Source organism: Bos mutus, chromosome 9 (assembly GCF_027580195.1).
Source record: "Bos mutus isolate GX-2022 chromosome 9, NWIPB_WYAK_1.1, whole genome shotgun sequence".
NCBI lineage: Eukaryota > Metazoa > Chordata > Mammalia > Artiodactyla > Bovidae > Bos > Bos mutus.
The window spans coordinates 3,759,122-3,903,300 of record NC_091625.1 but is presented as its reverse complement, the minus strand read 5'-3'; the positions used below and the strand labels follow the sequence as shown (position 1 = coordinate 3,903,300).

Here is a 144,179-nt window from a genome sequence, read left to right as displayed (position 1 = left end):
TACTTCTTCATAGCAAGAAATGGTCATATATTTATTGTTTTTATTAAAATTATATTTGCTTTTTTTCTCCCAGGGAATATTTTGAAACATATTTGAATACAATTTTAACAAAATCATACAATAAAATATCCATAGAATATTGCAAAATAATTAAATGTTGAAAGTAAGATGAGATAAAAATTGAAATGCCATACCAATTGCATGTCCAAAAATAGTTTGAAGCAGTTTTATTTGCAAGTCAAAAACCTTTACACACTTGCTTTAAAATTGTTAAATGCTACTATATGTAAACATTTCTTTCATTAGTCAATTGCTCACAAACAGGGAAATAAATTTATAAAACATAGTATATCTGTGTTTTGTTATATTTCCTACATCTGTTTATCATAAGCCTTCTTAAGTCATCTGAAGGATTCTTTTTTCTATTGCTTGAATTATTTAAGTAATTTAGTTAAGATAGTTGTGTTGTTGTTGTTTATTTTTCTTCCTAGACTCACACCCGTGGTTTTACTTGCTTGTGGTTTTACTTGCTTGGATATTGTCTAAAATAACCCTAGATGATATAAAACATCTAAAAGATAAATGCTTATTTTTATGTCAAATATAAAACATGTGGTATAAAATTTGTAAATTAGCTTTGCATATTTTCAGTGATCTTCAAAGTGTATGATTTGAATCAAGACCTTACATTTGTATTCTTGATAATAACTTGAAATCATACTCATTTCTGACACAGCAGGTTTTTGATAGCTCTGTTAAAAAAAAAAATCATTACTTCAGGCAAGGTGACAAGGATAATCACTTTCTATAATTAATGTTTAATACTTGAATGCCAGGGAGGAATTATTATGTCCTTGGTCCAAAAATTTTAACCACACTACATCATCTGCCCTCCAGGAAGTATTGGTGAGAATAACTAGAGTGACTCTGGTTCAAAGAAACTGTATTAGATTTTTGTCAGCTTTTGAAAATGTTGTAACTCAAAGTAATATTTGAACTGCTAACATGCAATGCAGAGTTTATAGCTTTCTTACAGTACTAAACTCTCTTTGGAAGTCTAGAAATCTGATGAAACCATTTTATCTACAACTTTTGTCAAATAAAGTGGTATTTCATGAAGAATAAGTTGGAATCATTTAGAATATAAAATACAGTTATGTTCTTGCTTAAAAACTAGATTGAAAAATATGTGTTTTTGTTTTCCTTAAAGTCCATGTTTCTGTTATAACTGGAGATTTTTGGTCTGAAATGAAGTAACTTAAGTCAATATAATTTATTAATAAAGATAAAAATAAGGATGCTTCTCTGCATGATATGAACTTGGGTTTGTTTCTTCAACTTGTAAATATGATAGAATCTGTCTATGTCTGATAGTTAGCAATATAACTTGCTGCATTTATATAAATCCTGCTCTCTCCACATACATGTTGCTTCTTTGTCTTATGTTAATGTGTTCAAACAAGTGGAATATGTATTTTATTTTCTACCATATTTAACACTTTCCTTCTTCTCTTTCTAGTATTTTCAAACAAATAAAATCACTATATTTTATGTATAGTCTGATCATGTCTTTACACTTAAAACCTTGTAGTTCTAATTGAACAATTTTATTACAGATAAGGATTTTTGGAAATACTATCAGATTTTTTAGAACTATATTATTTTCATTATTTTTCAGCTTACTAAAGCCTATCTCCAGGAATTTTACCTCCTGAAAACTCTTTTAAGTTTCTAGTATTTGTGTCCCATATTGATGGTAAGTGAGCCCGACTATTGGTGGAGGTGAATTGTGGGTTCAGTGTAAGCCTTACTGTGAAACTGAGAAGTGATAAGTCTACAGAAAGTTGAAGATAAACAATGCAGATAGCAGTTAACAGCATTTTATGTGGAGGGGAGCCAATTTAAAGCCTTGAAATAAAGCAGAGGGCTGCTTTCTGGGAGTGAGTGGAAGGCCAGTGTCACTATCATTGGAAGAGCAGGGTGAAGCAGCAATGAGATTATTGATGTGCTCCTGGGTGCTCATGCTGAGTCACTGCAGGTGTGTCTGACTCTCTGCAACCCTATGGACTATAGCCTGTCAGGTTCCTCTGTCCATGGGATTCTTCCAGGGAAGAATACTAGAGTGGGTTGCCAGACCCTCCTCCAAGGGATCTTCCAGACCCGGGGATTGAACACATGTCTCCCGCAACTCCTGAATTGGCAGGTGGATTCTTTATCACTGAAGTACCTGGGAACCCCAAGATTAGTGGTGGATGATGTCAAAGAGGACAGTTCTTGTAAGGACTTGGAGGACCACATGAATAGATAGATTATCTTGTAAGCAAAAATTTCCCATAGGATCTGATGCCTTTGATGCAGGTCTGATTGGCTGATGGAAAGCATACAGCTACCTCATTTCTAAATCAACTTTCTATTAGAATGAAAGAAGGAATGCACATATTATAAAATCCCTAAAGAAGCACTAGCACTAGAAAAGGACCAAAACAACACTTTAGTCATACAGAAATTTTGAAAATATGCATTAAATGTGATCAACTTGACTCTGAAAACAGTTAACAACAAGAAATGAATAAGCTCCTTCAGCAAAAGAAAAGATCTCAGAAAAGACAAGGAGATTTTTGCTTTGTTAGTTTAGTTTGGGTTAAAGGTGGATGGAAGAATGATGATAAAGGCCAATAAAGGCTCAGTTGTCTTGGAAGAGCTGATGCTTGCCTATAACTCCAGGGTAAAGCCAGGTCCAGTTAACTGCAGCGGGAATGACTACAGTGTGTAGCCCAAACTGCATCTTCTAGGTGCCCAGCGTCTGTTTTGTTGATACATATTCAGTGGACAAGAAAAGTGAGGCAAGAGAATCATAGTATGTGGGTCTTACTTAAATCTAGCAAAGCAAAATTAATGGATAATGCTCCATATAAGACCTGTGGAACAGCACTGTATATTCTACCATAGCAAAAGTAAATATTCCATTTTTGACATGGTAAATAGTATGGATGTACTTAGGTACACATAATACAAATCTATTTAAAATATATATGTATTGATAACTTTATTATCACTAAAATATGTACATGTTTTTCAAATGTCAATAGAACATATTTAGCAATTGTCTTCTAATTGGGCATTAAGAAGAAGCCAACTCAATATAAAATGCCATTTTAAACAATAGATGTACAAAATATTTTATATATGCTCATACTACATTAAAAATGCAATACATAATGAGATAAATGATAATTAAATTATACTCTTCCCAAAACCTCCACATCTTGGTAATTTTAGAAATTCAACAGAAATAAACTAGAATATGAGTACTAGGTTAGAAAATACTGTGGAATATACATATATATGTAAGATTAGAACACAATATAAATAAATTTAAAATAAATAATCCTTTGGTTCTAGAAGATATAAAGCATGGCAAAACATAGTAGTGGAGTGAAATATTTAACAAATCTAAGGGTAATTATTTCTTAAGGTTAAAACAATATGAAGACACAGATGAAAATGTGCAGCAGAAAAGAGTAGAGGGTGGCTCTAAGGATGACGTCATAGTTTTCTAGAGGATAAGGATGGAAGGCAAAGTTTGATAACAATCTCTACTTATATTAATTTTTTTCCTTTAAATCTCATTAACAATAATTATTCTCTTATTAAAGACAAAATGTTCTCCACAGATACGTTAGACTCTGAAAAATTGCATTACACACATTCTGCATGTCTTACTATGTATACTGATGAAAATAAAAATATAAATAATCAGCCCAAAGGAAAATGAAGTAACCTGCCCTTAATACTAATTTTTTTTCCTTTTTCTTGATGAGCAACATTTGATTAATCATGTAAAAATTTACTCATTAATAGCTTCAACTAATTGAATTAAAACTATTTACAAGATACAGCACTTTTTGTGTAAAACATCATTAAAAAAAAGAGGGCTTCTTAAATTTTAAATCCACTTTGGATTTTTTTTTTTGAAAATTAAAGATCCATTATGTTTGAAATCTAAACTTTATGATCATGAAAACTGCACCTGGGTCTTCTCTATTCACCAGCTCTTAAATGTCTGCTCACGAGGGTCCACAGATTCATGTAGTACATCACACAGCATCACATAGCACATGTATTAATCATGTCCTAGTCATGAAATTAAAAGACTCCTTGGAAGAAAAGCTATAACCAACCTAGACAGCATATTAAAAACCAGAGATTTTACTTTGCTGAGAAAACTCCATCTAGTCTTTTTTTTGCCTATGGTTTTCCCAGAAGTCATGTATGGTTGTGAGTGTTGGGCCATAATGAAAACTGAGCACCAAAGAATTGCTCCTTTGAACTCTGATGTTGAAGAAGACTCTTGAGAGACCCTTGGACTTCAAGATCAAACCAGTCAATCCTAAAGGAAATCAGTCCTGAATATGCATGGAAGGACTGATGCTGAAGCTGAAACTCCAATACTTTGGCCACCTGATGTGAAGAACTGACTCATCGGAAAAGATCCTGATGCTGAGAAATATTGAAGACAGGAGGAGAAGGGAATGACAGAGGATGAGATGGTTGGATGACATCACCCACTCAATGGACATGAGTTTGAGCAAGCTCTGAGAGTTGGTGATGAACAGGGAAACCTGGTGTGCTGCAGTCCATGGGGTCGCAAAGAGTCAGACATGACTGAACAACTGAACTGACTGACTGAAGCATTTGGCATATACAGTTGACCCCTTTTTCTATGAAGTTTCAAGACCTCAGTGGATACCTGAAACCACATTTAGTATGGAAACTTACATATAGTGTTTTTTTTTCTGTACATATATAACTACAATAAAGTTTAATTTATAAATTAGGAACAGTAAGAGATGAACAACAAAAATCAATAATAAATTAGAGCAATTATAGCAATATACTGTAATAAAAACTTTGTGATGTGGTCTCTTTCTCTCTCTCTTAAAATATTTTGTTATACTTAATTCACCCTACTTGTGATGGTTTGAGATGGTAAAACACTTACATGATGAGAAGATGTTAGGTGAATGATGTAGGCATTATGAAGTAGCATTAGGCTACTACTTACTGACCTTCTGATCACACACCAGAAGAACCATCTGCTTCATGTGATCTTGGATCATTGAGCCAGGACATTGCTGATGGTTGAGGACCCCAGGAAAGACAGAGTGGAATAGCATGAGATGTCATCACATTACTTAGAATGGTGCACAATTCAAAATTCATGAATTGCTTATTTCTAGAATTTTCAATTTAATATTCTTCAGACTGCAGTTGGCTAAGGGTAACTAAAACCATAGAAATTTAAATGGCAGGTAAAGAGACTACAGTAAACTGGTGGGAAAAAAAATGGTGTCTGTCTTGTCTCTGAATTTTTCTCCCGCTTAAAGATGACAAAGATGCTTAAGATAATCTGGGCTGACAATTTCCTGGTTGGTGGGAAAAAAAATAAAAGGCACAGGATCAGGGTGGCTAGTTAAGATGGGCCATCAGTCCACTCTAGCCGAGGATGTATGTTTCAGGAGTTGGGATGTGTATGTATTGGGCTTCCCCTGTGGCTCAGTGGTAAAGAATCTGCCTGCCAAGTAGGAGACTCAGGTTTGAACCCTTGGTTGGGAATGTACCCTGGAGGAGGAAATGACAACCCACTCCAGTAATCTTGCTGGGAAAATTCCATGCACAGGGGAGCCTGGCAGGCTACGGTGCATGGGATCCCAGAGAGTCAGACATGACTGAAAGACCAAACAACACGCTCTACTTTGCACTGGGCATAATCAAAAGGAGGAGACTGAAAGTATAAATGGGGGAAGCCAAGAGGGATAGATAGGAAGTATGAGGAGGACTCCTCTGGTAGTGTCTGACTATTAAAAGATCTGTCTGTCTACTTGAGCTGAACTGAGCTGTAACTTGACTGTTGTTCTACACTGTTTAGTTCATCACTCAATAATTTTGTTGTGATGAAACAAGAACTGAGGAAAAGAAATAAACCAACCTGACAGACTGATCTGAGTAATAGGAACTACAAAGTCCAACTTTTCAGAGGCAGAGAGCAATGGGCTAGAGAGAGGAGGGACATAAAAGAGATGACTGTGGCTTAGATTTTATTCTAAATGTGATTGCTCCGAGTGAGCTACTGAAGGATTTTAAGCAAGGAAATTGTATGATCTTTGAGAATGTCATCCTGGGAACAAATTATAAAGAAACAAAAACAGTAGCAGGGGACCATGTAGGCATTAGGCTAAAAATTATGAAGTGATCTTGTTATATGTGAAATCTTAAAAATAAATAAATAGATAACCCAGCTCATGGATACAGATAATAGATTGGTGGTTGCCAGAGGCAGGTAATGGAGGTTGGGAGAAATGAGTGACTGTTTAGTTTAAATAATTTTAGATTAAAATAAAAGGAAAAAAAAAAAAAAAACAAGCAGGGAAAGGAGGCAGAGGGCTATTTCAGATGGTTCAAAATGACACAGCTTTGATGGCTTGGATTAGGGTGGTGACAGCAGAAGTAGAAGTGGACAGACAGGATATATGTTGGTGTTAAAATAAGCAGAACTTGCTGATGGCTTACTGCTCACTCCAGTATTCCTGGGCGTCTCTTATGGCTCAGTTAGTAAAGAATCTGCCTACAATGAGAGAGACTTGGGTTCAATCCCTGGGTTGGAAAGATACCCTGGAGAAGGGAAAGGCTACCCCCTCCAGTATTCTGGCCTGGAGAATTCCATAGACTGTATAGTCCATGAGGTCACAAAGAATCGGACTGGACTGAGCAATTTCACATTCACTTTCACTTGATCATGTGGGGCATGGAGAGACCTTAATAAAGACCAGACCTAGGTGTTGGGCTTGAGCCATTTGATTGGTTTTGGTGAGTTGGTACCTGGGAGAAGAAAGCTGAGTTTCATGTAAATTAAATTTGGGGTACTAATCCAAATCTGAATCATTAGGTTATTAATATAGATTATAGAATCAAATAAATATCACTTTGTGCTTTTAATCAAGAAATAAAGTGTAATCAATTTTATCTGGTTATATGCAATAGAATTATACTTTTGAATCTTATGGAAATAAAATCTGTTTAAATTTCTTGTTCAGGTAGTTCTGTCTCATCTTTTATTTGAAGAGGATAATTATTGAAAATATCATGAATACCTGATTCTGGAAATGAGTCACATATGAAACAATGGTAGAAAACTATCCCCACAAACAGTAGTACACGATAAGTCATTTTTCTTGGTAGTTCTTATAAAATCTATTCAAAGGACACTGTTGCAAAGTAAATCTGCAATCATTCTGTATTATTGCTCTCATTTCAACTAAGAACAAAAGTAGTGAGTATTGTATTTTTATGATCTTGTACCCCTTTTGTACTGTGTTTATAAATCTATTATAAGATGACTATAGAAATTGTCAAACAAATGAGTGTGAAAGTCAGATTATTTTATGATCCAGAAGAAATCAAACAGAGTATGTTTATCCTCTCAAAATTAAAAACATTGCCCTAACTTGTTGTGCACAATAAGAGTTGGTATTTTTGAGAGTTTCTTAAAATCCCAAGTGTATAATCATTATCATTTATTTATTTATTTATTTATTTTTAGTTTTCTACATTTTTAAAAAGGATATTTAGTAATAAGTAAGTTTAGTTGTAGGTTAAAAATTCCTCCACTCATATATGTTTAGGGAAGGCATAAATCACTTGATATGAAATATATGAAATAAAAAGTAATTAAGAGGTCATGCTATTTAAAAGCATAATAAATTACTGTAAATGTGAATTATAAAACCATCAATATGTTTATGAGAACTTTTATTTTTGCTTTGTACATTTAAAAATAACTCAACACCTCACTTTTAAAAGACTCAAATCATAGGTGCAGCCTATATTACCATATTTAATGTAAAATGCAAATTTACTATTTAAATAACTTTATTCCTATTTAACTGAAATTTTTATAACAAGGTAATTTCTTTCTTCACATGCATTTAAAAATGAAAATGAAAAAGCTAGTACAAAATTTTTTCAGCTCTAAAATATTCTTAGATATCTTTTTATAATAGAATAAGGTTTTTTATAACAGCTTTATTATTTTTAATTACCTGCATTACTGACAGAATTCAGTCAATAAAGAGAGGCTAGAAAATAAAAACAATCAAGAAATTCTTTTAGCAGCTAGTACCACTGCTATATAATTATTTATATATGTATATATATATAGAGAGAGAGAATATTTATAGACACATATAGACTTTTTTTGCTGCTAAAAATCAAATTATAAAACATTTGTTCTTAAGTGATTTGTCTGATTTAATATAAATATAAATATATCTGTGGGTTAACACATGTATGCATTATTCTACTAAGTCACAAAAATTTATTTATGACTTATGTGACATAGTTTACTAATGTATTTATATATATAATTTATGATTTACTGTCTATCTTTTAAGACAGGTGAGTCAAAATTGCAAACTACATTAAAATGCATGAAGATTCTGGAGGACAGAAATTTGTTCATAATGCAACATAATGCAACATAATGCAACAAAGCAATTTGTTACCACTTTTTAAATAATAATTATTGCTTACTGAGTATTTACCTTGTGCTGTTTCTACTAACAAAAACTTCTCCAAATTATATTTCAATTATTAACCCCATTCTCAGGATAAAGAAACTGAAAGCAAGAAGATTTAAATAACTTCCCCAAAGTTACCTTGCTGCTAAGTCGCTTCAGTCGTGTCTGACTCTGTGTGACCCCATTGATGGCAGTCCACCAGGCTCCCCCACCTTACTGGGAATCAAATGTAAAGGCTCTGACCTAAAAAACTGTACTACTGTATAATTACAGTGTGTTTGGTTGATGTGTGAATTATCTATTATTTCAGTGAATGATGAACTACATTTCCAATATTAAGACATATATTCTTATGCTCCAAGTAGCAATATACTAGGAGAAATAATGCCCAACTTCAGTCAAATACTTGACTGGGATTCAAATATGGTTATTCCTGTTCAGTATTCTGAGAAAGGGTAGTTCTTGAAACTAGTTAATTTTCAGAAAGCTTTTGTGTAAGAGAGACGTATGCCCATGTACCAGGGTCCAGCCCCTGTTGGATCCAGGGATTCCTTCGGGAGGATGGTGTTGGTGAAAAGGATAGCAAAGCAGAGAGATTAGAGGCTCATTATAACTGGTTTACCCGGAAAGTCAATAAAACCCGTGACATCAGGTTTGCTCTGACCACAGAGGCCGAAGGCGCCCTCTCGAATCGCTGAAGGTGCCCCACCTTAGGCACCTTCTCGAGTGGGTCTTAGAAGCCCAGGCAAGTAAGTGGTCCCCGAGGACCCTGCGCTCCAATTATATGTCCTGAAGGAAGAACAGAAAAGAAAAGGAGAGAAGAGGAAGCAAGAAAGAACGACACGGGGAGACCAAGCTTTGAGCAAAGTCCGTAGCTTTGTTTTCAAAGGGAGCTTATACACCTTAAGTTGTGCATAGAGGATAATAGGGGGTGTGAAATGATGGAAAGTCAGCAGTCTTTGATCCTTATCAAGACCAGGCTTTCCTTTCTGGAAACTTATCATATACAAATGCTTTAGGTATTTACATCATCTTCTGGCCAGAAGGCCTGTTAAAATTTTATGACTCTGATAAAGGTTTGTCAACCATAAGACTTATTTTCTCTAAGAGTAATTATTTTAAGGTTGGGGCCATCCTCCGAAGGTGTTAGATAAAGTTGCATTCCTATAGGGTAAAGGTGCAGTGGGCTTACAACAAAGGAAAGAATTTATTACTGTAAGGGTCTAAGGTTGTTAACACCAAGGCCACTACTTATTTTTTCTATACATCAACTATATTAATTAAAACACTTCCAAGGATACAATACAGGGGATGTGGAAACTTGGCAGCAAGCACTGGCTCAACAATGAAATCTTCTACTAATTCTATTCTAACAATTTCTTTTTTTTTTAATTAATTTATTTTTTAAATTTTATTTTATTTTTAAACTTTACAATATTGTATTGGTTCTGCCATATATCAAAGTGAATCCGCCACAGGCATACATGTGTTCCCCATCCTGAACCCTCCTCCCTCCTCCCTCACCATACCATCCCTCTGGGTCGTCCTAGTACACCAGCCCCAAGCATTCAGTATCCTGCATCGAATCTGGACTGGCGACTCGTTTGATATATGATATTACACATATTTCAATGCCATTCTCCCAAATCATCCCACCCTCTCCCTCTCCCACAGAGTCCAAAAGACTGTTCTATACATCAGTGTCTCTTTTGCTGTCTCGTATACGGGGTTATCGTTACCATCTTTCTAAATTCCATATATATGCGTTAGTGTACTGTATTGGTGTGTTTCTTTCTGGCTTACTTCACTCCGTATAATAGGCGCCAGTGTCATCCACCTCATTAGAACTGACTCAAATAAATTCTTTTTAATGGCAGAGTAATACTCCATTGTGTATATGTACCACAGCTTTATTTTTTTTTTTCCTTTGAAATCCATCTGTATTTTTTTTTAATTTTATTTTATTTTTAAACTTTACATAATTGTATTAGTTTTGCCAAATATCAAAATGAATCCGCCACAGGTATACATGTGTTCCCCATTCTGAACCCTCGTCCCTCCTCCCTCCCCATACCATCCCTCTGGGTCGTCCCAGTGCACTAGCCCCAAGCATCCAGTATCGTGCATCGAACCTGGACTGGCAGCTCGTTTCTTACATGATATTTTATATGTTTCAGTGTCATTCTCCCAAATCTTCCCACCCTCTCCCTCTCCCACAGAGTCCATAAGATTGTTCTATACATCAGTGTCTCTTTTGCTGTCTCGTACACCGGGTTATTGTTACCATCTTTCTAAATTCCATATATATGCGTTGGTTCTGCCATATATCAAAGTGAATCTGCCACAGGCATACATGTGTTCCCCATCCTGAACCCTCCTCCCTCCTCCCTCCCCATACCATCCCTCTGGGTCGTCCTAGTACACCAGCCCCAAGCATTCAGTATCCAGCATCGAATCTGGACTGGCGACTCGTTTGATATATGATATTATACATATTTCAATGCCATTCTCCCAAATCATCCCACCCTCTCCCTCTCCCACAGAGTCCAAAAGACTGTTCTATACATCAGTGTCTCTTTTGCTGTCTCGTATACGGGGTTATCGTTACCATCTTTCTAAATTCCATATATATGTGTTAGTATACTGTATTGATGTGTTTCTTTCTGGCTTACTTCACTCTGTATAATAGGCTCCAGTTTCATCCACCTCATTAGAACTGATTCAAATATATTTTTTTTAATGGCAGAGTAATACTTCACAGTGTATATGTACCACAGCTTTCTTATCCGTTCATCTGCTGATGGACATCTAGGTTGCTTCCATGTCCTGGCTATTATAAACAGTGCTGCAATGAACATTGGGGTACAAGTGTCTCTTTCCCTTCTGGTTTCCTCAGTGTGTATGCCCAGCAGTGGGATTGCTGGATCATAAGGCAGTTCTATATTCAGTTTTTTAAGGAGTCTCCACACTGTTCTCCATAATGGCTGTACTAGTTTTCATTCCCACCAACAGTGTAAGAGGGTTCCCTTTTCTCCACACCCTCTCCAGCATTTATTGCTTGTAGACTTTTGGATCACAGCCATTCTGACTGGCGTGAAACGGTACCTCACAGTGGTTTTGATTTGCATTTCTCTGATAATAAGTGATGTTGAGCATCTTTTCATGTGTTTGTTAGCCATCTGTATGTCTGTATGTCTTCTTTGGAGAAATGTCTATTTAGTTCTTTGGCCCATTTTTTGATTGGGTCATTTATTTTTCTGGAATTGAGCTATAGGAGTTGTTTGTATTTTTTTGAGATTAGTTGTTTGTCAGTTGCTTCATTTGCTATTATTTTCTCCCATTCTGAAGGCTGTCTTTTCACCTTGCTTATAGTTTCCTTTGTTGTGCAGAAACTTTTAATTTTAATTAGGTCCCATTGGTTTATTCTTGCTTTTATTTCTGATATTCTGGGAGGTGGGTGATAGAGGATCCTGCTGTGATGTATGTCAGAGAATGTTTTGCCTATGTTCTCCTCTAGGAGTTTTATAGTTTCTGGTCTTACATTTAGATCTTTAATCCATTTTGAGTTTATTTTTGTGTATGGTGTTAGAAAGTGGTCTAGTTTCATTCTTTTACAAGTGGTTGATCAGTTTTCCCAGCACCACTTGTTAAAGAGATTGTCTTTAATCCATTGTATATTCTTGCCTCCTTTGTCAAAGATAAGGTGTCCATATGTGCGTGGATTTATCTCTGGGCTTTCTATTTTGTTCCATTGATCTATATTTCTGTCTTTGTGCCAGTACCATACTGTTTTGATGGCTGTGGCTTTGTAGTAGAGCCTGAAGTCAGGCAGGTTGATTCCTCCAGTTCCATTCTTCTTTCTCAAGATCGCTTTGGCTATTCGAGGTTTTTTGTATTTCCATACAAATTGTGAAATTATTTGTTCTAGCTCTGTGAAGAATACTGTTGGTAGCTTGATAGGGATTGCATTGAATCTATTAATTGCTTTCAGTAGTATACTGATTCTCACTATATTGATTCTTCCAATCCATGAACATGATATATTTCTCCATCTATTAGTGTCCTCTTTGATTTCTTTCACCAGTGTTTTATAGTTTTCTATATATAGGTCTTTAGTTTCTTTAGGTAGATATATTCCTAAGTATTTTATTATTTTCGTTGCAATGGTGAATGGAATGGTTTCCTTAATTTCTCTTTCTGTTTTCTCATTATTAGTGTATAGGAATGCAACGGATTTCTGTGTGTTGATTTTATATCGTGCAACTTTACTATAATCATTGATTAGTTCTAGTAATTTTCTGGTGGAGTCTTTAGGGTTTTCTATGTAGAGGATTATGTCATCTGCAAACAGTGAGAGTTTTACTTCTTCTTTTCCAACCTGGATTCCTTTTATTTCTTTTTCTGCTCTGATTGCTGTGGCCAAAACTTCTGAAACTCTGTTGAATAGTAATGGTGAAAGTGGGCACCCTTGTCTTGTTCCTGACTTTAGAGGAAATGCTTTCAATTTTTCACCATTGAGGATAATGTTTGCTGTGGGTTTGTCATATATAGCTTTTATTATGTTGAGGTATGTTCCTTCTATTCCTGATTTCTGGAAAGTTTTTATCATAAATGGATGTTGAATTTTGTCAAAGGCTTTCTCTGCATCTATTGAGATAATCATATGATTTTTATTTTTCAATTTGTTAATGTGGTGTATTACATTGATTGATTTGCGGATATTGAAGAATCCTTGCATCCCTGGGATAAAGCCCACTTGGTCATGGTGTATGATCTTTTTAATGTGTTGTTGGATTCTGATTGCTAGAATTTTGTTAAGGATTTTTGCATCTATGTTCATCAGTGATATTGGCCTGTAGTTTTCTTTTTTTGTGGCATCTGTGTCAGGTTTTGGTATTAGGGTGATGGTGGCCTCAAAGAATGAGTTTGGAAGTTTACCTTCCTCTGCAATTTTCTGGAAGAGTTTAAGTAGGATAGGTGTTAGCTCTTCTCTAAATTTTTGGTAGAATTCAGCTGTGAAGCCATCTGGACCAGGGCTTTTGTTTGCTGGAAGATTTTTGATTACAGTTTCAATTTCCGTGCTTGTGATGGGTCTGTTAAGATTTTCTATTTCTTCCTGGTCCAGTTTTGGAAATATGTACTTTTCTAATAATTTGTCCATTTCTTCCATGTTGTCCATTTTATTGGCATATAATTGTTGATAGTAGTCTCTTATGATCCTTTGTATTTCTGTGTTTTCTGTTGTGATCTCTCCATTTTCATTTCTAATTTTATTGATTTGATTTTTCTCCCTTTGTTTCTTGATGAGTCTGGCTAATGGTTTGTCAATTTTATTTATCCTCTCAAAGAAACAGCTTTTGGCTTTCAAAAGGAGATTTTTCATCAATGGTGCTGTATAGAAGAATAAGTTTTGAAACTACTGTAAAAATAAGACCAATAACTGGAATCAGAAGACTTAAGTCCAAACCATAACTCCAGGGAACTCCTGACTCCAGGGAACATTAATTGACAGAAGCTCATCAAACGCCTCCACACCTACACTGAAACCAAGCACCACACAAGGGCCAACAAGTTCCAGGGCAAGACATACCAAGAAAATTCTCCAGCAACACAAGAACACAGACCTGAGCTCCAAGATACAGGCTGCCCAAAGTCACCCCAAAACCATAGACATCTCATAATTCATTACTGGACACTTCATTGCACTCCAGAGAGAAGAAATACAGCTCCACCCACCAGAACACCAACACAAGCTTCCCTAACCAAGAAACCTTGACAAACCACCTATACAAACCCACACACAGCAAAGAAATGTCACAATAAAGAGAACTCCACAAACTGCCAGAATACAGAAAGGACACTCCAAACTCAGCAATTTAAACAAGATGAAGAGACAGAGGAATACCCAGAAGATAAAGGAACAGGATAAATGACCACCAAACACAAAAAAAAAAAAAAAAAAAAAGAGGAAGAGATAGGGAATCTACTTTTGTAGATGAAAAACAGAATTTTTGAAGATCCTCCTTGGAAGGAAAGTTATGACCAACCTAGATAGCATATTCAAAAGCAGAGACATTACTTTGCCAACAAAGGTACGTCTAGTCAAGGCTATGGTTTTTCCTGTGGTCATGTATGGATGTGAGAGTTGGACTGTGAAGAAGGCTGAGCGCCGAAGAATTGATGCTTTTGAAGTGTGGTGTTGGAGAAGACTCTTGAGAGTCCCTTGGACTGCAAGGAGATCCAGCCAGTCCATTCTGAAGGAGATCAGCCCTGGGATTTCTTTGGAAGGAATTATGCTGAAGCTGAAACTCCAGTACTTTGGCCACCTCATGCGAAGAGTTGACTCATTGGAAAAGACTCTGATGCTGGGAGGGATTGGGGACAGGAAAAGAAGGTAATGACAGAGGATGAGATGGCTGGATGGCATCACTAACTCGATGGATGTGAGTCTGGGTGAACTCTGGGAGTTGGTGATGGACAGGGAGGCCTCGTGTGCTGCAATTCTTGGGGTCTCAAAGAGTCGGACACAACTGAGCAACTGAACTGAATGTCAGAGAACTTGGTGAAAGTCTTAAAATAGTAAAACAGAGAGAATCTGGTTTTGGGATAGATGCTCAGGCAGATCCAGTGGGGGGTCCTCGAGCCCTGACTCGCCTTGCCTTTCAGGGCTCTCCCGCATGACCTTGTCATGGGTGGGAACTCCCGTACTGGCTCCCAGCACCCATGATCCAGAGAGTTGTGAATTGGGTGCTTGGAGTTTGTCCATCAACATTCAGAAAACTAAGATCATAGCATCTGGTCCCATCACTTCATGGCAAATAGATGGGAAAACAGTGGAAAAAGTGAGATAATTTATTTATTTGGCTCCAAAATCACTGCAGATAGTGACTGAAGCCATGAAATTAAGAGATGCTTACTCCTTGGAAAAAAAAAGTTGTGACCAACCTAGACAGCATATTAAAAAGCAGAGACATTATTTTGCCAACAAAGGTCTGTCTAGATAAGGCTACCGTTTTTCCAGTAGTCATGAATGAATGTGAGAGTTGGACTATAAAGAAAGCTGAGCACTGAAGAATTGATGCTTTTGAACTGTGTGATGTTGGAGAAGACTTTTGAGAGTCCCTTGGACTGCAATAAGATCCAACCAGTGCATCCTAAAGGAAATCAGTCCTGAATATTCATTGGAAGGACTATTGCTGAATCTGAAACTCCAGTACTTTGGCCACCTGATGCGAAGTACTGACTCCTTTGAAGAGACCCTGATGCTGGGAAAGGTTGAGGGCAGGAGGAGAAGGGGACAACAGAGGATGAGAGGGTTGGATGGCATCATCGACTGATTTCCTTTAGGATGCACTGGTTGAATCTCATTGCAGTCCAAGGGACTCTCAAGAGTCTTCCCCAACACCACAGTTCAAAAACATCAGTTTTTCGGCACTCAGCTTTCTTTATGGTCCAACACTCACAACTATACATACTACAGGAAAAAACATAGCCTTGACTAGATGGACCTTTTTGGGGAAAGTAATGTCTCTGCTTTTTAATATGCTGTCTAGTTTGGTCATAACTTTCCTGACAAGTAGTAAGCATCTTTTAATTTAATGGATGCAAACACCATCTGAGTGATTTTGGAGCCCAGAAAAATAAAGTCAGCCACTGTTTCCACTGCTTCCCCATCTATTTGCCACAAAGTGATGGGACCAGATGCCATGATCTTAGTTTTCTGGATGTTGAGCTTTAAGCCAAATTTTTAACTTTCCTCTTTCACTTTCATCAAGAGGCTCTTTAGTTTTCTTCACTTTCTGCCATAAGAGTGGTGTCATCTGCATATTTCAGGTTATTGATATTTCTCCCGGCAATCTTGATTCCAGCTAATCCTTCCTTCAGCCCAGCATTTGTCATGATGTACTCTGCATATAAGTTAAATAAGCAGGATGACAACAGACAGCCTTGATCCACTCCTTTTCCTATTTTGGACCAGTCTGTTGTTCCATGTCCAGTTCTAACTGTTGCTTCCTGACCTGCATACAGATTTCTCAAGAGGCAGGTCAGGTGGTCTGGTATTCCCATCTCTTTCAGAATTTTCCACAGTTTATTGTGATGCACACAGTCAAAGGCTTTGGGATAGTCAATAAAGCAGAAATAGATATTTTTCTGGAACTCGCTTGCTTTTTCCATGATCCAGCGGATGTTGGCAATTTGATCTCTGGTTCCTCTGCCTTTTCTAAAACCAGCTTGAACATCAGGAAGTTCACAGTTCACATATTGCTGAAGCCTGGCTTGGAGAATTTTGAGCATTACTTTACTAGCGTGTGAGATGAGTGCAATTGTGTGGTGGTTTTAGCATTCTTTGGCATTGCCTTTCTTTGGGATTGGAATAAAACTGACCTTTTCCAGTGCTGTGGCCACTGCTGAGTTTTCCAAATTTGCTGGCATATTGAGTGAAGCACTTTCACAGCATCATCTCAGGATTTGAAATAGCTCTACTGGAATTCTATCACCTCCACTAGCTTTGTTCATAGTGATGCTTCCTAAGGCCCCCTTGACTTCACATTCCAGGATGTCTGGCTCTAGGTGAGTGATCACACCATCGTGATTATCTCGGTCTTGAAGATCTTTTTTGTACAGTTCTTCTGTGTACTTTTGCCACCTCTTCTTAATATCTTCTGCTTCTATTAGGTCCATACAATTTCTGTCCTTTATCGAGCCCATCTTTGCTTGAAATTCTCCCTTGATAGCTCTAATTTTCTTGAAGAGATCTCCAGTCTTTTCCATTCTATTATTTTCCTGTACTTCTTTGCGTTGATCACAGAGGAAGGCTTTCTTATCTCTCCTTGCTATTCTTCGGAACTCTGCATCCAAATGGGTATATTTTTCTTTTTCTCCTTTGCTTTTTGCTTCTCTTCTTTTCACAGCTATTTATAAGGCCTCCTCAGACAGCTATTTCGTTTTTTGCATTTCTTTTTCTTGGGGATGGTCTTGATCCGTGTCTTCTGTACAAAGTCACGAGTCTCTGTCTATAGTTCATCAGGAACTTGTCTATGATATCTTGTCCCTTAAATCTATTTCTCACTTCCACTGTATAATCTATAAAGAATTTGATTTAGGTCATACCTAAATGGTTTAGTGGTTTTCCCTACTTTCTTCAATTTACGTCTGAATTTGGCAATAAGGAGTTTATGATCTGAGCCACAGTCTACCTCCCAGTCTTGTTTTTGCTGACTGTATAGAGGTTCTCCATGTTTGGCTGCAAAGAATATAATCATTCTGATTTTGTTGTTAGCCACTGGTGATGTCCATGTGTAGATTCTTCTCGTGTTATTGGAAGAGGGTGTTTGCTATGACAAGTGTGTTCTCTTGGCAAAACTCTATTAGCTACACACACACATTATATATATATATATATATATATATATATACACACACACACACACACACACACACACACACACACAGATAAAGAGAGAGAGAATGAAATAGCTAAGAATTCTGCTTGCACCACTGTGGGCACAACTAACCTCACTTTGAGATCCAGGCCACACGTGAGGATACAGAGGTGTGTTAGTCATCATCTGAACAACACTACACAAGCATATGCCATTCAGGAACTCAAAATTCTGATGCCATTTTGATTGACCAAGGCTTCAACATGGGTTTGATGGCACTTTAGGCCTAGAAGTATTGGGTATTGGAGAACTCAGTTGGTACCCCTTGGGAGAACTAAGGTCTTGCTCAAAACCATTTTCGTGTCTCCCCAAGTACTTTAGACAATGACTGAGAAAAGAATGTCTTGAGAACAGATTGCCAGCAAAATGTGTGATTAATATTGACATTCATTAACATTAAAAATTAGCAAGTATAGATTTTTCAAGACCTGAGGTATATTAGAATTGTTAGGAGAATAGTCCCATATAACTGTCAGTAGAGCTGATTTTGGATGGAAAGAGACCACACTGGAAATATTCCACTGTCTTTTAGAATGATAGAAGATTTTTTTCTCAATTAAAATGCCCAACCTGTTTGTAGACATAATTTGATTTGTTTTATATTAAGAGAATAAGTTTCCAGTCTTGCCTTGATTACATCAATTTTATTTATATCTATGATTCATATTTATATTATTATTTCATTAATATATATTAATGGTCCATAATTGTTTTAATACTCAGATACAGAGACACAGATATGAAGGGCCAACTGCATATTATACATGGATTTTTGACTGCAGAGATCAGTGAATTGTTCAAAGTTCAACTGTACTTATTTCAGAAAAAAAATTCCTGTTGAAAAAAGCTGGTGAAACACACATTCAAGCACACATTTCAAAGGAAAGCACAGAATGTGGCTTTATCAAGTTAAGCAGCTTTTCTTATTTCTAAAACTTAGGTGGTAACCTGAAATATTCCCATTTGTCTTCAGTAGGTGGTCATCACCGAACTCTTCATTCATTTCCAAACACAGAGCCTTGTCATGAAGAATTCCATAAGCCTGTTTGAGTTGACAGTTGGCTGATTAAATAAGTTGGAAGATTAAGTAATGAGAGGAAATTTTTTCCCCAAACTTATACTATACCATGATTTTGCAATATGTTGCTAATAAAGGTTGTAAGTTAATTCGATTTTGTTATATTTTTTCTCCTGCTTTTTCTAAAACCTTTCAGGGCCAATGCATCAAGTTTTGTTAAAATGAGCATCCAACTATGTGAAATTATATCCTTTCAATCAGATGCTAGTGTCTATTCCCTCCAGAAGGTCTCAGCGTATGTGTTGTTGGAGTATGCATTAAGATCCAGAGACTCATGGCATATGATTTATGTAAATGGGGTCAACGTTGACATTTCAGGTATTTCTATGTTTGGATCACTTCTCAGAATATTCTAAATAACTTATAAGTAACATTCTGAGTCATAGAGTTGGCACTCTTTCATCAGAGTTAGATTCCCTGGCTAACTGCTCACTACCTCATCCTATAACCCATCTATTAAATTAAAAAGCATTGTCCTTCAAAGACCTTTCTATAACTGTATTTGCACATTTATTATTCAGAGCACATCCCTAAAGCCCTTGATATTGTCAATAAGAAACTCTCAGAACTACTAGATAAAGGCTATTTGAAATATTTATCAATCCAGTTCTGCCTGTGAGTTCCTCTAGAGACATGTATTTAAAGTGAGCAGTATGAATGTAAGTCCTTTATTAGTATTGTCCTTGTTAAATCAACTGCAGGTGATGGGTTTGACTGTCTGAGTCACTTGGCCTCAGGATCCCATGTGAAGAATAAAGACCTTAATCATATTTGTGATAGAATTGTTGTTTTCTGGTGTGACATAAGCAATAGCATTAGGCTGTATTCTTATACCTCTAAAAACATGATGTTCTCATCATATAATTTCCTCATTTAGAAAATAGAGTTGTTTTCCCATGGCTATCATTATTTTTATGTTTCAGGCTAATATTTACATTGTTTGCTTTCACAGAATCATGTCATGAAATAAATGATCTGACACAAGAATATAACTGAGTTTTACTTTGGTATATTCTGATTCTTATTAAAATTTTCAGAGTTGGAAGTATATGACTGAATCTGTCACAAAATTTTAAATGGAGATATATTGCTGAACATGATCATCCTCTTTCCAAATGTGCTTTAATATGTTATTGGAGATTGGAGACAACATTACTTACAATGTTAATGTTTTTATACCCTGGTAGCCCACTTATTGCTAATCTATTGTGATTTATACAATCCCTATTGTATAAATACAATATTTATAGGGGATTGATGCATACAATCCCCTATAAACAGTGCTTCAATAGCTAGGGATTTCTTTACCTTAAATAAATGATCGTATTTCAGAAAACTAATAGCTGCTTTATCATCACACATGTTTTAAATGCAAAATTGTATATCAATGATATCTACATAAAAAATGTGCATTTTGTCTTTTCCTGAATAAAATTGTTTCCTTTTATCTCACTCCATATAATTAAAAAGAAAAGAAAAAAAAAAAAAAAAAAAAAAACATGAAGTGCTTTCACAGGACAACCCAGAGTTTAATATCTTCCATGAAAATACATGAATTCTTAAAATTAGCATGCTTTAGTGTTATATATTTGAAGAAAAAATATTTCAAAGCCAGTAAGCATTCCTTAAGAAAGAGATTAAAATATAACACTATATATATATATATATATATATATATATATATATATATATATATATTTAATCCAGTTACAAGCCTTTTGGAGAAATTGTTCAATCCAAATATTACTTTACTGCAGTGCCATTTCTCTGGCTGATTCTAAACTTATGCATAGAACTATATGCTACAATGTTTGTATAATTTTCCTGTTTTTTTTTTTTTTTTTTTTAATGGATCTTTGCTCTGACGTACTATGAGAAAAACCTTGCCAAATCTTTCAATTTGGCATCACCACAAGGTCCTTGACTCATTAGGGTGGCTCCTTCAAATTTACCCTTATTCCTCTGCCAGAAAACATGATCAAAAACATTATTCCTCCATCCAGAATGTAACAGCATCAGCAGGTTGTAAGGTAGACAGTGTCTCTTGTCTCTACCTGGCAAAGACTTAAGTAAGGCATCCAGACGCTTGTATGGATAGTCAGGGTAGCACTCAGAACTCTTTCCTGCTGGATTATCATAACACACGGTGGAAATTTACTACTTCATATATTACTTTTACTGATTTAAAATTACTTAACTGATGAGAAAACATAAAATGCACAGCCCAGGCATTTAATCCACAGCCCTATGTTATATACTGTTAATAACATTGACCACTTCTAATTCTAGTCTTTTTTGATCAAATTCATTATAAAATGTTTCCTTTTTTTTCTTTTTAATGAGACAATGTCAAACGTAATTCTTATAATCCACTGTATAAAAAATATACATGTTAACAAACGTTTACTCATTTGGTATTCATCATTATGATGGCTAATTAAAAATAAATCTGGTATATTTCAGTTGGTTTTCTGTATTTACCAGTTTTCCTGTTTTTATAGTGAAATATGATAAATATTACCATATTTATCAAATAAATTTTCTGGTAACGCTATTTTTTAATGCACTTCTGATGAAAAGTTATTAACCCGACATTATTCAAACTCACAAATTCAAATTTTTATTAGTATAAAACAAAATTCATTACTTTTTAAAGATTTCACAGTTATGTATTCCCTTATTGATTATTATATGATTATAGCAAAACAACTAAAGCATTTTACATAATGTACATAAAAGGGAATTAAGCTTGAGGAAATATAACCAATAAATCAAACTTGAACTCTTTCAGTGACCATCAATTATTTTTTACTAAATTGGATTTATGGCTTAGGGATACATGATACCTATCTACTGGAAACTGAGGTCTCAAGGATAAATATTTTAACAATTGTGACACACTATTCTTCATGAGTTTTCAAGACAAGAATACTGAAGTGATTTGCCATTCCCTTTTTCCATGGACCAAGTTAGTTCAGAACTTTCATCCATTACTCCTTTGTCTTGGGTGTGCCTACATGGCATGGCGACATGTCTACATGGTATGGCTCATAGTTTCATTGAGTTAAACAAGGCTGTGATCCATGTGATCAGTTTGGTAAGTTTTCTGTGACTGTGATTTTCATTCTGTCTGCACTCTGATGCCTTTTCATACTGTTTATGGAGCTCTCAAGGCAAGAATACTGAAGTGGTTTGCCATTCCCTTCTTCAGTGGACCACATTTTACTTGCCTCTTGAAAAATCTGTATGCAGATCAAGAAGCAAGAGTTAGAACCAGACATGAAACAAGAGACTGGTACCAAATAGGAAAAGGAGGACATCAAGGCTGTATATTGTCATCATTTATTTAACTTATATGTGGAGTACATCATGGGAAATGCCAGGGTGGATGAAGCACAAGTTGGGATCAAGATTGTGGGGAGAAATGTCAATAACCTCAGATACGCAGATGACACCACCCTTATGAGGAAAGTAAAGAAGAGCTAAAGAGCCTCTTGATGAAAGTGAAAGAAGAGCATGAAAAAGCTGGCTTAAAACTCAACATTCAAAAAATGAAGATCATGGCATCCAATCCCATCACTTCATGGCAAATAGATGGGGAAAGAGTGACAGATTTTATTTTGGGGGGCTCCAAAATCACTGCAGATGGTGATTGCAGCCATGAAATTAAGACGCTTGCTTCTTGGAAGAATAGCTATGACCACTAGACAGCATATTCAAAAGCAGAGACATTACTTTGCCAACAAAGGTCCATCTAGTCAAGGCTATGGTTTTTCCAGTAGCCATATATGGATGTAAAAATTGGGCCATAAAGAAAGCTGAGCGCCAAAGAATTGATGCTTTTGAACTGCGGTATTGGAGAACACTCTTGAGAGTCCCTTGGACTGCAAGGAGATCCAACCAGTCAATCCTAAAGGAAATCAGTCCTGAATATTCATTGGAAGGACTGATGCTGAAGCTGAAATTCAGATTCTTTGGCCACCTGATGTGAATAATTGAGTCATTGGAAACGACCCTGATGCTAGGAAAGACTGAAGGCAGAAGGAAAAGTGGGCGACAGAGGATGAGATGGTTGGATGGCATCACAAACTCAATGGACATGTGTTTGAGCAAGCTCCAAGAGCTGGTGATGGACAGGGAAGCCTGGTGTGCAGCAGTCCATGGAGATGCAAATTTCGACATGACTGAACAACTGAACTGACTGCCCTTTGATGGATGAGGATAAGAAGCTTCCACAAAGAAGCTTCCTGATGAGAGGGACTGGCTGTGGGGAAAACTAGGCCATGCTCAGTAAGTCATCCCCCCCCCACCACCCAGTATAGTTTTTCTTTATGTATTTTTTAAATTATTATTATTATTATTTTACTTTACAATATTGTATTGGTTTTGCCATACATCAACATGCAGAGAGGGAGGGGGGAGTGATTTGGGAGAATGCCATTAAAACATGTATAATATCATATAAGAAGTGAATCGCCAGTCCAGGTTCAATGCAGGATACAGGAAGCTTGTGGCTGGTGCATTGGGATGACCCAGAGGGATGGTATGGGGAGGGAGGTGGGAGGGTGGTTCAGGATGGGGAACATGTGTACACTCAGTAAGTCTTTAATCCAATTTTCTCCTGATGGGTGGGACTGTGTTCCCTCCCTGTAGTTTGACCTGAGGCCAAACTATAGTAGGGATAATGGCAGTAAAGTCAACCTCCTCCAAAAGAACTTATGCCAGCACATTGTGGCTCCCAGGACTGTTTTAGTCAGTGCCCCTGACCCTGTAACAGGCCACTGTCAACTCATGGCTCTGCTGGAGACTTGGGGACACTCACAGGCAAGTCTGACTCAATCTGATTCAATCTCTTGAGTGGGATCCTTTTTCCTTTCCTGGGTCCTGGTGCACACAAGGTTTTGTTGTGCCCTCTAAGAATCTGCTTCCCCAGTCCTGAGAAGTTCTGTAATCAAATCCCACTGGCCTTCAAGGCAAATTCCCTGGGGGTTCTCAGTCCCTTCTTTGGGTCCCCACACTGTGGTTCACCAAATTCTTCACTAGAGTTGTTAGTACTTATTTTGGGTTTCTGGCTTAATTTCTTTTAAGGCTGAAGCTTTAGAGCAAGTTTATAAGTTAGGTGTTTTGTTTTATTTTATAAAAAATATGTGTGTATGTATATATTCATATATGCCAATAAGCAAATATATACTCACAAAAATCAGAGTATGGAAGAGATGTACTTTTATTTATTTATTTTATTTTATTTTATTTTTTTGCCCTATAGTCAACCACTTATAATTGCTTTCAATGTTTTGCTTGTACATTTTTGGTTACTTTCAATGAGATTGCACTTCAAACCGTTTTTTTTTTTTGACATTTAGGATTGTTTCTTAAGATAGAGTCTCAGAAGTGGAACTATTGAGTTAACAAATAGGAGTATTTCTAAGAGTTCAAATCCATATTGCTGAATTGTTCCCCAGAGAAGGCTATATTCATGTACACTGCCTCTAGCAAAAAGTTCCAAGGGAACATACCTTAAAATATCAACCCAAGACTAAAGAACTTTCAGTTTATAACTGACGAAGGAACATTATAAATTCACTTTAAGAAGCTCCTTCCTCTTGAGCATTAATTTAATCTTAAATAAATAGATGACTTGGTAAAAAGAACAATGCTCAATCTTTTTGTCACTATTACCAATTAAACAGCATGAATACTAACATAAATTTCTAAAGTAAACATTTTTGAATTGGATAATCTAATGTTCAGTGTGACATATATGATGTACTTTCCTACAAGTGCAAGGTTATGCCCTGAAATTTATATTTCCCTGGTGGCTCAGTGGTAAGAATCCACCTGTCAAGCAGGAGAGGCAGGCTCAGTCCCTGGGTCAGAAAGATCTGCTCCAGAAGGAAATGGAAACCCACTCCATTCTTACCTTGGAAATTCCATGGACAGAGGAGCCTTGGTAGACTACAGTCCATGGGATCCCAAAGAGTCTGACATGACTTAGCAACTAAACAACAGCAGCAACAATGCCCTAAAATTTTAGCTTTTGTCCCTCTCTTTTTCAGCAAAAAAAAAAAAAAAAAAATTTAAAGTTTAGGCAAGTTTCATTCAAATTCATATTAAAACAAATTATTAGCTTATTGTTTTTAGTAATTATACAGAGTCCAACATCTAAAAAATGAGTTAGACAAAGAAAGCAATACATAAGCTGCATGCCAAATACAGTTATCTGAAAAAAAAAAAAGCATTTTAAAAACAAATATTTCATGTCATCAGACATTTAATTTGTCTTGGCATCACTTGCTTTTGGACTTTGTAAGGAGCTGGCCATTTTTCACAGGGTCACAGACAGAAATGCAATTTACAAACAGATGATTTGAAAGATTATTTTCATGGGAAGAGTGATGATTTCCAGTCAAGTGCTTCTATTCTCTCAGTAAAAAGATAAAGGCTTCAATGAGAATAAGGGAAAGTAAGATTTGGAAGATTTAGGGGAAAAATATACATCATGAAATAAAATAAGAAAGCAACTTACTGGGCCATAGTAGCAGGGTAGTTTTGTGTGTGCAGCTGACTTCTATGGATTTTAATTCACAAATTGTCCGTTCATTTTTCTTAATTTCTCCAACAATTTCATAATGTGTAGTTTAGATGGTGCAAAAGTATGTAGTGGACTTCAAGTACAAATTGAGTAATTCAGGCTCATATCATGGAGGGAGAAAGAAAACAGATGCTTGAGAGTACTTTCCATTGAAGATTCTTAACTCCAGGTTTAGCTCAAATGTCTGACACACAGTAAGTCAATTACTGCTTTTCTCAAAGATGAAATTCAACAATAAAGCCCTATCCTTACCTCAAATCATTGAACAGTCAGTCTGGGAAATTCACTGACCAAACGAAGCCAACTTGATTGAGAAAGAGGAAAATCAACTTGACTGCTTCTTACTCATGTCTCTAGTGGAAATCATTAGGTAATAATTCGAGAACTTTGGAGACTGCTTTTAGTCATAGTTTCACAAAGATGTTCATAAATGTGATGTGTACAGGGCTTGGTCTGAAATTGCAAAAAAGTGAGGTTTTGGAGCAGTTGTTCAGTCACCCAGTTTTGCCTGACTCTTTGCGACCCCATGGACTGCAGGTCTTCCTGTCCATCACCATATCATAGAATTTGCCCAAGTTCATGTTCTTTCCATTGGTGATGGCATCCAATCATCTCATTCTCTGTCACCCTCTTCTTCTGCCTTCAATCTTTCCCAGCATCAAGGTCATTTCCAATGAGTAGGCTATTCACATCAGGTGATCGAAATAATGGAGCTTCAGCTTCAAATCAGTTCTTCCAATGAGCATTCAGAGTTGATTTCCTTTAAGATTGATTGGTTTTGACTCCTTGCTGTCCAAGGGACTCTCATGAGACTTCTGCAGCACCACAGTTTGAAAGCATCAATCCTTCATCACTGTGCCTTCTTTACAGTCCAGCTCTCACAGCCATACATGACTACTGGAAAGACCACAGAATTTACTATAAGGCCTTTATCTGAAAAGTGATGTCTTTGCTGTTTAACACAATGTCTAAGTTCATCACAGCTTTCCTGCCAAGAAGCAATTGTCTTCTTATTGAATGGGGGTAATCACCATCTGCAGTGATTTTAGAGCCTGAGAAGAGGAAATCTGTCACCACTTCCACCTTTTCCCCTTCCGTTTGTCATGAAGTGATGAGGCCAGACACCTTGATCTTAGTTTTTTTGTTTTTGTTTTTTTAATATTTAGTTTTAAGCTGGCTTTTTCACTCTCCTCCTTTACCCTCATCAAGAGGTTCTTTAGTTCCTCTTCACTTTCTCTCATTAGAATGGTATCATCCACAGGTTTGACGTTGTTGAAGTTTCTCCTGCCAATCTTTATTCCAGCTTGTAACTCATCCAGCCTGGCATTTCTCATGATATGTCCAGTGTATAAGTTAAATAAACAAGGTGACAATAAACAGCCTTGTTGTACTCCTTTCTCAATCCTGAACCAGTCAGTTGTTCCATAAAGGGTTCTAACTGTTGCTTCTTGACCTATGCATAGGTTTCTTAGGAGACAGGAAAGATGATCTGGTATACCCACTTCTTTAAGAGTTTTCCACAGTTTGTTATGACTCACACTGTCAAAGGCTTTAGCATAGTCAATGTAATAGAGGTAAATGTTTTGTTTGTGTGTGTGTTTGTTTGTTTGTTTTCTGGAATTCCTTTGCTTTCTCCATGATCCAACAAAAATTGACAGTTTGATCTCTGGTTCCTCTGCCTTTTCTAAACCCAGCTTGGACTTCAGGAAATTCTTGATTCACATAATGCTGAAACCTAGCATGTAGGATTTTGAGCATAACTTTACCAGCATGGGAGATAAGAGCAATTGTCCAGTGGTTTGAACATTCTTTAGTACATCCTTTCTTGGGAATTGGGTTGAGGTTTGATCTTTTCTAGTCCTGTGACCACTGCTGTGTTTTCTAGATTCACTGACATAATGAGAACAGGACTTTGATAGCCTCATCTTTTGGGATTTTAAATAGCTCTACTGGAATTCCATTACCTCCACTAGCTTTATTGATAGCGGTGCTTCCTAAGGCCCACTTGACTTCACAGTCCAGAGAGTCTGACTCTGGGTGAGTGACCACGTCATCATTGTTATCTGGGTAAATGAGATATTTTTTGAACAGTTCTTCTGTGTATGCTTTTCATATCTTCTTGATCTCTTCTGTTTCTATTAGGTCTTTCCTGTTTCTGTCCTTTATTGGGACATACAATATTTTAATATTTGAAAGATATTAGTCCATGTGAAGGTACAGCTAGAGACACATGAATCTGAAGAAATCCATAGTCAGATAATCTGAGTTTAGACAATTTCTGTTATGCACACAATATTATTTGGCAAAAAAAAAATAAATAAATAAATAAATTCTTATAAGTAGTCACATAAATTTAAAAATGTGCTTGCCTTTTTCCCATTATGCATAATCATGGTGTGCTTTCTATACTAGTGTCAGAATATTTAAAGACAATATTGTTTTACTGGGAAGACTGTGTAAGTGTTCAGGATCAATTTAAAGAAATGATAAAATAAATGATGACTAGGAAAACCTGTTCTCTAGAAGTCATCATGTAGAAGGAAATGGCAACCCACTCCAATTGCCTGGAGAATTCCATGAGCAGGGGAGCCTGGTGGTATGCAGGTCACAGGGTTGTGGAGAGTTGGACATGACTGAAGCGACAGAGCACAGAAGTCATCATAATAGAATGGTGACCCAGGTAGTTGCCCAAACTTTATCTCAATTAAGACTTAATATTTTAGGTTAGTTATGGCCATTCATTGAGAATGAAAATAATTACATTGCCCAGAAATTTCTTTTCAAGTTTGAAATGGTTTATATAAAATTTAAACAACAGAGTCACACAATTTAATGTGATATCATTTTGAAGATTTGTGTATAAATTATTTGATGTTTCAATACCATAGCTATGAGAAAACATAATCAGACAGAAACAATGTCCCAAATGTAATTATATCACTGAGGTGATTTGACAGGTTTCAAACCAGTTTTACTAATGACAAGACAAAGGGCACAGTCAACCTAGATATTTAGATGTGAAATATATTCTAATTTAGACAATGCAGTCCATGGGGTCTCAAAGAGTTGGACACAACTGAAGGACTGAACTGAACTTAGAATTTAATTCATTGTCTTTTTTAAACATAGACCTGCCTTTGAACAGTTGACATGGGGAAAAACTACTAACCATATAGTAGATTTGCTGCTACTCTGTGATTACTAATATAATAGAGGAAAACAACAGAATGGGAAAGACTAGAGATCACTTCAAGAAAATCAGAGATACCAAAGGAACATTTCATGCAAAGATGGGCTCGATTAAAGGACAGAAATGGTATGGAGCTAACAAAAGCAGAAGATATTAAGAAGAGATGGCAAGAATACACAGAAGAAGTGTACAAAAAAGACCTTCACGACTCAGATAATCATAAGGGGGTGATCACTGACATAGAGCCAGACATCCTGGAATGTGAAGTCAAGTGGGCCGTAGAAAGCATCACTTTTAACAAAGGTAGTGGAGGTGATAGAATTCCAGTTGAGCTATTCCAAATCCTGAAAGATGATGCTGTGAAAGTGCTGCACTCAATATGCCAGCAAATTTGGAAAACTCAGCAGTGGCCACAGGGCTGGAAAAGGTCAGTTTGCATTCCAATCCCAAAGAAAGGCAATGCCAAAGAATGCTCAAACTACCCCACAATTGCACTCATCTCACACGCTAGTAAAGTAATGCTCAAAATTCTCCAAGCCAGGCTTCAGCAATATGAACCGTGAACTTCCTGATGTTCAAGCTGATTTTAGGAAAGGCAGAGGAACCAGAGATCAAATTGCCAACATCCGCTGGATCATGGAAAACTTAAGAGAGTTCCAGAAAAACATCTATTTCTGCTCTATTGACTATGCCACAGCCTTTGACTGTGTGGATCACAATAAACTGTGGAAAATTCTTCAAGAGATGGGCATACCAGACCACCTGACCTAACCCATGAGAAATTTGTATGCAGGTCAGGAAGCAACAGTTAGAACTTGACATGGAACAACAGACTGGTTCCAAATAGGAAAAGGAGTACATCAAGGCTGTATATTGCCACCCTGTTTATTTAACTTATATGGAGAGTACATCATGAGAAATGCTGGACTGGAAGAAACACAAGCTGGAATCAAGATTGCCGGGAGAAATATCAATAATCTCAGATATGCAGACGACACCACTCTTATGGCAGAAAGTGAAGAGGAACTCAAAAGCCTCTTGATGAAAGTGAAAGTGGAGAGTGAAAAAATTGGCTTAAACCTCAACATTCAGAAAACGAAGATCATGACATCTGGTCCCATCACTTCATGGGAAATAGATGGGGAAAAAGTGGAAACAGTGTCAGACTTTATTTTTTTGGGCTCCAAGTTCACTGCAGATGGTGACTGCAGCCATGAAATTAAAAGGTGCTTCCTCCTTGGAAGGAAAGTTATGACCAACCTAGATAGCATATTCAAAAGCAGAGACATTACTTTGCCAACAAAGTTTCATCTAGTCAAGGCTATTGTTTTTCCTGTGGTCATGTATAGATGTAAGAGTTGGACTGTGAAGAAGGCTGAGCGCCGAAGAATTGATGCTTTTGAACTGTGGTGTTGGAGAAGACTCTTGAGAGTCCCTTGGACTGCAAGGAGATCCAACCAGTCCATTCTGAAGATCAGCCCTGGGATTTCTTTTGAGGGAATGATGCTAAACCTGAAACTCCAGTACTTTGGCCACCTCATGCAAAGAACTGACTCATTGGAAAAGACTGTGATGCTGGGAGGGATTGAGGGCAGGAGGAGAAGGGGACGACAGAGGATGAGATGGCTGGATGGCATCACTGACTCGATAGATGTGAGTCTGAGTGAACTCCTGGAGTTGGTGATGGACAGGGAGGCCTGGAGTGCTGCGATTCATGGGGTCGTAAAGAGTCAGACATGACTGAGCGACTGATCTGATCTGATCTGATATAATATATATATATAAAACATATATATATATAAAAATATATATATATATATATATATATGTTTTAAGCTTGCCAGTAGATCAATAAGGGTGCTTTTATTAGTTGCACTGGATATCTATGCAGTTAGTAGTTTTGACTACATGGTTTATCAAATTCTCTCATGTATAATTTTGATAATTAAGCTTCATGAATTGTGCACATAGGCCCTGAGTATTTTTCGCTCATATCTGTATTCTCAGTTCTGAGGTAAAAGCCTAAACTATAATACAGACTCAATAAATAACCACTGAAGGAATGAATAAGTAAAATGAAACAGCCAATCAGTCAATGAAAAGACTTGCTAAGTTATGGGCTGGATGCAATATCAATTTATACCCTCTCCCTACTTTAACAATCTCATTTCCTACTAAACCGGGATATTCATCCCACATTTCATCCACACTATTTTACTTACATTACTTACATCAAACTTCTGAATGAGTTATGCCTTAGTGCCTCCCTAGTAAACACGACAGCCTGAGCAAATCATTTTTAATACCTCTCACTTTTATATGATAAATTAAAACATATAATAATTATTAATAATCATTGTTTTCTTGCAATATTCCTTTGTTTTAAGCAATTAGAATTTTAAAAAATGTATTTCAATTGATATATTTTGCTCAAATAGAACAAGATATTTCTTATATGAGCTTAATTTGCATTTATTTTAAAAATTACAAACCACATTTTGTGTTCTTTTACAGAAATCTAGTTTGCAAACATATTTAAAAATTTTAAATGCTCATGTGGAATGAAAGTAACTTGAGTTCAGTTTTCTTATTTTCACATGATGAGCTATCATTATTTATTTTGAATCAAATGCTCAAACTAGGATATGTGTAGCACACAGAGGTTGAAAACAGTAGCTGCACCAAAAACTGCCTTAAAAAATCCTAACGCTTAATGAGCCAATACCTGAAATCTACATGTTGAAAGCCAACTATTTACTGAGAATTATTCAAATTAGCATCTACATTCAGGCAGATCTTGTTTTTTTCTTTTTTTTAATGTGCTGCTCTTTATTACATGTTGAATGAACTATATATTTTACAACATTGAAGGTATATGGCAATCCTTTCTTGATCAAGTCTATTGGCAACCTTTTACCAACACCATTTGCTCACTTCCAATGTCTGTGTCACATTTTAATAATTCTTAACATATTTCAAAATTGTATCACTATTATACTTGTTATGTTGTCTGCAATCAGTGATCTTTAATGTTATTATTGTCAATATTTTGGGGCACTGCAAAACATATCCCTGTAAGATGGCAAACAATAAATTAAGCATGCATTCTGATTGTTCCATCTCCTGGCTATTTCCCAGTCTGTCTCCTTCTCCTTGGGCATTCCTACCCCCTGAGACACAACACTGAAATTAAGCCAATTAGTGACCCTACAAAGACCTCTAAGTGTCCAAGTGAAAGGAAGGGTTACACATCTCTTCATTTAAATCAAATGCTGGAAATGATTAAGGTTTGTGAGGATGGTATGTCAAAAGCTGAGTTGGCTGAAAGACTAGGACTCTTGTACCAAACAGCCACATTATAAATGCAAATGAAAAGTTCTTGAAGGAAGTTAAAAGTGTAACTTCAGTGAACACAAAAATGGTAAGAAAGTGAAATAGGCTTATTGTTGATATGGAGAAAGATTCATGTGTCTCAAGCGATCAAACCAGTCACAACATTCCCTTTATACCAAAGACCAATTCAGAAAAAGACCCTAATTCTCTTCCATTCTATGAAGGCTGAGAAAAATGAGGAAGTTGCTGAAGAGAAGTTTGAATCCAGCAGAGTTTGATTCATGAGATTTAAGAAAAATCATCATCTCCATAACATAGGAGTGCAAGGTGAAGCAGAAGGGCTGATGTAGAAGAGACAGCATGTTATCCAGTTCCAGATAAGGAAAATCTCAAAGGTGGCTACACTTAACAGTAGATTTTCAATGCAGATAAAGCAACTTTAAATTATAAGTTATCATCTAGGATAGCCAGAGCTAAAGAAGAGGTCAGTGCCTGGCTTCAAAGCTTCAAGGGACAAGCTGAGTCTCTTGTTAGGAGCTAATGCAGCCAGTGACAATAAGTTGAAGCTAGTGCTCATTCACCATCTGAAAATCCCAGGACTCATAAGAATTATGATAATCCACTTTGCCTATGCTCTATAAATGTAACAGGAAAACTTGGATGATCGTATATCTATTTACAACTTGTTTTACTGAATATTTTAAATATACTGTTAATAGAAAAAAATGACTTATTGTAAAATGTTACTGTTCATTTGATAATGTGCCCAGTCACCATAGAACTCTGATGGAGATGCATAACAAAACTCAGATTGTTTTCAAGCCTGTTAACATAAATCCATACTGCAGGCCATAGGACACAAAGTAATTTCAAATTTCAAGTCTTGTTATTTGAGGGATATATTTTATAAGGTTATAGCTGCCATAGATAGTGACCCCTATGATAGATCTAGGCAAAGTCTATTGAAATTTTTCCAGAAAAGATTCATCATTCTAGATCCCATTAAGAACATTCTTGATTCTTGAAAAGAGGTCAAAATAGTAACATTAAAAATAATTTGGATGAAGTTGATTACAACCCTCCTGGAAGACTTTGAGGAGTTCAAACTTCAGTGGAAGAAGTAAATATAAGTGATATGGAACTAGTAAAAGAATTAGAATTAAAAGTGGAGCCTGAAAAGGTGACTGAATTAGTATACATCATGACAAAATTTGAATGGATGAGGAGTTGCTTTATTTAGATCAACAACAACAACAAAAGTGGTTTATTGAATTGGAATCTACTTCTAGTGAATATGCTGTGAAGATTGTTGAAATGACAAAAAAAAAGATTGACAATATTACATATGTATGCTAAGTTACTTCAGTTGTGTCCAACTGTTTGCAACCCAATGGACCATAGCAGGCCAGGCTCCTTTGTCCATGGGATTCTCCAGGCAAGAATGCTGGAGTGGGTTGCCATGCCCTTCTCAGGGGATCTTCCTGATCCAGGGATTTAACTTGCATCTCTTAATCTTCTACATTGGTGGGTGAATTCTCTACCACTAGTGTCATCTGGGAAGCCCATTTTACATATACTTAGTTGATAAAGCAGGGTTTAAGGGGATTGACTTCAATTACAAAAGAAGTTCTATTGTGGGTAAAGTGCTAGCAAGCAGCATTGCATTCTACAGAGAAATTGTTCATAGTAGAAATAGTCAATCAATGCAGAAAACTTCATTTTTGCTTATTTTAAGAAATTGCCAAAGCCACCTCAACCTTCAGAAATCACCATCCTGATCAGTCAACAGCCAACATATTGAGGCAAAAACATTTATCAGCAAAAAAATTACAGCTTGCTGAGGTTTCAGGTGATGGTTAGAAAGTTTTAGCAATAAAACATTATTTAATTAAGGTAACTACACTGCTTCCTTCCACTCCCCTCCTCCTTTTTTGGGCATAAAGTTAATGCACACTCAGTTGACTACAGTATAGTATGAAGAAAACTTTTTATGTTGTTGTTTTTCAGTTGTGTCCAACTCTTTGTGACTACATGGGCTACTGCATGCTAGTTTCCCCTGTCCTTCACTATCTCCTGGAGTTTGCTCAGATTCATGATCATTGAGTCAGTAATGCTATCTAACTATCCTGTGCAATATCGCTCTTTACAGCATCAGACTTTGCTTTCATCACCAGACATCCACAATCTAGCATCATTTCTTCTTTGGCCCAACCACTTTATTGTTTTTGGAGCTACTAGTCATTACCCTCTACTCTTCCCCAGTAGTATATTGGACATATTCTAATTGTTGGGGTTGGGCGTGGGGAGGTTATCTTCTGATGTCATGTATTTTTGACTTTTCATACTGTTCATTGTGTTTTTCTGGAAAGAATATTGGAGTGGCTTCCCATTTCCTCCTCCAGTGACCATATTTTTTCAGAACCCTTCACCATGACTTGTCCATCTTGGGTGGCTCTGCACAGCATGGTTCACAGCTTCATTGAGTTACACAAGCCCCTTCACCATGACAAGGCTGTGATCCATGAAGAGGACATTTTATATGCACTGGGAAATAACAATAAAAATAAGTGTGATATTTGCTTTAATGCAGTGGTCTTAACAGAAACAGAAATATATCAGAGGCATGCCTGTAAAATGAAAATATTGATGAATGTGTAGGGAATAAAATATGATAATTTAAAGTTAATATATTTGCATATTAAACAATTTAAAAGTACCTATAACAATTTAATCATTTTAAAACTGTTATAAAATTTGAAATTCTCTGATTCACATGGGGACATTGATTTTTTTTTTCAGTTGTGTGTTAATTTACCACAGATTGCTGCAGGATCACGTAAGTGTGCAAAGAGCTGAAAAAATCCTTTTATTTGTTAATTTAAGGTTCTTAAGAAAGTATAAAACAATTAGAAATTTACTAGCAAAAATAAAGTGCATTAAGCTTCACTGACCTCGTGGGAGGCAGTGGTACTTTTCCAAACCTCCACTCTCAAGATTCTAAGAAATCATGTCCAGTTTAATTGTGGAAAGAGATAAAAGGCATTGAGGTTGAAAGCTGCATTAAAGGGAAGGGTCATTAAAAGAATCAAGTTTAATGTGAAAATAATTCACCAATTCAATTATCTGAGAAAATGAAAATGGGAGTTTCTAGTGTTATTAATGACAATAATGGAAAGGATAAAAGGAACAAAGAGTTTAATTGTGTAGATATAAGAAGACAAGGCAGCTTAAATGAAAGAAGTGGTCAGACTGGTCTAGAGAGTGTTCAAATGATGTATTGCAAGAGAAATTCAACCCAGAAGGGTAAACACATGTCTTAAGAAAAAGGAGCAGCTATTAATCCAAGGTTATGCATAAAATATCATAAAATTCATTACAATAGTCCATAAAGCACTTTATTTTGTTTGTGATTTGTGAGTTAATAAACTGTAACAAGCTTCTCTTCACTAAATTTTGTTGTCATTTACAAGTTACTATTTTACCCAGGGGACTGTCTATAGGTGACACCTACCTTTGTGAGGTGGATTTACTCCTGAAGCTAAAATTAACTGGAACAAGTGCAAACACATAAAATATTTAATAAGCATTTTTTTCAATGGGGAAACAAACATTTATAGTTTATAATTTCAAACTCAATCCCATTAGAATAACTAGATTTTAGAAAAAAATATATAATTGTTTCAGAAGTAGTGCATGTTTAATGGGAAAACACTTTAAATGTGCAATTAAAAAGCCTTTAAAATTACATTTATTTCAACGACAGAGGCATACCATTCTAAATATTTTAATGCTTATCCTTCTGGTCTCTCATTTAAGGAGATAGATAGATAGATACTTAGTTAAAATTATTATTATGTTCAGCACAATATTTTGTAACATACACTCTAGTGTGTACATATGGGCTTCCCCCCTGGCTCAGCAGTAAAGAATCTGCCTGTGATGCAAGAGATGTAGCAGACAAGGGTTCAATCCCTGGATCAGGAAGATCCCCTGAATGTGGACATGACACCCCACTCCAGTATTCTTCCCTTGAAAATCCCATGGGCAGAGGAGCCTGGTTGGCTACAGTCAATGGGGTCACAAAGAGTCAGACACGACTGAAGCGATTGAGCACCAGCACTGGTATGTACATATAGTGCCATGTATGTACTGTTGATGTAAGACAAAGAGATAGCCAGATAATTCTCCTGAAAAGATGGGTTTATCTGGGGTCACCAGAACATTATCATTCAGGATCTGCAACCATAGTGAGCCACCTACAAGTTCCTATGTGGTAGGTGCAGAACACTTTAGAAGAGGGCTTCTGTAAACAGCAGTCAAAGATTTTTCTTTGGCTGAATCTTTGCAAAGAGGAAAGTTCTTACAGTTGAAAGAACATGAGGGCATGAAAGCTCCCCCTGCTAGGCTTCTGGTTGTATTTGAGATTTTTATTAAATATTTTACATTTCCCCTTTTTGATTGAGGTGTTTCTCTGAAAACATCACCGATCAAGAGCCATCTTTTCTGGTTTCAGACACTTTTTATGCTTCTTGTAGCATCTCATGTAGGAAGTGCAAACACTGGAAACTTATTGAGGTCACATGGGAGTAACAAGAGGTATAGAGGGAGCACTCTCAGTACTTATCATCTTAAATTGATATGTTATCCAGGGCATAGACCCTGGAGATCACTGAAGCATTACAGCACCATGAAAATTTGGTGATAAACTTTGAACGGCCCTGGGAAAAGTGTCATCAGATGCATCTGATTCAGTTCCAGGAAACCTTTAATTTCAGATCACCGAATGATGTGCAGGTTCAGATGGGGTTTTGTACTTTGTTTAGGTGAGTCATGAGAATCAAAGAATCTATTCCCTGGATTTCATGGCACGGGAATTAGTTAGTAGTACCTAATTGGAGCCATTCCAGCAATACCGAAGAAACTTTTTCTGGGAGTGTCTTTTCTAATAGGAGAAATCTCCAGGTTGCTAAATGTGATGGTTAAGGTCTTCCTTTCCTGAGGGTATACCCTGAAAATATAGCTCTACCAAAACATGGTTATTTACGATAGAAGTGATTAGCCCTTTGCAGTAATGAAGTAGGTGTCCTTTTATCAGTTGTGGATCAACAGAAGCAGAAGCCAAGGGCATTTTGTGTTCCGTGACTAGCTCAAAGAATGAGAGATTACAAATTCTCATAAAATTATAAGAAAGATTATATGGTAATGCTTTTGGCCAAAGTATTTGGAAGATCTCTGCACTTTTAGTCAACTGAATCCTAATAATGCTGTTAATGTGTTAAAAAAAAGCCAGAGGTTTGAGGATGGGAAGCTGAGCAAAATTGTGTAAAACTAGCTAAACAGCACAGATTTGTCAAAGCATCTGGCCAATAAAATGACTTCCTTCATCACTATGAAGTTCAAGAGGAGTTCCCCAAGGATGGATGATATTTTGTAAAAGGACTTTATCCACAGAAGATGAAGGAGTTTGTCTGCAAGCGGAAGCTTCAGTCCAGTGTAAAAACATACATATGATGGCTGAACCTATTTATATCCACATAAAGAGGAAGTTATATGAAATCCACTTGCCAAACCTCAAATTGCCCATTAGACTGTTTAAAATTTCCAGGAGCAGTGTGAACAAGCTTCCCTGGGCTGTAATTGAGACAAATAGAACAAAGAGGTAAGCACTTTTTGCATCTTTGTTAATGTTTTCCCACAAATATTGATCTATGAAAGCTATTGTTTGTCAGTAGAACAATAGTTTAATGCATGTACAATTGTGAGGAATGGGAATTTTGGAGTTTCTGGTATAAATGGGTTGTTATTTGATTCAAACTACAGCTTTCTCTTTTTATCAAATAAGCAGTTCTTGAATTTTCAATCTTGTTTATTTCTTTCCTGAGGTCAATTATTGGGTTTCTCTAGAGAGTTTTTATAAATTACAGTTTGGGGAATCAGCCCTTTGGACTATGATAGAAGTTGATCTACAGTTGGTCTCTTTAAGGCCTCTATCTGTGGAAGTGTCAACAAGCTCAGTAGTCTTAGCTTCCAGGGTCAAGAGTCTAGAATGTATCAGAATGTTAATAATAATGAAAGTGGAAGATAAAAGTACTGTATTCAATAATTCCTGAACATAGCAGACATTTTAAATATTATTTCCTTTGGAAGTAAAAACAGCTATGTTGCTTTAATTAATACATTACAAAGTCATGAACTACTCCAAAAGCATATATACTATCAGCATAAATACTGGTAGTTTTGTCCTTGGTTAAAGTACAAGTCCCAATCAAGAATATACAATTCAGTCTATTGGGCCAAAATAGCAATAGGTAAAGGACCTTTTTCAACAACATCAAAAGGAGCTTCAATGACATACCCAACACAATATTTACCATTAGCAGCTTTTAAATAAGAAACATCAGTGATCCACAATAAGTCACTGCTACCAAGAGGAATTTCCTGTGTATCATCATGAGGAGTCAGAAGGTGATCCATCTGCATTCAGCAGTTATGACAGACTTTGTTGGTGGCAGAACAGAGAAGAGTAGTAGGGTTAAGGTTTTTACAATATACAAGGGTTATTCAAGGAGCAGTTAGCAAAATGGCTTCAGAGGAGGAAAGACAGCTGGATGAGAAATGTTCAGTGCAATGAGATTTCAGGAACTTCTGCTACCTAAGGTACAAAGATGTTTAAAGAGGGTCCCACAATGATTTTGTTTTCTTGATAGCTTAACCAGAAGGTTAGTGGTCATAATGGTTCTAAAGTAAAGGGGAATCCCCATGCCACAGGGTTCAGTTGCTGGCTATAATATCCTATGGGTTGATGGTAGTCCATGTGTATCTTCAGGTGACTACCCCCAAGGACATTCTCTTCCTTTGTATAAACTAAGCTGAAAAGCGAACCTGACAATGGGATGTCTGAGGGAAGATGTTTCATCAAAGTCTCCCTTAAGATTTTGTCATCCAATTTGTCCCTTAAAATTGAGTTGGAGCTGTTTTGTATTTTTTAGTAAAACATACAAAGATTTGGCCATAAAAAGAAAAATCTGGGAGCCAGTTTTGGTAGGGGCCATTTATCCCAAGAAAGCCTAAAACCTAACTCTTAGTCTTGGGTTTTGGGAAGCCTAGGGAACTATGCTATCTGTCCAGATCTAGGGGTATCCTCTGTTTTAATATCAGGTGCCCTGGATATCAAATCTGTTTTTGGTCGAAGTGCAATCTTCTTTTGTCAACCTTCTGTCCCTTTAAGACTAAAAGCTTTATCAAATGTATACTATCTTCCTGTGGGGAGGATTTTTCTTGTGAGTATGAAAGCAAAGAACCAAATTCTCTATATATCACAACAAATTATAAAACTGAGGGAAATCTATAATGTAAGAGATCAGCCTTCAGTATTTTGGAGGTCCAGATGAATTGTTCTTCTTTCCAAAAGAAAGTCAGCTTTATCAACTGAAATAATAATAAATAAAATGCATAAATTAATTACAGTAAAGAATTTGTTTCAGATGATAATGGATGTTAGGAATGCATGATGCTTAGGAACAATAGGGCTTTGAGGATTTTCAATGTTTACTGCTCAGACATCCTGGACAAACCTTCACCTTTGGCCCTTATTATTATTATTTTTTCCTCACTAGTAAAATAGAAGTATTACAAGGAAGTGTATAAGGTGTAATGAAACCTTGAGACTTGTGATCTTCTGTTATGGGCTTTATGACTTGAAGGGCTTATCTAGTTCTAAGATATTGATTAATTCTGGCAACATATTTTGACAGATCTAGTTGAATCTTGATGGGAGGTATGCTGTGAATTTTGCCAATATCAGCTGGAGATTTTTCCTGTAAGGAGGGTGGTAGCTGATTCAATAGGAACAAAAGATCAATGTATCCAGAATTTGTTCTAATATAGTCAGAGATGGAACAAATGAAAGTTGTCAAAAGATCTATGTCGGAGAATGCTTTGCCTATGTTCTCCTCTAGAAGTTTTAAAGTTTCTGGTCTTAACTTTTAAATCTTTAATCAATTTTGAGTTTATTTTTGTGTATGGTGTTAGAAAGTGTTCTAGTTTCATTCTTTTACAAGTGGTTGACCAGTTTCCACAGCACCACTTGTTAAACAGATTGTCTTTAATCCATTGTATATTCTTGCCTCCTTTGTCAAAGATAAGGTGTCCATAGGTGCGTGGATTTATCTCTGGGCTTTCTATTTTGTTCCATTGATATATTTCAAAAGATAATTTAATCCACCTGGTTGCTTACTCTGATGACTACTCTCAAATTCTAAAATCATTTCCATTTTTGGTAAAAAGAAATACAGACATGATATTTCTCTAAGAAATCTTAGTCTAGTAAGAGGGTAGGGATGGAAGAACTAAGAAGAAAAGCATGTGTAATTCTAAAGGGTCTAATCAAAATGGTATAGTTTCAGAGACAGAATTATCTTGGGTTAATTAGAGATCCATACTATTTGAACTTTGAGGCAGGGGCTGTTCTATAGCAGTGGGGTTGAACACCAAGACTGTAGTTTTATTGTCAATTAGACATTCATCCCCAGTCTGGAGAAAGGTTTCTCCACGCTGATTAAGAGGGAAAATTAGGAAGACCCCCTGTATCTCTTTGAAGCTCATAACTGAGAATTGGGAGAACACTATTTGAAAGGTTTGCTAGAGGGCTGAAGGTGCCTATAATGTTTGAATTTGTAACAATCTCTTTTCAATGTCCTGCTCCTCACAATAATAGCAGAGACTAGGACAATTTCAATTTCATTTAAGAACTTTGATTTGCTGGAGTTGAAGATCAGATTTTGGAAATTTTCCTTGGAGCTGGAGAAATATAATTTGTCAAACTAAATCTGAAGTAAAAGTAGTTTATTACTTTATCCAAATCCTTTTTAATAGAAGGGAAAGGTCCTGATTCAGCCATTACTAAAAATGAGTTCAAAGCCACTTGAGTGAAAGGAATTTCTGAAGACTGGAATTTTTCTTAAAAACAATCTGAAGTTGATTGTAATATTTATGAACAGGTTCATCATATCTTCATGTGCAAGCTTAAATTTTGTTAAAATAGACAGGCTTTGGAAAAAGCCTAAGAATTGCCCTATGAAATCACCTACTGGTTGCTTGAGTCTGATCATATGGTAAGTAGTTAACAGGCTTATTTCCAAGTTATAATTCCACAGATCTTTCAGGATTTCCCCAATTAATGTCTCTTTTCCACTTTTGAGCCTGGTTTTCACTGAAAAGCGTGTACATTTTCTGATATATGCCAGAGAAGTATTGTTGATATATTTGAATGGCTATATTGCATTTCCCAGCAAATCTATGACTATCGTTGGTTACTTTGGGAAAATCATTGACTATGACTCCCAGTTCAGCTTTAGTCCAGGGAAGATAAGAAATTAAGTGTTTATCTCTAGTTCCTCAGAAGGCTTAATTTTTAAATGGACAGATTATGATAAACTCAGAGGAAAAGGGAATGGGGAGAATTTCAGAGAAAAAGATTCAGTAAAGACTGAGGTGCTGAGGGTGTAGAGGAAGTGTAGGCAACACAGAAGGGAAGGAGGAAATGGTGTCAGAGCCAGAGCATGACACATAGAAGCCAAGGAAGAATAATCCGAGCCTTTAGGACTCATTTTATCTTATTCAATTGTTCATTTGGCTCAGTGAATCTTAAAATTGTATTTCATTTATAAATTATTTTAAACTCCTGACAGTATCTGAAAGTTTCAAAAATGCCAATGTAAGTAAGCATTCCACTCAGTTCTTGAAATTTTTGAGATATTGTAGTTAAAGTTTGGGAATTTTAAAAGTTCTTCATAATGGTCATTTACATTATAAATTACTTTTGATCAGATGGCTCCATTTAGTTAGAAAGGCACATGAGGAAGAACCATGGTTTTTTAAATGCAAAAGTTGTTGGAGTATCTGTATATGTATGTGTAGCATCTTCAAAATATTTAGATGATTGGAACTCCATTTCTAAGAGATTTTTTTAATAAAGTAAAATATTATTTTTCAGCTCAAATAGCTTACAATGCAAAGTGCTTAATTCAAACAGCTTGCAACTCAGCCTGCAGACCTCATGCCAGTCAGTTCTAAGGAAATAGCTTGGTCATGAAGGAGCCTGTCCAAAGGCTTCCCAGACATTTTCCACAGGACTCCTAAAGGAATAAATAGTCTGCAAAAGCAGCACAGCTTTACTGAAGCAACCCCTGTCCCCATAGGAACAGGGCACCTCAGTCAGTTTCAAGTAAAATAACCCAGTTTCAAAGTCAGACCAATGTGCCAAATGAGTAGCACATACAGAGCAGATTTTAACCAGAAAGGCAAAACCATAATAAAATCTGGTATAAAGACTGGAAACTTCAAATGCAGAGGTTGTAAGCTTGGATCCTGGAGAAAGGTGCACTTTCAAACTCCAGGATATGTGAGAAAAGCAATAAGCTTAATAGACACAGTTGTGAGTACTACATCTGTTTACACACCAGCCCTAGATCTTGTGGAAGTCCTTACTGATCCCTGTACAGACCACTAAAATGTTGACTAAAAACAAAGAGGCTGCCAGATATTTCTCTAGCAAATGTAGGTTTATTTGGGATGAGCAGAGACTTTCATTGTGGGGTCAGCAACCATGGTAAGCCACATGCAAGTTCCTGCATGATAAGGGAAGGAGTATTATTTTATCAGGGAAAAGTGAGATGGGAAGTTATAGTAACAAAGAGTCCATGGCTTTTCATTGGCTGAATGTTTGCCTGGAAAGGAGAGGAGTCTTTCTTCTTTCTCTTGGGTTTCTGTTATCATCACAGTGTGAGAACTCCCCATGCTGGTCACCAGATTCCATTTGGTTGAGGTTTCTGTTTATTAATTTTTATAATATTATTTAACAACAAGCATTTTCATATTTATATGCCACAAGTATAATCCATGTTATAATCAAATATGCAATTAAATTGATTTAGTAACTTCATAACTTCATCAACTGTATTTGACCATAATTTTTTAAAGCAGCCTTCCATTCAGATTCATTTAGATTTTAAAATGTTTGTATATATTATAAAATAATATATATTTGAAAACATATTTCCATGAACAATTCAAAAATGTTCTCATCATTTTCCTGGTAGTGGAAAAATTGAATTAAAATGTGTGAATATTTTTAAAGTAGAATTGTAAAATAAAATATTTTCTACCTTATGGGTTTCCCTTGTGGCTCAGTGATTAAGAACCTGCTGGCCATTGTAGAAGACACAGGTTCAATTAATGAGTCAAGAAGATTCCCTGGAGAAGAAAATGACAGCCTAACCTAGAATTCTTGCTTGGGAAAACTCATGGACAGAGAAGCCTGGTGGGCTACAGTCAATGGGGTCACAAAAGACTTGGATGTAACTTAGCAACTAAACAACAACAACCTCTATTTAATAGTGGAAATGATACTTTAAAATTTTTAACTGCCGTGTTTGTGATTGGTCTGTTCATATTTTCTGTTTCTTCCTGGTTCAGTTTTGGAAGGTTATACTTTTCTAAAAATTCATCAATTTCTTCCATGTTGTCCATTTTATTGGCATATACTTGCTCATAGACTTTTATGATCCCTTGTATTTCTGTGTTGTCTGTTTTAACTTATCTATTCTTCCTTGTTTCTTAATGAGTCTGGCTAAAAAGCCTCTTGATGAAAGTGAAAGAGGAGAGTGAAAAAGTTGGCTTAAAGCTCAACATTCAGAAAACGAAGATCATGGCACCTGGTCCCATCATTTCATGGGAAATAGATGGGGAAACAGTGTCAGACTTTATTTTGGGGGGGCTTCAAAATCACTGCATATGGTGATTGCAGCCATGAAATTAAAAGACGCTTACTCCTTGGAAGGAAAGTTATGACCAACCTAGATAGCATATTCAAAAGCAGAGACATCACTTTACCAACAAAGGTCCGCCTAGTCAAGGCTATGGTTTTTCCAGTCGTCATGTACGGATGTGAGAGTAGGACTGTGAAGAAAGCTGACCACTGAAGAATTGATGCTTTTGAACTGTGGTGTTGGAGAAGACTCTTGAGAGTCCCTTGGACTGCAAGGAGATCCAACCAGTCCATTCTGAAGGAGATCAGCCCTGGGATTTCTTTGGAAGGAATGATGCTAAAGCTGAAACTCCAGTACTTTGGCCACCTCATGCGAAGAGTTGACTCATTGGAAAAGACTATGATGCTGGGAGGGATTCGGGGCAGGAGAAGAAGGGGATGACAGAGGATGAGATGGCTGGATGGCATCACCAACTCGATGGATGTGAGTCTGAGTGAACTCTGGGAGTTGATGATGGTCAGGGAGACCTGGCGTCCTGCAATTCATGGGGTTGCAAAGAGTCGCACATGACTGAGTGACTGAACTGAACTGAACTGAACAATGTTCAGTTCAATGTTGTCAATGTTGTTCGTCATTGACAATGTTCATCAATGTTGTTTATCTTCTCAAAGAACCAGCTTTAAGTTTTAGTTATCTTTGTTATTTTCTCCTTCATTTCTTTTTCATTTATTTCTTCTCTGATCTTTATGATTTCTTTCCTTCTACAAACTTTGAGTATTTTTTGTTCTTCTTTTTCTAGTTGCTTTAAGTGTAAGGTTAGGTTGTTTATTTGACATCTCTCTTGTTTCTTGAGGTAGGCTTATATTGCTAAAAACTTCCTTCTTAACACTGCTTTTATGGCATCCCATAGTTTCTTTGTTTGTTTGTTTGTTTGGTCTTTTTTTTTAATGTAACCAATGTAACCTTGTGATTTAATTGAATTGCACAGAAATTTGAAATTACAGCTCCTCTAGATATCTAAGGATGATTATGCATGCCTCCATATTTCAATTCTGCACTGTTACATTTGAACTAATATAGTGAACTTCACATAATGATGGATCAATTTAGAATCTCCTTGCAACACCTCAAATTATATAAAATGGAACCAAGTTTTAAAACTCTGTGGAACGTTTTCATGCTAATGATATATATATTTTTTAAAACTGGCAACTTTGGATTATAATATATCAAGTGGCTATACTATAAAATGCTGGTCACTGAATATCATGGACTTTAAACTGGCTTTGGCTCCTAAAAACATATCATCACTTAGATGGACAACCAGAAAGTCCATTCACTTCAAGAGCCTCAAATGTGTTTCTTAAAAAAATAAGATTTGTGTAACCAACTGCCTTCTATGGGACAAGAACTATGGTAATAGTGGGTTCAGCTATTACAATTATACTTATATTTTATTTTCAAAAGCACTTTATATGAAAATATAAGTATGGCTTCCAATAAGAGATTTACACCTGGACTTGGTATCAAGCTCAGATTTTAGTTTTGCAAGGAAAAACAGGTTTACAGGTTAAACAACAATTTGTAACCAAAACTTTAATACCAAGGACTCTCACAAAATATATTACAAATGATAGCATGAAAAAAGAATCTTTCACAGTAACTCAGTCCAGCTCTACAATGCACCCTTAAAATGGAAGGACATTTGGTAACTTGAGTAAACTCAAAATTCCAAATAAAGAAAATTACCAAGAGCTATGTATTCATACACAGCAATCACAAAAGGAATGTAAAACCCAAAGCAAAGGTAAACTAACTTCCTTGAAACTTCTTAGATTCTACACAAACTGTACAATCTTTTGTCCAGTGTGAAGACTAGTGGAACTTTAAAACCTTTAATCTAGCTTAAGGGTGCAGTTTTAATTTTTCTGGCTGGCTTTGTGTTCACAGCAGCTTTTAAAATCTGCTGAACAACAGCTGCATACCATATCCCAGCTATGTTGAAAAAATCTTCCAATTTTTGCCAGTTTTTGTTTCCATAATGTTAAACATCAACTTTAGCTGGTCAGGAGTTAGAGGTTTATTATCAGTCTATGCAAGACTAAATTTCAAAGCAAATTCAGTTTTACTTGAGGGAACATTGTAAAGTAATAATTATTGATATTACATGCCTCATCTGATCCATTTCAAGCCATAGAAAATTACACCTTTGTGTGTCACTGTTCCAACAAACAAATGTGAACAGCTAAAACATTTTCAAAATGCATTAAGCTTATGAAGTCTCAAAAAGCAAACAAACAAACAAACAAACATGAATTTTCATTACATATTTCTGTCAGATGAATTTATTCCCTGTACACCACTCCTCTTGCAAACTGGTCTTCTATTACCTTTCATTTGACCTACTGAGACCTAGAGAAAGATTGGGAGTGCTTGTGATTTCTCTCCCAGGGCAGTGATCTCTCTCTTTTCCTATCTCTAGAAAGGGACCTGCTCCAGCTGTGGGAGGAGCTTCTCCAACTTGGATATCTGCGTCGACGTGGGGGACTCCTCCAATAACCATCTCAAGAGTGATGACCCCAAGAAGGAGTTGGGCAACGATTTTGACTTCTCTTTTCACCATTTGACAATTCCACTCTTAACTTGGCAGCCACCTAGGATTCTTCCATCTAGCTCTTGGACAGCATCAGCTGCATTTCGGGGATCTTCAAATGCAACAAAAGCAAACCTGGGAGGTTTCTAGCAAAGCACACACTTCAGAGTGGTCCATAATAGCCAAAATCTCATTCTAATTATGTCTTGTTACCATTGTTTCCAAGATTATCTACATAAACTTTACAGTCCAAAGGACAGGAATCATGATGCATTTTGAAATCTTGGGTTAGAAATGTGGAGGTTCAAATCCATAAAACCTTAGGTCTTCCTGGTCCTCTCCCTCCTCAAACTCCCAGATGCTCTCGCATACCTGGCATCCACAAAATGGAGGACCCCATAGGTTTTGAGTTGTCATCCCTTCATTGTCATTTATTCCTAGGCATATTTTACTTTTCTTAATGATCTGTTGGTTATTCATAATCATGTTGTTTAGTCTCCATGTGCTTGTGTTTTTGTTTTTCTTAATAGTTTTTAATTCTTATAGTTGTTATCTAATCTTGCAGTGCTGTGTTCAGAAAATATTTTTAAAATGATTTCAGTTTTTTATAAAATTACTGAGGCTTGAATTGTGGGCCCAAGATGTAATCTATCCTAGAAAATGTTTCATGTGCAGTTGAGAAACAATAATCAAGAATCATCCCTCAAAGGAAAGCCAAGGGCCAAATAACTTCACAGGCAAATTCTACCAAAATTTTAGAAAAGAGCTAACATCTATCATGCTCAAACTCTTCTAGAAAATTGCCTAAGAAAGAAGGAAAGTTTCCAAACTCATCTATGAGGCCACCATCACCCTACCAAAACTAGTCAAAGATGCCACAAAAAAAAAAGAAAATTATAGGCCAATAACACTGATGAATTCAGATGCAAAAGTACTCAACAAAATTTTAGCAAACTGAATCCAACAATACATTAAAAATATCATGAATCAAGATCAAGTGGTATTTATCTCAGGGATGCAAAAATTCTTCAATACACACAAATCAATCAGTGTGATACACCATACTGACTAGTTGAAAGATAAAAATAACATAATCATTTCAATAAATGCAGAGAATTTTGTCTTTGACAAAATTCAATACACAATTACGACAAAAACTCTCCAGAAAGTAGGCATAGAAGGAACATAACTCTACAGAATAGAGACCACATGTATGACATATATGTCAAACCCACAAGGCCATATATGACAAACCCACAACAAATATTATCCTCAATGGAGGACAGAAGGCATAGAAGGAACATAACTCTACAGAATAGAGACCACAACAACAAATAGAGATCCACAAAAACAAGTAGAGACCCACAACAAATATTATCCTCAATGGCGAAAAACTGAAAGTGTTACCTCTACAATTAGGAATAAGACAAGGGTGTCCACTTTTGCCACTATAGTTCAACATAGTTTTGGAAATCCTAGCCAAAGCAGTCAGAGAAGAAAAAGAAATAAAAGGAATCCTAATTGGAAAGAAAAGTTAGAACTCTCACTGTTGAGAGATGACATGATTCTCTATATAGAAAACCATAAAGATGGCATAAAAAAATAGTAGAACTAATCAGTTAATATAGTAAAGTCACAGGATGGAAAATTAGTACACATAAATCCTTTGCATTCCTATGCAATAACAAAAATCAATAAGAGAAATTAAGGAAGCAATCCCATTCATCATTGTAACAAAAACAATAAAATACTTAGGAATGAGGAAAATATTTACCTAAAGAAACAAAAAGTCTGTTTGCAGAAAAAGCATAAGACATTAATGAAAGAAATCGAAGATGACACAAAAAGATGGAAAGATATGGCATGTTACTACAGTGAAAATGATTATATTTCCCAAAGCATTTTTATATATTCAATGTAATCCATATTGAACCACCAATGGTATTTTTCATAGAGGTAAAACAAATAATTCCATAATTTGAATGGAAATAGAAAAGACCCTAAAAACAACTACCAGCTGTGGATGTGACTGGTAATGGAAGCAAAGTCCAAAGTTGTAAACAACAATATTGCTTAGGAACCTGGAATGTTAGGTCCATTAATCAAGGCACATTTGAAGGGGTCAAACAGGAGATAGCAAGAGTGAGCATCAACATCATAGGAATCAGCAAACTAAAATGGACTGAGATGGGTGAATTTAACTCAGATGACCATTATATCTACTACTGTGGACAATAATCCATGGAGTAACCATCATAGTCAACAAAAGAGTCCAAAATGCAGTACTTGAAAGCAATCTCAAAAACGACAGAATGATCTGTTTGTGTCAAAGTCAAACCATTCAATATCATGGTAATCCAAGTCTATGCACAGACCAGTAATACTGAAGAAGCTGAAGTTGAACAGTTCCATGAACATATAAGACCTTTTAGAACTAACACACCAAAAATATGTCCTTTTCATTATAGAGGACTGGAATGCAAAAGTAGGCAGTCAAGAAACACCTGGAGTACCAGGCAAAACTGGCCCTGGAAAACAGAATGAAACAGGGCAAAGGCTAACAGAATTTTGCCAAGAGAACACACTGGTCATAGCAAACACCCTCTTCCAACAACACAAGAGAAGACTCTACAAAAGGACATCAACACATGGTCAGCACCAAAATCAGATTAATCATATTCTTTGCAGCCAAAGGTGGAAAAGGTCTATACAGTCAGCAAAAACAATACTGGGAGCTGACTATGGCTAAGATCATGAACTCCTTACTGCCAAATTCAGACTTAAATTGAAAAAGTAGGGAAAACCACTAGACCATTCAGATATGACCTAAATCAAATTACTTATGATTATATAGTTGAAGGGAGAAATAGATTTAAGGGACTAGATCTGATAGACAGAGTGCCTGATGAACTTTGGAAGGACGTTCAAGACATTGTACAGGAGAAAGGCACCAAGAACATCGCAAAAGCAAAATGGCTGTCTGGGGAGGCCTTACAAATAGCTGTGAAAAGAAGAGACATGAAAAGAAAAGGATAAAAGGAATGATATACCCATTTAAATACAGAGTTCCAAAGAAGAGCAAGGAAAGAAAAGAAAGCCTTCCTCAGTGATCAGTGCAAAGAAATAGAGGAAAACAATAGAATGGGAAACACTAGAGATCTCTTCAAGAAAATTAGAGATACCAAGGGAACAACGTCTAGTCAAGGCTATGGTTTTTCCAGTAGTCATGTATGGATGTGAGAGTTGGACTGTGAAGAAACCTGAGCGACGAAGAATTGATGCTTTTGAACTTAAGTGTTGGAGAAGACTCTTGGGTGTCCCTTGGACTGCAAGGAGATCCAACCAGTCCATTCTAAAGGAAATCACTCCTGGGTGTTCTTTGGAAGGAATAATGCTAAAACTGAAACTCCATTACTTTGGCCACCTGATGCAAAGAGTAGACTCATTGGAAAAGACCCTGATGCTGGGAGGGATTGGGGGCAGGAGGAGAAGGGGACGACAGAGAATGAGATGGCTGGATGGCATCACCGACTCAATGGATGTGAGTCTGAGTGAACTCTGGGAGTTGGTGATGGACAGGGAGACCTGGCGTCCTGCAATTCACGGGGTCGCAAAGAGTCGGACAGGACTGAGCGACTGAACTGAACTGAAGGAAAATTTCATGCAAAAATGGGCTCAATAAAGGACAGAAATAGTATGGACCTAACAGTAGCAGAAGATATTAAGAAGAGGTGATAATAATACAAAGAAGAACTGTACAAAAAAGATCTTCATGACCCAGATGATCATGATGACGTGATGACTCACCTAGAGCCAGACATCCTGGAATGTGAAGGTAAGGGAGCCTTAGGAAGCAGCACTATGAACAAAGTTAGTGGAAGTGATGGAATTCCAGTTGAGCTATTTCAAATCCTAAAAGGTGATGCTGTGAAAATGGTGAACAAAATATGAAAGCAAATTTGGAAAACTCAGCAGTGGCCACGGGACTGGAAAAGGTCAGTTTTTATTCCAATCCCAAAGAAAGGCAACACCAAAGAATGCTCAAATTACTGCACAATTGCACTCATCTCACACACTAGTAAAGTTATGCTCAAAATTATCCAAGCCAGGCTTCAACAATATGTGAACTGTGAACTTCCAGATGCTCAAGTTGATTTTAGAAAAGGCAGAGGAACCAGAGATCAAATTACCAAAGCAAGAGACTTCCAGAAAAAAAAAAAAAAACATCTATTTCTGCTTTAATGATTATGGCAAAACCTTTTTCTGGATCACAACAAATTGTGGAAAATTCTTCAAGAAATGGGAATACCAGACCATCTGATCTGCCTCTTGAAAAATCTATATGCAGATCAAGACCAACAGTTAGAACTGGACATGGAACAACAGATTGGCTCCAAGTAGGAAAAAGAGTACATCAAGGCTATATATTTTCACCCTGCTTATTTAACTTTTATGTGGAGTACATCATGAGAAACGCTGGGTTGGATAAAGCACAAGCTACAATAAAGATTGCCGGGGGAAATGTCAATTAACTCAGATATGCAGATGACACCAACCTTATGGCAGAAAGTGAAGAAGAGCTAAAGAGCCTCTTGATGAAAGTGAAAGAGGAGAGTGAAAAAGTTGGCTTAAAGCTCAACATTCAGAAAATTAAGATCATGGCATCCAGGCCCATCACTCCATGGCAAATAGATGGGGAAACAGTGGAAACAGTGACAGAGTTTATTCTTTTAGGCTCCAAAATCACTTCAGATGATGACTGCAGCTATGAGATTAAAAGACATTTATTCCTTGGAAGAAAAGCTATGACCAACCTAGACAGCATATTAAAAACAGAGACACTACTTTGCCAATATATGTTCATCTAGTCAAGGCTATGGTTTTTCCAGTAGTCATATATGGATATGAAAGTTGGACTATAAAGAAAGCTGAGTGCTGAAGAATTGCTGTTTTTGAACTGTGGTGTTGGAGAAGACTCTTGAGAGCCCCTTGGAATGCAAGGAGATCCAACCAGTCCATCCTAAAGGAGATCAGTCCTGGGTGTTCATTGAAAGGACTGATGTTGAGGCTGAAACTCCAACACTTTAGCTGCCTGATGCAAAGTGCTGACTCATTTGAAAAGACCCCAATGCTGGGAAAGGTTGAAGGTGGGAGGAGAAGGGGATGACAGAGGATGAGATGGTTGGATGGCATCACCGACTCAATGGACATGAGTTTGAGTAAACTCTTGGATTTCATGATGGACAGGGAGGTCTGGTGTGCTGTAGTACATGGGGTCACAAAGAGTCAGACAGGACTGAGCAACTTAACTGAACTACTGAACTTAAAAAAGACCCTGAATAGTCAAAGAAATGTTGAGAAAGAAGAATAGGGCTGGAAGAATCAACCTTCCTGGCTTCAGAATATACCACAAAGCTCCAGCAATCAAGACAGTATGTAACTGGTGCACACACACACACACACACACAAAGAATAAAAAGAAATATAGATCAATGGAACAAGATAGAAAGTCCAAAAATGTACTCATACACATATAAGCATCCAGAGATAAACTCATGCTCCTATGGGCACCTTATCTTTGACAAAGGAGGCAAATATATATAATGGAGAAGAGACAATCTCTTCAATTAATGGCTGTGGGAAAACTTTCAGCTACGTGTAAAGGAATATAATTTGGACTCTTTCTAACACCATAAAAAAAAAAAAAAAGACTGAATAGATTAAAGACCTCCATGTAAGACTATAAACTATAAAGCTCTTAGAGGAAAACATAGGTAGGACACTCTATGACATAAATCACAGCTAGGTCTTCTATGACCCATTTCCTACAGTAATGGAAATAAAAGCAAAAATAAACAAACCATATCTAACTAAACTTAAAAAAAACTTTTGCACAATGAAAGAAAGTACAAACTAAATGAAAAGACAACCCTCAGAATGGGAGAAAATATTAGCAAATGAAACAAATGACAAATAATTAATCTCCAAATATATACAAATAATTTATTCAACTCAATAGTAGAAAAACAAACAACCTAATAAAAAAGCAGGCAGAAGACCCAAACAGATATTTCTCCAGAGAAGGCATACAGATGACTAATAAGCACCATGACAAGATGCTGAACATCATTTATTATCAGAGAAATGCAAATCAAAACCACAATGAAGTATCATATCACACTGATCAGGATGGCTATCATCAAAAAGTCTGTAGAAAATAAATGCTGGAGAGGGTGTGGAGAAAATGGAGCCCTCTTGCACCATTGGTAGGAATAAAAATGATACAACCACTATGGAGAACAGTATGGAGATTCCTTTAAAAACTAGGAATAAAAGTACCATATGAAACCAGAACTGAAAGATACATGTATCCAAATGTTCATTGCAGCACTATTTACAGCAGGTAGCACATGGAAGTAACCTAGATGTCCATCAACAGATGAATGGATAAAGAAGTTGTGGTACATATATACAATGGAATATTACTCAGCTATAAAAAGAAACACATTTGGGTCAGTTCTAATGAGGTGGATGAACCTAGAGCTTATTATACAGAGTGAAGTAAGTCAGAAAGACACAGTCAAATAAAATTAATGCATAAGCATGGAATCTGGAAAGATAGTACTGATATTGCAGGACAGCAAAGGAGACACAGACACAAAGAACATACTTTTGGAAATAGTGGGGGAAGGAGAAGATGGGATGATTTCAGAGAATAGCATTTAAACATATACATTACTATATGTAAAATAGATAGCCAGTGGAAATTTGTTGTATGATGCAGGGAACCCAAATCTGGTGCTCAATGACAACCTAAAGGGGATGGGATGGAGTAGGAGTTGGGAGAGAGGTTCAGGAGGGAGGGGATATACATAAATATATATGTATATCTATGGCTACTTCATGTTGATGTGTGGCTGAAACCATGACAATATTGTAAAGTAATTATCTTCTAATTAAAAAAAAAGATCTGCCAACTATAAGTCAGCTATTTTCCATAGAGATCTCTACAAAGATGGAAATATTCTCAGTCCAATGTATGACTACATGTAGCTGCTGAACACTTGAAATGTTACTAGAATGACATATGAACTGAATTTTAAATTTTATTTAATATTAATTTAAATTTTAATAGCTACATGTGACTAGTTATAACTGTATCAGACAGCAAAGATAGAGAATCAAAACAGGAACATGTTTTATAATTAGCATTTTTAAATCCCATGGAAGTTGTTTTTTTGGTAATGAATGAATAAATGAACCAAATGTGCATTCTTGTGTGAAATGTTTATGACTTCAGCCCAATCTCCTGCTGGACTCTTACTGTTCCTGACTGATAATAATTGGGACACAGAAATCACAGAATTTAATCAGATAAAAGTAATATAAAAATTACAAATTATAATTAAAAAACAACCATAAGATATAAGGAAGTCTACACGGAAATACAAACTTAGAAGAGATTCAGGGGAGAAGATTCGGTTTTACCCACATGATAGCAAACATTATGATTTATACAGTCAGGTTGGAGCTTGTCTAATATTGCCAACATGCAGCAGTTCAAGCTCTAGAATAAGGGTTGGGCATTAGGCCATCAGCAACCAGTAATGTGTGAGAGGGAGAGGCCCAGTGTCAGCGACAGGAGACCATTAGAGCATGCAGTCTGGTGGAGTCTTGGTGTAGGAGCCCAGGCAGGTAGCTGTGTGAAGACCATGAAAGGTCCCAGTTTTCTTTTCTAGAGATTGCAGGAAAGTTGTCACCAGTCCAAGTCTTCAGAGGTGCAGAGGACCTACATTATGCATTTTCAACATTCTTTCTCTGTTTGCCATGTTTCCATATTTATTAATCCTATTTCTTAAAAAGGAAGCCAGAAAAAAAAAAAAAAAAAAACTAGGGATCTTTATTAGCTGCAACTGAAGCTAGTCGGGTCATCAGTTCAGTTCAGTTCAGTCGCTCAGTCGTGTCCGACTTTTCGCCACCCCATGAATCGCAGCACGGCAGGCCTCCCTGTCCATCACCAACTCCTGGAGTTCACTCAAACTCACCTCCACCAAGTCAGTGATGCCATCCAGCCATCTTATCCTCTTCCGTCCCCTTTTCCTCCTGACCCCAATCCCTTACAGCATCAGAGTCTTTTCCAATGAGTCAACTCTTCGCATCAGGTGACCAAAGTACTGGAGCTTCAGCTTTAGCATCATTCCCTCCAAAGAACACCCAGGGCTGATCTCCTTCAGAACGGACTGGTTGGATCTCCTGGCAGTCCAAGGGACCCTCAGGAGTCTTCTCCAACACCACAGTTCAAAACCATCAATTCTTCGGTGCTCAGCTTTCTTCACAGTCCAACTTTCACATTCATACATGACTACAGGAAAAAAACCCATAGCCTTAACTAGGCGGACCTTTGTTGGCAAAGTAATGTCTCCACTTTTGAATATGCTATCTAGGTTGGTCATAACTTATCTTCCAAAGAGTAAGTGTCTTTTAATTTCATGGCTGCAGTCACCATCTGCAGTGATTTTGGAGCCCAAAAATATAAAGTCTGACACTGTTTCCACTGTTTCCCCATCTATTTCCCATGAAGTGATGGGACCAGATGCCATGATCTTCGTTTTCTGAATGTTGAGCTTTAAGCCAACTTTTTCACTCTCCACTTTCACTTTCATCAAAAGGCTTTTTAGTTCCTCTTTACTTTCTGCCATAAGGGTGGTGTCATCTGCATATCTGAAGTTATTGACATTTCTCCCAGCAATCTTGATTCCAGCTTGTGCTTCTTCCAGTCCAGCGTTTCTCATGATGTACTCTGCATAGAAGTTAAATAAGCAGGGTGACAATATACAGCCTTGATGTACAGTTGGGTCATGTAAGCTATATAATTTCTATATCAATCACTTGCTCAAATTGTAAATTAGGAGGACCCAACTAGGAAGGAAATGTCTTCTGGATTCAATGTGACTGGTGTTTGTAGCAAAAGATTTTCAAATCTAAGGTTATTAATGGTGAAAAAGCCAAGTTTCAGGGACAGAGGAGGCATTTTCGTTAGCATAATTAGTAAATCCAAGTTCAGACAATAGGACATGTGTAGCAATTTGAGAATTTTTTGGCCAATGCTATAGAATTACATTTTTAGACTTTTTCTGGTAGCTTAGTCTTGATCTTGGCTTTTCAGCTCTAAACATATCTATCCTTGATATCCTTTACATTTTTTTTTTACCTGCTTAGTCAGCAAGAGTTAATTTCTTCTGTATGCAACTAAAAACCCTAATTAAGATAGAAATTTGTTCTAAAATGGACTGTCAACCAAAAAACTTGACAGAAACTGAAATATTCTAAAATTGGTTATGTGGCCTAGTTGAGGATGACAGATGTGAAATCTTCAAAATTAATAATAGACAAAACTCTTGCCAACTCATAGCCTATGGTGGGGAAATAGATAAATTTACTGTTGTTACCAAAAAAGTAATGCCTAAATCTTTTGCAAAACAATGAACATTTGACACAGAACAAAATGAATAGCAAGAGGTATTCAAGGATTTTGAGGTCAGCTTGATTTTTTCTGAGTGTCCTGAGCATGAAAGGAAAATAATAATAATAATAATAAACAACCAATAAACAATCCAGCAACAACAAAAATCCCTAATTTCTCTGACAAAGGCAAAGAAAGATTTTTAAAAATCTACAGGTATGTTTTACAAACCACACATGCAATGACAGTGATAGAAAAGATAATTATCAAACTAGAATATGACTTTATTGTTTTCAGCTCTTAAATTACCATAGGGTCTTGATTGAGCTCATTTTCCTACAAGGTATAGCCAGCTTTCACTCCATTCACCACACTGTAATGGAAAGTCTCCAGATATACACCTACAATACATTCCCAGCACATCTTAGAATTTCCTATCAAATGAGCTAGGAGAGGTTGCTCAGTTATAAAAGATGAAAACAGGGAAGAGTTGTGGAAATGGTTTCAAGGATCCTAACCAAGAATATAGAAAAAAAAATTAGAATAGCTGAGTTTCTCTATAATGTTCACTTATTAGAAATTCTGGATTGCCTCTGCAAACTTTTACATTATTGCTTTTGATCATTAATATATCCTAAGAATATTAAAGAGTAGTATATTATCTACTCTCAACAGATGTTTTTGAATAAAAGTTCTTGTGGCTCAGCTGGTAAAAATTTACCTGCAATGTGGGAGACCTGGGTTTAATCCCAGAGTTGGGAAGATCCACTGGAGAAGGGAAGAGCTACCCACTTGAGTATTCTGGCCTGGAGAATTCCATATACTGTGTAATTCATGGGGTCACAAAGAGTTGGACATGACTGAGTGAATTTCACTTTCACTAATTCTAGAAGATACAAAGTAGATGTGGTTATAGACCCTACAAAATAGTTGCAATGGGTACCATGGTGTCACACTCTCAAAAATTTAGATGAGCAAAAAAGTCATTTTAAGTGCTATTTGAAAAAAAAAATGACTGATGCCCTTTCTGTGCATCACAAAATTATTTTAAAATTGTATGGCAAAACCAATACAATATTGTAAAGTAAAAATAAATAAATAAAAAGTACTACTAAAAAAAAAAAAAAAAAAGTGAAACTAAAAAAAAAAAAAAAAAAAAAGTATGGAGAGGCACCAAAGTTGTATTTTTTGAAGAGTTTGAATCCTAAGAATTATGAAGAAAGTAATTTGGAGGCAGTTGCATCATATGTCCTAGCTTATCCACACCAAACTACATCCCTCAAGACTTGCCAGAAATATTCATTTCTTCAAGGTGTTGGAAATCATTCATAAGAGGAGTATAATCATCAGAGAAAATGCCAATTCCTATTATCCATAAGCGGAAGAGACAGAGTAGCTGTTACTTCAGTAAAACTATTTTTCTTTTAAGTAACTAATAGAAGTTACTATTTATCTTTAAAGTAACTAATAGAAGCAAAAGATAAGAAAAGCATTGTTCTTCGGTTGAATGAACTTTGATATCCTAATAAAAGATGAAGGTGATAATCATTCCTTCAGGGACCTGGAGGGATCCTTAATGGCGGCTAATAAATATTGAGATTTCTCAGACAAAAAGAAATAATGTCTACCAAATTCATACTTGATTTATAAAACTGGAAAAAAAATGTCTAGCTGAACAGAGATCTAAATAAGTTATGATGACAGAGCTGATCCCCTTTCACTGACAGAGAGCCCCTGGAATAAAAGAGAATTTGGAACACTTATTTGATAGCATCACAACTGTATCACTGATCCTGTTCCCAGCATAAGTTGTCTCACTGTATCTCACTGTCTGTACTGTTTACCGAACCCAGGGTAGGCAAGGCATGAGCTAAGAGGCTGGGAGAAGACTGGAGGAGCCATAGGAACTACAGTCATGTTTGTTTATTCCTGGCAAGAGCCATAACATAACCCAATACAACACAACCTCTCTCCTGGCTGGCTTAGTGGCCATAACAATATTATCTCCTGGCTGACCCAGAAGCCATAGCTGTAGAAATGCTATATCCTCTCTTCTCCTGTCTGACCCAATGGATATAGCCAAGATGCAGCAGTACTGCTGCTGCTCTCTAGGTGGAGCTCACATATGTGTACCACACACAAACCATGACCCCATGACCAAGCAAGTAACTCATGACAGCATATGTGTGTGCTATAAGTGATCTCAGCTTTCACACAAACATTTTTTTTTTTTTTTTAATGTGGGACTAGAGAAAGAGGCCACAGAGCCAAGAGAGCCCAATCATGCCATCTTGGCTAATTTGTGTTCTCCCCACAACAAACAAGCAGCACAACTCTGCTCTTTACTTCCTGCCTGGAACACAGGTCTTGTGTTCAGGTGTCCAATGTATTGCATGATGGTCTTAAGACTGTGAAGAGGAAAACCATCTACAAAAGGTGATGACACCAGAGGCTGGTGGGATCCTGAAGTCTTGATACCACTGTTAACTGTAGTTGTCCAAAGCACAGATCCCAGCACAGGGATGCCTGTACTCAAGACCAAACCCCAGTGCTAACTAGTTGTATGAAGTTAAGCAAGATAATAACATTCTTTTTGTTTGTGTATTTTCATTGACAAAATGGAGATAATGTTAGTAAGTATTTGGTTGGTACCAATAATTAACATGTAAAGAAATTTTAAAATAATACCTGATAAATAGCAAGAGTTATGTGAATGGCTTGTTTTCATGATAATAACACTGGACTTTAAAACTCTGAATTTTTTATTGCCTGAGATTCATGATCAATTCTTTTTTAAATAATTTGAGATAGGTTTTCTGTTACTACAGATTAAATTCAATCCTGAATAACATAATAATATGAGAAATACTACAGTAATTACCAAAGAAGAAGAGAGCTATACATGTACATTATATGTGCAAAGATATATTATTCAGTTCAGTTCAGTCGCTCAGTCGTGTCCAAAATTTTGCGACCCCATGAACTGCAGGACACCAGGCTTCCCTGTCCATCACCAGCTCCCAGAGTTCACTCATGTCCATCGGGTCGGTGATGCCATCCAGCCATCTCATCCTCTGTCGTCCCCTTCTCCTCCTGCCCACAGTCCCTCCCCGCATCACAGTCTTTTCCAATGAGTCAACTCTTCGCATCAGGTGGCCAAAGTACTGGAGTTTCAGCTTCAGCATCATTCCTTCCAAAGAACACCCAGGAGTGATCTCCTTTAGAATGGACTGGTTGGATCTCTTTGCAGTCCAAGGGACTCTCAAGAGTCTTCTCCAACACCACAGTTCAAAAGCATCAATTCTTCAGCGCTCAGCTTTCTTCACAGTCCAACTCTCACATCCATACATGACCACTGGAAAAACTATAGCCTTGACTAGATGGACCTTTGTTGGCAAAGTAATGTCTCTGCTTTTCAATATACCGTCTAGGTTGGTCATAACTTTCCTTCCAAGGAGTAAGCATCTTTTAATTTCATGGCTGAAGTCACCATCTGCAGTGATTTTGGGGACCCCAAAAAATAAAGTCTGACACCGTTTCCACAGTCTCCCCATCTATTTCCCATGAAGTGATGGGACCAGATGCCATGATCTTAGTTTTTTAAATGTTTGAGCTTTAAGCCAACTGTTTCACTCTCCTTTTTCACTTTCATCAAGAGGCTTTTTAATTCCTCTTTACATTCTGCCATAAGGGTGGTGTCATCTGCTTATCTGAGGTTATTGATATTTCTCCCAGAAGTCTTGATTCCAGCTTGTGCTTCTTCCAGCTCAGCATTTCTCATGATGTACTTTGCATATAAGTTAAATAAGCAGGGTGACAATATACAGCCTTGACGTACTCCTTTTCCTATTTGGAACCAGTCTGTTGTTCCATGTTCAATTTTAACTGTTGCTTCCTGCGTATAGGTTTCTCAAGAGGCAGGTCAGGTGGTCTGGTATTCCCATTTCTTTCAGAATTTTCCACAGTTTATTGTGATCCACAGAGTCAAAGGCTTTGGCATAGTCAATAAAACAGAAATATATGTTTTTCTGGAATGCTTTTGCTTTTTCGATGATCCAGCAGATGTTGGCCATTTGATCTCTGGTTCCTCTGCCTTTTCTAAAACCAGCTTGAACATCTGGAAGTTCACCCTAGATCTGATAGATAGAGTGCCTGATGAAGATTTATTATTAGGATTATCTAAAATAGGTTTTTATTTTCCTGGGCTCCAGAATCACTGTGGATGGTGACAGCAGCCACAAAATCAAAATACGCTTGCTGCTTGGAAGGAAGGCAATGACAAACATAATGTATTAAAAAAACACATCACTGCCAACCAAGGTCCATATAGTCAAAGCAATGGTTTTTCCAGTAGTCATGTACAGATGTGAGAGCTGGACCATAAAGCAGGCTGAGCCTTGAAGAATTTTGCTTTTGAACTGTGGTGCTGAAGAGGACTCTTGGGAATTCTATGGATAGCAAGAAGATCAAATCAGTCAATCTTAAAGGAAAGTAACCCTGATTATTCATTGGAAGGACTGGTGCTTATAATGAAGCCTCAATACTTTGGCTACCTGATGGGAAGAGCTGACTCATTTGAAAATACCCTGATGCTAGTAAAGACTGAGGGCAAGTGGAGAAGGGGCAACAGAGGATGAGAAGGTTGAATGGCATCACTGACTCAATGGACATGAGTTTGAGCAAACTCCAGGAGACAGTGAAGGACAGGGAAGTCTGGTTTGCTGCTGTTCATGTGGTCACAAAAAGTTGGGCACAACTTAGCAAGTGAACAACAGCAAAATAGGTTTAATCTTAGTAAGTTGAGAATATTTTTCAAATATAACACTGAATTATTTTGAATTCTATGAAGGTTTTTGCAAATAAACATAGTTGTTTATGAAACAGATTAACTTGAAATTATACTTAAAGCAATTGTAGACAAGGTATGGATACATAGTACCCCCCACACCTCTCTCCACCTCTATGTCATATAGCTAGTACTAATGATAATCTGATGATAGATGACATATATGTAAATCATACTTGAATAGTTGAATATATTTGATCCACTTTTATTTTTATTTTTTTTAATGAGTCAATTTATTGAACTCAGCAAATGGTCCTTTCATGCCTTTTATTTTCATTATCTTATAATAATAATGGGCTTCCCTGATGACTCAGAGGGTAAAGAATCTGCCTGCAATGCAGGAGACACAGGAGATGCAAGTTCAACCACTAGGTCAGGAAGATCTACTGCAGAAGGAAAAGGCAACCCACTCCAGTATTCTTATCTGGACATTCCCATGGACAGAGGAGCCTGGCAGGCTACAGTCTAAAATTTTGCAAGGAGTCAGACATGACTAAGCTTGCAGGCACATAATGATTATGTATTCAATGTCAGAATATAGTATGACATTTGTTTTTTGGTTTATAATTAGAATTTTTAACATTATTTAGTGTCTGTTTTTACTCTGATGTGTCTTAATATGTAGCAAAATGGATTTTCAATATATCCTTGTGTTTGAAATAGTGCTTTGACTTGCTAACTACTCAAGATTTACAATTTAATTCAGTAGTTAACATGATAGTTCAGTCAGTCAGGATTGTTATAAAAAAATTCCACCCATGGTCAGTTTTTTCTCAGGCATTTTTGTTTTGATTTTTCTGATAAGAAAATTTAAAGAACAAATGTATGCTCATGTAGATAGGTGCCAAATGAATTAATATACTATATGTAGGTTGAAACTATGCTTCAGTAGGTTTCCTAAATATTATTCATATGTGGCCATGGAACATGATTACTTTATTCCAATGGTTGGTGGGAGGCAGGCAAGAAATAATAGGGTTCTCACCCCAAGCTGCATAGGTTTCACCTAATATGTGAAATAAATTATAATTTGAACACAGGACTCAATTCCTTAAGTTTTTATTTTTCCAAAATAAAGCATCAAATATTACCTACTATCTCTACAGTCTGTTTTGAACTGAATAATTGCAATACAGAACAATTGCCAAAGAAAGATAAAAAAATATATCAAATTTGCTTTGACTATCCCATTATACAAATATTATTTTTGAGAGTAAAGTTATTATTCTTCAAAAAACTTAGAATCTTAAATAGAGGCAATATTTCTTCAAAGTAAGGACTAAGTGCCACAGGGGAAAATCTGCCACAATTTCTGCCCCTCATAATTTATCAGTATCTTTAAAAAGTGAGCTCTTTCATTTCTTTGCTAAAATAACCTGAAAGATGTAACTTCATACTTGCATTATTAATCAAACTTATTAGTCTAAGCAGTTCATACAGTGAGGAAAAATAACACACTGAATTTTCCTCCTCCAAAATCCTAATAATCACTTAATTTAACTAGAATTTGAATATTTTGTTTATTTTGGACTACTACATTGGTGCAGGGGAAATGATTAAATGTGCTCTGAAAAAATATGCTAATATATATATATATAATAAGAAGTATTTTTGTTGCGTGTTGAATTTATCTAAGGTGTAAATTAAGACCTTAGTCACAGGGATGCACCAGAAGAACATGGATAATTCAAATATTAGATGTTCATGCCACTGTTTTCTTACAGGTGTTCTATGATCAAGCATAATTATTGCAAATATTGCAGGGTATTGCCCACTTACTGTTTATTAAATTGATGTAGCTTTTGAATACAGTAGACAAGGTATTCAAAGTGCAAAAGCTGCTTTATCAACAAATGTTCAATTGCTGTTGTTGTGGTTGTTCAGTCTCTAAGTTGTGTCTGACTCATTGTGATCCCATGGACTGCAACACGCCAGGCTCCTCTGTTCTCTACTTTCTCCTGGAGTTAGAACAATTCATGTCCACTGAATTGGTGATGATATCAAAACATTCAATAGTCTGCTGCCATCTTTTGCTTTTGCCTTCAATCTTTCCCAGCATCATGATCTTTACCAGTGTGTCAATTCTTTGCATCAGGTGGCCAAAATATTGGAGCTTCAGCTTCAACATCAATCCTTCCAATGAATATTCAGGGATCATTTCCTTTGGGATAGATTCTTTTGATTTCCTTCCTGTCCAAGGGACTCTTGAGAGCCTTCTCCAGCACCACAATTCAAAAACATCAATTTTTCAGTGCTCAGAAGCATCAGCTCTTCAGTCCTCAGTCTTTATTATGGTCTAACTCTCACATCTGTACTTGACTACTGGAAAACTGTAGCTTTGAAAATACAGACCTTTGTTAGCAAAGTGATATCCCTGCTTTTAATATGCTGTCTAGTTTTGCCATAGCTTTCCTTTCAACATTCAGGCATCTTTTAATTTTATGGCTATGATCCATACTGATTTTGGAGTTCAAGAAAATAAAATCTGTCACTGTTTCCACTTTTCCCCCATCGATTTGCTATGAAGTTATGGAGCTTCATATCATGATCTTAGGTTTTTGAATGCTGACTTTCAAGCCATCTTTTTCACTCTCCTCTTCCACCTTCATCAAGAGGATCTTTAGTACCTCTTTGCTTTCTGCCATTAGAGTAGTATAATCTGCATAGCTGATGTTGTTAATATTTCTCCCTACAATCTGGAGTACAGCTTGCGATTTATCCAGCACAGCATTTTGTATGATGTATTCTGCATACAAGTTAAGTAAGCAGGGTCATGATAAACAGCATTGTCATTATATTTTCCCAGTTTTGAAGAGTGTATTGTTCCATGTCTGGTTCTAACTGTTGTTTGTTGACCGCAAGAAGCAGGTTCATACAGGTTGCTCAGGAGACAGGTAAGGTGGCCTGGTATTCCCAACTTAAGAATTTTCCACAGTTTGCTGTGATCAACACTTTAATCAACACTGTGATCAAGACTTTAACATAGTCAATGAAACAGAAGTAATTTTTTTTTTTCTGGAATTCCTTTGCTTTATCCATGATTGACAATTGTTGGCAATTTCATCTCTGGCTCCTCTGTCTTTTCTAAACTCAGCTTGTAAATCTGGGATTTCTCAGTTCACATACTTCTGTAGATTGAAAGATTTTGATCATAATTTTTCTGGCATGTTAAATGAGTGTGATTGTGCCATAGTTTGAACATTCTTTGGCATTATCCTTATTTGGGACTGGAATGAAAACTGACCTTTTTCAGTTCTATGGCCACTGCTGAATTTTCCATATTTGCTGACATTTTGAGTGCATCACTTTAACAGCATCATCTTTTAGGATTTTAAATAGTTCAGCTGGAATCCCATCACCTCCACTAGCTTTGTTCACAGAAATAATTCCTAAGGCCCACTTTACTTCACATTCCAGGATGTTGAGCTCTGGGTGAATGAACATACTGTTGTGGTTATCCAGGTCTTTATGACCTTTTCTGTATAGTTCTTCTGTGTATTCTAGGCACCTCTTCTTAACTAACCTCTTCTGCATTTTTTAGGTCCTTACTGGTTCTGTCTTTTATCATGCTGATTCTTGGATGAAGTGTTCCCTTGATATCTCCAATTTTCTTGAAGAGATCTCTAGTCCTTTCCATTCTATTGTTTTCCTCTATTTATTTACGTGTGTGTGTGTATGTGTGTGTGCACTCAGTCACTCAGTCATGTCCAGTTCTTGAGACCCAATGGACTGTAGCTTGCCAGAATCCTTTCTGTCTGTGGAATTTTCCAAACAAGAATACTGGAGTGGGTTACCATTTCCTACTCCAGGGGACCTTCCCAACCCAGGAATTGAACGCACATCCCTGAGTTTCCTACATTGACAGGCAGTTTCTTTACCACTAGCCTGTTTCTTTGCACTGTTCATTTAAGAAGGTCTTATTTCTCCTTGCTATTCTCTGAAATTCTTAATTCAGCTGAATGTATCTTTCCCTTATCCTTTGTCTTTCACATCTCTTCTTATGTCAGCTTTTTGTAAAGCCTCCTTAGACAGTCACTTTGCCTTCTTGCATTTCTTTTTCTTGGGGATGATTTTGGTCTCCTGTACAATGTTATAAATTGCTTTCCATGGTTCTTCATGTACTCTGTCTACCAGATGTAATCCCTTAAATCTATTTGTCACCTCCACTACTAATTATAAAGGATTTACTTTAGGTCATATCTGAATGGCCTAGTGGTTTTCCATACTGTCTTCAATTGCAGCCTGAATTTTGCAATAAGGAGTTCATGACCTAAGCCACAGTCAGTGCCAGGTATTGTTTGTACTAATAGTAGAGAGATTTTCCATCTTTGGCTTCAAAGAACATAATCAATGTGATTTCAATATTAACCATATATGATGGTCACTGTAGAGTCATCTGTTTGGTTGCTGGGACATTGTGTTTGCTATGATCAGCTTGTTGTCTTGACACAACTCTGTTAGCATTTGGCCTGCTTCATTTAGCCCTCTCCAAGGACAAACATGACTGCTATTCTGGGTGACTCTTGAATTCCTGCTTTTGCATTCTGGTCCCCTTTGATGAAAAGGACGTCTGTTTTTGGTCTTAGTCTATAAGGTGTTGTATGTCTTCATAGAACCAGTCAGCTTGAGCTCCTTGTGCATCAGTGGTTGGGGCACAGACTTGGATTACTGTGATGTTTGCCCTGGAAATCAACAGAGATAATACTGTCATTTTTGAGACAGCACCCAAGTACTGCATTTTGGACTCTTGTTGACTATGAGAGCTACTCCATTCTTTCTAAGGGATTCTTGCTCACAGTAGTAGGTAAAATGGTTGTATGAACTAAATTTTCCTATTCCAAATGACTTTAGTTTATTGATTTCTATGATGATATTCAGTTTCGAAGTCTCCTGTTTGTCCATTACTATTTACCTTAACTCATGCACCTAACTTTCCATGTTTCAATGCAACATTGTTCTTTATAGCATCAGACTTTACTTTCACCACCAGACACATCCACAACTGAGTGTCATTTCTGCTTTGGCCCAGCCACTTCATTCTTTCTGGAACTGTTAGTAATTGTCCTCCATTCTTCCTGTCTTCCAGTCTTCCTCAGTAGTGTATTGGGCATATTACAGCCAGGAGGTCTTATCTTCTGGTGTCATATCTTTTTGCCTTTTCATACTGTTCATGGGGTTCTTGAGACAAGAATACTGAAGTGGATTGTCTTTTCTTCTCCTGGATACCACGTTTTATCAGAACTCTTCACCATGTCTCATTCGTGGCCTTGCACATTATATCTCATAACTTCAATGAGTTATAAAATGCCTGTGCCAGGCAAGGCTGTGATTGTGAAGGGGACTCGTTCATAGGAACAGTTAAATCTAGGTAGACATGTGGAACAAAACATTCTGTTGACATTAAACAGTCCCAGCTTAACTTCATGAAGATAATCACTTAGATAAGAATAGTTTCATTGGATTGAAGAAGATATCCAATGAGACTCTTCACAACTAACAGGATACCAGTCTATTCATTTAAAGAACATTTATCTATGTTTATCCAAGTAAAACATACCTACCACATAAGTAACAGGATATCTGTTCATCCAAATAAGCATAAAAAATTAAAACATGTATTTATTTCAAAAAACAAGAAAAACTTAATAGAAGATGAAATAGCCTTTGAGTATATGATGTAGTGTGTCACAGAAAAGCATTTATATAGTATTGAACCTTGAAGAGGGTAAAAATCTAGATGGATGACCAGTAGCTGTAGAAAATGTGTCAAGATTTTCTTGGTTTTCCACTTTAATACTAAAGTTATGTGGTGTGGAAAAGACTCTTGAGAGTCCCTTGGACTGCAAGGATATCCAACCAGTCCATCCTAAAGGATTCATTGGTAGTACTAATACTGAAGCATTATTTTGGCCACCTGATGCGAAGAACTGACTGATTAGAAAAGACCCTGATGCTGGGAAAGATTGAAGGTGGGAGAAGAAGGAGATGATTGAGGATAAGGTGGTTGGATGGCATCACCGACTCAATGGACATGAGTTTGAGTAAACTCTGGGAGCTGGTGATGGACAGGAAAGCCTGGCATGCTGCAGTCCATGAGATCGCAAAGAGTCGGACATGATTGAGGGACTGAACTGAACTGAACTGACTGAATACATAGCTTAATAAACTACTTTTTACCTGAATCTGGGGGAAGGATATCTCTAGTTCACACTTTAGCAAGTAGTTAAGGACTACTGGAAACATTCCTCAGAAGGACCTGACCTTTCTCTTAGAGGCTATAAACCCAACCTTCATCCTACTAACCCCCTGCATGATGCCTTTCATGTTAAGAACATCTGGACATGTTCATCAAGAGTCCACTCTTTGGAGATTATTCAAGAAAGTACACAGTCTGGTTTGGAAAGGGAGGATTTTCATACCAAACACTTTCAAAAATAATATCCTAGACTAAGGAAGCTCTTGATACATTTTCTGATCAAATTTCTTTTTGTATGATTTCAAAATGAAGGACAAAGGCCAAACTTGACACTTGCCCTCTATAACTTTGTTCAATTAAATATGTTTTATGACAGAATTTTTAATTTTATAATCAGCATAGAAGGAAAAATATATATATATCCAACTTTTTTGCTAGTCATCCCTCATTACTCGTACATACATGCTTCTTGCCACTGCCATTTTCAGTAGAAAGAATATTAGAAGTGGTAGTAATAACAATAATATCAGTAGTAATGTGTTTTTATCACTCTTAGTCTCATGTTCAGAATCTATGAAACAGTAAATTAACTCTACCAAATCTCCCACCCAGAATTCTTACTGTTTTTCATAATTGTAGAACATACTTTCTTAGCATTTGACTTTCTGTCCTTCATAAGACTTACTCTGCCCTAAGGAACATGTACAGAAATTAACACTGGGCTAATTCTGAATCTAAGATGTATTGTATGTTCCATTTACTCTCTTATGTGTTGCGATTTTTATGACACGAATCACAGACAACTGAACATAAAAGACTCATGATGTATATTTTCACCCTAGCTAAATCTAGGAGCAAAGACATGCTAATCTTAGACAAGGAAAGCCTATATATAACAAGTCCCTTTGATCTGAAGACCTGTGAGCAAGATGCTTGTCTTTTAAGTTGGTAAGTTTGGAAATTATTTGTTATTCAACAGTAGCTGGCCAGCTTGCTCTCTTTCTTGCTCTCTCCCTCTGTTCTTACTCACTTACTGACCTTGTCTTTTCATTCAAGAATAATTTCAGAATAATTTTATGCTATGCCAATTGTGGCACTGATGATAATTTGCATAAACAAGTTACACTACCAGATAGGAGATGAGAAGAATCTTATAGTTAAAAACAAACAACAAAAAAAAACTTCACTTTTCCACAAGCATTGTGATGATTTTCACAGATCGTTTAGCAATTTTAGCATCTGTTGTTGACAATTTCTAAAGAAATTCCCCCAAATTTTGATGTGACAAAGAAAAGATTTAAGGTGTATTGAAATAACACAAATTTTGATGCATGTGCACTGAGAATATTATATTTTCAATATTCCAATCTAACAAATTTTCCAAACAATTTACAGTATGGAAAGAAAGCAAACCCTTGGTTTTCCTAAAGCTCAAATTGTCTTCAGTATTTTGCATGACACTATCATGAGACATTCAAGAAGATCCAGATAACATCATTCTATTCTTATTTTATTGATCATGAAAGGTAATCACAAAAATATTGAATGATTTGACCCAAACAAATGAAGGAGACAGGAATTATGGTGCCTTCAAAATTTGTTTAAATTCAATTTCCATTATGAACAATTCTTGGTAAAGTTGAATAGTAGTAATTTTTTGAATATCAATAAACCCTTTTACTCTCCAATGAAACTGGAAATCAAAATTTTCCATTGGATCACAGGAAAATCAAAAGAGGTCTAGAAAAACATTCACTTCTGCTTTATTGATTTTGCCAAAGCCTTTGATTGTGTGGATCACAACATATGGTGGAAAATTCTTCAAGAGATGGGAATACAAGACCACCTTACCTGCCTCCTGAGAAATCTGTATGCAGATCAAGAAGCAACAGTTAGAACCGGGCATGGAACAATGGACTGGTTCCAAATTGGGGAAGGAGTATGTCAAGGGTATATATATATATATATATATATAGTCACCCTGTTTATTTAACTTATATGCAGAGTACATAATGCAAAATGCTGGAATGGATGAAGCACAAGCTGGAATTAAGTTTGTTGTGAGAAATATAAATAACTTCATATACGTAGATGACACCACTCTTATGGTAGAAAGTAAAGGAGAACTAAAGAATATCTTGATGAAAATGAGAGAGAAGAGTGAGGGAATTGGCTTAAAACTCAACATTCAAAACACTAAGATCATGGCATCCATTCCAATCACTTCATGGCAAACAGGGGAACAATGGAAACAGTGAGAGATTTATTTTTTTGGTCTCCAAAATCACTGCAGATGGTGACCACAGCCATGAAATTAAAGGACACTCGCTCCTTGGAAGAAGAGCTATGGACAATCTAGACAGCATACTAAAAATCAGAACTATTACTTTACCAACAAAGGTCCATCTAGTCAAAGCTATGGTTTTTCCAGTAGTCATGTATGGATGTGAGAGCTGGGGTATAAAGAAAGCTGAGAACCAAAGAATTGATGTTTTTGAACTGTGGTGTTGGAGAATACTCTGGAGAGTCCCTTGGACAGCAGGGAGATCCAACCAATCCATATTAAAGGAGATGAAGCCTGAATATTCATTGGAAGGACTGATGCTGAAGCTGAAACAATACTTTGGCAACCTGAGATGAGCTGACTCACTGAAAAGACCCTGATGCTGAGAAAGATTGAAGGTGGGGGGAGAAGGGGACGACAGAGGATGAGATAGTTGGAAGGCATCACCGATGTGACTGACATGAGTTTGAGCAAGCTCCAGCAGTTGGTGGTGGACAGGGAAGCCTGGTATGCTGCAGTCCATGGGTTCACAAAGAGGCAGACACTACTGAGTGATTTAACTCAACTGGAACATTTTTAATTTCCTATTAAACTTGGAAATCAAAAATTTTTATAGAGCACTGATTTGTACCACATTTACAAAATGTTTACACATTAAAACCATCTCCATGAATTTTCTTTAACACTCAACATTTACAAAATTACAGCATTTCTATTAGAAAGTATCACACTTATTAACATTCCAGTTCAACACTTTATGTATAGGTTTCTTCTTCTTTTACTTATTATGCAGCTGTACATTTTTAAACTTCAGTTCACTTTAGTTCAGTAACTTAGTCGTGTCCGACTATTTGCGACCCCATGAATGGCAGCTCGCCAGGCCTCCCTGTCCATCACCAACTCCCGGAGTTTACGGAAACTCATGTCCATCGAGTCAGTGATGCCATCCAGCCATCTCAGTCTCTGTCATCCCCTTCTCCTCCTGCCTTCAATCCCTCCCAGCATTAGGGTCTTTTCCAATGAGTCAACTCTTCGCATGAGGTGGCCAAAGTATTGGAGTTTCAGCTTCAACATCAGTCCTTCCAATGGACACCTAGAACTGATCTCCTTTACGATGGACTGGTTGGATCTCCTTGCAGTCCAAGGGACTCTCAAGAGTCTTCTCCAACACCACAGTTCAAAAGCATCAATTCTTTAGTGTGCAGCTTTCTTTATAGTCCAACTCTCACATTCATATATGACTACTGGAAAAACTATAGCCTTGACTAGACGGACCATTGTTGACAAAGTAATGTCTCTGCTTTTTAATATGGTGTCTAGGTTGGTGATAACCTTCCTTCCAAGGAGTAAGCGTCTATTAATTTCATTGCTGGAATAGCCATCTGCAGTGATTTTGGAGCCCAGACAAATAAAGTCAGCCACTGTTTCCACTGTTTCCCCATCTATTTGCAATGAAGTGATGGGACCAGATGCCATGATCTTCGTTTTCTGGATATTGAGCTTTAAGCCAACTTTTTCACTCTCCTCTTTCACTTTCATCAAGAGGATTTTTAGTTCCTCTTCACTTTCTGCCATAAGGGTGGTGTCATCTGCATATCTGAGGTTATTGATATTTCTCCCAGCAATCTTGATTCCAGCTTGTGTTTTTCCAGCCCAGCATTTCTCATGATGTACTCTGCATATAAATTAAATAAACAGACTTGATGTACTCCTTTTCCTATTTGGAAGCAGTCTGTTATTCCATGTCCAGTTCAAACTGTTACTTCCTGACCTAAATTAAGCTATCATAATTTTCTTTGGAATATTATTATGATCAAATCAACTGTATTATTTTATGTATCTTGTATTGTAAAAAGCCTCTTGAAGAAAGTGAAAGTCGAGAGTGAAAAAGTTGGCTTAAAGCTCAACATTCAGAAAACGAAGATCATGGCATCCAGTCCCATCACTTCATGGGAAATAGATGGGGAAACAGTGGAAACAATGTCAGACTTTATTTTTCTGGTCTCCAAAATCACTACAGATGGTGACTGCAGCCATGAAATTAAAAGACGCTTACTCCTTAGAAGGAAAGTTATGACCAACCTAGATAGCATATTCAAAGGCAGAGACATTACTTTGTCAACAAAGTTTCATCTAGTTAAGGCTATGGTTTTTCCTGTGGTCATGTATGGATGTGAGAGCTGGACTGTGAAGAAGGCTGAGCGCCACAGAATTGATGCTTTTGAACTGTGGTGTTGGAGAAGACTCTTTAGAGTCCCTTGGACTGCAAGGAGATCCAACCAGCCCATTCTGAAGGAGATCAGCCCTGGGATTTCTTTGGAAGGAATGATGCTAAAGCTGAAACTCCAGTACTTTGTCCACCTCATGCGAAGAGTTAACTCATTGGAAAAGACTCTGATGCTGGGAGGGATTGGGGGCAGGAGGAGAAGGGGACGACAGAGGATGAGACAGCTGGATGGCATCACTGACTCGATGGACGTGAGTCTGAGTGAACTCCGGGAGTTGGTGATGTACAGGAAGGCCTGGCATGCTGCGATTCATGGGGTTGCAAAGAGTTGGACAGGACTGAGGGACTGATCTGATCTGATCTTGTAGTGAAGAATAATTGTTTTGCAGAATTTTGCTGTTTTCTGTTAAACCTCAGTATGAATCAGCCATGCTGCTGCTAAGTCACTTCAGTTGTGTCCGACTCTGTGCAACCCCAGAGATGGCAACCCACCAGGCTCCCCCATCCCTGGGATTCTCCAGGCAAGAACACAGGAGTGGTTTGCCATTTCCTTCTCCAATGTATGAAAGTGAAAAGTGGAAGTGAAGTCGCCTAGTCGTGTCTGACTCCTAGCGACCCCATGGACTGCAGCCCACCAGGCTCTACATATATCCTCTCCCTTTGAAATCCCCTCCTATCTCCCTCCCCATCCTACCCCTATAGTTTGATACAAGTGCCCCTGTTTGAATTTTCTGAGCCATAGAGCAAATTCCCGTTAGCTATCAATTTTACATATGGTATTTTTGAATAGCTAACATCTTTGTGTCAATAAATGCTTCAAATTCTTTACTTATGTAAAATAGTCAAATTCAATTTATCACAGGAATTCTGAGTTAACTTTAGAGTTAGTTTTATGAAAAGAAGAATTATATATTAAATATTCTAATAAAATCAGTTCCATATGCAACTTTAACTGTAAAATTGCCATAGATCATTACTAGTAGCTACTTCACTTAAAATATTTACAAGAATTAAATTCTGGTGTTACATAGTATTTTCCTCAATTTGATAATCTACATTTATTATTTTTTATTTATCACAATTTAGCATAATGTTAAATATAATAAATATTATGGATATTCATAACTAAGCCTGAGTGGACCTAAGGGGTACTTTGAGATTTTATTTCTATTTTTACTCCTGTTATATATATATATATATATATATATGTATGTATATACACACACATATAATGTTTATGATTCTACAATGTATCCCATTATAAGACATTTTCTGGGTGAGGGGTAACAAATAGTAGAGAAGATATGAAGAAGATATGGCCAATCTTCAAGTGTTCTTCTGTGGATAATAAGCAAGGAAGCAAAAATGACACATAGAAATTTTCTGAACCACTTAAAAATTATAGAAGATAGATTTACATTGACACAAATCACGAGAAAACAAATGGCTTTATAGTGCCAGTTTTGGATGTAGGAGAGGATTAAACCAGGGTTATGCCTTTGTTTGACTGGTGTCAGAAAGCCAGAAGGAGGGAAATTGTCTCAAGAGAGTTCAGTTCAGTCTCACAGTCATGTCTGACTCTTTGCAACTCCATGGACTGCAGCATTCCAGTCCATCATCAACTGTCCATCAGCCAACTCACAAAGCTTACTCAAATTCATGTCTATCGAGTCAGTGATGCCATCCAACCATCCTCTGTTGCCCCTTCTCCTTCCATCTTCAATCTTTCCCAATATCAAGGTCTTTTCAAATGAGTCAGTTCTTTGCATCAGGTGGCCAAAGTATTGGAGCTTCAGCTTCAGCATTAGTCTTTCCAATGAATATTCAGGACTGATTACCTTTAGGATGGACTGGTGGGATCTCCTTGCAGTCCAAGGGATTCTCAAGAGTCTTTTCCAGCACCAAAGTTCAAAAGCATCAATTCTTTCATGCTCAGCTTTCTTTATAGTCCAACATCCATACATGACTACTGGAAAAACCAAAGCCTTGACTAGATGGACCTTTGCTGGTAAAGTGATAACTCTGCTTTTTAATATGCTGTCTAGGTTGGCCATAGATTTTTTTCCAAGGAGCAAGGTGTTTTTTTGTTTTTGGTTTTTTTGTTTGTTTTGTTTTTTAAATTTCATGGCTGCAGTAACCATCTGCAGTGATTTTGGAGCCCCCTAAAAAAGAAAAACAGAGTCACCCTTTGTTTCCATTGTTTCCCCATCTATTTGCCATATAGTGATGGGACCAGATATCATGATCTTAGTTTTCTGAATGCTGAACTTAAAGTTTTTTTTTTTTTTTTCTTTCTTCTTTCACTTTCATCAAGAGTCTCTTTAGTTCTTCACTTTCTCCCATAAGGGTGGTGTCATCTGCATATCTGAGGTTACTGATATTTCTCCCCACAATCCTCATTCCATCTTGTGCTTCATGCAGCCTGGCATTTAGCATGATGTACTGTGCATATAAGTTAAATAAGCAGGTGACAATATACAACCTTGAAGTACTCCTTTCTTGATTTGGAACCACTTTGTTGTTCCATTTCCATTTCTAAATGTTGCTTCTTGAGCTGCATACAGATTTCTCAGGAGGCAGGTCAGATGGTCTGATATTCCCATCTCTTTAATAATTTTCCACAGTTTGTTGTGATCCACACAAAGCATTTAGCATAGTCAATAAAGCAGAAGTAGAGGTTTTTCTGGAACTTCTTGCTTTGTCAATGATCCAATGGATGTTGGCAATTTTATCTCTGGTTGCTCTGCCTTTTCTAAATGCAGTTTGAACATCTGGAATTTCACAGTTCACATATTGTTGAAGTCTGGCTTGGAGAATGTTGAGCATTACTTTGCTAGTGTGTGGACTGAGTGCAATTATATGGTAGTTTGAACATTCTTTTGCAGTGCTTTCTTTGGGATTGGAATGAAAACTGACCTTTTTCAGTCTGTGGCCCATGCTGAGTTTTCCAAATTTTCTGGCTTATTGAGTTCAGCACTTTAACAGACTTAACAAATCTTTAAGGATTTGAATATCTCAACTGGAATTCCATCACCTCCACTAGTTTTGTTCTTAGTGATGCTTCCTCCTGTAAGTGGGCTTATGCCATACACATCTCAAGAGAGTAGAAGTGATGAATTATGGGAACTTATTGGAAAATAGCAGTTGTGTGGGGCTAGTAGAGTTATGGAAAAGAGAGTTGGAATGAATTCTAGAATACCATGAAATCAAGGAACAGTGCTGAGACAGAAAATCAAAGCCTTTGTTTGAAGATGGAAGCTAATATTTTGTTGTGGAGATGTTTTGTGAAGCTAAGTGAAAGCTTTCAAAACTGAAGGAAAAGCATGTGAATATTCACATTAATAAACAAAACCAGGTATTATTTTTTTTTCTAAAATTAGAGTACTAATCTTTGGGTATGCTTCTCAAAACATGCCTACCACAGAGATCAGGATACAAATTAAACAATTCATGACATAGTAACATTGTTCTTAGATGTTGCTTATCATTTTCTTAAAATGCACACTCTAAAAATGTGATAGCAAGTGTTCCTTCTAAAATAGAGATGCTTGGTGGCCTGAATAATTATATCACTACAGCTTACTCTTTTTCTCCATTCATGTTCTTTTTCTGTTACAAATATTACTTTATAGTTTTATCAGCAGCAAACCTTTTTCCAGGTTTTTCCATAGTCAGAAGATCCACAGATCGTCCATCATAAGTAGTTGGTTTAAAGAATTCATACACTGTTGGTGGGAATGCAAACTAGTACAGCCACTATGGAGAACAGTGTGGAGATTCCTTAAAAAACTGGAAATAGAACTGCCTTATGATCCAGCAATCCCACTGCTGGGCATACACACTGAGGAAACCAGAAGGGAAAGAGACACGTGTACCCCAATGTTCATCGCAGCACTGTTAATAATAGCCAGGACATGGAAGCAACCTAGATGCACATCAGCAGATGAATGGATAAGAAAGCAGTGGTACATATACACAATGGAGTATTACTCAGCCATTAAAAAGAATACATTAGAATCAGTTCTAATGAGATGGATAAAACTGGAACCTATTATACAGAGTGAAGTAAGCCAGAAAGAAAAACACCAATACAGTATACTAACACATATATATGGAATTTAGAAAGATGGTAACAATAACCCTGTGTACGAGACAGCAAAAGAGACACCAATGTTTAGATCAGTCTTATGGACTCTGTGCGAGAGGGAGAGGGTGGGGAGATTTGGGAGAATAGCATTGAAACACGTATAATATCATGTATGAAACGAGTCGCCAGTCCAGGTTCGATGCACAGTACTGGATGCTTGGGGCTGGTGCACTGGGATGACCCAGAGGGAGGGTAGGGGAGGGAGGAGGGAGGAGGGTTCAGGATGGGGAACGCGGGTATACTTGTGGCGGATTCATTTCGATATTTGGCAAAACTAATACAATATTGTAAAGTTTAAAAAAAAAATAAAGAAAGAAAAAAAATAAAATAAAATGCATACATACATAAAAAAAAAAAAAGAATTCATACAGCAAGCATACTTCTCCATAGAAAGTGATATTAAACCAAGAAGCTTAGGTAATAATTATTAACTGAGGTATAAGAATGTTATGTTTTGAATGAGAGAGAAAATATTAAGGAAGAGAAGATACTGGCCATAAGTATGAGAATAGGAGATAAGTAATGGAACAGAACAACTGCATATGCAACATGACAATCAATTACTTACAGCTACTGCACACAAAAAATAACGTCTTAATTCATCAAGGCAAATGTAATGTATTGATTCCTTATTCAGCACCTTTTCAAAGTCAAGCATTGCTCTTATTGGTGGGAATTTTCAAGTGAGCAAGGCATCTTTTACTCAATACTCTAAATTGGTATGAAAAATTTGCAACTGATTTTATTACTAAATAATGAAGTGTTAAAATTTACAACATTGTTTTAGTATTTTGTGCTATTATTAATCCTATAATGACACACAGAAAAAAAATTGCCAGTGTTTAGGAATATAGAAATTTCAACATATGGGACTATGTGTTTAAGCAATCTCGGAAACATAAGAAAAGTCTTTCTAGAGAAGACAGGTACTCTACTTTATAGTCAGCCAATTTTAAATAATGATGGCTGGGTAAAGTGGGGTTATCAGGATACTATGTACTATGTCCTTTATTTTTTTTTTTAATTTTTTATTCCCTTATTTCTCATGTGTTCCCCATCCTGAACCCTCCTCCCTCCTCCCTCCCCATACCATCCCTCTGGGTCGTCCCAGTGCACCAGCCCCAAGCATCCAGCATCGTGCATTGAACCTGGACTGGCATCTCGTTACTATGTCCTTTACATTTGTGCCAAGCTTTAAATCTGTGGAAACCTTGTTAAATATTTTATATGTCTTATAAATTAATTATTGATGAATTACATTACAGTGTTTATGTTAATTGGTAGTATGTTGACTACATTTTAAGCAATGTATTTAATTTTACATCACCTTATATTTATATATTTTTATTTATATTTGCATCATTTTACTATACTTCATTACACATCACATTTTGTGTTCTATAGTAAATTACATATAATGTATATAATATACACTTTTGAGTATTTGTTTTTTCTATTCATAATGCATCCTAAATTATGTTCTACATTAGTATATATTATTGTGCCTTTAATATTCTATAAAACATAAATGTAAAAGAGATTTTATAAATGTAAAATATATGGGTAGCTTAGCTGGTAAAGAATCTACCTGCAATGCAGGAGACCCTAGTTCAATTTCTGGGAAGGGAAGATCCATGGGAGAAGGGATAGGCTACCCACTCTAGTATTCTTGACCTTCTCTGGTGGCTCAGCTGGTAAAGAATCTGCCTGTGATGTGGGAGACCTGGGTTAGATCCTGGTTTGGGAAGATCTCCTGGGGAAGGAGACGACTACCCACTCCAATATTCTGGCCTGGAAAATTCCATGAGGTCACAAAAAGTCAGACACAACTGAGTGACTTTTGCTTTCATATATGTGAATTACATATAAATATATGATCAATACAACACCGAAGACACAATCCATAAAAGAAATAATGGATAACCTGGACTCCATTAAAATTAAAAGCTTCTAATCTGTAAAATACAATGTCAAGTGAATGAGAATACAAGTCACAAACTGGGGGAAAATATTTGCAAAAGACAAGTGACAAATAATTATTATCCAAAATATGCAAAAATGTCTTAAAACTGAAAATAAGAAAACAAATAACCTCATTAAAAACTAGGCCAACAATCTGAAGATACACCTCACCGAAAAAGGTATATAGGTGACACATAACCATTTGGAAAGATATTCTACATCCTATTCCATTAGGATAATTCAAATTAAAACAGTGAAATAACACTACAGACCACTAGTAGCCAAATTCTGGAACACTGACAAACCGAATGGTGACGAGAATGTGGAGCAACAGGAACTCTCTTCATTCCTGGTGAGAATGCAAAATGGCACAGTTACTTCAGAAGACAGTTTGGAGGTTCCTTACTCTTATCATAGGATACAACTATTGTTCATTTTTGGTGTTTACACAAGAAATTGAAAAATTATGTCTCCACATAATCTTACACAAGAATATTTATAATATCCTTATACATAATTGCCAAAACCTGGACACAATTATGATGTCTTTCAATAGGTAAATGAACAAATAAATGATAGAACAGTCAGACAATAAATTATTATCTAGTGCAAAAAAGAAATGAGTTATCAAGTCATGAAAAGATATGGAGGGAACACAAATGTCTATTAGTAAGTAAAATAAGCAAGACTTAAAATGTTATATACTGTGTGATTCAAACTATATGACATTCTGGAAAAGTAAAAACTATGGAAAAAGTGAAAGGATTAATTTTTGTCTGAGGTTGGATTAGAGTAAGTTATACATAAGCAGAGCACAGAGGAATTTTAGGGCAGTGAAACTCCTATGTGTGGTACATGCCATTATTATCAAAACCCATAAGACGTACAGAGGCTTCCCTGGTAGCTCATCTGGTAAAGAATACACTTGCAGTGCAGGAGACCTAGGTTTGATCCGAGGGTTGGGAAGATCCCCTGGAGCACAGCATAGCAGCCCACTCCAATATTCTTACCTTGGAGAATCTCCATGGACAGAAGAGCCTGGCATGGTACAGTCCATGGGGTTGCAAAGAATCAGACAGGGCTGGATGACTAAGCACAGAACATAAGATGTACAAATCAAGCAAACTCTAAGGTAATCTATAGGCTTTGGGTAATAATGACATATCAATGTAGGCTTATTTTGATTATGGTTAATTGATTATAACACATGTACCACTCGTGTCAGATTTTGATGGAGGGAATATGTGCATATGTGGGAGCAAGAGCTATAGAATAATTTTGGTATTCCACTAAATTTTGTTATGAATTTAAAACTTCTATGAAAGATAAATTCTATTTAAAAATATAGAATTTCAAATATATCAGATTATATCAGATTTCTTCTTTCATATTAAAATATATGTTTAAGATTACATCACCAAATCCTCAGTTCAGTTCAGTCACTCAGTCATGTCCGAATTTTTGCGACCCCATGGACTGCAGCATGCCAGGCTTCCCTGTCTATCACCAACTTCTGGAGCTTGCTCAAATTAATGTCCTTTGAGTCAGTGGCACCATCCAAATACCTCACCTCTGTCATTGCCTTCTCCTGCCTTCAATCTTTCCCAGCATCAGGATCTTTTCCAATGAGTCAGTTTTTAGCATTAGGTAGCCAAAGTATTGGAGCTTCAGCTTCAACATCAGTCCTCCCAATGGATATTCAGGACTGATTTCCTTTCCGATTGACTAATTGAATCTTCTTGCAGTCCAAGGCAATCTCAAGAGTCTTCTCCACATGAGAGTTCAAAAGAATCAATTCTTCAGCGCTCAGCTTTCTTTATAGTCCAACTCTCAAAAAACGATCCGAAAGGTTCGTGCTTAGTAACCAATTGATTTCCACAGAAACAAATCCTTCAGTTCAGTTCAGTCGCACAGTCGTGTCTGACTCTTTGCAACCCCATGAATCGGAGCATGCCAGGGCTCCGTGTCCATCACCAACTCCCGGAGTTCACTCAGACTCACGTCCATCGAGTCAGTGATGCCATTCAGCCATCTCATCCTCTGTCGTCCCCTTCTCCTCCTGCCCCCAATCCCTCCCAGCATCAGAGTCTTTTCCAATGAGTCAAGTCTTTGCATGAGGTGGCCAAAGTACTGGAGTTTCAGCTTTAGCATCATTCCTTCCAAAGAAATCCCAGGACTGATCTCCTTCACAATGGACTGGTTAGATCTCCTTGCAGTCCAAGGGACTCTCAAGAGTCTTCTCAAACACCGCAGTTCAAAAGCAATTCTTCGGCACTTAGCTTTCTTCACAGTCCAACTCTCACATCCATACATGACCACTGGAAAAACCATAGCCTTGACCAGACGGACCTTTGTTGGCAAAGTAATGTCTCTGCTTTTGAATATGCTATCTAGGTTGGTCATAATTTTCCTTCCAAGGAGTAAGCCTCTTTTAATTTCATGGCTGCAATCACCATCTGCAGTGATTTTGGAGCCCCCAAAAATAAAGTCTGACACTGTTTCCGCTCTTTCCCCATCTATTTCCCATGAAGTGGTGGGAGCGGATGCCATGATCTTCGTTTTCTGAATGTTGAGCTTTAAGCTAATGTTTTCACTCTCCTCTTTCACTTTCATCAAGAGGCTTTTTAGTTCCTCTTCACTTTCTGCCATAAGGGTGCTGTCATCTGCATATCTCAGGTTATTGATATTTCTCCTGGCAATCTTGATTCCAGCTTATGCTTCCTACACTTTACTATTTCTTAAGATTTGTTTTTAATAGACAACATATTACTCCCCAACTAACACAGATTCATGTTAATAAATTATCAACCTTGAATGATTTTCAAAAACTTTTAGGCAATATAAATTGGATTAGACCCTCTTTAGACATTACAAATTATCAACTGACTAATTTATTTAACACTTTAAAAAGAGATCCTTGTTTAAATAGCCCTTGTTCACTTTCATAAGAGGCAGGAGAAGAACTCCGTTTAATACAAAATAAATTGCAAAAACAGTTTCTTACTTGTATTAGATTTGATTTACCTCTAGAGTTATTTATACTCCCCTCTCTCCATTCTCCCACATGATTTCTTACCCAACAAGAATACCCAACAGAATGGATCTATACCCATTTTAGAGGGACGAGGTCACTTACACCCTATCTTGATTTGATTGCTCTAATCATTATCAATGGGAAAAATAGAGCTAAGTCTCTTATTGGCTCTGATCCTCCTAGAATTGTAGTTCCTATTAATAAATCTCAATTCGAGAATGCATTACAAACTTCCACAGATTTCCAAATAGCCTTTCTGGAATATTTTGGAGAAATTTCATTTCATTATCCTTCTCACAAACTTTGGAATTTCTTCAGAAACACTGAATGTATTATCGCTCACATTGTCACATCACAACCTATACCTGAAACTGATGTTTTCTATATAGATGGGACTAAAAATGCCAAAGCCTCGTTCTGGTCTCTCAAAGAATATAAAGTCTTTTATACGAAATTTCACTCTGCTCAACAAAACGAATTATATGCTCTCATTCAGTTTATTCACGTACATTCTTATCCTATTAATATAGTTTCTGACTCTTTATATTCAGTTTTTGTATTAAGAAATATAGAAACTTCTACCCTAAATTCTAATCAATCTATTATCCAACAATTTTTTCTTGAACTACAATCTATTGTTAAGAACCACATTCCCCCCATTTATATTACCCATATTCAAGCACATTCTCGTCTTCCTGGCCCTATGGCTCATAGCAATGAACAAGCTGATAAACTTATCTCTTTTGCTACTCGTGAAGAGCAACATGCTCTATTACACAATAATGCTGGCTCATTATATCAAATTTGGAAAATTCCATACCAACATGCTAAAGAAATCATTAATAATTGCTTTACTTGTAGGCCCCTACATCTTCAACCCATTACACAAAATATCAATCCTCGAGGATTACAACCCAATGAACTATGGCAAATGAATGTAACTCAGTGCCCTGAACTTTCTCCCTTTTCCTTCTTACATGGCTCAATCGATACAAATTCTTCTTTTATATGTGCCACACCTCTCTGATGTGAAACTACACAACATGTTATAACCCACCTGTTAACTTGCTTTACAGTAATGGGAATACCTAGTTCTACAAAACAGACAGTGGCCCTGCCTATATTTCTAGGCAATTCAAACAAAATTTACATTCATTCTCTATTAAACATTAGAGGCATTCCTTATAATCCACAAAAACAGGACATAGATGGACGAGCACATCACACACTGAAATTACAAATAAAAAAGGGGAAATACACAAGAACACTTCTATCTTCCTTATCCAGAGCAGACTTTACTAGATTCCAACACAATATATTCTTTAATCTTATTACTATTGTTAATACAGCTTTATTTCTTTAAATTTTTTTAAACTTACCATAAGGAGATATTTTGACAAAAGTAGAAAAACATTTCAAGACATTGAAGGATACCTTTCTTCCTATGCCCATTTAGTATCAAGACAGGTTGACCAAACAATGGAAATCTGGAAAATTAATATTACAGGGAAAGGGGTATACTTGTATTTCTCCAGAGGGATCTAACGAAATGAGTTGGCTCCCTCTTTGGAAGATCCACCCCAGGGGAGCCACCGGCATTCAAGATAGAGAAGAAACGACAAAATCACCAGGAGGAAGAAATTCCAGTACAATCCATGGCGGCTTTGAAACATGTAAAATATCATGTATGAAACGAGATGCCAGTCCAGGTTCAATGCACGATACTGGATGCTTGGGGCTAGTGCACTGGGACGACCCAGATGGATGGTATGGGGAGGGAGGAGGGAGGAGGGTTCAGGATGGGGAGCACATGTATACCTGTGATGGATTCATTTTGATATTTGGCAAAACTAATACAATTATGTAAAGTTTAAAAATAAAATAAAATTAAAAAAAATAAAAATAAAAATTTCCAAGAGAGGCCACACTCGATGTCATCGACCTTATGATCTCCCTATGGGGGGACAGATAAAAACCTATACTAATCATGCTGAAAATCTGTTTTCTCTAAAGGGAATGCCTCAGATTCCTGAAAATATTTTTGTCGCTATGCTTGCTTTGCTTGCTTTTGCTTCCCCCTCTTAGGCTGACTTGATTAATAATACTTATTCGGTTTATATACCTCAGTTCGGTTCAGTTCAGTTCAGTTGCTCAGTCGTGTCTGACTCTTTGCGACTCCATGAATTGCAGCACGCCAGACCTCCCTGTCCATCACCAACTCCTGGAGTTCACTCAGACTCACATCCATCGAGTCAGTGATGCCATCCAGCCATCTCCTCCTGCCCCCAATCCCTCTCACCATCAGAGTCTTTTCCAATGAGTCAACTCATCCTGTGAGGTGGCCAAAGTACTGGACTTTCAGCCTTGCAATCATTCCTTCCAAAGAAATCCCAGGGCTGATCTCCTTCAGAATGGACTCTCAAGAGTCTTCTCCAAAACCACAGTTCAAAAGCATTGATTCTTCGGTGCTCATTTTTCTCCACAGTCCAACTCTCACATCCATACATGACCACAGGAAAGACCATAGCCTTGACTAGATGAACCTTTATTGGCAAAGTAATGTCTCTGCTTTTCAATATGCTACCTAGATTGGTCATAACTTACCTTCCAAGGAGTAAGCGTATTTTAATTTCATGGCTGCAATCACTATCTGCAGTGATTTTGGAGCCCCAAAAATAATGTCTGACTGTTTCCCCATCTATTTCCCATGAATCGATGGGACCGGATGCCATGATCTTCGTTTTCTGAATGTTGAGCTCTAAGCCAACTTTTTCACTCTCCTCTTTCAATGGGCATTTTAGTTCCTCTTCACTTTCTGCCATAAGGGTGGTGTCATCTATGTGTCTCAGGTTATTGATATTTCTCCAGCAATCTTGATTCCAGCTTGTGCTTCTTCCAGCCCAGTGTTTCTCATTATGTACTCTGCATAGAAGTTAAATAGGCAGGGTGAAAATATACAACCTAACATACGCCTTTTCCTATTTGGAACCTGTTGTTCCATGTCCAGTTCTAACTGTTGCTCCCTGACCTGCATACAAATTTCTCAAGAGGCAGGTCAGGTTGTCTGGTATTCCCATCCCTTTCAGAATTTTCCACAGTTTATTGTGATCCAAACAAAGGCTTTGGCATAGTCAATAAAGCAGAAACAGATGTTTTTTTGGAACTATTTTGCTTTTTCAATAATCCAGCAGATGTTGGCAATTTCATTTCTGGTTGCTCTGCCTTTTCTAAAACCAGCTTGAACATCTGGAAGTTCATGGTTCACATATTGCTGAAGCCTGGGTTGGAGAATTTTGAGCATTACTTTACTAGCGTGTGAGATGAGTGCAATTGTGCAGTAGTTTGAGCATTCTTTGGCATTGCATTTCTTTGGGATTGGAATGAAAACTGACTTTTTCCAGTGCTGTGGCCACTGCTGAGTTTTCCAAATTTGCTGGCAAATTGAGTGCAGCACTTTCACAGCATCATCTTTCAGGATTTCAAACAGTTCAACTGGAATTCCATCACCTCCACTAGCTTTGTTTGTAGTGATGCTTTCTAAGGCCCACTTGCCTTCACATTCCAGGATGTCTGGCTCTAGGTGAGTGATCACACCATCATGATTATGTGGGTCATGAAGATCTTTTTTGTACAATTCTTCTGTGTATTCTTGCCACATCTTCTTAATACCTTTTGCTTCTGTTAGGTCCATACCACTTCTATCCTTTATTGAACCCATCTTTGCATGAAATGTTCTCTTGGTATCTCTAATTTTCCTGAAGATGTCTCTAGTCTTTCCCATTCTGTTTTTTTCCTCTATTTCTTTGCACTGGTCACTGAGGAAGGCTTTCTTATCTCTTCTTGCTATTCTTTGGAACTCTGCATTCAGATGTGTATATCCTTCCTTTTCTCCTTTCCTTTCCCCTCTCTTCTTTTCACAGCTATTTGTAAGGCCTTCCCAGACAGTCATTTTGCTTTTTTTGCATTTATTTTCCATGGGGATGGTCTTGATCCCTGTCTCCTGTACAATGTCATGAACCGCAGTCCATAGATCATTAGCCATTCTATCTGTCAGATCTACTCCCTTAAATCTATTTATCACTTCCACTGTATAATCATAAGAGATTTGATTTAGGTCATATCTGAATGGTCTAGTGGTTTTCCCTACTTTATTCAATTTAAGTCTGGATTTGGCAATAAGAAGTTCATGATCTGAGCCACAGTCAGGTCCTGGTCATGTTTTTATTGACTGTATAGAGCTTCTCCATCTTTGGCTGCAAAAAATATAATCAATCTGATTTCGGTGTTGACCATATTGTGATGTCCATGTGTAGAGTCTTCTCTTGTGTTGTTGGAAGAGGGTGTTTGCTATGACCAGTGCATTTTCTTGGCAAAACTCTATTAGTCTTTGGCCTGCTTCATTCCATATTCCAAGGCCAAATTTGCCTGTTACTCCAGGTACTTCTTGACTTCCTACTTTTGCATCCCCCCCTTTATTGCAGGTTATTGAATGGACAGATATAGAACTGATCATATCCACTAATGACTCAGTACATATGCCTCATCCTTGGGGCTTGGAAAGCCGTCTAATCCCTAGGAAGAAGGAAGACTAATTAACATTTCTCTAGGCCATGAAACCCTTCCTTTATGCATGGGCCCAGCAGAATTATGTATTAATGTTAGCTGACAAACATGGGCTTTTGTCCTGCTCCAAAAAATAACTTGCACACATTGCTTGGACTGTTTATTGCCCTGTCCTTTTATGAAAACCATGTCAATACTACCAAAACTCTAGGAAAAGGACAAAAATTGGAATGTAAAGATTTACGTATAAGAAGTTTAAATATATTCCTGTTTATTGGGATAGATATCAAGCCAAATCAGGGAAATTAATGTTTATGGCCAGTTACACCATTGTTGATTGGGGACCCCATGGTATGTGGCTATCTAACTTCTCTGATTATATGAATAATACTATATGTGATCACTCACCTAGAGCCAGACATCCTGGAATGTGAAGTCAAGTGGGTCTTAGAAAGCATCACTACGAACAAAGCTAGTGGAGGTGATGGAATTCCAGTTGAGCTACTTGAAATCCTAAAAGATGATGCTATGAAAGTGCTGCACTCAGTATGCCAGCAAATTTGGAAAACTCAGCAGTGGCCACAGGACTGGAAAAAGTCAGTTGTCATCCCAATCCCTAAGAAAGGCAATGCCAAAGAATGCTCAAACTACTGCGCAATTGCACTTATCTCACACACTAGTAAAGTAACGCTCAAAATTCTCCAAGCCAGGCTTCAGCAATACATGAGCCATGAACTTCCAGATGTTCAAGCTGGATATAGAAAAGGCAGAGGAACCAGAGATAAAATTGTCAACATCTTCTTTATCATCCAAAAAGCAAGAGAGTTCCAGAAAAACATCTATTTCTGCTTTATTGACTATGCCAAAACCTTTCACTGTGTGGATCACAATAAACTGTGGAAAATTCTGAAAGGGATGGGAATACCAGACCACCTGACCTGCCTCTTGAGAAACCTATATGCAGGTCAGGAAGCAACAGTTAGAACTGGACATGGAACAACAGACAGGATCCAAATAGGAAAAGGAGTACGTCAAGCCTGTCTATTCTCACCCTGCTTATTTAACTTATATGCAGTGTACATCATGAGAAATTCTGGGCTGGAAGAAACACAAGCTGGAATCAAGATTGCCAGGAGAAATATCAATAACCTCAGATATGCAGATGACACCACTCTCATAGCAGAAAGTGAAGAGGGACTAAAAAGCCTCTTGATGAAATTGAAAGTGGAGAGTGAAAATGTTGGCTTAAAGCTCAACATTCAGAAAACGAAGATCATGGCATCTGGTCCCATCACTTAATGGGAAATAGATGGATAAGCAGTGGAAACAGTGTCAGACTTTACTTTTTTGGGCTCCAAAATCACTGCAGATGGTGATTGCAGCCATGAAATTAAAAGACGCTTACTCCTTGGAAGGAAAGTTATGACCAACTTAGATAGCATATTGAAAACAGAGACATTTCTTTGCCAACAAATGTCCGTCTAGTCAAGGCTATGTTTTTTCCAGTAATCATGTATGGATGTGAGAGTTGGACTGTGAAGAAATCTGAGCCCCAAAGAGTTGATGCTTTTGAACTGTGGTTTTGGAGAACACTCTTGAGAGTCCTTTGGACTGCAAGGAGATCCAACCAATCCATTCTAAAGAGGTCAGTCCTGGATGTTCTTTGGAAGGACTGATGCTAAAACTTAAACTCCTGTGCTTTGACCACCTCATGCGAAGAGTTGACTCATTGGAAAAGACTGTGATGCTGGGAGGTATTGTGGGCAGGAGGAGAAGGGGACGACAGAGGATGAGATGGCTGGATGGTATCACCGACTCGATGGACAAGAGTTTGGGTGAACTCCAGGAGTTGGTGATGTACAGGGAGACCTGGCATGCTGCAGTTCATGGGATCGAAAAGAGTCAATCATGACTGAGTAACTGAACTGAACTGAACTGATATGTGATTATGTTGCTCAAATAACATGGAAGATTACCAAAAGTTCAATGGAACACCTCCATTACAAAGCACTCCTTGGCTGGCTTGATGGTGAAAGAGCACCTCCTTGCCCTCAAATCGTCCTCCATAGATGGTTTGGGCCTGAACAATGGGACATCTGGAAACTTGCTACAAATACTGAAAAACTTGGAACTTGAACTGGATATTTTGCAGGGACCAGTCATAGTCATAGTAACTACTCCTTCCATTATAATCATTCATATTTTATACAAGCTGTGTTCCCCTTCCTTTTGTTATAGCCACAGGAAACTTACAATGTAATAAGACTTTACGTTCTGTGAGTTGTATAGATTGCAAATTGTATACTTGTCTTAATTCCTCTATTTCTCTAAAGAACAAATCCTTTTTGATTCTTCAATCTTGACATAGTCTGTCATTGTCAGTAGATCTCCAAAGACCCTGGAAAGAGGGTCCCATGGCAGGATTTGCCTCCCAGTCACTCACTAAATTACTCTGACCATCTAAGCGATTCACTGGATGGTTAATTCTTATCATTTTGGGGTGAATAGCCATTTGCACCACTGCTGCTGTCACAGACATTGCCTTACAAACTTCAATTCAAAAACAGAACTTTATTCAAAATTGGACTAAAGATGCTCATACTATATGGGTCACTCAGGTTCAGATAGATGGAAAAAATCAGGATAAACTTCAGAAATTAAAAACAGCCATCCAATGGGTTGGAGATCAATTAATAGATTTACAAAAACAAATATTAAATTGTGATTGGAATTCTCAATTTTCTATCACTTCTGTTCGGTTCAACCATAGTGCTTACAATTGGGAACAAATCAAATTTCATTCACAAGATATACACAATAACACTTCCTTAAATGTACAATTGTTGCAAAAAGAAATCTTTGAAACCTTCTCTAAGAGTCTATCCTCTTCCAACAATTTGGAAACCTTAGCTGAACAGCTAGCTGATTGATTATCTGGGCTAGACCCTCGAAGATGGTTTCAAAACAAAATTACACATAGTATTGGATCTGGAACTATAATGCTGATAATTATCCTGGTGATTATATTTGTAGTATATCGATGCCTTTCAACTAAAATTGTTCAAACTAAACAAACTTAATTGGTCAGGGCCTTTTTCACAAAAGTATCTACAGTCACCCCCAATTATGATAAAATAAAAAGGGGGGAATTGTCAGGGACATTCAACTTTAAGGGATCCAATATGTTTTCTTCCTTTGTGTGCCATTTCTCAAGGACTCTCTGTTCCTTATCAGTTCCTGGAAAACAGGAATGAGCAGAGTTGCATGCAGTTCTCAGGACTGAGATTATGGGAAAGAGCACCTGCTTGGATTCCCTTCAGTGACTCTCTTCAGTGAACTTTTGCTGCTGCTGCTGCTGCTGCTGCTGCTAAGTCGCATCAGTCATGTCTGACTCTGTGCGACCCCATAGACAGCAGCCCACAAGGCTCCCCTGTCCCTGGGAATCTCCTGGAAAGAACACTGGAGTGGGTTGCCATTTCTTTCTCCAATGCTCAGTGACCTTTTAGGACTATCTATTTTGTTGCAACTGGTGGAATTTCATTCTTTTTAATGGCTGAGTAATCATTTTATTGAAGATATATAAGCATGCACTTCTGCAAATAAAGTACCCTTGTTTCACTCAAGACTTGGGTCCCCTGTCCCCTTCTTCTCATCGACTCCAGTCCTCAGGTCTCAGTCTACAAAGACCGTGACACTAACCCATACAAGTTCAACTATCATGATTCATTTTTTTTGTTCTATGTAAAATTTACTTTGAAGAGTATTTAAATTTAAGAAACAAATCAGTGCCTTTCCTCTTTGAATTGTATTTATTATTTCCAAATTTTCTGCTGATGCAAAAATAGAGATAAGTTCTCAGAGAAGCAGGTGCTGTAAACAGGATATAACATGCAGCTTTCATTGATTTGCTTTCTCTGACAGAACTTCTAATTACTTTTACAAGACACTGATTGAAAATGCATTTTTCCCCTTCAACATCAGATGTGTGCTCTACTGTTTTCATATTTTTGAAAAGGTAACAGACGATCATGTTTGTCTGACTTCCCCACAACCATACGGCCAAGGACATTTAAAGACGAAAATGTCTTTTAATTTGTTTCAATTACTAATGTCAATCATTTTAGAATAAATTAGACATTCTGTTCCTAATAAGCAGAGTACATTGCTGCTTATATTTTAAGCTATGATATGTGTGAACTTTTATAACAATGTCAATAAATAATTTATCATTAAAATGGATATATTTTACTGAAGGAAATGACTATTAATATAAAAAAGAAGTATGTTACTGGCAACTCTTTTTATGCCATTTTAGAGTATAATATTCTTGATGGCTCAGTTCAGTTCAGTTCAGTCTCTCAGTCATGTCTGACTCTTTGCAACCCCTTGGCCTTTAGCACGCCAGACCTCCCTATCCATCACCAACCCCCAGAATTTACTCATGCCCATTAAGTTGGTGATGCCATCCAATCATCTCATTCTTTGTCATCCCCTTCTCCTCCAATCTTCAGTCTTTCCCAGCATCAGGGTCTTTTCAGTAATTCAGTTCTTTGCATCAGGTGGACAAAATATTGGAGCTTCAGCTTCAGCATTAGTCCATCCAATGAATATTCAGGGATGATTTCCTTTAGAATGGACTAGTTGGATCTTCAGTCGAAGGGACTCTCAAGAGTCTTCTCCAGCACCACAGTTCAAAGCATCAATTCTTTGGCACTCAGCTTTCTTTTTAACCCAACTCTCACATCCATACATGACTACTGGTAACACCATAGCTTTGACTAGATGGACCTTAATTGGCAAAGTAATGTCTCTGTTTTTAATATGCTGTCTAGGCTGGTCATAACTTTTCTTCCAAGGAGCAAGCATATTTTTTTCATGGCAGCAGTCATCATCTGCAGTGATTTTGGAAAAACCATTTCCATTGTTTCCCCATCTATTTGCCCTGAAGTAATGGGACCAGATGCCATGATCTTAGTTTTCTGAGTTATGTTTTAAGCCAACTTTTTCAATCTCCTTTTTCACTTTCATCAAAAGGTTCTTTAGTTCTTCTTCACTTTCCTCCATAAGGGTGATGTCATCTGCATATCTGAGGTTATTTATATTTCTACTGGCAATCTTGATTCCAGTTTGTGTTTCATTCAGCCCAGCATTTCTCACGATGTACTCTACATATAATTTAAATAAGCAAGGTGACAATATACACCCTTGATGTACTCCTTTACCTATCTGAAGCCAGTCTGTTGTTCCATGTCCAGTTATAACTGTTTCTTCCTGACCTGCATACAGATTTCTCTAGAGGCAGGTCAGGTGGTCTGGTATGCCCATCTCTTTCAGAATTTTCCAGAGTTTGTTGTGGTTGACCCAGTCAAAGGCTTGGGTATAGTCTTGGTTGCATAGTTCTTAATGGTTACACATATTTTATAAAAAATATTTAATTTTTAATATTTTCATTTTTAGTACTTAATATTTAGTTTATATATTTGTTCTTTCAACATTATTATGCAAGTGTAATAGACAGTCCTTTCTGGCATCAAAGAAGCTCATGGAGATAAGAACAAACTCTTCCTCAAGAGTGGATGAAATAGCTCAATGACATTCTAAAATAAGCTCCTACTCTGGTACTTCAAAATCTGATCTTAGTTGAATTTACTCCTTATGGTTATTTTTTTTTTCTTCTCTGAAATCTAACTTTATGCCTAGTCTGTATCCCCATTCCAATGCAAACTGCTTTAAAGTCTTATTTTAAATATTTTCCCCAATCATTTTATAATACATGTAAGGATATGATCCATTAGTTTTATCTTCCTCAACATGATAAATAAGGTTTTGTACAATATGAAACTTATTAAAGTCCTCCTTTCATTAAGTAATATTAAGCAAAGAAATAAGTATTATTGCCATGAAAAATACCAATTTCCCTGACAAGAAGAATTTAAGGTATATTTTCCATGTAAATATGTTTAAAAGAGATATTAATTATTTTTCAGTTAATGAGCTAGCTATAATTTAAAATGTAAAAATGTAACCTTCCCATATGGAATTTATTAATATACAAATAAAAGTGTTTTTATTTTAGTTTAGTTTTAAATACTAAAAATGTTTCATTTTCTTTACAGTATCTGCTCATCACTTTCTTTTTGACCAAGGAGATCCAACCAGTCCATTCTGAAGGAGATCATCCCTGGGATTTCTTTGGAAGGAATGATGCTAAAGCTGAAACTCCAGTACTTTGGCCACCTCATGCGAAGAGTTGACTCATTGGAAAAGACTCTGATGCTGGGAGGGATTGGGGGCAAGAGAAGAAGGGGACGACAGAGGATGAGATGGCTGGATGGCATCACTGACTGGATGGACGTGAGTCTGAGTGAACTCCGGGAGTTGGTGATGGACAGGGAGGCCTGGCGTGCTGCAATTCATGGGGTCACGAAGAGTCGGACATGACTGAGCGACTGATCTGATCTCATCTGAAAAGTGTTTTTATTTTAGTTTAGTTTTATTTATTTTTTATTAAATTAATTTTATTTTATTTTTAAACTTTACATAATTGTATTAGTTTTGCCAAATATCAAAATGAATCCGCCACAGGTAAGTGTTTCATTTTCTTTACAGTACCTGCTCATCACTTTCTTTTTGACCTTTAGATTATACTACATGCATTTTAAAAATATACATTTTTCTGCTTATTGTAAGATATGGAAAATAAGGAAAGCAACAATGAAAGATTAAATAAAGGAAAGTGATGAAACATTTGACCATGAACAATTAAACTTATTCAGTAAGACACTGGGTTAAACTTCAAGTCTATATGATGTACAGATTTGATTTAAGAAATATATTGTTGCAAACAACATGATCAAAATACCATGAATAAGAAATCATGTACACAAAAACAAATAGAAATGATGAGAAATTATATATCAAGAAAAAATTTAAAAAAGGTTTGTGACAGTATCATCAGGGAAAGAAGAATAAATATAGAAAAACAAAGAAAGAAAACAGAATAGAAAATTAACTGTACCTTCCTGTTGCTAAACACAACTCAAATGGCAATAAAAGATTAATAAAACTGTATGTACTAAAAGTCTAGCATTAAATATCTTCAAAAAATGAACCAATGAGGTATTTACTGTGCAAAAATTCAGACCACTATTGGAAGTAAGCATATTGTACTGTATTACATTGTACAAAATAAAAATTTGTTAAATGTGAGGGGTTTTTTGGTCATTTTTGTCATGCATTTTATTTTATTTTAAATTTATTTATTTTAATTGGAGGCTAATTACTTTACAATATTGTACTGGTTCTGCCACAAATCAACATGAATTCACTGCAGGCGTACATGTGTTCCCCATCCTGAACCCTGCTCCCATCTCCCTCCCCATATCATCCCTCTGGGTCATCCCTGTGCACCAGCTCCAAGGATCCTGTATTGAACCTGGACTGACGATTCATTCCTTATATGATATTATACACGTTTCCATGCCATTCCCCCAAATCATCCCACCCTCTCCCTCTCCCACAGAGTCCAAAAGACTGTTCTATACATCTGTGTCTCTTTTGCTGTCTTGCATACAGGGTTATTGTTATCATCTTTCTAAATTCCATATATATGCGTTAGTATACTGCATTGGTATTTTTCTTTCTGGCTTACTTCACTCCGCATAATAGGCTCCAGTTTCATCCACCTCATTAGAACTAATTCAAATGTATTCTTTTTAATGGCTGAGTAATACTCCATTGTGCACATGTACCACAGCTTTCTTATCCATTCGTCTGCTGATGGACATCTAGGTTGCTTCCACATTCTGGCTATCATGAACAATGCTGTGATGAATATTGGGTGCACATGTCTCTTTCAATTTTGGTTTCCTCGGTGTGTATGCCCAGCATTGGGATTGCTGGATCATAAGGCAGTTTTATGTCCAGTTTATTAAGGAATCTCCACACTATTCTCCATAGTGGCTGTACTAGTTTAAATTCCCACCAACAGTATAGGAGGGTTCCCTTTTCCGCACACCCTCTCCAGCATTTATTGCTTGTAGACTTTTGGATAGCAGCCATTCTGACTGGTGTGAAATTGTACCTCTTTGTTGTTTTGATTTGCATTTCTCTGACAATGAGTGATGTTGAACATCTTTTCATGTGTGTATTAGCGATTTGTATGTCTTTTTTGGAGAAATGTCTATATAATTCTTTGGCCCATTTTTGATTGGGTCATTTATTTTTCTGGAATTGAGCTGCAGGAGTTGCTTGTATACTTTTGAGATTAGTTCTTTGTTAGTTGCTTCATTTGCTATTATTTTCTCCCATTCTGAAGGCTGTCTTTTAATCTTGCTTATAGTTTCCTTTGTTGTCCAGAAGCTTTTAAGTTTAATTAGGTCCCATTTGTTTATTTTTGCTTTTATTTCCAGTATTCTGGCAGGTGCGTCATAGAGGATCCTGCTGTGATTTATGTCAGAGAGTGTTTTGCGTATGTTCTCTAAGAGTTTTATAGTTTCTGGTCTTACATTGATATCTTTAATCCATTTTGAGTTTATTTTTGTGTATGGTGTTAGAAAGTGTTCCAGTTTCATTCTTTTACAAGTGGCTGACCAGTTTTCCCAGCACCACTTGTTTTTTTTTTTGGTTTGTTTTTTTTTTCGTTTTTAATTAATTTTATTTTATTTTTAAACTTTACATAATTGTATTAGTTTTGCCAAATATCAAAATGAATCCACCACAGGTATACATGTGTTCCCCATCCTGAACCCTCCTCCCTCCTCCCTCCCCATACCATCCCTCTGGGTCGTCCCAGTGCACTAGCCCCAAGCATCCAGTATCGTGCATTGAACCTGGACTGGCATCTCGTTTCATACATGATATTATACATGTTTCAATGCCATTCTCCCAAATCTTCCCTCCCTCTCCCTCTCCCACAAAGTCCATAAGACTGTTCTATACGTCAGTGTCTCTTTTGCTATCTCGTATACAGGGTTATCGTTACCATCTTTCTAAATTCCATATATATGCGTTAGTATACTGTATTTATGTTTTTCCTTCTGGCTTACTTCACTCTGTATAATAGGCTCCAGTTTCATCCAAAGAAGACATACAGATGGCTAACAAACACATGAAAAGATGCTCAACATCACTCATTATCAGAGAAATGCAAATCAAAACCACTATGAGGTACCATTTCACACCAGTCAGAATGGCTGCAATCCAAAAGTCTACAAATAATAAATGCTGGAGAGGGTGTGGAGAAAAGGGAACCCTCTTACACTGTTGGTGGGAATGCAAACTAGTACAACCACTATGGAGAACAGTGTGGAGATTCCTTAAAAAACTGGAAATAGAACTGCCTTATGATCCAGCAATCCCACTGCTGGGCATACACACTGAGGAAACCAGAAGGGAAAGAGACACGTGTACCCCAATGTTCATCGCAGCACTGTTTATAATAGCCAGGACATGGAAGCAACCTAGATGTCCATCAGCAGATGAATGGATAAGAAAGCAGTGGTACATATACACAATGGAGTATTACTCAGCCATTAAAAAGAATACATTTGAATCAGTTCTAATGAGGTGGATGAAAGAGATTGTCTTAATCCATTGTACATTCTTGCCTCCTTTGTCAATGATAAGGTGTCCATAGGTGTGTGGATTTATTTATCAGCTTTCTATTTTGTTCAGTTGCTCCATAATTCTATCTTTGTGCCAGTACCATACTGTCTTGATGACTGCGGCTTTGTAGTACAGCCTGAAGTCAGGCAGGTTGATTCCAGCAGTTCCATTCTTCTTTCTCAAGATTGTTTTGGCTATTCGAGGTTTTTTGTATTTCCATACAAATTGTGAAATTATTTGTTCTAGCTCTGTGAAAAATGCCATTGGTAGTTTGATAGGGATTGCATTGAATCTATAGATTCCTTTGGGTAGTATACTCATTTTCACTATATTGATTCTTCCGATCCATGAACATTGTATACTTCTCCATCTATTAGTGTCCTCTCTGATTGCTTTCACCAGTGTTTTATAGTTTTCTATACATAGGTCTTTTGTTTCTTTAGGTAGCTATATTCCTAAGTATTTTATTCTTTTCATTGCAATGGTGAATGGAATGATTTCCTTAATTTCTCTTAATATTTTCTCATTATTAGTGTATAGGAATGCAAGGGATTTCTGTGTATTGATTTTATATCCTGCAACTTTACTATATTCATTGATTAGCTCTAGGAATTTTGTGGTGGAGTCTTTAGGATTTTCTGTGTACAGGATCATGTCATCTGCAAACAATGGGAGTTTTACTTCTTCTTTTCCAATTTGGATTCCTTTTATTTCTTTTTCTGCTCTGATTGCTGTGGCCAAAACTTCCAAAACTATGTTGAATAGTGTGGTGAAAGTGGGCACCCTTGTCTTATTCCTGACTTTAGAGGAAATGCTTTCAATTTTTTACCATTGAGGATAATGTTTTCTGTGAGTTTTCTCTGGGTTTGTCATATATAGCTTTTATAATGTTGAGGTATTTTCCTTCTATTCCTGCTTTCTGAAGAGTTTTTGTCATAAATGGATGTTGAATTTTGTCAAAGGCCTTCTCTGCATCTACCAAATAATGACATGGCTTGTAACTAGACGTTAGGGGTTTAAATGTTTTTTTAAACCCCTAACGTGGAAAACTCAGCAGTGGCCACAGGACTGGAAAAGGTCAGTTTCATTCCAATCCCAAAGAAAGGCAATGCCAAAATGCTCAAACTACCACACAATTGCACTCATCTAACATGCTAGTAAAGTAATGCACAAAATTCTCTAAGCCAGGATTCAGCAATATGTGAACCGTGAACTTCCTGATGTTCAAGCTGGTTTAGAAAATGCAGAGGAACCAGAGATCAAATGGCCAATATCTGCTGGATGATGGAAAAAGCAAGAACATTCCAGAAAAACATCTATTTCTACTTTATTGACTATGCCAAAGCCTTTGACTCTGTGGATCACAATAAACTGTGGAAAATTCTGAAAGGGATGGGAATACCAGACCACCTGACCTGCCTCTTGAGAAATCTGTATGCAGGTCAGGAAGCAACAGTTAGAACTGGACATGGAACAACAAACTGGTTCCAGATAGGAAAAGGAGTACGCCAAGGCTGTATATTGTCACCCTGCTTATTTAACATATATGCAGAGTACATCATGAGAAACGCTGGACTGGAAGAAACACAAGCTGGAATCAAGACTGCCAGGACAAATATCAATAACCTCAGATATGCAGATGACACCACCCTTATGACAGTAAGTGAAGAGGAACTAAAAAACCTCTTGATGAAAGTGAAAGAGGAGAGTGAGAAAGTTGGCTTAAAGCTCAACATTCAGAAAATGAAGATCATGGCATCCAGTCCCACTGCTTCATGGGAAATAGATGGGGAAACAGTGGAAACAGTGTCAGACTTTATTTTATTTTTTTTGGATTCCAAAATCACTGCAGATGGTGACTTCAGTCATGAAATTAAAAGGCGCTTCCTCCTTGGAAGGAAATTTATGACCAACCTAGATAGCATATTGAAAAGCAGAGACATTACATTGCCCACAAAGGTCAGACTAGTCAAGGCTATGGTTTTTCCTGTGGTCATGTATGGATGTGAGAGTTGGACTGTGAATAAGGCTGAGTGCCGAAGAATTGATGCTTTTGAACTCTGGTGATGGAGAAGACTCTTGAGAGCCCCTTGGACTGCAAGGAGATCCAACCAATCCATTCTGAAGGAGATCAGCCCTGGGATTTCTTTGGAAGGAATGATGCTAAAGCTGAAACTCCAATATTTTGGCCACCTCATGCGAAGAGTTGACTCATTGGAAAAGACTGTGATGCTGGGAGGTATTGTGGGCAGGAGGAGAAGGGGACAACAGAGGACGAGATGGCTGGATGGCATCACTGATTTGATGGATGTGAGTCTGAGTGAACTCCGGGAAGTTGGTGATGGACAGGGAGGCCTGGTGTGCTGTGATTGATGGGGTCGCAATGAGTCGGACATGACTGAGCAACTGAGCTGACTGAATGTCTAATTACAAACTATTGAATCACCCATAATAATAAAAACATCAGATCAGATCAGATCAGTCGCTCAGTCATGTCCGACTCTTTGCGACCCCATGAATCGCAACACGCCAGGCCTCCCTGTCCAACACCAACTCCTGGAGTTCACTGAGACTCACGTCCATCGAGTCAGTGATGCCATCCAGCCATCTCGTCCTCTGTCGTCCCCTTCTCCTCCTGCCCCCAATCCCTCCCAGCATCAGAGTCTTTTCCAATGAGTCAACTCTTCGCATGAGGTGGCCAAAATACTGGAGTTTCAGCTTTAGCATCATTCCTTCCAAAGAAATCCCTGGGCTCATCTCCTTCAGATCTCCGAATAAATATAACACCAAGGGATAGAACTCATTAATAAAACTCTAAATATTTACTAGTTAATTTTCTTTAACTTATCCACAGGTATAATTTTAACACCATCTAAAGAAAAAATGATTCAAGAAAAAATTAATTTGGAAAAAGTAAGTATCACCCACTTCCTTATGCCAAATCTCAAGATGTATTCTGGTAGATTAAAAGTTAACTAAAAATGGAAGCCACCATCACTCCTGAAAAATACAAATATTAATCTTCCCCTGGTGTGTTCATGTTCATTTATGTGGGACCCCATGGACTATAATCCTGCCAGGGTTCTCTGTCCATGAAATTTGCCAAGCAGGAATACCGAAGTAAGTTGTTGTTTCCTACTCCTACTGGAGTGGGATCTTCCTGACCCATGAATCAGCCCAGGTCTCTGGTATGTCCTGCACTTGCAGGTAGATTCCTTATCACTGAGCCCCCTGAGAAACCCTCTCCTGGATTGAGGAACAATTAATAATAATAGATATACAGCAAAGCATTAGTTGAAAGTGTTTCATGAAAGCATTTTTTAAATGCACTTTATTTTTTTTTCTAATTTTATTTTATTTTTAAACTTTACATAATTGTATTAGTTTTGCCAAATATCAAAATGAATCCGCCACAGGTATACATGTGTTCCCCATAAAATGCACTTTAAAAGAGAATATATTTATAATTCCGTCTTCAATAGATTTATAGAACAAATAGATCTTATAGAAAAATGACTTTTTATAAACTGTATAAATTCTCTGCAGATAAATTTTTCTGTTATTTTTACACAAGACAAAAAATATCTTATCTAAATAAGGTATATGTCTTTGGTGTCTGTTGGAGGAATGCATGTATTTCTAGTTTACTCTTAAGAATTATGATTTTTTGTAATTTTGCATTAACTGAGGGTATTCTTTGGCATTTCCTGTAAGACACACTTTGAGCCTTATCTTCTGTTTCTCATAGGTTTTGGAAACCAAGCCCAAATCATCAGGAGTAGACGTTTTCTACCCAGAGTAAAACATTTCTTTCTATCCAGATACTTACTTTCTTCTTTTTTTTTTTTTTTTTTGGTCTTTTTGCTATGACTGCAAGGTAATCACTACATAACAGTTTTAAACAATATTATTTGCATAGAAACGAATGAAAATGAAAACAAAACAACCCAAAACCTTTGGGACACTGTAAAAGCAGTCCTAAGGGGAAAGTTCATAGCAATACAGGCATACCTCAAGAAACAAGAAAAAAGCCAAATAAATAACCTAACTCTACACCTAAAGAAACAAGAAAAAGAAGAAATGAAGAACCCCAAGGTTAGTAGAAGGAAAGAAATCTTAAAAATTAGAGCACAAATAAATGCAAAAGAAGCAAAAGAGTCCATAGCAAGAATCAACAAAGCCAAAAGCTGGTTCTTTGAAAGGATAAGCAAAATTGACAAACCATTAGCCAGACTCATCAAGAAACAAAGGGAGAAAAATCAAATCAATAAAATTAGAAATGAAAATGGAGAGACCACAACAGAAAACACAGAAATACAAAGGATCATAAGAGACTACTATCAACAATTATATGCCAATAAAATGGACAACGTGGATGAAATGGGCAAATTCTTAGAAAAGTACAACTTTCCAAAACTGGACCAGGAAGAAATAGAAAATCTTAACAGACTCATCACAAGCACAGAAATTGAAACTGTAATAAAAAATCTTCCAGCAAACAAAAGCCCAGGTCCAGACGGCTTCACAGCTGAATTCTACCAAAAATTTAGAGAAGAGCTAACACCTATCCTACTCAAACTCTTCCAGAAAATTGCAGAGGAAGGTAAATTTCCAAACTCATTCTATGAGGCCACCATCACCCTAATACCAAAACCTGACAAAGATCCCACAATAAAAGAAAACTACAGGTCAATATCACTGATGAACATAGTTGCAAAAATCCTTAACAAAATTCTAGCAATCAGAATCCAACAACACATTAAAAAGATCATACACCATGACCAAGTAGGCTTTAATCCAGGGATGCAAGGATTCTTCAATATCCGCAAATCAATCAATGTAATACACCACATAAACAAATTGAAAAATAAAAATCATATGATTATCTCAATAGATGCAGTGAAAGCCTTTGACAAATTTCAACATCCATTTATGATAAAAACTCTCCAGAAAGCAAGAATAGAAGGAATATACCTCAACATAATAAAAGCTATATATGACAAACCCACAGCAAACATTAATCTCAATGGTGAAAATTGAAAGCATTTCCTCTAAAGTCAGGAACAAGACAAGGGTGCCCACTTTCACTATTACTATTCAACATAGTTTTGGAAGTTTTGGCCACAGCAATCAGAGCAGAAAAAGAAATAAAAGGAATCCAAATTGGAAAAGAAGAAGTAAAACTCTCACTGTTTGCAGATGACATGATCCTCTACATAGAAAACCCTAAAGACTCCACCAGAAAATTACTAGAACTAATCAATGACTATAGTAAAGTTGCAGGATATAAAATCAACACACAGAAATTCCTTGCATTCCTATACACTAATAATGAGAAAACAGAGAAATTAAGGAAACAATTCCATTCACCATTGCAATGGAAAGAATTATATACTTAGGAATATATCTACTCAAAGAAATTAAATACCTATATATAGAAAACTATAAAACACTGGTGAAAGAAATCAAAGAGGACACTAATAGATGGAGAAATATACCATGTTCATGGTTTGGAAGAATCAACATAGTGAAAATGAGTATACTACCCAAAGCAATTTATAGATTCAGTGCAATCCCTATCAAGCAACCAACGGTATTCTTCACTGAGCTAGAACAAATAATTTCACAATTTGTATGGAAATACAAAAAACCTCGAATAACAAAAGCTATCTTGAGAAAGAAGAATGGAACTGGAGGAATCAAACTACCTGACTTCAGGCTCTACTACAAAGCCATAGTCATCAAGACAGTATGGTACTGGCACAAAGACAGAAATATAGATCAATGGAATAAAATAGAAAGCCCAGAGATAAATCCACGCACATATGGACACCTTATCATTGACAAAGGAGTCAAGAATATACGATGGAGTAAAGACAGTCTCTTTAACAAGTGGTGCTGGGAAAACTGGTCAACCACTTTTAAAAGAATGAAACTGGAACACTTTCTAACACCATACACAAAAATAAACTCAAAATGGATTAAAGATCTCAACGTAAGACCAGAAACTATAAAACTCCTAGAGGAGAACATAGGCAAAACACTCTCTGACATACATCACAGCAGGATCCTCTATGACCCACCTCCCAGAATATTGGAAATAAAAGCAAAATAAACAAATGGGACCTAATTAAACCTAAAAGCTTCTGGACAACAAAGGAAACTATTAGCAAGGTGAAAAGGCAGCCTTCAGAATGGGAGAAAATAATAGCAAATGAAGCAACTGACAAACAACTAATCTCAAAAATATACAAGCAATTCCTACAGCTCAATTCCAGAAAAATAAACCACCCAATCAAAAAATGGGCCAAAGAACTAAATAGACATTTCTCCAAAGAAGGAATACAAATGTCTAACAAACACATGAAAAGATCCTCAACATCACTCATTATCAGAGAAATGCAAATCAAAACCACTATGAGGTACCATTTCCTGCCAGTCAGAATGGCTGTGATCCAAAAGTCTACAAGTAATAAATGCTGGAGAGGATGTGGAGTAAAGGGAACCCTCTTACACTGTTGGTGGGAATGCAAACTAATACAGCCACTATGGAGAACAGTGTGGAGATTCCTTAAAAAAACTGGATATAGAACTGCCTTATGATCCAGCAATCCCACTGCTGAGCATACACACTGAGGAAACCAGAAGGGAAAGAGACACGTGTACCCCAATGTTCATCACAGCACTATTTAAATTAGCCAGAACGTGGAAGCAACCTAGATGTCCATCAGCAGATGAATGGATAAGAAAGCTGTGGTACATATACACAATGGAGTATTACTCAACCATTAAAAAGAATACATTTGAATCAGTTCTAATGAGGTGGATGAAACTGGAGCCTATTATACAGAGTGACATAAGCCAGAAAGAAAAACACCAATACAGTATACAACGCATATATATGGAATTTAGAAAGATGATAACAATAACCCTATATACGATACAGCAAAAAAGACACTGATGTATAGAACAGTCTTATGGACTCTGTGGGAGAGGGAGAGGGAGAGGGTGGGAAGATTTGCGAGAATGACATTGAAACATGTATAGTGTCATGTGTGGAGCGGGTCGCCAGGCTAGGTTCGATGCACGGTGCTGGATGCTTGGGGCTGGTGCACTGGGACGGCCCCGGGGGGTGGTGTGGGGAGGGAGAGGGGAGGAGGGTTCAGGATGAGGAGCACATGTGTGCCTGTGGCGGATTCATTTAGATGTTTGGCAGAACCCATGCAATGTTGTGGAGTTTAAAAATAAAATAAAATTAAAACAAAAGAAATATATTATAAACAATATTATTGAACAGAACTTTTATTTTTCCATAGTTCACAAGAAAGACTCCATATTGCTTCCCTCTCATGGACAGAGGAGCCTGGAGGGCTACAGTCCAAGGGGATGCAAAAGATTCATACACAATTTAAGGACTAAGCAACAATATAGCTAAAAAAACCAAAAAACAAAAAAACGAGTAAATGTAATTATCAATAAATATATAAAACAAAATAAAATTAGAAAAAAAAATGTTGGCAGCTTATGTAAAAGGCCAAAAATTTAAATTGTTAATTTTTAAGAGATGTTGCAAATTTCTAAATTTCTTTTATTCATTGTACATGAAGACTAACTGATGAAATAATCTTTTCAGAAATTATGAAATATCAGAATATATTTTTATTTCTGTATTAAGTAAAGAAAAAACATTCCATAGACCTAATTAATAAATATGTACTGAAGAATGTTTTAAGACTCTTCAAATAGTAAACAGAGAACTACTTGCATGTTTTCTGTGAAAAAGTGTAAATAGAATAGAGACATAATTATCTCTGGAGTCATTATTTTTTTAAACAACAATTAAGAAGAGTAAAAAAGAGGTTATTGAATTAACTATCAGAGAAAGTTTTTGTTTGCTCCTTGTAATCTGGGGCTAGATGAATATATTCTTTCTTTTCTCTTTTTAATTAGCTATGCAGAAAAAAATTAGATAAAATTAGCATAATTATGGAAATAAGGCTATATTTTAAAAATATGTATTTGCAACCATAAGACATATGGGAATGTAGCTAGTTTTTCTAGCTCATTTTAGTAGTAAAAAATGCTTTTTATTTGTTCAATATAAAAGAATGTATTGATTGTGTACCCCTATAGCTAGTACTCCATAGGTAGCCGTATGTACGCAGTGCTTATCAATCTAGTGCTTAGACTGATCTCTCCACAAAGAACGTCTATAAAATTTGGGGAGAAAAAACAGAAAACAATGTTTGAAAACTTCAAATACACTTCAAGAGCGGTCAGAACTTAAGGGGTAAAGATCTTGGCAATAAGGGTAGTATGTTCATCCAAAGCAAACTTCTCTGAGTTTCTTTGTCCTCAGAGTATTTGCTGATTCACACCTAGGGACAAAGAGATGTAACGGGGGGAAAACAATCAGCATAATATTTTCTACACTTTCAGTGGACTTGGAGTGAAAAAACTGGAGTTTGAATTTTTTAAGGCAGCAAAAATTCCAGAAAGAAGAATCCCAGAGGGGGAAAAGGCCACTGAGAAATGAACCCAACATTCTTCAGTAAATTTTTTCCTGAGCCATATGGCAAATGATATGATACACATAAAGGGACCAGCGTATGAGAAAACAAGCAGAATGCACTTGCTATTCAGATATAACATAAGCACAGATTTCAGCATATAGTACTGAGAAGACAACAATTTGATTTCAAGCTTTTCAAGTAGCAAGGGCTGCAGTAAATACATCAGGCTTTAATCTGAGATGTCTGAAGTAATGAAAGCTGCCCTATAAGTAAAGGAAAATTAGTAATAACCTCAAAGTAATCTTCTCATACTGTTTTAACTCCCTGCTAATGGAATTAAATCTTTTCTAAAGGAAAGTGACTTTATCCAAAGCACTTTTATAATTTATTATACACAAAGTCTTACATATATTAAAAATAAATTACTAAACTTATCAGAACATTAAACCAACTGTTGGGATCATACAATATTACAATAGAGACAAATCTATTGTAAGTAATCCAGATTTTTGACAAAAATTAAAACTACTGTGGCTAAAATTTTAAGAAATATACCTTTAAAAATAACAAATTTTGCTAGAGAGACAGGATTTATAAGAATCAAATGGAGATGCTATAATTTTTAAAAATACAAAAATTAAACTTAGAGTGAACACAGTGAAGCAAACATCAGTGAACTGGAAAACCACCAAACCAACAACCTAGGATCTTCTTCCTAAAACAGTATCCTTCAATAATGAATGAAATAAATGAATCATAAATTAGAATGAGTGAATTTGTCAAGAGCAGATTTCCATTACAAGAAAATGCTTTAATGTTTTTAAGCTAAACAAGTATGCAAACTTTAGGAAGAAATGAAGAGCAGCAATATTATCACAATAATTATTATCACAATAATCAAAAACTTAAATATATATAATAGTTAAAAATAAGAATAGTAGCGAAGGTAAAATATATATTTTTATATAAATAAGCAAGAAAAATAGAAAATGAAAACAGTTTAATACCAAAATGGCAGTATAAAAGAAAGGCAAAACAACACATGGGAAAATTAGAAAACATGAGGAGATGGAATTAAATCTACTATTAACAATAAATCTATTAAATATGATTTGATTATTTTTAAAGGGCATAAACTGTAAGATTGAATAAAAAATCAAGGTTCAAACATATGCTGTTTAAAACAGATATACTTTAATACAGTCTAAATGTTTAGTTTAACCTAAGAAGATGGAAAAATATTTTTAAGAATAATACAAGAAAATGTGAAGTGGTATGTTCAAATCAAAAAGGAAATTTTAAAGAGACATTTCCTGAAAGCTAGAACACTATTAACTTTTTATAATAAAGAGTTTCAATTCATCAAGAAGATGCAAAGTTCTAAGTGTATACACATTTTATAACAAAGCTTCAGTTAGACAGAACTATGGAAAGAAATATTTGGAAATTATATTTAGAAATTTTAGCACTCTTCTCTCTGCAACTGATAGAGGAATTAGACTGAAACTTGGTAAGGATTTAGAAGACTGAAGCAATATTTTGAATCCATTAACATAATTGGCATTTATAAAATACTTTAATTAACAACAGTAGAATGAAAAACAGAATTGAACAAGGAACAAAAGACTTGGATACTGCATGGATGTTAGGATGACTATGAGCATATAAACAGATATAAAATACCTTTAATCTTCAGGAATATGCAAATAAAAAGTACTACATGCTCACTAGAATTGTTAAATTTGACAACGTTGCAAGCAAGTATTTGAGAAGTTGTAGAGGTTTTGGAAGTAAAGGCACAATCATTTTGGAATTGTCAGCTTTTTTGTAAAATTAAATATATACCTGTAATACAACAAAAGACAACAGCAAAAGAGACACAGATGTATAGAACAATCTTCTGGACTCTGTGGGAGAGGGAGAGGGTGGGATGATTTGGGAGAATTGCATTGAAACATGTAATATATATGAAATGAATTGCCAGTCCAGGTTCAATGCATGATACAGGATGCTTGGGGCTGGTACACTGGGATGACCCAGAGGGATGGTATGGGGAGGGAAGAGGGATGGGGGTTCAGGTTGGAGAACACATGTACACCCGTGGCAGATTCATGTTGATGTATGACAAAACCAATACAATATTGTAAAGTAATTAGCCTCCAATTAAAATAAATAAATTTATATTAAAAAAATTAAACATACACCTGTAATACAACCAAATACAACGAACAAAACAAAACAAAATGATTCATGGCCAAAAATACTAGTTAAAAAATATTCATAGAAGCTTTGTTCGTGGCAGCACCAAACTGGAAACCATCCACGTGTCTATCTATTTCAAGCCTACCTATTCTTTCCCCACATTATGTTTGTTTGTGCAGTTGTCTTCACACACCTGAGTACTTACTCAAATTAACAAAAAATGGACATCCATGTTTTCACTTGGCATTTATAATATTAGATTTAAAATGCCCTCCTAATTTTTTTGACTTTTTATGTTATATTGGAGATTAGCATATTAACAAAATCATGATATTTTCAGGTGCACAGCAAAGTGACTCAAGTATTTGTATACATGTATCCATTCTCCCTGGAACTCCTCTCCCATCCAGGCTGCCACAGAACATTGAGAAGAGCTCCCTGAGCCTCCTTTTTTAAACACAGTGATGTAATTGGCAGTCATTTGGCTTTGTCAATTTAGCTATTGGGATCTTAACCGACATATTGATTGTAAAGGGAAATGAGTGAAATTTCTGAGTAATGAAACTGTTGTATATCTTAATTCATATGGTGGCATTCTGAATTGATTAAAATACTTGGCATATTAAATGCATTCCAAGTATGTATCTATCTATTGTTTTTACAAATGTTCATATTTTTTAAAAAATTAATACAATATTGTTTTGTTTTCCACTTTTTTCATTTATAGAAACACTCTTTTTTTACTTCTAAATTTATCTTTCATAAATTATTGTAATACTTGCCATAAATTTTTATTCCACAAAAATTAATTTGAGAGTTCATACTTGTGGAGGATCTGTTTAAGAATAATTACTTTCATTTAATAAAATGACACCATTTATATTTTTATTTGACCGTGTATCATTGTAGATGCTTCTGTTTGAAAACATGGTAAGAAATCAACTGAATGAACATAAACATTAAAGAAAATACATTATTTCTTTACAAAGAAACTGATATAAGCATTTATCAGAGTTGCTAAGTCCAGCAACACAATGGTTGATTCCTCAATTCCTTTATCTTCCCCATCCTACCCCTACTATCTCGCCAGAAACTTACTCACTTTTGAGAGTCACCCAGAGATACAAAGTTCACAAAAGGAAAGAGTTATTTTTTATGTTAATCTTTTTATAAACAGAACAGACTAATCAAACCAACCAACAAACAAAGACATTTCTTCAAAGTCAATAAATAAACTTGGAAATTTCTATAATCATCTTAATGAACAGAATCATGTTGAGAAGCCATGTATATATCATTCAGTGACAAGAGAATGGAATTAAAATGATTGTATTTATTAAATTATATTTATGAGTATTTTACCTTCAGATTTGAGATAGTGTCAATGATGTTGAAGCCTGTGGTTAGGGTAACACCCTATCTGAATTCAGGGATTAACTAAGAAAGGGGAAGATACAGATTGACTGAAGAATGGGAATCCGAAAGTGCCAGTTGAAAAGGTTATTAAAAAATACATGATAGTGTTTTATTTTTCTCATAGAATATTATTTTTAATTTTAAGCATATCTGTAGGTATGTATGCATTCATGTGCTTATGGAATGTTGAGTCCTTTAGAGGAAAAGGATTGACGTATCTTTTAGTCATCATGTACCCCAAATTCCTAGCAGAGTGCTGGCATACAAAAGGTACTCAATAAGTAGTTGGTGAAAGCATAAATGACATGATGATTCACATGTTGACAAACAAGAGCCCTTCAAGAAAACAATTATTCTTGTGTTTAGGTGAGGAACCAAGTCCTCTTAATCTCTACAAATAATTAACACTTTTTAAAATGATGCAGTAAATGGTTGGGTTTATCTTCCTGGTTGAATTAAGCTCTTTCAAGATTTGGACCACATTTATGTTTTTATTTTTTCCATCTATGACCCCAAAACTCACACAGGGCCTTGTTGGTATGTGCACTTGCTAAAAATTATTTATATATTCTGGATAAAATATGTTTATCAATTTTTGTTGCAAATATATTCTTGCACACTGCAGCTTAATATTGGACCTTCTTAGTAGTGTTTTAGCTGAACATGCATGCGTGCTCTGTCTCTCAGTCATGTCCAACTCTGTGACCCCACAGAATGTAGCCCACCAGGCTCCTCTGTCCATGGGATTATCCAGGCAAGAATACAAAACTGGGTTGCCATTTCTTCCTCCAGGGAATCTTCCCTACCCAGGGATAAAACCTGTGTCTTTTGCATCACCTGCATTGGCAGGTGGATTCTTTACCACTGAGCCACCTGGGAAGTAAGTCCCTTTTGTTGAAAAGGATCACTTAATTTTATATAGTATGATCTATTAACAATTTCCTTTATGCTCTGATTTTGCATCATGTTGAATATATATATTTAATATAAATGTATTTATTTTAATTGGCAGTTAATTATTTTACAATATTGTATTGGTTTTGCTGTACATCAACATGCATCTGCCACGGGTATACACGTGTTCCCCATCCCGAACCCCCCTCCCTCCTCCCTCCCCGTACCATCCCTCTGGGTCGTCCCAGTGCACCAGCCCCAAGCAACCAGTATCACGCATAAAACCTGGACTGGCGATTCGTTTCATATATGATATTATACATGTTTCAATGCTATTTCCCCAAATCATCCCACCCTCTCCCTCTCCCAGAGTCCAAAGACTGTTCTATACATCTGTGTCTCTTTTGCTGTCTCACATACAGGGTTATCATTACCATCTTTCTAAATTCCATATATATGAGTTAGTATACTGTATTGGTGTTTTTCTTTCTGGATTATTTCACTCTGTATAATAGTCTCCAGTTTCATCCTCCTCATTAGAACTGATTCAAATGTATTCTTTTTAATGGCTGAGTTTTATATATATATATATATATATATATATATATATATATATATATATATAAAACACCACAGATTCAGGAAGATATTCCTCTATATTATTGTTATATTTTTTCACATTTAAATCTTCAATTCCCTGAAATTGATTCCTGTGTTTGATGTGAACTGTGAGTCATTTCTGGAGAAGGCAATGGCAACCCACTCCTGTACTCTTGCCTGGAGAATTCCGTGGATGGAGGAGCCTGGTAGGCTGCAGTCCATGGGATGGCTAAGAGTCAGGCACGGCTGAGCGACTTCACTTTCACTTTTCACTTTCATGCATTGGAGAAGGAAATGGCAACCCACTCCAGTATTCTTGCCTGGAGAATCCCCAGGGACAGAGGAGCCTAGTGGGCAGCTGTCTATGGGGTTGCACAGAGTCTGACACGACTGAAGCGACTTAGCAGCAGTAGCAGCAGCATGAGTCATTTCATTGTTTTGCACATGGATCATTAATTGATATAGCATCATGTTTTCCAAAGCAGCATACTTTGAGAATTTTTGGCATCTATACTCAAAAGTGGAGAAGGCAATGGCACCCCACTCCAGTACTCTTGCCTGGAAAATCCCATGGATGGAGGAGCCTGGTGGGCTGCAGTCCACAGGGTTGCTAAGACTCGGACACGACTGAGCGACTTCACTTTCACTTTTCACTTGCATGCATTGGAGAAGGAAATGGCAACCCACTCCAGTGTTCTTGCCTGGAGAATCCCAGGGATGAGGGAGTCTGGTGGGCTGCCGTCTATGGGGTCGCGCAGAGTCAGACACGACTGAAGTGACTTAGCAGCAGTAGCAGTAGCATACTCAAAAGAGATAGTGATAGATAGGTAGATAGATAGATGATAGGTAGATAGATAAATAGATAATTGTGTGTGTGTGTCTAATGTCTGTCTGGTTTTGGTGTCAGGGTAAGCCTGTCTTAATAGAATAAGTTAAGAAATATTTCTTCATCTATTTACTGGAAGAGTTTTTGAAGGACTGCTGTAATTTTTCTTTAACTACTTCAGAATTTACCAGTAAAGCCACCTAATATTAGACTTTTACTTGAGGAATGAAAAATATATATTAATTCAATATTTTTATTTATTTTAGATTTATTCAGACTTACTATGTCCTCTTAATGGAGAAGAAAATGACAACCCACTCCAGTATTCTTGCCTGGAAAATCCCATGGACAGAGGAGCCTGTTTGGCTATGGTCCATGAGGTCACAAAAAATCAGACACTACTGAGTGACTAACATACACACATGTCCTCTTGAACTGAGTCTTGGTAACTTATGACAATAGAAATCTGTCCTTTTCTTCTAAAAATGCTAACTAATTTATCGGCATACAATTGTACATAGTCTATCCCTATAGTCCTTCTTTTCATCTGCAATTTCAGAAGTCATTCCACCTATTTTATTCCTTATTTTTGACACATGTGCGAGCACATGGGTATTATGTTGCTCTCAGTCTATTGACAGTGATGCTATCAGCAATAAATGCCCATGGAAGCCACTTGGGCCCATTCCACCTGTGGTCCCCCCAACAGACATCTCCCAAACGAGAGCCCTTTCTGTGTCCAGATCAGCTCTTGTGGTTTATATCATGGTTTCATGATGTACCTCAGCAATATCCATTAGGGAACTTTGAAAAAAAAAAAAAAAAATACTATTCACAGATTCTGGAGGATTAGCCCAAAGGACACATAGGGAAATCTCCAGGTCGAGAGAGGGAAGGAGAGTGGACAAGGGACTACCTTCATTAGGGTAGGGCCAGGTGCCTAGGAATTTAAAACAAGAGAATGGGAATTAGAGCAAAGGAAGGGGAAATTTGGTCACTCAAGTGGTCACCTACTAAAGTTATCCAGAGCATCCTAAAAGGAAAATATCAGAGGTCGGGTAGCCTGGTTTATTATCAGATTGTCTTAATAGTAACTGTATCATGCAACTGGCAATATGTTTGTTTAGGATGGACGTCTTTGAAATGCTTGTCTTGGTAATCTGAAGCTTAATTTTAGGCACTTACATTTGAATGAATCATGTGTTTTTTTTTTTTTTTTTTTTTTTTTTTTTCTCAATGTAGATAAGGGTTTGTTAGTTTCATTGATATTTCAAGAACCAACTTCTTTTCTTTTGACTATAATTTATTTACAATGGTGTGTTAGTTTTTCTCTGTACAACAAAGTGAAACAGCTTTATGTATACATTCACCCCCTCCCTCTTGAGCCTCCCTCCCACCCCTCTAGGTCACCACAGAGTGCCGAGCTGAGTTCCCTGTGCTATACAGTGGCTTCCCACTACCACTATATATCTATTATTATTTTACACATAGTAGTGTATATATGTCATTGCTACTCTTTCAATTCATCCAACCCTCCTCTTTCCCCTCTGTGTCCACAAGTTCATTCTCTATATCTGTATCTCTATTCCTGCTGTACAAATAAATTCATCAGTACCATTTTTCCAGATTCTAAATATATCCTTTGATATATGATATTTGTTTTTCTCTTTCTGAGTTACTTTACTTGATATGACAGACTATGGGTTCATCCACATCACTACAAATGACCCAATTTCATTGCTTTTCGTGGCTGCGTAATATTCCATTGTTTATAAGTACTAAGTCTTCTTTATCCATTCATCTCTTGATGAACATTTAGGTTGTTTCCATATCCTGACAATTGTAAATAGTGTTGTAACAAACATTGGAGTACATGCATCTTTTTGAATTATGGTTTTATCAGGGTATATGCCCACTATTGGGATTTCTGAATCATATGGTAGTTCTATTTTTAGCCTTCAGAGGAACCTCTATAATGTTATCCACAGTGGCTGTATCAATTACATTCCCACCAACAGTGCAAAAGGGCTCTTTTTTCCACACCCTCTGTGGCATTTTCAAAGAACCAACTTTTGGTTTTCTATTAATTAGTTCTTTGAGGGAGGGGATCAAAATTGTATTTCCTGATTTTTATCCCAGCTCCACCTTCTCAAAGGGAAGATATATTTTTGTCTTTATTTTTGTCTTTATAGGAAGTGTTATAGCATCAGTATATGATGAATATTTCTTATTTGCAAGACTCAGTTCATTGCAATGAAGGCACTTTGGTATGATGGAGATGATGGAGATTATCACCTCTTCTTATCTTTCTTTGTCTGCTTCTAGGACCCCAGTTGCTGCAAGAAGTATTATAAGTATGCTTTTCTGTCAGTGTGGAGGTTTCTGTTTTTCTTTGCCCTAGGACTCCTGAATTCACAAGATATACAATTTCCTATCACTCATCCCATGTTCCACCCCATTTCTCTGCTCATATTTAGCTAACTGCCTACTCTAACATTCTCCTTCAAGGAGTCTGGGCCCTTAAATTTTTTATAGTCTATATTCTATGGATGCTTCAACCTGAGCAGGGACATTGCCCCTGGGGTTTCCAGATCCCCTTGATATCTGTTTGAGATAGAGATCTCAGGATTGTTTACAGTTCAGGGTCTGAAGATTGGGAGATGGAGTATGCAGCCTTGCCCAATGGATAAAAATAGTCTTCGTCTTCAGGTGAGATGAACTGAAATTCTTGTTGGAACACCATTTGAAGTTGGAGTTGTTGCATTCTAGATGATAGAAATTTAACTAGGCAATTAAAAATATGAAGACCAAATAGAAAACAAATAATAAATATAGTGGCTATTAGACCTAGACTTCACACCTACCCACCACCACCTAGTCCAACCTACCTTGGCCAATATGGGTATAGCAACCCTGATAAATGGTGACACCAAGGGCCCTGGGATCCTCTGACCTGTGTCCTATCCTGGCATCCACAGTACCCAGCATGAGTGACATTCTTCAAATCTCCTCCATAGATTTTATGACCAATAATTAATCTCTGTGTTCTGAGGAGCATTCCCCTGTAATGGACATCTTCATACTTCCAGGACCTATTTAGGTCTCATTTCCATTTCTCTAAAAATATGGTGAGTATCTGAAAAGAGGCTCTGGTCACTAAAGGAATTTTTGTGTGAAGTTGTGTTAAAACTCTCTATTATCCAAAAACATTTCAATTTACTTTAGGTCAGTTCAGTTGCTCAGTCGTGTCCAAATCTTTGCAACTCCATGAATCTCAGCACACCTGGCCTCCCTGTCCATCACCAATGCCTGGAGTTCACCCAGATTCACGTCCATCGAGTCAGTGATGCTATCCAGCCATCTCATCCTCTGTCGTCCCCTTCTCCTCCTGCCCCCAATCCCTCCCAGCCTCAGGGTCTTTTCCAATCAGTCAATCTTCGCGTGAAGTGGCCAAAGTACTGGAGTTTCAGCTTTAGCATCATTCCTTCCTAAGAAATCCCAGGGCTGATCTCCTTCAGAATGGACTGGTTGGATCTCCTTGCAGTCCAAGGGACTCTCAAGAGTCTTCTCCAATACCACAGTTCAAAAGCATCAATTCTTCAGCACTCAGCCTTCTTCACAGTCCAACTCTCACATCCATACATGACCACAGGAAAAACCATAGACTTGACTAGATGGACCTTTGTTGGCAAAGTAATGTCTCTGCTTTTCAATATGCTGTCTAGGTTGGTCATACATTTCCTTCCAAGGAGTAAGCGTCTTTTAATTTCATGGCTGCAGTCACCATCTGCAGTGATTTTGGAGCCCCCCCAAAATAAAGTCTGACACTTTTTCCACCGTTTCCCCATCTATTTCCCATGAAGTGATGGCACCAGATGCCATGATCTTCGTTTTCTGAATGTTGAGCTTTAAGTCAACTTTTCCCTCTCCACTTTCACTTTCATCAAGAGGCTTTTTAGTTCCTCTTCACTTTCTGTCGTAAGGGTGGTGTCATCTGCATATCTGAGGTTATTGATATTTATCCTGGCAATCTTGATTCCAGCTTGTCCTTCTTGCAGTCCAGCGTTTCTCATGATGTACTCTGCATATAAGTTAAATAAGCAGGGTGACAATAGACAGCCTGGATGTATTCCTTTTCCTACTTGGAAGCAGTCTGTTGCTCCATGTCCAGTTCTAACTGTTGCTTCCTGACCTGCATACAAATTTCTCAAGAGGCAGGTCAGGTGGTCTGGTATTTGCATCTCTTTCAGAATTTTCCACAGTTTATTGTGATACACACAGTCAAAGGCTTTGGGATAGTCAATAAAGCAGAAATAGATGTTTTTCTGGAACTGTCTTGCTTTTTCCATGATCCAGCGATGTTGGCAATTTGATCTCTGGTTCCTCTGCCTTTTCTAAAACCAGCTTGAACTTCAGGAAGTTCATGGTTCACATATTGCTGAAGCCTTGGAGAATTTTGAGCATTACTTTTCTAGCGTGTGAGATGAGTGCAACTGTGCAGTAGTTTGAGCATTCTTTGGCACTGCCTTTCTTTGGGATTGGAATTAAAACTGACTTTTTCCAGTCCTGTGGCCACTGCTGAATTTTCCAAATTTGCTGGCATATTGAGTGCAGCACTTTCACAGCATCATCTTTCAGGATTTGAAATAACTCAACTGGAATTCCATCACCTCCACTAGCTTTGTTCGTAGTGATAGATTACTGTCTATTCAAGAAGTTTATGTTTCCACAAAGTTGAACCTGATACAGTTAATTGACTGGTAAATAAAGCAAACCAAGGACAAAGATCCTATGATTTGAGACCCTAGATATCTGTGAGAGTGGCTGGAAGCTTTTCTTGACATGATGTCATGCACATATACAACAATGAGCTGTGCAAGATCTAGTGGCAAGGTTGGAAGGTGTTTGACAAATTTCTTTCCGCTATTTCCAGCAGAGTAAGACAAGAAAGTATGAGTGAGACAGGGTTGCAGAAATTAGACAAGAATAGTCAGACACAGGTGGATCAATAATAAGTCTGTAAGTGTAGCCACAGGGGAGGTGGTGGTATGCTTTAAACTGTGTGCCTAGAGACGTTGAGTGGAAGTTGTCTTGAAGTGAAGAAACAGACCAAGCATCTAGCTAGTCTGTTCCATGACCCACTTACCCTCATATGGGAGTCTTCTAGAGGAAAGCCTCTAGTGATTTTTATGTGTAAATATGTCCAAAAGATGAACAAAGAAAGCAAGAGAGAGTAGTGGCAGGAAGTCAAGCAACACCTCTCAAGTACAAGCTAGGTGAAAGCCTGAGGATTACTGGAATTATCCTGGTTGGCCCACCAATTATATTACTGGAGAGTAGGTTCTTTTCTCATTGCAGAAAGTATTCAGAAATGAGACTCGGAGGACAAGAGAAAAAAGTATTTGACAGTATTTTCTCAGGAGGGAGATTTGACAGGCTCAGGTGAGTTCCTCTTGGCAAGCTGGTTATGTGGAGTGTGAACATGATTGGCAGAATAGTCATTGAGAAAGGAGGGGTTTGAGGTCATATGCCCTGGTTTTCATCCTAAATTCAGCTTCCTGAAAGGAGGAGGGATTTTTTCACTTTATTGGAAGTGTCATGGCATTGGTGCATGGTGGGTACTTCTATTTTGCAAGGCTAATTTTATTGTAATGAGGGCATAATGAGAAAGATGTTACATTTGAACACTGGAGAATCCTCCTTTTTCTTGCTTTTTTGTTTTGTTTTTGATCTGCCTCAGGACCCCGATTGCTATAAGATACATGGTATGTATTATTTCCTGTCACCCTAGAGGCTTATGCTTTTTAGTGTCTGACCAAAGACCTTTGTTATTCACAAAATGTGTATTTTCCTGCTACCTCGTCTGTGTCCTCTTCTTTGCTCATCTCTAGCTATCACCCTGTTCTAACAATATGATCATCTCTTTAGAGGTAAGCATTCACACATACACCACCATCACAAGCACTACCACAATAAAGCATTAAAACTATATATATTCATGAAAAATCAACTGTAACAATTAATTTATAGAAGAGAACTTAGTGAATCTCATGAAGGAGTTCTAAATCATCCTCTGGGCTTCCCTGGTGGCTCAGTGGTAAAGAATCCACCTTCAAATGCAAGAGACTTTTGTACAATCCCTGGGTTGGGAATATACACTGGAGAAGAAAATGACAACCTACTATAGTATTCCTGCCTGGGGAATCCCACTGGGCAGACAGCCCTGGCAGGCTACATTCCATGAGATTGCAAAAGAGCCAGACACAGCTTACTGATTAAACAACAAAAATAACAACAAATCATCCTCTAATTAACATTATTTTGAAAGGGAACAACAGAAGATAAGATGGTTGGATGGCATCATTGACTCAATGGACATGAGTTTGGGTAATTCCAGGAATTGGTGATGGGCTAGGATGCCTGTTTTGCTGTGGTCCATAGGGTTGCAAAAGACTGAATGACTGAAATGAACTGAACTGAATCGTAAAATACTAAACTTTATCCCAAAGATTCACAACAAAGCAAGAGTTTCTATTTGCCATTTCACTGGAGGTCCTGACCTCTACAATAGGTGATAAAAATAAGTAAAAAAGAACATAAAAAAAAAGAAAAAAAAAAAAAAAAGAACATAGTTGGAGAGAAAAAAGAAGAACTGTATTTAATTGTAGGTGACATGATTACATATGTAGAAATATTTTAAAAAATCTGCAAGGGTAACCTTTAGTGAGCAAAATAAATAATTACTGCAGGCAGGAAACAAGATCAGTATATAAAATTTCATTGCATATCTATATATTATCAGCAAATTAAGCCACAGGCTCCACGCCTGGTGGTGCCCTTCTGTCGATTCCTTTAAGTTTCAGCTTTGCAGCTTACTACCACCACCGTCTCCACACCTGAATCCAATGATTGGTTTCCTGGAAGCTTCCTAGAGGGTCAAATTATCCTTCTGTAGGATCAGAAAAAATTTGGGGAAAAAATGAAATTAAAACACCATATATAACACCAAAATTCTTAGACTGTATTTATCAAAAAATATGCTAAATCTCTAAAATAAAAATTAGAAGATATCGCTGAGAGCAATTTAAAATTATGATGCTATTTTGTGAATGGAAATGCTTGTATTGATACATCAGTATTCCCCAGATTGACCTGTAGATACAATATGATATTAATGCTAATCAAAATATGTAAAAAAAAATCTTTTGTAGAAACTGGCAATTTGCTTATATATATATATAAGTGTGTGTGTGTGTGTGTGAAATGACAGAATTTTTTTAAAAAATTGATAAAAAAATGTTGGAAGAATGATATTGTCTAATTTCAAAGTTTAATCTAAAATAAAAATAGTCATTGTGAACTCCTTTAGTGGTTCAGTGGTTAAGAACCCTCCTTGCAATGCAGGGGATGTGGGTTTGGTCCCTGGTAGAGGAAATAGTCAAGGCTATGGTCTTCCCAAAGGTGACGTTTGGTTGTGAGAACTGGGCCATAAAGAAGACAGAGTATCAAAGAATTAATGGCTTTGAACTGTGGTGCTGGAAAAGACTCCTGAAAGTCCCTTGAACAGCAAGGATATCAAACCAATCAATCTTAAGGGAAATACCCCTGAATACTCATTGGAGGGACGGATGCTGAAGCTGAAGCTCCAGTATTTTGATCACCTGATGCGAACTGCTGATTCACTGGAAATGTCCCTGATGCTATGAAAGATTGAGAACAAAAGGAAAAGAGGTCATCAAAGGATGAGATGGCTGGATGGCATCATTGATGCCATGGACATGAATTTAGGTAAACTTCAGAAGACGGTAAGAGACAAGGAGGTTTGGCGTGCTGCAGTCCATGTGGTCACAAAGATTCAGACATGACTGGGCAACTGAACAACAACAAAGGGGAACTAAAATCCTACATGCTGAGGAACAACTAAGCCCACACACCACAACTACTGGACCCGCACGCCCTAACTAGTGACTGTGTCTACTGTAATAAAAGATCTCCCATAGCACAATGAAGATTTTGTGTGCTTCAGTGAAGACCTGACACATCCAAATAAATAAACGGAAAATAAAATACAATAATCAGCACAATAAATAGATCTTCTAAAGGAATAGGACTGTTTATGAAGCACGGGCGGCTGCGACCGGCATACTAAGCACGGGTGAGAGGAGCTACACCACGTCTGAGGTCAGGGGCAGAAGCTGGGAGGACCCCATGCCTGAAGGGCAGTGGCCAAGAGGAGTTACCCCACGTCCGAGGTCAGGGGCAGCGGCTGGGAGTAGCAGTGGCTGCGTGGGCACAGAAGGGCCTAGAGGAGTTATCCCACATTGAAGGTCAGGAAGGGCATTGGTGAGGAGATATCCCTTATCCAAGGTAAGGAGCAGAGGCTGCCCTTTGTTGGAGCAGCCGTGAAGAGATACCCCACTCCCAAGGTAAGAGAAACCCAAATAAGACGGTAGGTGTTGCAAGAGGGCATCAGAGGGCAGACATACTGAAACCATACTCACAGAAAACTAGTCAATCTAATCACACTAGGACCAAAGCCTTGTCTAACTCAATGAAACTAAACCATGCCCATGGGACAAGCCAAGACGGGTGGGTCATGGTGGAGAGATCTGACAGAATGTGGTCCACTGGAGAAGGGAATGGCAAACCACTTCAGTATTCTTGCCTTGAGAACCCCATGAACAGTATGAAAAGGCAAAATGATAGGATACGGAAAGAGGAACCGCCCCAGGGCAGTAGGTGCCCAATATGCTACTGGAGATCAGTGGAGAAATAACTCCAGAAAGAATGAAGGGATGGAGTCAAAGCAAAAACAATATCCATCTGTGGATATGACTGGAGATAGAAGCAAGGTCCGATGTTATAAAGAACAATATTGCATAGGAACCTGGAATGTCAGGTCCATGAATTGAGGCAAATTGGAAGTGGTCAAACAAGAGATGGCAAGAGTGAATGTCAACATTCTAGGAATCAGCAAACTGAAATGGACTGGAATGGGTGAATTTAACTCAGATGACCATTATATCTACTACTGCGGGCAGGAATCCCTCAGAAGAAATGGAGTAGCCATCATGGTCAACAAAAGATTCCGAAATGCAGTACTTGGATGCAATCTCAAAAATGACAGAATGATCTCAGTTCATTTCTAAGGCAAACCATTCAATATCAGAGAAATCCAAGTCTATGCCCCAACCAGTAACGCTGAAGAAGCTGAAGTTGAACGGTTCCATGAAGACCCACAAGACCTCTTAGAACCAACATCCAAAAAAGATGTCCTTTTCATTACAGGGGACTGGAATGCAAAAGTAGGAAGTCAAGAAACACCTGGAATAACAGGCAAATTTGGCCTTGGAATATGGAATGAAGCAGGGTAAAGACTAATAGAGTTTTGCCAAGAAAATGCACTGCTCAGAGCAAACACCCTCTTCCAACAACACAAGAGAAGACTCTACACATGGACATCATCAGATAGTCAACACCGAAATCAGATTGATTATATACTTTGCAGCCAAAGATGGAGAAGCTCTATATAGTCAACAAAAACAAGACCAGGAGCTGACTGTGGCTCACATCATGGACTCCGTATTACCAAATTCAGACTGAAATTGACGAAAGTAGGGAAAACCACTAGACCATTCAGGTATGACCTAAATCAATTCCCTTATGATTATACAGTGGAAGTGAGAAATAGAATTAAGGGACTAGATCTGATAGATATAGTGCCTGATGAACTATGGACTGAGGTTCATGACATTGTACAGGAGACAGGGATCAAGACCATCCCCATAGAAAAGAAATGCAAAAAAGTAAAATGGCTGTCTGGGGAAGCCTTACAAATAGCTGTGAAAAGAAAAGAAGTGAAAAGCAAAGGAGAAAAGGAAAGATATAAACATCTGAATGCAGAGTTCCAAAGAATAGTAAGAAGACATAAGAAAGCCTTCCTCAGTGATCAATGCAAAGAAATAGAGGAAAACAACAGAATGGAAAAGACTAGAGATCTTTTCAAGAAAATTAGAGATACCAAGGGAACATTTCAAACAAAGATAGGCTCGATAAAGGACAGAAATGGTATGGACCTAACAGAAGCAGAAGATATTAAGAAGAGGTGGCAAGAACACAGAAGAACTGTTCAAAAAAGATCTTCACAACCAAGAGATCACGATGGTGTGATCACTGATCTAGAGCCAGACATCCTGGAATGTGAAGTCAAGTGGGGCTTAGAAAGCATGACTAAGAACAAAGCTAGTGGAGGTGATGGAATTCCAGTTGAGCTATTTCAAATTCTGAAAGATGATGCTGTGAAAGTGCTGCACTCAATACGCCAGCAAATTTGGAAAACTCAGCATGGCCACAGGACTGGAAAAGGTCAGTTTTCATTCCAATCCCAAAGAAAGGTAATGCCAAAGAATGCTCAAACTACCGCACAATTGCACTCATCTCACCTGCTAGTAAAGTAATGCTCAAAATTCTCCAAGCCAGGATTCAGCAATACACGAACTATGAACTTCCAGTTGTTCAATTGGTTTTAGAAAAGGCAGAGGAACCAGAGATCAAATTGCCAACATCCATTGGATCATGGAAAAAGCAAGAGAGTTCCAGAAAAACATCTATGTCTCCTTTATTGACTATGCCAAAGCCTTTCACTGTGTGAATCACAATAAACTGTGGAAAATTCTGAAAGAGATGGGAGTACCAGACCACCTGACCTGCCTCTTGAGAAATCTGTATGCAGGTCAGGAAGCAACAGTTCGAACTGGACTTGGAACAACAGACAGGTTCCAAATAGAAAAAGGAGTACGTCAAGGCTGTATATGTCACCCTGCTTATTTAACTTATATGCAGAGTACATCATGAGAAACACTGGAATGGAAAAAACAGAAGCTGGAATCAAGAATGCTGGAAGAAATATCAATAACCTCAGCTATGCCAATGACACCACCCTTATGGCAGAAAGTGAAGAGGAACTAAAAGGCCTCTTGATGAAAGTGACAGAGGAGAGTGAAAAAGTTGGCTTAAAGCTCAACATTCAGAAAACAAAGATCATGGCATCCTGTCCCATCACTTCATGGGAAATAGATGGGGAAACAGTGAAACAGTGTCAGACTTTATTTTTGCGGGCTCCAAAATCACTGCAGATGGTGACTGCAGCCATGAAATTAAAAGACGCTTACTCATTGGAAGGAAAGTTATGACCAACCTAGATAGCATATTCAAAAGCAGAGACATAACTTTGCCAACAAAGGTTCGTCTAGTTAAGGCTATGGTTTTTCCTGTGGTCATGTATGGATGTGAGAGTTGGACTGTGAAGAAGGCTGAGAGCTGAAGAATTGATGCTTTTGAACTGTGGTTTTGGAGAAGACTCTTGAGAGTCCCTTGGACTGCAAGGAGATCCAACCAGTCCATTCTGAAAGAGATCAGCCCTGGGATTTCTTTGGAAGGAGTGATGCTAAAGCGGAAACTCCAGTACTTTGGCCACCTCATGCAAAGTGTTGACTCATTGGAAAAGACTCTGATGCTGCTAGGGATTTGGGGCAAGAGGAGAAGGGGATGACATAGGATAAGATGGCTGGATGGCATCACTGACTCAATGGATGTCAGTCTGAATGATCTCCGGGAGTTGGTGATGGGCAGGGAGGCCTGGCATGCCTCATTTCATGGGTTCGCAATGAGTCGGACACGAGTGAGAGACTGAACTGAACTGAACTGAACTGTGTTACTACTGTGGTCATCTTCAGTAAATAAAATTCCCTTTGTAGGTATGTTTTTTTTTTTTTTCTACAATAGAACAATAGAATGGGCAAAAGAAGAGATCTCTTCCAGAAAATTGGAGATACCAAAGGAATCTCACTCAAATACGGGCATAATTAAGGGTATAAAAGGTATGGATTTAGTAGAAGCAGATGATATTAAGAAGAGGTGGCAAGAATACACAGAGGATCTATACAAAAATGTTCTTAATGACCCAGATAACCATGGTGTTTTGATCACTCAGCTAGAGCAGACATCCTGGAATACAAAGTCAAATGGGCATTAGGAAACATCACTACAAACAATGCTAGTGGAGGTAATGGAATTCCACGTTAACAACTAATGTTGTTAAAGTGCTGCCCTCAATATGCCAGCAAACTTGGATAACTCATCAGTGGCCCCAGAACTGGAAAAGGTCAGTTTTCATTCCAATTTCAAAGAAATGCTATGCCAAAAAATGTTCAAACTACCACACAACAGCACTCATTTCACATGCTAGCAAACTAATGCTGATAATTCTCCAAGCATTGCTTCAACACAATGTGAAATGAGAAATTCCAGATATTCAAGCTTGATTTTGAAAAGGTAGAGGAATCAGATATCAAAATGTCAGCATCCATTTGATCATATTAAAGCAATAAAATTCCAGGAATAAAAAAAAAATTACTTCTGCTTTATTGACTGTGCAAAAGCCATTGATTGTGTGGATCACAACAAACTGTGGAAAATTCTGAAAGAGATGGGAATATCAGAACACCTTATCTGCCTCCTGAGAAATCTGTATGCAGTTCAAGAAGCAACAGCTATAACTCAACATGAAACAATGGAATGTTTCCAAATTGGAAAAGGAGTACATCGAAGCTGTATATTGTAACCCTGCTTATTTAACTTATATGTATATTACATCATGAAAAAGGCAAGTCTGGATGAAGCACAAGCTGGAATCAATATTGCTGGGAAAAATATAAATAATCTTAGATATGTAGATGATACCACCCTAATGGCAAAAAGCAAAAGGGAACTAAAGGGCCTTTTAATGAAAGTGAAAGAGGAGAGTGAAAATGTTGGCTTAAAACTCAACATTCAGAAAACTAAGATCATGGCACCCAGGCCCATTATTTCATGGCAAATAGATGGGGAAACAATGGAAATACTGAGTGACATTATTTTGTTGGACTCCAAAATCCTGTAGATGATGTCTGCAGCCATGAAATTAAAAAAGCCAAAAAACAAAAACTTGCTCCTTGGAAGAAAAGTCATGACCAACCTAGACAGCATTTTAAAAAACAGAGACAGTACTTTGACAACAAAGATCCATTTCTTAAAATCTATGGCTTTTCCAGTAATCATGTATGGGTGTGAAAGCTGGACCATAAAGAAAGCTGAGCATCAAAGAATTGATGCTTTTGAACTACAGTGTTGAATAAGACTCTTGAGAGTCCCTTGGACTGCAAGGAGGTAAGACCAGTCAATCCTAAAGGAAATCAGTCCTGAATATTCATTTGACAGAACTGATGCTGAAGTTGAAGCTCCAATACTTTGGCCACCTGATGCGAAGAACTGACTCATTAGAAAAGATCTTGATGATGGGGATGATTGAAGGCAGAAGGAGAAGGGGACGACAGAAGATGGGGTGATTGAATGGCATCACTGGCTCAATGGACATGAGTTTGAGCAATCCCGGGAGCTGGTGATGGACAGGGAAGCCTGGCGTGCTGCAGTCCACGGGGTTGCAAAGAGTCAGACATGACTGAGCAACTGAAGTGAGGTGATGCTTTTTACCACTGGATGAAGCTATTTGATTTTTAGGCTTTAGTCATTGATAAAATTTAGCATAGATATGTCAAGTCTTTTAGGAAGGATCACAGCTTTGAATGTGCAATTTTCAGAAATGTCTTTTAAAACAAATTGGTAATGACTTAGCAAAACAACTCAGTCACAAGTGATATTTTGGTCCTAAAATCTTAGATGATATTGTGTGTAAAAGTCACCTGTACAAGGAAGCGGAGGACATAAATACCCTGCTTTGTCAGTCAGATGACATTTACACATTTGATACTCAAACACTGAATAATCATCTAAGATGTGTGTTTTTTCTTGCAGATTTTATGTTATTTTATTTTGGTATTGCATTTCATAGGATAGAAGAGCCTAAGAGCATAGATTGTGGAATCAGACTACTGGCATTGAAAACCTGGTTCTAGGAAGAAATAGAAAATCTTAACAGATCCATCACAAGTACAGAAATTGAAACTGTAATCAGAAATCTTCCAGCAAACAAAAGCCCAGGTCCAGACGGCTTCACAGCTGAATTCTACCAAAAATTTAGAGAAGAGCTAACACCTATCCTACTCAAACTCTTCCAGAAAATTACAGAGGAAGGTAAACCTCCAAACTCATTCTATGAGGCTAACATCACCCTAATACAAAAATCTGACAAAGATGCAACAAAAAAAAGAAAACTACAGGCCAATATCACTGATGAACATAGATACAAAAATCCTTAACAAAATTCTATCAATCAGAGCCCAACAAAACATTAAAAAGATTATACACCACGACCAAGTGGGTTTTATCCCAGGGATGCAAGAATTCTTCAATATCCACAAATCAATGTAATACACCACATTAACAAATTGAAAAATAAAAGCCATATGATTATCTCAATAGAGGCAGAGAAAGCCTTTGACAAGATTCAATCTTCAGAAAGCAGGAATAGAAGGAACATACCTCAACATAATAAAAGCTATATATGACAAACCCACAGCAAACATTATCCTCAATGGTGAAGTATTGAAAGCATTTCCTCTAAAGTCAGGAACAAGACAAGGGTGCCCACTTTAACCACTACTATTCAACATAGTTTCGGAAGTTTAGGCCACAACAGTCAGAGCAGAAAAAGAAATAAAAGGAATCCAAATTGGAAAAGAAGAAGTAAAACTCTCACTGCAGATGGCATGATCCTCTATATAGAAAACCCTAAAGACTCCACCAGAAAATTACTAGAGCTAATCAATGAATATAGTAAAGTTGCAGGATATAAAATCAACACATAGAAATCCCTTGCATTCCTATACACTAATAATGGGAAAATATTAAGAGAAATTAAGGAATCTATTTCATTCACCATGGCAATGAAAAGAATAAAATACTTAGGAATATATCTACCTAAAGAAACTAAAGACCTATATATAGAAAACTATAAAACACTGGTGAAAGAAATCAAAGAGGACATTAATAGATGGAGAAATATACCATGTACACAGATTGGAAGAATCAATATACTGAAAATGAGTATACTACCTAAAGCAATTTATACATTCAATGCAATCCCTATCAAGCTACCAACGGTATTTTTCACAGAGCTAGAACAAATAATTTCACAATTTGTATGGAAATACAAAAAACCTCGAATAGCCAAAGCAATCTTGAGAAAGAAGACTGGAACTGGAGGAATCAACCTGCCTGACTTCAGGCTCTACTACAAAGCCACAGTCATCAAGACAGTATGGTATTGGCACAAAGACAGAAATATAGATCAATAGAATGAAATAGAAAGCCCAGAAATCCATGCATGTATGGACACCTTATTTTTGACAAAGGAGGCAAGACTATACAATGGAGAAAACACAATCTCTTTAACAAGTGGTGCTGGGAAAACTGGTCAACCACTTGTAAAAGAATGAAACTGGAACACTGTCTAACAGCACACACAAAAATAAACTCAAAATGGATTAAAGATCTAAACATAAGATCAGAAACTATAAAACTCCTAAAGGAGAACATAGGCAAAACACTCTCTGACATACATCACAGCAGGATTCTCTATGACCCACCTCCCAGAATACTGGAAATAAAAATAAAAATAAACCAATGGGACCTAATTAAAATTAAAAGCTTCTGCACAACAAAGGAAACTATAAGCAAGGTGAAAAGACAGCCTTCAGAATGGGAGAAAATAATAGCAAATGAAGCAACTGACAAACAATTAATCTCAAAAATATACAAGCAACTCCCACAGTTCAATTCCAGAAAAATAAATGACCCAATCAAAAAATGGGCCAAAGAACTAAATAGACATTTCTCCAAAGAAGACATACAGATGGCTAACAAACACATGAAAAGATGCTCAACATCACTCACTATCAGAGAAATGCAAATCAAAACCACAACGAGGTACCATTTCACGCCAGTCAGAATGGCTATGATCCAAATGTCTACAAGCAATAAATGCTGGAGAGGGTGTGGAAAAAAGGGAACCCTCTTACACTGTTGGTGGGAATGCAAACTAGTACAGCCACTATGGAGAACAGTGTGGAGATTCTTTAAAAAAAAAAAAAAAAACTGGAAATAGAACTGCCTTATGACCCAGCAATCCCACTGCTGGGCATACACACTGAGGAAACCAGAATTTAAAGAGACATGTGTACCCCAATATTCATTGCATAACTGTTTATAATAGCCAGGACATGGAAGCAACCTAGATGTCCATCAGCAGATGAATGGATAAGAAAGCAGTGGTACATATACACAATGGAGTATTACTCAGCCATTAAAAAGAATACATTTGAATCAGTTCTAATGAGGTGGATGAAACTGGAGCCTATTATACAGAGTGAAGTAAGCCAGAAAGAAAAACACCAATACAGTATACTAACACATATATATGGAATTTAGAAAGATGGTAATGATAACCCTGTATGCGAGACAGCAAAAGAGACACTGATGTATAGAACAGTCTTTTGGACTCTGTGGGAGAGGGAGAGGGTGGTATGATTTGGGAGAATGGCATTGAAACATGTATAATATCATATAAGAAACTAATCACCAATCCAGGTTCGATGCAGGACACAGGATGCTTGAAGCTGGTACACTGGGATGACCCAGAGGGATTGTATGGAAAGGGAGGTGGGAAGGGGGTTCAGGATGGGGAACACGTGTACACCATGGTGGATTCATGTTGATGTGTGGCAAAACCAATACAATATTGTAATGTAATTAGCCTCCAATTAAATAAATACATTTAAATTTAAAAATTAAAAAAAGAAAACCTGGTTCTAATTCAAGTTAGGTTTGTTTCTGTTTCTAATGCAAATGGATCTCATATGTGTCACAAAAATTATCTCAAAATGGACTGTAGAGCTAAACATATCAATAAAGTGTGAAACTACAAGACTTCTAGAAAACAATGTAAGAGAAAAACCATGATGACCTTGGATACTGCGATGATTTTCTAGTTACAACAGCAAAGCCATGATAAAAGTAAAAAATAATAGATGTTATATTTCATTACAGTTAAAAACTTCTGTTAAATTAAATACAGTGTCAAGAGAATGATAACACAAGCCCCATACTAGGAAAAAATGTATTTGCGAAACCTCTAATAAAAAATATTATCTAGAATATAGAAGAACTCTTAAATAAGAGTTCAAGGAGAAACAGACAACCTTAAAATATGAGCCAAAAATCCTAACAGACACCTTATCCAAGAAAATCTGTAAATGGAAAATAAGAGTTGAACATCTAACTATTCTCATTTTACAATTAAGGAAACAGTGTCCTAGAAAGTTTAAGTGATTTACCTGTAGTTACATCATAACTATATTGTAGCAAAACTGGATCCAAAATACAAGGCCCTTACTTCCCCAGATATGCATGTCCAACATTAGACCAAAATTATCACTTCTGTCAAATGATGCAGTGACAAGGTTTTGCCCTATTAATTGCCAGCCTTAAGTAACAAGAGATTGAGATTTTATTGAGGAAATTAGTTTCTGTCCTCTTTCATAATTAATAAGAACAAGGAGTCTGATTTCTCATTCCATGTTTAATTAATTATGGACACTTGAGCAAGATTGTTCACCTCTTCAAACCTGCTTAGTTATTTGTAAACTGGAGAAAATAGTATATTAAACATTTCTTGAAATTTTACCTGGTATTTAACACAACTGTATTATATCAATAATTTTAAAGAACTGCTTATTTTGCTACTTTAAAATGATAATAATTAATTATTGTTTTTATAACCTTATATGACTGAATATTGTTACAAAAACTAATATTTTTCTTTCACCAGTGTGAGATTCAAAGAAAGGTAGCATCATGTCTTGTTGTTTATTTATTTATTCATTCAACAAATATCTTTGTAACATATATTATTAGCCAGAGTCTGCCAAAGGTACTGATACTCAGATCAGATCAGATCAGTTGCTCAGTCGTGCCCGACTCTTTGCGACCCCATGAATCGCAGCACACCAGGCCTTCCTGTCGATCACCAACACCCAGAGTTGACTGAGACTCATTCCATCGAGTCAGTGATGCCATCCAGCCATCTCATCCTCTGTCGTCACCTTCTCCTCTTGCCCCCAATCCCTTCCAGCATCAGAGTCTTTTCCAATGAGTCAACTCTTCGCATGAGGTGGCCAAAGTACTGGAGTTTCAGCTTCAGCATCATTCCTTCCAAAGAAATCCCAGGGCTGATCTCCTTCAGAATGGACTGGTTGGATCTCCTTGCAGTCCAAGGGACTCTCAAGAGTCTTCTCCAACACCACAGTTCAAAAGCATCAATTCTTGGGTGCTCAGCCTTCTTCACAGTCCAACTCTCACATCCATACATGACCACAGGAAAAACCGTAGCCTTGACTAGACGAACCTTTGTTGACAAAGTAATGTCTCTGCTTTCGAATATGCTATCTAGGTTGGTCATAACTTTCCTTCCAAGGAGTAAGAGTCTTTTAATTTCATGATACTAGCAATGAGCAAATAAAAGTAGATGGCTTTATTCTTGTCTTTATAGACTTTAAATGTCTTTCTCTTCCTCTGGACACTCATCTCTGTTTTTCCTAAATTCCATACTTCAGAGACAGAAAGAAATACTTGAAGGCTCTAATAACCACTCCTATTATATATTATTCCCTCTAATGATAACACAGATAATGGGGCTGGCATGTTTTCTTATAGGTAATTCAGGAAGAAAAGAGCCTGTTCTCCTAGAGCAACATTTAAGCTTGTACTTCCATTGGATAATATTGAAAATATTTCCATATTTACTCACTCAGTTCTTTATCCACATTTTCTGTAATATGGTCAATAATGCCAGAAAAACCAGAGGTGATAGCATGCCAACTTCAGTCACATTTTGAGAATGGATTTATTTTCCTTAAAATGATTGACTCATGTAATACTTGAATAACAAAAAAAAGAAAAAAAAATCGTTCTTCTCTTTCAGGGTGAGTTTCCCCTTTCATTTCTGAGTCCTTCCCTAAAAGCACAACCAATCTGGGGCTATTTCAATCCATCAGTCATGGTCAGCATAAATTAATATTGCTATAAATAAAATCAACTGAAACTTTAGTGTCTTAAATTATCATTTTGTTATTTTAAGATTATGTCGAATTTAAATTTAGGCAAGGCTCAACTAGAATCTTCTGTTCTCAGCTCTGTCCCCTCATAGTCTTCAGTCAGCAGCAAAACAGTAGTTTTCTCTTTATTCAAATACTCTGGCTAATGTCTGGGATGAAGAAAATTACTGAACTATTTATCTTTAATCTACCAGTAGGTCAGCCTGAGCTTCTGTGAGTGTTATCTAAGAAGGTTTTCAAAATCCACAGTGCAAAAAGTCAAGGTATTTGAGGCTTTGATTTGGAAGTGGCCTAAAGGTCACATCCACATAAATTTATTGATCAAAGTGAATCAGAAGGCCCCAGATCATCATCTTTTGATGATGAAAGGAGCTACAAAGTTATGCTGAAATTATATGTCAGCTACCCAGAACCAGACATTCTGGTGTGTGAAGTCAAGTGGGCCTTAGGAAGTGAAAGTTAAAGTGAAAACTTCTCAGTTGTGTCCAGCTCTTTGCAACCCCATGGACTATACAGCCCTGAATTCTCCAGGCCAGAATACTGGAGTGGATAGCTTTTCCCTTCTCCAGGAGATCTTCCCAACCCAGGGCTCAAACTCAGGTCTCCTGCATTGCAAGCAGATTCTTTACCAGCTGAGCTACCAGGAAAGCCCAAGAATACTGGAGTGGGTAGCCTATTCCTTTTCCAGTGGATCTTTCCGACCCAGGAATTGAACTGGGGTCACCTGCTTTGCAGTAAGATTCTTTACAAACTGACTTATCAGGGAAGCTGGCTTTAGGACTTCCTGGTGGCTCAGACAGCAAAACGTCTGCCTATAGTGTGGGAGACCTGGGTTCAATCCCTGGGTTGGGAAGATCCTCTGGAGAAGGAAATGGCAACCCACTCCAGTATTCTGGCCTGGAAAATCTCATGGACGGAAAAGCCTGGTGGGCTACAGTCCGTGGGGTCTCAAAGAGTCGGACACGACTGAGTGACTTCACTTTCACTGTTAATAAAACTAGTGGATGCAATGGAATTCCAATAGAGCTAATCAAAACATAAATGATGATGAAGACCCAGCAGTGGCTACAAGGTGGGAAAAGGTCTATTTTCAGCTCAATTTCCAAGAAAGGTAGTACTAAAGAATGTTCTAATCATCGGACAATTGCACTCATCTCCCATGCCAGTAAGGTCATGCTTAAAATCTTGCATGCTAGGCTTCAGCATTAGGAGAATCAAGAGCCACCAGATGTCCAATTTGGGTTTAGAAAAGGCAGAAGAAGCGGAGATCAAATTGCCAACATTCCTGGATTATAGAGAAAGCAAGGGAATGCCAGAAAAAAATTTACCTCTGTTTAATCATCTAAGCTAAATCCTTTGACTGTGTGGATTATAACAAACTGTGAAAAGTTCTTAAAGAGATAGGCATACCAGACCATCTTACCTGGCTTCTGATAAACCTTTATGCAGATGAAGAAACAACAGTTAGAATCCTGTATAGAACAACTGATTGGTTCAGGGTTGAGAAAGAAGTACCACAGGGTTGTCTGCTGTCACCCTGTTTGTTTAACATATATGCTGAGCACATCATGAGAAATTCCTGACTGGATGAGTTATAAGCTGGAATCAAAGTCAACAACCTCAAATATTTGGATGATATTGTTCTAATGGCAGACAATGAAGAGGAACTAAAGAGCCTCTAGATGACAGTAAAGAAGGGGAATGAAAGAGCTGGCTTAAGGCTAAATGTTATAAAAAACTAAAATGGCATCCGGCCCCATTACTTCATGGCAAATATAAGGTGAAAAGGTAGAAGCAGTGACAGATTTCCTCTTCTTGGAATCCAAAATCACTGTGGGTGATGACTGCAGCCATGAAGTCAGAAGATGATTGCTTCTTGACAGAAAAGTGATGACAAACCCAGAGAGTGTGTTTAAAAACAGAGACATTACTCTGCCAACAAAGGTCTATATAGTCAAGGCAATGGTCATCCCAGTAGTCACAGACAGTTGTGAAAGCTGGACTATCCACAGAGCACCAAAGAATTGATGCCGTCAAACTGTGGTACTGGAGAAGACTCTTGAAAGTCCTTTGGACAGCAAGGAGATAAAACCAGTCAATCTTAAGAAAATCAACCCTGAATACTCATTGAAAGGACTGATCCTGAAGCTAAAGTTCTAGTAATTTGGCCACTTGATATGAAGAGCCAATTCATTGGAAAAGTCTCTAATTCTAGGAAAGATTGAGGGCAGAAGAGGGTGTCAGAGGATGAAATGATTGGATGTCATCACTGATGCAATGGTCATGAAATTGGGCAAACTCCAAGAGATGGTAAGAGAAAGGGAGGCCTGGCATGCTGAAGTCCATGAAGTCACAAGGAGCGGTACATGACCACTCATGTACCACTTGAAAAGCAAAGACATTACTTTGCCAACAAAGGTCCATCTAGTCAAGGCTATGGTTTTTCCAGCAGTCATTTATGGATGTGAGAGTTGGACTGTGAAGAAAGCTGAGCACCGAAGAATTGATGCTTTTGAACTGTGGTGTTGGAGAAGACTCTTGGGAGTCCCTTGGACTGCAAGGAGATCCAACCAGTTCATTCTAAAGGAGATCATATGGCAAAACCAATACAATATTGTAAAGTAAAACATAAAAATAATAATAACAATAATAAGCTTACCCTAATAAAGCCAGCTTTACCATAAAAAAAAAAAAAAAAAAGAAAGAACATGAGAATTAAAAATAAATAAATAAATAAAGGAGATCAGACCTGGGTGTTCTTTGGAAAGAATGATGCTAAAGCTGAAACTCCAGTACTTTGGCCACCTCATGCGAAGAATTGTCTCATTGGAAAAGACTGTGATGCTGGGAGGGATGAGGTGCAGGAGGAAAAGGGGACGACAGAGGATGAGATGGCAGGATGGCATCACTGACTGGATGGACGTGAGTCTGAGTGAACTCCGAGAAGTTGGTGATGGACAGGGAGGCCTGGCATGCTGCGATTTATGGAGTCAGACAACACTAAGTGACTGAAATGAACTGAACTGAACTGAACTGAACTTATATCTAGAGAGGAAATGTTCAGTGATTTATACAAAATCTACAGGAGTCTTCAGTCTGACACAATTAGTCATATTACTTCTATATGCAAAATACTCTCGGCTACACTGAGGAGCCTGAAAGGTTCAACTAAGGTTGCCATAATGCTTAAAGTTCTGGATTCTAGTAACTGGTTTCCTCAGTAGGAAATCTACAGGTTTCCAGTAGATTCTTCAACTGGTTTCCAGTTGAGGAAAACCTAAAATGCAGGTTGTCTTAATTCATAGATTTTTGAACTAAAAAAAAAAAAAAACAAATATTCTTACCCCTAAAGATATAGCATAACCATAATAAATACTTCCACTCAAAACAGGGAGAATGGAAGGCACACAATAATTGCTCCAAGGCAGTTCTGAAAGCCTATGAGATATACTTTTTATTTTAAATTTTATTAGTGATGGATTAACTAGAGAACTAAAAGCAGATCCAATTCTAACAATTTTAAATTGTTTTCTTGAGAATTTCTTTCTACTTCATTTAATTGACAGAAAATTGGAAGCAAAACTGGCTTAAAGTTTCTATTAAAATTGCATTATTTGTGTAAAGAATAAGCTTGTTCAGGGAATAAGGCTCAGATCCTGGCTCCTCATTCACCTCAGTTCACTCACGATTGCTACTCCTTTACAAACGATGTGCTAGATCAGGATATTTATAAAACTTCAAATAAAAGAGTCTAAAATAGTGTTATGGCAGACACAGATTTTTCATAATTTTTGAAGTATTTTCTTTATGTTTAGAGATTTGCCTTTATATAAACAATACTATTTATATGTTCCTCATCATTTAATCACTTAAATGTATCAATAGATTTTTAAATGCTTTTTTTTTTTTTTTAATCTCCAAAATATACAACTAGTTTATTCATCTCAGTACCAGCAAACAACCCAATCAAAAAGTGGGCAAAAGACCCAAGCAGACACCTCTCCAACAAGACACACAGATGGCCAACAAACACATGAAAAGATACTTATCATTGCTGATTATTAGTAAAATGCAAATAAATACTATAATGAGTTATCAGCTCACACCAGTCAGAATCAATTCAGTTCATTTCAGTTGCTCAGAAAAGCTATGATCCACCTAGACAAGATATTATAAATGCTTTGTTTTTAACAGGAGTTTTGGGATGGGGAGGGAGGTGGGAGGGGGGTTCAGGATGGAGAATACGTGTACACCTGTGGTGGATTCATGTTGATGTATGGAAAAAACAATACAATATTGTAAAGTAATTAGCCTCCAATTAAAATAAATAAATTTTATATTAAAAAGGAATAAGCTTCCTGCATACCCAGTGCCTCCAAAAGTCCATACCCTCCCACATTATAAGAATTATTCACCAGATTGTATAATTTTCACTGATAATATACCTGCATTGATGCATCATAATTATCCAAAGTATATGTTTATGATGCATCAATGTAGGTCTATTTTCACTAAAATGATATACAATCTGGTGAGAGATTTTTAAAATTAATTAATTAATTTTAATTGGAGGTTAATCACTTTACAATATTGTGATGGTTTTGCCATATCTACATGAATCAGCAATGGGTGTACATGTGTCCCCCCATTCCTGAACTCCCCCTTTCTCCTCCTTCCCTACCCCATCCCTCTGGGGCTTTGAGTGCCCTGCTTCATGAATTGAACTTGCACTGGTCATCTATTTTACATATGGTAATATACATGTTTCAAAGCTATTCTCTCAAATCATCCCACCCTCACCTTCTCCAACAGAGACCAAAGGTCTGTTCTTTACATCTGTGTCTCTTTTGCTGTCTTGCATATAGGGTCCTCATTACCATCGTTCTAAATTTCATATATGTGCATTAATATATTGTACTGGTGTTTCTCTTTCTGACTAAATTCACTCTGTACAATAGGCTCCAGTTTCATCCATCTCATTAGAACTGAGGAAAAAAATGCGTTCTTTTTATAGCTGAATAATATTCCATTGTGTATATGTAAGACAACTTCCTCATACATTCATTTGCTGATGGATATCTAGGTTGCTTCCATGACCTAGCTATCGTAAACAGTGCTGCAAAAGGGTCTCAAAGACTCGGACATGATTGAGTGACTAATAAAGAGTCACAAAGAGTTGGACATGACTGAGCAACTGAACAACAACAATCTTAGGGTTCATTCTTGTTATGTATTCCATGAGTTTGGACAAATACATACTGATATATCCATCATTACAATATCATACAGAATATTTTCACTGACTTAGAACCCTTCAGCGTTCTGCCTTTTCATTTCCCACTATCATCTTTGACAACCATATATCTCCCTCCATACTTCTGGTTTTTGGAGAAGGTCATATTGTTCAAACCATACAGTATATAGACTTTCCAGATTGACTTTATTTTTCATTTGGTAATATGAATTTAATATAAGTCCATGTCCTTTAATTGGCTACATAGCTAATTTCATTTTTGCACTAAATAGTCATCAACTGTCTACATGAATAACATTATTTAATTGTCTATTTATGGAAATCTTTGTTGCTTCCAAGTTTGGTAAATATGGGTAAAACTGCAGTAAGCAGCAGAATGCAGGTTTTTATATGGATATAAGCTTTCAATCTTTTTTTGGGTAAATATAAGGAATGCAATTGCTGGATTATGTAGTTAAGAGTGTTTTTCATTTTGTAAGGAACAACGAATTGTCCTCTAGAGTGGCTATGCAATTTTGCTTCCCACCATCAGTGTATCAGTTCAGTTTAGTTCAGTATCTCAGACGTGTCTGACTCTTTGCGACCCCATGAATCACAACACGCCAGGCTTCCATGTCCATCACCAACTCCCGGAGTTCACCCAGACTCACGTCCATCGAGTCAGTGATGCTATCCAGCCATCTCATCCTCTGTCGTCCCCTTCTCCTCCTGCCCCCAATCCCTCCCAGCATCAGAGTCTTTTCCAATGAGTCAACTCTTCACTTGAGGTGACCAAAGTACTGGAGTTTCAGCTTTAGCATCATTCCTTCCAAAGAAATCGCAGGGCTGATCTCCTTCAGAATGGACTGGTTGGATCTCCTTGGAGTCCAAGGGACTCTAAAGAGTCTTCTCCAGCACCACAGTTCAAAAGCATCAATTCTTTGGTGCTCAGCCTTCTTCACAGTCCAACTCTCACATCCATACATGACCACAGGAAAAACCATAGCCTTGACTAGATAAACCTTTGTTGGCATAGTAATGTCTCTGCTTTTGAATATGCTATCTAGGTTGGACATAACTTTCCTTCCAAGGAGTAAGCGTCTTTTAATTTCATGGCTGTAATCACCATCTGCAGTGATTTTTGAGCCCCAAAAAATAAGGTCTGACACTGTTTCCACTGTTTCCCCATCTATTTCCCATGAAGTGATGGGACCGGATGCCATGATCTTCATTTTCTGAATGTTGAGCTTTAAGCCAACTTTTTCACTCTCCACTTTCACTTTCATCAAGAGGCCTTTTAGTTCCTCTTCACTTATGCCATAAGGGCGGTGTCATCTGCATATCTGAGGTTATTGATACTTCTCCTGGCAATCTTGATTCCAGCTTGTGTTTCTTGCAGTCCAGCGTTTCTCATGATGTACTTGGCATATAAGTTAAATAAGCAGGGTGACAATATACAGCCTTGATGTACTCCTTTTCCTATTTGGAACCAGTCTGTTGTTCCATGTCCAGTTCTAACTGTTGCTTCCTGACCTGCATACAGATTTCTCAGGAGGCAGGTCAGGTGCTCTGGTATTCCCATCTCTTTCAGAATTTCCCACAGTTTATTGTGATCCATAGAGTCAAAGGCTTTGGCATAGTCAATAAAGCAGAAATAGATGTTTTTCTGGAACTCTCTTGCTTTTTTGATGATCCAGCGGATGTTGGCAATTTGGTCTCTTGTTCCTCTGCCTTTTCTAAAACCAGCTTGAATATCAGCATGTTCACAGTTCACATATTGCTGAAGCCTGGCTTGGAGAATTTTGAGCATTACTATACTAGCATGTGAGATGAGTGCAATTGTGCGGTAGTTTGAGCATTCTTTGGCATTACCTTTCTTTGGGATTGGAATGAAAACTGACCTTTTCCAGTCCTGTGGCCACTGCTGAATTTTACAAATTTTCTGGCATATTGAGTGGAGCACTTTCACAGCGTCATCTTTCAGGATTTGAAATAGCTCAACTGGAATTCCATCACCTCCACTAGCTTTGTTCACAGTGATGCTTTCTGAGGCCCACTTGACTTCACTTTCCAGGATGTCTGGGCCTAGATTAGTAATCTCTTCCAAAAACACAAGAGAAGACTCTACACATGTACAGCACCAGATGGTCAACACTGAAATCAGATTGATTATATTCTTTGCAGCCAAAAATGGAGAAGCTCTATACAGTCAACAAGAACAAGACCAGGAACTGCCTGTGGCTCAGATCATGGACTCCTTATTACCAAATTCAGACTTAAATTGAAGAAAGTAGGGAAAACCACTAGACCATTCAGGTATGACCTAAATAAAATCCTTTATGATTATAAAGTGGGAATGAGAAATATATTTAAGGGACTAGATCTGATAGATAGAGTGCCTGATGAACTATGGACGGAGGTTCATGACATTATACAGGAGACAGGAATGAAGACCATCCCCATGGAAAAGAAATACAAAAAAGCAAAATGGCTGTCTGGGGAGGCCTTACAAATAGCTGTTAAAAGAAGAGAAGCAAAAAGCAAAGGACAAAAGGAAAGATATAAGCATCTGAATGAAAAGTTCCAAAGAATAGCAAGAAGAGATAAGAAAGCCTTCCTCAGCAATCAATGCAAAGAAACAGAGGAAAACAATAGAATGGGAAAGACTAGAGATCTCTTCAAGAAAGTTAGAAATACCAAGGGAACATTTCATGCAAAGATGGGCTCGATAAAGGACAGAAATGGTATGGATCTAACAGAAGCAGAATATATCAAGAAAAGGTGGCAGGAATTCACAGAAGAACTGTACAAAAAAAAAAAAAAAAAAATCTTCACGATCCAGATAATCACAATGGTGTGTCTTGGTTACGTCTTTATAGCACACATGTTTGGAAGCTAGGTAGTGTTAGTCCTCTAAATTTGTTCTTTGCCTTCAGTAATGTGTTGACTCTTCTGGATTTGGCGGTTCTTCATATAAACTGTAGAATCAGTTTGTTGAGATCCATGAAATAACTTGCAGTATTTTTTATTGGAATTTCTTTGAATCTATAGGTTAATTTGAGAAGAACTGATATCTTCATAATGTTGCATTTTCTTCTCCATGGACACAAAATTTCTCTCCACTTATTAAGTTCTTCTTTAATGCCATTCTTCAGAATTCTGTAGCTTTCCACACTTAGATCCTACACATATTTTGATAAATTGGTGATAATATAAATGACATAGTGTTTTTGATATCAAATCTGACTAGTTCATAATTGTTATGTGAGAAAGTGATTGGCATTTGCATTCTGAAGCCTTGCTAAAATTGCTTATTAGTCAGAAGTTTGTCTATTCTTTTGGATTTTCTATTTAGAGAAATATGAGAAGGGGACGACAGAGAATGAGATGGTTAGATGGCATCACCGACATGATTGACATGCATTTGAGCAAGCTCTGGGAGTTGATGATGGACAGGGAAGGCCGGCATGTTTCAGTCCATGTGTTCCCAAAGAGTCAGACACAGCTGAGTGATTGAACTGAACTGGTATCATCTCTGAACAAAGACCTTTTTTTTTTTTTTTTTCAATCTGTACATATTTTATTTCCCTTTCTTGTCATATCTAATTTGTTAGTATTTCTAGTACTATACTGAAAAGGAGTGATGAGAGGGGACATCCTTGCTTTGTACTTAACGTTAGTTTGAAAGATTTGAATTCATCACTGGTATGAATTCAAGGTGTGAATTCATCACAGGTATCATGTTACCTGTAGGAATTTTTGTAGGTATTATTTATCAATTTGAAGATGTTTCTTTCTATACTACTACTTGAAATCTTTTTATCATGAATGAGTATTGGACTTTGATCAAATATGTCTTGTATCTATTCATCTGCCAGTGTGATATTCCTTTTTAAATTGCTGATGTGATAGATTACATGGATTAAAGTTGAACAATCCTTTAATGTTGAATAATTATTTAATTTATTTAGATAGAAAATGAATATCTGTGTTAAATAAATAATATATACATATATATGATCAGTATACGATGTTAAAATATTAGTTGAAAGAAATGTTCACTTTATATAAAAAAGTATTCAGAAAGTTAAATATTGACACATTAAATTCCAGTTCATTAGATAAAAAATGGGTAGTGTTCTTTTCAAAACTGCATGCATTTTTATATTAAGTTGGATTGAAAGTTTTATTGTTGTGCTCTATTATTTATTTTTCAGTTTCTTTTCTTTCCTTATTTTTAATTTTACTGGAATGTTGTCTTTAAATTAGTATTTCATTTTTTTTTTTTCTTTCTGGAATGCAACTGTCTCATCTCCATTGGTACATTGCAACATCCACTTACAAAGAAGTTTAAGATATTTCAAACTTTGCAAAATATTTCTTTAATTACATTATTAATTGATTAAAATAAATCACTAGCTTTCTATCAATAAGATCATAAAAAAAGCAACCTAGATGCCCATCAGCAGATGAATGGATAAGAAATCTGTGGTACATATACACAATGGAGTATTACTCAGCCATTAAAAAGAATACATTTGAATCAGTTCTAATGAGGTGGATGAAACTAGAACCTATTATACAGAGTGAAGTAAGCCAGAAAGAAAAACACCAATACAGTATACTAACGCATATATATGGAATTTAGAAAGATGGTAACAATAACCCTGTATATGAGACAGCGAAAGAGACTCTGATGTATAGATCAGTCTTATGGACTCTGTGGGAGAGGGAGAGGGTGGGGAGATTTGGGAGAATGGCACTGAAACATGTATAATATCATGTATGAAACGAGTCACCAGTCCAGGTTCAATGCACGATACTGGATGCTTGGGGCTGGTGCACTGGGACTACCCAGAGGGAGGGTATGGGGAGGGAGGAGGGAAGAGGGTTCAGGATGGGGAGCACGGGTATACCTGTGGCAGATTCATTTCAATGTTTGGCAAAACTAATACAATATTGTAAAGTTTAAAAATAGAATAAATTTTTAAAAAAATTAAAAAAATACTTAAATACTAGTTTTTTTAATATCTCTGAGGTATTTTTACATGCTAGCTTCAAAGAGTATTCCTACCTAATAATACATTCATGTTTTTACCAACTTTATTCTAATCGAATTACTATTTTAAAAATATATATTTTATTTTTGATTGGAAGATAATTAATTTACAATATTATATTAGTTTCTACAATATATCAACATGAATCAGCCAAAGCTATACACAGGCCCACACCACGCTGAACTTCCCTGCTACCTCCCACTCTATCCCATTCCTCTAGGTTTTCACAGAGCACCAGATTTGGGTTCCCTGCATCACAAAGCAAATTCCCACTGCCTATTTATTTTACATATGGCAATCTATATGCTTCATGATACTGTCTCAAATTATCCCACCCTCTGCTTCCTCCACCATGTCCAAAATTCTGTTCTTTTTTTTTTTTTTTTTTTTTTTTTTTTTTATTTTTAAAAAAAAATCACATGCTCCCCATCCTGAACCCTCCTCCTCCCAACCTCCCCATACCATCCCCTGGGCCTTCCCAGCGCACCAGGCCCAAGCATCCAGCATCGTGCACTGAACCTGGACTGGCATCTCGTTTCATACATGACATTTCACATGTTTCAATGACATTCTCCCAAATCTTCCCACCCTCTCCCACAGAGTCCATAAGACTGTTCTATACATCAGTGTCTCTTTTTGCTGTCTCGTACACAGGGTTATCGTTACCATCTTTCTAAATTCCATATACATGCGTTAGTATACTGTATTTATGTTTTTCCTTCTGGCTTACTTCACTCTGTATAATAGTCTCCAGTTTCATCCACCTCATTAGAACTGATTCAAATGTATTCTTTTTAATGGCTGAGTATTACTCCATTGTGTATATGTACCACAGCTTTCTTATCCATTCATCTGCTGATGGACATCTATGTTGCTTCCATGTCCTGGCTATTATAAACAGTGCTGCGATGAACATTGGGGTACACGTGTCTCTTTCCCTTCTGGTTTCCTCAGTGTGTATGCCCAGCAGTGGGATTGCTGGATCATAAGGCAGTTCTATTTCCAGTTTTTTAAGGAATCTCCACACTGTTCTCCATAGTGGCTGTACTAATTTGCATTCCCACCAACAGTGTAAGAGGGTTCCCTTTTCTCCACACCCTCTCCAGCATTTATTATTTGTAGACTTTTGGATCGCAGCCATTCTGACTGGTGTGAAATGGTACCTCATAGTGGGTTTTGATTTGCATTTCTCTGATAAAGAGTGATGTTGAACATCTTTTCAAGTGTTTGTTAGCCATCTGTATGTCTTCTTTGGAGAAATGTCTATTTAGATCTTTGGCCCATTTTTTGATTGGGTCATTTATTTTTCTGGAGTTGAGCTGTAGGAGTTGCTTGTATATTTTTGAGATTAGTTGTTTGTCGGTTGCTTCATTTGCTATTATTTTCTCCCATTCTGAAGGCTGTCTTTTCACCTTGCTAATAGTTTCCTTTGATGTGCAGAAGCTTTTAAGTTTAATTAGGTCCCATTTGTTTATTTTTTGCTTTTATTTCCAATATTCTGGGAGGTGGGTCATAGAGGATCCTGCTGTGATGTATGTCAGAGAGTGTTTTGCCTATGTTCTCCTCTAGGAGTTTTATAGTTTCTGGTCTTATGTTGAGATCTTTAATCCATTTTGAGTTTATTTTTGTATATGGTGTTAGAAAGTGTTCTAGTTTCATTCTTTTACAAGTGGTTGACCAGATTTCCCAGCACCACTTGTTAAAGAGATTGTCTTTAATCCACTGTATATTCTTGCCTCCTTTGTCAAAGATAAGGTGTCCATATGTGCGTGGATTTATCTCTGGGCTTTCTATTTTGTTCCATTGATCTATATTTCTGTCTTTGTGCCAGTACCATACTGTCTTGATAACTGTGGCTTTGTAGTAGAGCCTGAAGTCAGGTAGGTTGATTCCTCCAGTTCCATTTTTCTTTCTCAAGATCGCTTTGGCTATTCGAGGTTTTTTGTATTTCCATACAAATTGTGAAATTATTTGTTCTAGCTCGTGGAGAGATCACAACAGACAACATAGAAATACAAAGGATCATAAGAGACTATTATCAACAATTATATGCCAATAAAATGGACAACGAGGAAGAAATGGACAAATTCTTAGAAAAGTACAACTTTCCAAAACTCGACCAGGAAGAAATAGAAAACCTTAACAGACCCATCACAAGCATGGAAATTGAAACTGTAATCAAAAATCTTCCAGCAAACAAAAGCCCAGGTCCAGACGGCTTCACAGCTGAATTCTACCAAAAATTTAGAGAAGAGCTAACACCTATCCTGCTCAAACTCTTCCAGAAAATTGCAGAGGAAGGTAAACTTCCAAACTCATTCTATGAGGCCACCATCACCCTAATACCAAAACCTGACAAAGATGCCACAAAAAAAAGAAAACTATAGGCCAATATCACTGATGAACATAGATGCAAAAATCCTAAACAAAATTCTAGCAATCAGAATCCAACAACACATTAAAAAGATCATACACCATGACCAAGTGGGCTTTATCCCAGGGATGCAAGGATTCTTCAATATCCGCAAATCAATCAATGTAATACACCACATTAACAAATTGAAAACAAAAACCATATGATTATCTCAATAGATGCAGAGAAAGCCTTTGACAAAATTCAACACCCATTTATGATAAAACTCTCCAGAAAGCAGGAATAGAAGGAACATACCTCAACATAATAAAAGCTATATATGACAAACCCACAGCAAACATTATCCTCAATGGTGAAAAACTGAAAGCATTTCCTCTAAAGTCAGGAACAAAACAAGGGTGCCCACTTTCACCATTACTATTCAACATAGTTTTGGAAGTTTTGGCTACAGCAATCAGAGCAGAAAAAGAAATAAAAGGAATCCAAATTGGAAAAGAAGAAGTAAAACTCTCACTATTTGCAGATGACATGATCCTCTACATAGAAAACCCTAAAGACTCCACCAGAAAATTACTAGAACTAATCAATGATTATAGTAAAGTTGCAGGATATAAAATCAACACACAGAAATCCCTTGCATTCCTATACACTAATAATGAGAAAACAGAAAGAGAAATCAAGGAAACAATTCCATTCACCATTGCAACGAAGAGAATAAAATACTTAGGAATATATCTACCTAAAGAAACTAAAGACCTATATATAGAAAACTATAAAACACTGGTGAAAGAAATCAAAGAGGACACTAATAGATGGAGAAATATACCATGTTCATGGATTGGAAGAATCAATATAGTGAAAATGAGTATACTACCCAAAGCAATTTATAGATTCAATGCAAAATTCTGTTCTTTATGTTTACATCTCCTTTGCTGCTCTGAAAATAGGTTCATCAGTACTGTTTTTTAGATTCCATATATATGTATTAATAGACAATATATGTTTTCTCTTTCTGAATTACTCTACTCTGTACAATAGATTGTAGGTTTATCCACCTCACTGGAACTGACTCAAATGTGTACTTTTAAAATATCTGAGTAATATTCCATCGTGCATATGGACTGCAATGAGATCCAACCAGTCAATCCTAAAGGAAATCAGTCCTGAATATTCATTGGAAGGACTGATGCTGAAGCTGAAATGCCAATACTTTGGCCACCTCATGCGAAAAGTTGACTCACTGGAAAAGACTCTGATGCTGGGAGGGATTGGGGGCAGGAGGAGAAGGGGACGACAGAGGATGAGATAGCTGGATGTCATCACTAACTTGATGGACATGAGTTTGAGTAACCTTCGGGAGTTGGTGATGGATAGGGAAGCTTAGCAAGCTGCAGTCCATGTGGTTGCAAACAGTTGGACACAACTGAGTGACTGAACTTGAACATCTTTTTATATGTTTACTTATGTATATGTCTTCTTTGGGGGGAGGGAAATGTCTGTTTAGATGTTCTGCTACCTTTTTGATTGGTTTGTTTTTCTGGTATTGAACTTCATGAACTGCTTGTACATTTTGGAAACTAATCCTTTTGTTTCATCTGGCATTGTTTTATCCCATTCTGAGGGTTGTCTCTTCACCATGTGTATAGTTTCCTTTATTGTACAAAAGATTTTAAGTTTCCTTAAGTCCCATTTTTGTTTCGTTTGCTTGTTTGTTTTTACTCCGATTACTGTAGGAGGTTGTTCATAGATGATCTTCATGTACTTTATGACAGAGTGTTCTGCCTATGTTTTCCTCTTAAGTGTTTTATAGACTCTGATCTTACCTTTTATCCACTTTGCCTATTGTTACATATAGTGTTAGGAAGTGTTCTAATTTCATTCTTTTTTTTTTTTTTTTTACTTTACAATATTGTATTGGTTTCGCCATATATCAACATGAATCTGCCACGGGTGTACACATGCTCCCAATCCTGAACCCCCCTCCCTCCTCCCTCCCCATACCATCCCTCTGGGTCATCCCAGTGAACCAACCCCAAGCATCCTGTATCCTGCATCGAACTGGGACTGGCGATTCTTTTCTTATATAATATTATACATGTTTCAATGCCATTCTCCCAAATCATACCCCACCTTCCCACAGAATTTCCTTCTTTTACATATAGCTGGCCAGTTTTCCCAGCTCCACTTACTGAAGAGAATATCTTTTCTCCTTTTTATATTCTTGCCTCCTTTGAAGAAATAAAGTGCCCACATGTGTTTGGATTTATCTCTGGGTTTTTAATCTTATTAATTGTTCTACATTTCTGTTTTTGTGCAAGTATCATTACATCTTGATGATTGTAGCTTTGTAGCATCATTTGAAGTCAAGGAGGTTCATTCATTCATCCAGCTCCATTCTTTTTTCTCAAGGTTGTTTTGGCTGTGTGGGGTCTTTTGTGTTTCCATACAAGTTGTAAAACTATTTTTTTCCCTAATTCTGTGAAAAATACGATTGATAGGTTGATAAAGATTTCATATTATCCATATATTTATTTGGCTTATATAATTTTCACAATATTGATTCTTCCAATTCAAAAACATGATATTTCTCTCCATCTGTTTATGCCATATTTGATATTTTTCATCAGTGTCTTATAATTTTCTGCATACAGGTCTTTTGTCTCTTTGAGTAGATTTATTCCTAACATTTTATTCTTTTTTTTTTTTTTTAATGGCTAATGGAATTGTTTCCTTAACTTCTCTTTCTGATTGTTCATTGCTTGTGTATAGCAATAGGTAGGTACCCTTGTCTTGTTCCTGATTTTAGAGGAAAGACTTTCAGATTTCCACCACTGAGGACAATGTTTGCTGTAAGTTTGTCATATATGGCCATTATTACATTGAGGCATATTGCTTATAAGCTTACTTTTTGGAGACATTTTTATCATAAATTAATATTGAATTTTGTCAAAGTTTTCTCTGCATCTATTGAGATATAGTTTCTTTCAATTTCTTAATATTGTATATCACACAGATTGATTTACATATATTGAAGAAGATTTACATCTCTAG

At 37.0% G+C, this 144,179-nt stretch overlaps 1 pseudogene; it reads right to left on the bottom strand.

The window, feature by feature from the left end:
* Positions 1 to 46,382: 46,382 nt before the first annotated feature.
* On the bottom strand, positions 46,383 to 46,847 carry LOC102282754 (serine/arginine-rich splicing factor 3 pseudogene; annotated as a pseudogene).
* Between the last annotated feature and the right edge of the window lie 97,332 nt (positions 46,848 to 144,179).